Source organism: Saccostrea cucullata, unplaced genomic scaffold (assembly GCF_032062105.1).
Source record: "Saccostrea cucullata isolate Sc308-1 unplaced genomic scaffold, CSIRO_AGI_Scuc_v1 ctg411, whole genome shotgun sequence".
NCBI lineage: Eukaryota > Metazoa > Mollusca > Bivalvia > Ostreida > Ostreidae > Saccostrea > Saccostrea cuccullata.
Genome location: NW_026927468.1, coordinates 129,192 through 273,370, shown reverse-complemented (window position 1 = coordinate 273,370; position 144,179 = coordinate 129,192). Strand labels below are relative to the sequence as shown.

Sequence of the window (144,179 nt, the reverse complement as noted above, 5' to 3'; positions counted from 1 at the left end):
AGGTTTCTAACTGTTTATACGCAAATCAGTTTTTAGCATTCCCCAGGTGATTTTTTTTTGCTGTCAATAGAATCCAGTGGTTTTAAAATTTAGCACTAATGTTAAATTTATTTACTATATAGTTGTGGACACCGTTTAAGGTCAGACGCTCAATATCTGTTTTGTATATCTTCGTAATGTATGAAAAATATTCAAAATCTTTATAATATTCTGATTTCTAAACCAGTTTCTAAACTTTTTTACAAAACACTTAAACATTTGAAATTGGAAAATTATTTTTCTTCCCAAAAGAATTCTAGAAGGAACACTTACCCCTGGTATCTTGCAGAATTGCCTGGTAAGGTACCTCAATTTTTTGTGAGTAAACATGTTTAAGTAGCAATACTTCAATGACAAAATCCATGAAAAGATTGTCTATTATTAAGGAACGTCTCGTCTGACCTTAATTAGATATAAATAAAATTTTAAATTAAAATAAAAAGTTAAATCTACCCTCCTAGCTAGGTAACACAAATACGATAATTAATTGTTGCATTTACTTATATATATATATATATATATATATATATATATATATATATATATATATATATATATATATATATATATATATATAAAAAACTTGATATAAATAAAGCGCTAATGCTTTACTTTGTTGTCTTCGTGTTTTCTTTTTAATTATTTTTACTATATATGCTTACATATTTACTATATATATATATATATATATATATATATATATATATATATATATATATATATATATATATATATATATATATATATATATATATATATATATATATATATATATATATATATATATAATTACCGTCTATATATATATATATATATATATATATATATATATATATATATATATATATATATATATATATATATATATATATATATATATATATATATATTATATATATATATATATATATATATATATATATATATATATATATATATATATATATATATATATATATATATTTATATAGGAAGCGCAAAAGTGCGCACAAAAACATGTCATTAGATTTTCTTCCTCATAACAGTCGTCAAAATAAGTTTAAAATATTAAATAAAGTCTGTTCTCCATTCATTTGACCCTGTTATTTCAGGTAGAGTGAAGACATTCTCTTTCTTTTGGTCAATGCTTTTGTGTACAAAACAATGTAATGAACCCTTTTGTGTACATAACAATACCAATGTTGAAGTAGCCTATATGTCATTTCTGTAAACGATAACTTAAAAATCGGCACTTAGTTTGTCATTTTTAGCACGTGAGTTCCCTGTCTTTAAAACACAACATCGTACAATTCATTTATAAATAATAAAACTCTTAAAGATTTAATTAAATGCATACATAAATTCTAATCTTTTTTGATAATTTCATGTATCTATAAATCTATTAATGAAATGCTTTTTACTATATGTGCAACTTATAAAATTAGTTGAAAGGCCTACTATCGGCTGACTACCGTATATACTCGCCTATAAGTCGGTACGCCTATAAGTCGGTTGTATTTTTTGACGTTATTTTGGTGGGACTTGCTATTGACCCGCTTATAAGTCGGTACAACTTTTTCAAAATCTGGTGACAATTTCAAGTAAATCCAGTGATGTTTTAATCTGGTTTCAATTAATATTTTTCGAAATGATGAAATATATTCAATTTAATATTATTTTTGTATCTAGAAGGCCATGAGGAAGAATAGTGTGTCACTCTAATCAGGCCAACTTACCAACTTTCTAAATAAATTATTAATATTCTTATCATTATTATCAACATCATCACCATTATGAGAAGAGGCCAAGAACATACAAATTAAAGTTTTCCGAAAAATTGTAGGCAATCTGGATACATTTCTTTTGTCTGATATGGAAAAGAATCCTGCATTCATGACTGGTTTTCTTAATATTTTATTGAAAATATTGTTCATATTATGTTTTTCGTCTTGTTTCTCTACAAATTATGCCCCAAAACATCTGATATAATCAAGTTAAATTTATAAAGCATCACTTAAATAGTTTGTTTCTCAAATTTAAGAAATCTTTAGGTAACTTTTATTTACTAGATTTTGACCTTAACAGTATATTTGGAATCTTATGTATTTTACTTGATATTCAAAGTTCAACAATATTTAAGAACGTTACACAAAAGAGGGTGAAATTTTATAGACGAGTATTTGTCATTAATTAGATGTGAGAATTGGTTTTAATTAAAACAGCTAACAAATATGATAGAGGAAAATGACTCCGATTGTCCGGAAAATTTTTTGCTGTTTCCTATCGAAGAATACGTTTAATTTAATTATCTATTCAAGTACATGAAAAAAGTTTTTTAGCAGTTCAAGGAAATAGAAGCACCGTTTCCCGTTCTTTAATAAGAGTTGAATGCACACAGCACGTGCAATTTCATAGGAGAACCTTTATTATGCATTTGATTATGAAATATTATTTTATCCTGGCTTTGTTATCAAAAGCAATATATCAAAGTTTGAGTGCTGGAATTTGTTCAAAATTCGGGTAAGAAATTATGACGAAATATATTTTGTAACGCTAATATTTTGGCCTAAAAATTGGTTTTATTTGTTCGACTGCTAAATAAGGAAGTGTATGATAATAAACAGTATTCAAGCTCAAAAGTCTATTAACCAATAAAAAAAATTGGAGCAGAGTAAATACACACCTACAAAATATCAGAGGTACATGTAGGATCAGGTACCATAAAGGAGTGAGAATCTGCTTCAGACTGTTAACACCAGCCGTGTGCTTCTTGACATACTTGTAATTGGGAAAGAACGGAAAACTCCGTCGACAATTAAGTTTGTAATAATGACCTAAGAATGAGTATGAAAAATGTCATTCAGCATTTAACTCCATGATAAATTGTATCAATTTTGCTGACGAGGTCATTTTATCGACCATAGAACTTACAAAATGATCACATTATAATGATGACAAAATGAGGTCGATGTATCGACGAACTGATGACTTTAAACGAGACTGTTGATATTTTTTCATCAACTTGTTTGTCAATAATTTACCTAGTTTTATATATTGTTAATACGTGAAGCATGATCTTGCATATCAAGTCAACTGACAGATATAACCCCGTATACATGCAAGTGAGGTATATTGCTGCTTAAATAACGAGGTTTACGATTGAAAAGTCAATAGCATCAAGTTTATTATAAAGCTAGGATGTTAGATTAACATGAACGTCTTTTTTCAAGGAAACTATCCAAATATGAAATAGATGTGACATCTTTTTTCCAAGATCACCATAATTTATCCTATCGACATAAGACTAGGAGTTACCATTGTTAATTGACAATACGTCGTCAATATATCTAAATGTCGAGTTGAAGGCCACAGCGAGTGTTTTCTTCTTTTCAAAAACGAGATTTTGGACAAATTCTGATTGATTGTTTATTGTTTAACGTCCCTCTTGAGATTTTTTCACTCATATGGAGACGCCAACACTTGCCGCTAGAGAGCTGCAAATTTTGTCCTATACTCGGCACTCAGGGCCATTGAGAAGGGAGGGATCTTTTTCATGCCAGCACCTACTGCGACAAGGGACTTCGGTTTATACGGTCTCATCCGAAGGACCGGTCTCCACGTCCCATAGTGGTATGGACAAATTCTGCTTCATATGAATACAAAAAAAGTTCTGCTAATAACGGGGCCCAGTTGTTACTCATTCCAATAGATTGTTGGTCTTCACAGGCACATTGGTATTGTCAATCAGAATTATATAATACTGTTAAATTAAAATTACAGGTACACATGCACATATTACAACTCTTTTTGTTAAATATATTGATTAAATGATATAAAAACCTTGTCATTAAACAGGGAACCCTTGATATGCTGTGAAAACTACCACATAGTTGATGAATCCTGCGAAGGTATTATAATATATTTACAACAACTTGTTAATTGAAACCAACTTCTCTTCAGGACACGGGGGATTATTTCTGTACCTGTGGGGCTTTTACACTGATAAAAACTCACCACTCAGTATTATAAATTGCTAGCATTGAAGATAGAAACATTTTTCTTTAGATTTATTTCTTCTAACAGTCGATGAAATTATCTGCTCTCAGTGCTTACTGTTATATTTGATACTCAGTATTTCTCTATTATTTTCGAAACTGTTTTAGTTCCTGCTGAATTGTATCTTGTTTTTCTACGAAAAGGTAGTAAAATAACAAAGAAAAAATTTTAGAACAGAGTTAAATACACTAATTTTCAAACTTCACGCAAATTTATGATGATATCTGAGAGCATATTTGAGATATGTGCTTTTGATCTTATCTTACCTTGTTTCTATGAATAATTTGTTTTTAACATCAATCAAGGAAATAAAACTTTTTTTAGTATTTTATATATTATTAAGTAAAAATGCTTTTGAAAAGATATCATCTTTTGGTCTCAGTGAAAATGTTTTTGATAGCTTTATTAAGATTGAAAAAATAATCAGTGATATACAATCATTTTGCAACAAAAGTTGGGCTTAGAGAGACAACTGTGTCAAATTTACTTTAAAGATTTTTACGATACACTTATATAAAATATCTTCGAGATAATTTTAAAATCATTTCTCGATTAATATTAATGTACGTTTTATTTTATTTTGCTATCATGTATTTGTAATTTACTTTCAGAAATACAAAATAGATTTAATCTTTAAAAAATCATTGTTAATATATACATAACAACATTTTTAAAGAATGTTTGCCAGGAACGTATGGTTTTAACTGCACTCCATGTCCTTCGGATTTTTATGGAAAGTTTTGTAGAGAATCATGTAATAACTGTACATCGTGTCATCCGGTTACTGGGTGTGTTCCAACTAAGAGTAAGAAAAATTTGTTTCATTTTATAATCAAACACATCGATTGTTAGCAGTTTTCAAGAAAGACTTGAACTTTATATATGCATCATTTTTTGAAAACATAATATAATATAATACATGAATATATACAATCGGTACGATATAAATTATATGTAATGTCTCTTCTAAAAAAAATACCCTAAGAGCAAAGAATTTCGATCGCGTTTTGAGAAGGAATTGAAGTGGATATAGTAACGCGTTTGTGTTTTAGTTTTGTTTATTAGTTCGTCCTGCGAACGGTAGTGACTATATTACATCGAAACTATTGTCGCTCTTCAGTTATTCTCTTTCCGAGGGGATCTTCCACTTTGCGGTGCCGTTACTTGTATTTCGTTTTATCGTGTAGAGACCCTGAGACGTGCTACTACCCCAAAAAAGCGTGTGACTTTCGTGTGCTTTCTGTTTCGTGCAAACCGTGTAACGTTTCGTGTAAACTGTGCAGCGTTTCGTGCAAACCGTGTAGCGTTTCGTGTAAACTGTGCAGCGTTTCGTGTAAGCTCCAAAGCGTTTCGTGCAAACCGTGTAGCGAGCGTGCTAAAAGCGTGTGAGAAACGTGTGACTTTCGTGCAAGAATCGTGTAAGATTCATTCGGAAGTCATTTCATTTTAAATATGGCTATCGATGGGTCAGGATGTCAAATTGTATTAGTATTTTATTATTGAATTAGTTATGCTTGTGATATTTTAGGAGTAAAAAAAAGGAACAGCAAAATGAAATTACACGGTAATGTATAATTTATATTTGTTTGTTTTCTTTTCATTCTAAAGAAAATATGTTCAAATCAATCAACTATGTACAACTATTTTAAGGGCATTGAATTCAATGTACTATCAACGCGATCATGGCTTCTTAAATATTTTTCTCAAATTAAGAAATAAATACCGGTATTATTTTTTTTTTAATTTAAAGCAAAAATATATCAAGACTCCGCTCTTGTCTTTACGTTTAAAGTACGTTAAAGAAAGTTTTGAAACGATGTGTCATTTAATACTTTTTAATACATAAAACTTTTTGCTCATTATTGTCAAATAAATGAATTTTATAATTTTAATTCACATGCACTGACGACCACATGTTAAGAAACGAGGGGGGGGAGGGGGGTATATTAAATTACTAGTACAGTCTTTCATTTTTTAATGTAACTTTCAATCTAATGTTAGTTTAAATGAATGCTTAATTTTCTATTCCTTTTTTAATCCTTTGTTAAATATGTGCGCAGAAACGCCCCTTAAAAATGTATTGGAATCTTCTTTCCGCCTTTCAACTGTGATCAAGGTCATTTACAACAGCGATCACGGGCTCCGAGTGCATGGTAACTGAAAACCTGTTTTGCTTTATGTACATGTTGAGTTCACGGCTTAATGACACCTGAAAATTACGACTGGATTTTATTTTTTCTTTAAATAAAATGGTTCTATAAATATTTAATGGGTACAACTTATAAATCAGCGGATTTCATCATTTATTTGTAAATCCGAATTTCTAGCCATAAACAGTAAAAGTTCGTGGACAAGCTCAAATTTAAAGAAAGATGGTGTCATTGATATTTATTATTAACATATTTATAATCCTTTACTAAATCTCAATTGCAAAATGTAAAATTATATTCAATTTCAAATAAATAACTACAATAATGGCTTCATTATTCGACATGGGATGGTTACCCGGAGCACCGCAAAAATTTAATTAAAAAGTTATTTATCACTTTATAAATTTCCTTTGTATCATGTAAAATTCTGCGGAAATTCAAATTGCTTTTACATTATGAGGTTGAGAAAAGTTATAACTAAAAATCTGCAAAATTTGAACGTTAAGAGTTCAGAAATGGCTGAGAAATCGAGGTTAGAATCTACTAAGACAGGATCGGAATTGTTCGAAAAAGGGACGTTTTCGAAATAGGTGGAGCAGTGAGCAGTGTTAAAATTCTGCGTATACATCGGAAAAACACCAACAGAGACCCATAAATGCTGTAAACAGTAGGGAAAATATAGTATAAAAAGCCGTTCTTAAGTATTTAGTTGAAAATACAATTTTCAGACGGAAGGAACAGTCTACAGGATGACATGCGTGAAGAAAGACCATCATTCCCAGATTGCAGTGCTGTAAAGAGTTAATTTTGTAACGTGATTTTGCAGTATTTCCCTAAATAAAGTTGTTTTTACGCGGACAGAGGTAGGATGATTGCAGGTAATGAGACAAGCATTGTTGAATACATGTATTATTTTACGCATGAAACCAGAACATTTTGTGCACATTTTTATGACTGGTTAAAGCGAAATAAGAAATTTATTGAGTTAAACGGTGACTATGCTGAAAAAAGTTATATGTACTCGAGCTCGTATTATGCTGTTGACGTCAGGTAACGTCAGGAATTTTCGTTTTAGTGCTCCGGGTATGAGTGTGTGTCTTTTTTGCATCTGATAAAAATATAACTATTTGTGCTTTGTTTTGTTGAAAACTTGCATATTAATAAAATGAAACATGAATTTAGTGAAAAATAATAGTTTCATATATTTAATCAATGTTTGTCAGTAATTATCAATGTTGTCCACGAACTTTACGGACAACCCTCGTATATACGTTTAGTCGGGTTTTGAAAAGAAGGATTTTACAGTATGATGGGTATACTGATGTTATTTGATAAGCTTCTTGTAAAAAGAGAAAGAGAATAAAATAGATTAAAACATCACATTTAACCCCCCCCCCCCTTTACCGGTTTCCCTCCTATAGATAATGCTTACAGTGTACGTAAGATAAAAAAATTCTTTAAAAATGTATCAATAATCGTAAGTAGAGTATAAAGGCAAATTTTATTACTTAATCAAAATCAAGAAAAATAATCCGCTTACGGAAATCAAACACAATATAATCAATATTATTTAAAATCAATGAGTTCATATTCCTGCAATAAGAAATTGAATGTGTGTTTATGTTGTTAAATTATACTCGTACAAATATTACATTGAAATTAATGACTAATATATAAAAAATGTATTTAATTAAACAGTCATTCATGATATCGGCATTTCGTTTTGAAACAGTTGGATAAATAAATAAATACGAAATGACAATTATTTATTAATTGATTACAACTGTCAGAGGTTTATTGCTAGCGCTCTCGAGCGCTAGCAACTACGTTAGTCCAAATTCCTTGAATAAGCATGCTCGGCCGCCATGGTCGTGCATTCTGGGAAAACTGTGAAAAACTACTACAGATAGACCTTACGATAACAATTTCGTTGTATCGTGTTGTTCCATGAAATAACTGTTTATTAATTGTGTAACTTACACTTTAAAGATAACTTCATATTTATGATATTTCAAATTCTGGGGGGATTTTTGCTGACGGAAAAGCCCGAATCATTATCTGATTGTTCTAAACAATGACAAGGAAGGTTTTTTTTTTTTTTTTTTTTTTAACATCTAAGCACAATCAAAGATATATTCTAATTTCTGATTGGTCAATTCAGCCAATCTTACAAATTCCAGAAATAGAAGCAAGAATTTACACTAAAAATAACGAATAAATCCACTATTTGTGTTTAAAAAATTCTGATGTGTATGGCTTTTAACCTAACATATCTTGCCAAAGATGACCCAAAGGACCAATTAAGCTACTTCACATACGTTCCAAACTCTCTGGACTCTTTACACGACGTACACTTTGAGTTATTTTCTATATTCCTTTCAGCTCCTATGTATTTTCTTCGCTACATTGCCAAGAAATTCTCTTCTTTAAATCAGCTCATACATGCAATGTCTCAATCGGCATCTTCTTCATATTATATAGAGCCCCCCCCCCCCCCCGTCCAGTAAAGGTCATATATGTTCCGTTGCGCCAAAACTCCAATAGGTCACCCCCCCCCTTATTTCTTAACCTTTGTGTCTATAAAATACGCCTCACAGAACAATGATAACTTTATCACTCTCCAGCCTTGAAAAAAATTAAAGAATTTCATTAAAATAAATCACTTGATCACCGATCTTCCTTTCTGTGTTTAAAAAATGCTACGGCGCTAGCTCACCTATCTTTTTAAAAGATAAACTTGTATAATATTAGTGTACTGATATTTCATTTAAACAGCTGCTAAATGTGGCTTTGTGAAAGATTTCCATTTAATTAATGATAAAACCGTAATAATGCCCGAGATATTCCGAGTAGAAAATCCAAACCGAGGCCAAAACGTGCGAGAATCGTGTACAAAGCGTTTCGTGCAGCCTTTCGTGTAAACCATGCAGCCTTTCGTGCAAAGCGTTTCGTGTAAACCGTGTAGCGTTTCGTGCAAACCGTGCAGCGTTTCGTGTAAACCGTGCAGCGTTTCGTGCAAACCGTGTAGCGTTCGTGTACCGTTCGTGCAGCGAGCGTGTGGGGTAGTAGCACGTCTCAGGGTCTGTATATTCACTTTTATTATACAGTTTGACACTCCAATCTGCACTAAAAGAGTAATTTGTATAATTTTACATTTAGGCACAAGTTCTTTTTTATCTAGCTGTATTTAAGGGTTTTTTAAAAATATAATATTCAACAACAATATTAAATAGAAAAAAGATAACATGCATCACAAGCCTTCAAAATATCTTTTGAACCTCTACGCATTTTTCAGTCTTTGAATCCATTCCCGAATAGCCAATTTATAGTTCGACATAGGAACACCTTTTAGACAGTGGTAAAGCGTTTGCAACAGGTTGGTTGCTTTCGCAAAGTCTCCCTCTCAAGATACCTTGATTAGCTGTTTCACGAAAAAATCATAAAGCAGAGACCATGCAGGGCTGTATAAAGGATGGGGTTAAGAATTAAAGTTCATTTGGTAACGATGACTAGAGTAATGGAAACATTTATTTGTAAAAGTCTCTTTGACTTCAAGAAAAAAAGTGTACATGACTTTGTACTCTTTGCGACTTAACCAGTTACAATTTTGTCTTAACACCTAGAATAGCAGATTTCATTATCTAATATTAATAAATTTCAGATATTTTTCTCATATTTTTGACAGTTTCTCGTAAAATTGTTCACAAAGTAATTCAAGTTTCGTGTACATTTCACTTTTCTTAAAAGATTTCAAAATTCAAACCCTGAAAATCTCACATTCAGTGAACTGAAAGTGTACTGAAAGGGAATTTAAAATTCCATATATTATTTGTAACTTTCAAATATATTCAAATAAAACAGATCTGCAAAATCAGAATCATGGAGCAGGTCAATTTTTAGAAATTTGATTTTATTACCATATTTCGTATAGGTAAAACTAAAATAAAAACGTCTTGACGTTCGAATTAGGAACTACCACATCATGTCATATACCATATTATTACTTAATGGTTTGATTCGTTAGTAGCTAGATATCATTTTCTGCATGTAATTGGTACTGCTTGAAAAAGGCAAATTATATAGATGACGTCGTTTAACGTCGAGGAATAACATTATTACATTATTAACATTACTAGAAATAACATTATATAATGCGTCCTAGAAAACGTAAAGGAAAATCGATTAAAATGCTGAGACGCAGGGGGTATGTTTCTAAACATGATTCGAGAATTTTTATGTATATCACAGAGGAGAATTTTGATCGGTAAATTAGTCGATATCAAGTGATATACATGTACGGTCTGTTGTAAAATATAAAAATATTTCAAAAGAAATAGAAAGGTCATAGAAAAAAGGATGGGCACCTCACTGTTGTGGATCAGGTAAGAACATGTTTTTCTTTGTTATGACTTTATAGTCTACGAGTAATTATAACTACAATTAAATATAGTAAATCATAGATTTCTTTAATTTAATGTATTTGTTACTTTTATGGCACTTTCGTGCACCTTTAATGTATGGAAGATCCAAATCCAGGTGTATAAATAAATTGTAGAGAAACATAGGATTTCAGAATTTTCTTTTCTTACCTTTGTGTCGTTTATAAACAACTACATACATTCTTAGTTTTGTATTCCGACTGGAAAGAATGTCGTTTCGGGAAACAATGTTTTAAATTTTCATTCGTTGGATATGGAGGGAATAAAGTACATGTGCATGTAAATTTGTATTAACTGTGCTTTGCTGTTAAAATTCTTATTGCTAAATAAATGTACATTAAAGAAGTACATGTATGTTACATTAATCATTGTAACTTTATATTGTAAAATTGATAAATGATGCCAAAACTTCATGCGTATTTTTGTTGATAGATTTAGTCAATTTGTAGTTGATTAGATTCAAACATTGCATGGTACGTTAAAAAAACTTTAATCAATGCTTAAATTACGCCTTCATGTAACACGGATAAGCCCTTACGAATTATCAGATAATTTACTACGAAAATAAGACCGCAGTGGTTGGGCCGACCCACAGTGCAGGATAACAGCTGCAATGATCCAAACCAAAAGACACAAGGAAAAACTATGGCAGTTTCAGTAACATAAATTTTATTAATGAATGCGCCTATGAAGTGGGGTTATCATCGCACCTTATTAGAAACTTAACGTACAGATTGGTAAATATTTATGAACGATTGTGTGATGCTTATTTTTATCTCCACTTACATATTGTAAATATTATTGCTGGAATGAAATTTTTCATTGACTGGCAACCATCATATGTTTCATCTTTATCTTATTGCACATAACATGTATGAAACTGAATATTTATATTGAACTTTGGTATTGAACAAGCCTCGTATACTATTGTTGAATATTTACCTTGCGTTTGAAACTAATATTGGTATTTAATATTTTTGCAGAAATCAATGCACAACAAATCCTTTTATAGCTGGTGCCTTTGTGATTTCTCATATTGGATTTTGAAGAGAACGTTAATTTCCGTACTAACGAACAAAGAAAGACATTTAATTGTTTAAATTTACATCTGTACGAAAAAAAAACATTCAAGTTAAAATTAGATATGCTAAATATTGTAGCATAGATGTGTATGACATTGTATGCATAACAGATGGAACAGCCATCGTTTAAGAAATCTACGCACGTGACTTTTATGCACTGATTAATGGGAATGGTCTCCATGAGAAATAAAGGAAAAAAATTCAGTTGCTGTAAATAGTGGGTTTTTTTTCCTTTGTCCTTTTATTTGGGCAGTTTACTTGGATTAAATTTTCCGTACAGTTTCATTCAAAATTCGGCTTTATGAAAACTGCACGATAAATATAATAATTAATTTCCTTTTAATTTAATAAATATGTGTTTGGCTTAATTCCTTGGTTTAGATTGATTGACGGTTTTAACAACAGACAAATATAATAGAGGGAAATGATATCAAGTGTTTGAAAACAATTTATTTTGTGGATTTTTCCAATCTTCCATTGCATATTATATATATATATATATATATATATATATATATATATATATATATATATATATATATATATATATATATATATATATATATATAAAAGCACATTTTACAACAACTCTTAAACTAACATAACTGCCCTAAGTGAAGAAATATTAATATAGAAAGCACAAAGAACTTCACTTTTACATAGATACCCATTTCCGCCCCAGCCCGGGGTTGAACTCTCGACCTTCGGAATCTGTCTCCTAGTAGTGCAGGAACAGCGCGCTAGACCGTTCGGCTATCTAGGCAAGTCAAAAACTTGCTTTCGATACCGATGGAATTCTCGCGGCGCTGTCCTACACTACACGGTCATTGAGAATAGAAGTGAGATACAGTTATTTGGACATTAGTTTTAACAGAGGATTGTTACCAATACATGTTGTAATGAAATTAATTATTATTTATAAAGCACATTTTACAACAACTCTTAAACTAAAGTACTGTAAATTTTATATATATATATATATATATATATATATATATATATATATATATATATATATATATATATATATATATATATATATATATATATATATATATATATATATATATATATATATATATATATATATATATATATATATATATATATATATATATATATATATATATTGTGCATGAAATAGTTTTTAAAAGGAGTTCAAGGAAATTGAATGGACATTTCCTAAATTTCAACATTTTGGATTTTTTTCTTTGCAATTCAGGAACTCTAAGCTTGAATTGTTATTACAATATTATCAATAATTTATTTTGATTGGATTGCTGCATTATCATTGCTCTGTTATCAAATGGGATTGGGCTGTTTGCAAATACTCTAGGAGTTTGTTCAAAGAACGGGTAAGGAACTCGGAATGAATATATGTACATGTAGTAAAATTGAATATGTATGTCCTGAAAAACTGCAATTTGAACTGCTCATATAATGCTAACGTTGACAGAAGAAATTATACAGTTAAATGGTCAGGAGGGTAATATTCAGGTTATTGCTATTTTGCTTATTCATTGCTATTTATTAATTTTAAACTCAGTAATTGCTTTGCTTGGATCTAGAAAACACTTGATATGCTGTGAAAACTACCGCAAAGTTGGTGAAGCCTGCGAAGGTATTTATATTTATCTACAACATCTACTTGAAACTGAAATTAAAAATAACATTTTGGTTGAGGGTTACTTTTCAATTGGTATATTCGTGTGCTTTCTTAACAAGCAAAATCTCACTAATAAAATATGATACTTTATAATACTAAATACAAGACACATATAAGTAAATATACTGAAAGGAAAAAGAAACGCATATTAAACTTTTGAATTAAATTAAAACTATTATTTCGAATATGTTTTCCAGTATTGTTATCAAGCATTTTAAATCAGCCTTAATCAACAAGTTACCCAAGTCTTGTGTGACTTTGACTGATTATTCATAATTTATTTAAATTAATATGTCGATACCCCTAAAAATTGAAATAAAAATTCTCATTATCTCCCTTGTACATCAGTAACAACCTTGGTTTTCCAGTGCATTGAGTTCACCAGAGCATTTTTTCTTTCTCATAGGATCATCATTCAACCCTTCCGACGGTAATCTTTATGCTTGAGAGTAGCTATAACATTTCATAGCCAACAAATTCCCCCCCAATAAATTCCACGAATTTTCGATTTAGGATAGGATTTACAGAATCTAGCTTGTTTGATACTCTTGAATATTAACAAGAGAGTCTCGAAAAATACTTGCTACATTTTGTCAGTGTGAACACGCTAAAATCATTACGCATATGACGTGTACGTGCGCGTGTGAGAATAAAATCGACGTAAAGTTGACAAGCTCGTGGACAAAATTAGAGCAGAGAGTTTCTGTCAATTTAGGGTGGAAAATATGGGTATGATAGTCTGCTGTTTAAATTTCGGTTTCAGTGATAATTAATGCCTTGGCAATAACCGAGGCGGTATGATGAAAAGTCCTATCTTGATGAGACGTTGTTAGTGCCAACGTCACTGTCATGGTTTGTTGGAAACCTTTTGACGAGGCCCGATCTACTTGATCTGCGCATACGTTTTAACGCAGCGTCGACTCAGGCACGTCACAATACCCTTGACAGCTGCCGTTACAATTGAACACAATAACGTCACAGTTAAAATGACGTCAAATTGCGCTAAAATGTTTCGCTGATCTTGCTTACCTGGTAGCTCTATAGAATATGTATTCTAATGCAATTGTTTTGTAAAACACTTTTTGATTGGCTAATGCACTGATGTTTGAAGCAGTAAAACGAGCATTAACGAGCGTGAAAGCTTTTTCATTGTGACGTCATAATAGAGCGACGCAAAAACACAATGCTCCGTGATGCATTTCATGTAACAAAATTCACCAAAATAAGACGTAAACAACAAACAAAATGCATGGATTGCATTAGAATGGAAATAACTAATCTTCTAATTTGGTATTTGCGACCGTTAATGCTGATTTAACGGTCGCAAACATCCGTTTTACCGGCGACGCTTACGCGTCGCCGGTAAAACTCAGTTTGCGACCGTTAAATCAGCATTAACGGTTGCAAACACCAAATTAGAAGATAGTTATTCCCTAATTGAAAGCTGGCATTTCTATTAATTTTTTTTTTAATATTCAAATTAATAAACAACTTTGGAACCTTATTAATTTTGAGGGAATAATTTTTTGGTACAGATTCATTAATTTTATTCTGTTTTATTTCAATTTGTGAATTTAAAAAACAAACATTGCAACTAAAAGTGAACGATTTTAGTCTTTCTCTTTGAACATGTTTATACACACTCTTTTTATTGCGGACTTAAATATGCATGAATTATCTTCAGTTTTAAAAAGGTAAAATAAGTCTATAAATCATTTAAATTGAACCGCCGAAATATTTTATTTTTCTATATATTATATGATATTAGTAAAAATTGCAATTTTGTCGCCCTTACCCCCCCCCCCCCTCCTCCCTCTACCCCTTTTTTCCACGTAAAACAACGTCGCGTGTTAAGAGAAAAATAAAGCATGGCAAGAAAATTATTTCATAATGCAAGAATTATTTATTTTTTTTAGAAACTAATACATTACTGTAATCCTTTGTTGGCGTTATGTAAACCCATTGCGACCTATAAAATATGAAGTTGGATAGAATAAATCCAAATTTTGTGTTTTGACATGCCCCCTTTTCACTGCAATAAAGGCTACCTCCAATTTTCTTTTCATTTTTTATAAGAAGAATGAAAATTGCATGATATGTGTGAAAAACAAAGAATTTCATCATGTATTTTTTTTAATTTGTAAATTTCTTTGTTTATTGAATAGTTTGAGTATGTAATTGTGTATAAAAACACGAAAAATACACTACAATAAAGGCAAGGTAACAAAACAGTATGTAATTGTGTATAAAAACACGAAAAATACACTACAATAAAGGCAAGGTAACAAAATTTCATTCTAATTTTTCTAAGCATAAAACATACAAGTATATTTCCAAGAATTAAATTTTTTTATCATTCCGTTTTCGTAATTTTCAACTAGATCGGGCCTCGTTAAGTTACTCTCTGAAAACAGAAAATTGTGGTGTAAAAGTTAAAAACAAACGACTCAGCTACGTGTTGTTGCCTTTTTATTCACTTATGCAATTCAATTACTAGACCCAATGTAACTTCCGTCAGCCATACCATGATTGCAAGAAATTTATATACTGACTGCAAATATGCAAAAACGATGTCTATAACTCTAATGCATCGCTTGGCGCTACAAAATGTGATCACAAAATTGCCTTCAAAGTGCATGTGTTTTTGACTTTTTATTACTTTCCCTACGTGACGCCATAATTTCATGAGTTTGACCAGCGATTTTAATTTAGTGCACACATCTGACCAATATTTTTAATTTTTGGCCACAGAGTCAGAAAATTTTCGCATAGAATGTTCTCATGCGTTTCTTTTTCTTTTCAGTATACATTTTCTTATTTACTTAAACATGTTCAAGTGTTCATCGATGTAATAAAATTTATTTTGAAGAATGTTGGCCAGGAACGTTTGGTGTTAATTGCACTCCATGCCCTCCAAATTTTTATGGAAAGCTTTGTGGAGAACAATGTCATGACTGTACACCATGTGACCCCATTACTGGGTGTGTTCCAAACGAAGGTAAGAAAAAATTATTAAATATCAATATTTTTATAGGAATGCTACTTTTTTGTACATGTTTCATAAATAATGCTTCAAAAATTCTAAAATAATACACACAATCACACAATTGGTATACATTATCTTACATGTCTATAAATTATATATCATTATGTACACTGTGTACATACTGTACATGTATCTCTCTAAACCAATGACATCAAAATGAAGCCAAATTATGAATCTGATTGATGTGTACACATTGATTATAGGTACATAATATGTGTCCTAAATGATTACATTGTATGTAAAAACTATCTGATTTTTTTTTTATAAATCCGTGTGTGTAGATTACAAAACATATAAAGTTAAAAAAAAATCAGATTTTTAAAATCAGAATCCAATGTCTTTTTGTAATATAGGATTCTGAAAAATAGCTTTTAATAACTATATGGAAACGCTTTTAAAACGCAAATCTTAAGGACATTTATGCAAACCAGTTTTTAGCTTAATTCTCTTGTATTTCCTGTATAAATATGGTTTTAATGATTTAAGGACCTTTTAATGATTTTTATAACGCCAAATGCTCCTCTAATGATCGCTTCTAAATTAATTTGGAGATAATACCGGATAAAGCTATTTTATATAATTTGATAACAGTTCAAAAGCGCATTAATAAAAAGCTGATTTTTAAATAAGTGTTAAAGTATCTGAATGCATTTAGGTTGTAAATCAATAATATCGAGAAAAATTACAGGGAAAATGGTATTTTATAATGCATATGTACACATGGTACACATAAGTCTTGTGATGCCTTAAATTAAAAGACAACAGTAATAAATACTTTTACTAAAACATTCAGTAAAGATGTTCTAAAAATAGTTTTTACGCGTGAGGGAAATTAACACTAGTTACACAGTAAATTAATGACCACAGCCCTTAGTATGCTTAGTGTATGCACAGGGGCATCTTATCCACTCTGTGCTCTACTTCACATATAAAAATACACAAGGGAAGAATCGAAAGTAGCACACGATTTTTTAAAAAAGTCAAAAAACAACTTACTTGAGAAAAGTTACACAAGGCCTTCCGAGTGCCATTGGAAGACTTCAGGTACTACCCTATTATCATCCGGGTGAGTTATCTTTTCTTGGGCGAAGAGTTTCACACTGTGCAGAAAGCTGGGGATTTAGTTGGATAAAAGCTATTTTCGATGGATATATCTGGAATATTTTAGCCTGGATAAGTACTAGGACATTATTTGCGCTAGTTCCTTTCAGGATTTGTGTAACTTTTCTCAAGTAAGTTGTTTTTTGACTTTTTTAAAAAATCGTGTGCTACTCTCGATTCTTCCCTTGTGTATTTTTATATGTGAAGTAGAGAACGGAGTGGATAAGATGCCCCTGTGGTGTATGGCCACAGAAAATTCTTAAAGCATTGCAGATATTGAATGCACATGATGACTTCACAAAAGTGAACAACAATAGTAATAATTTCATGAATTAATAGAACCTTTTTTTTCATACCGCCATTCTATTTGAAATCGGTAATAGCTATCAATGCTTTTATCTACTTCATCATGTATTGTCTGATTAAAAGCCCGTAGACACAATTGTTCTTATGATTTTCACTGAATTCTATTTTATATGATTATCCTTCATGCTTTCTGCCTGATTACAGATCATAATGAGAACACTACATATAATTCTGCTGATACACCAACAAGAGTACATTTTTTCAACAAAGGCAATGTTTGGTTAGCTTTATCGGTGACTCTTGCCTGCAGTGTTATTTTTACAGTTTTTATGCTTTTATATTGTAAACTAAGGTAGGTTCAGCATTTACATTTAATCTTAGCGTTATCAAGTTAAAACATTTTCTTGCTTAGAATCATTTTCTTGCTTAGAATCTATATAAGCAGTTTTCTCTTTAGAAAATTTCATCAAATATTACATGTATGATAAATTGTCATAGCTGAGAATACACATGCAACATCAAAAGTTTTGACAACTCAATATTACTTGCAAACTTAATTATTTTTTGTGACATTAATTTCCTGCCAGTTTACAAATGCAGACTTTGACTGAAAAAAAATGACCAATGTTTTTACAGAAATTGACGGATGAGGAGAGTGAATAACTAAATTGTGTATAATTAAAGTAATTAAAGTATATCAGAAAAGATAATATATACATGTATGATAATTAATAGAAATACTCTTCAACAGTTTTGCTACTTTTTTTATTTTCTTGCTAACATTAACCAAAATAAAACAAATTCTTCTTGAAAATTTGCACATTTTTTTAAAAATGCATTTTATTTGAGTAAAATCTTTATTTTTAAACAGGAAGCGTACATCAAAACGATGCCAAGATAATCAAGGTAACATTGCTTACATTGTATCGCAATTTCTTGTTAGTTCAATGATTTTATGTATATAATTATATTAAATATTCAAAAAAATTTGAAGCACTTGCACATGCATAATTATGTTTTTTTTTTTTTTTCAGAAAAATCCTCTCCAGAGATACAGATGAGTAAACCAGCGAGCTGTTTAACACGAGAAAATAACCCAGGGTTGCGCTTACAAAACAATTATGACACAAATATCGAATACAGTCAATCTGAAGACTTTGGACCTTATGACACATTAAATTTGAAAATCAAAAAGGACTCAGGAAAAGCTTAGAATGTTTCTTGCATGTTGATGAGTGTCACAACATCAATTTCGTTAATCGCCCAAGTGTTTACTGTGATGAAAACAGAACAACTCTCGAAGAATATGTTATATTTAGATTGTAATATTAAAGAGATTTAATTAGCTATTTCAGTTCATTGCGGAACGAAATCATTGTGACTTCTTTTATATCGCACATGCATATATGAACAGTGGACAAGCTAACGAAAATGCACCTCCCCATAAATTGTTTTAATATTTCCTTCTTTGTATGATAATAATGTTCTTTAAATTGTTGAACTTCGGAAAAAGTACCCATCGGTAATTTGAATGTTGACTGACTTTTTTCATACAAATTGTTAAAGCTTATTTTCGCATTGAATTGCTTACTTTTTTTCTGGTTACCCTTTCCTCCGAAATTGAATAGCTGGTCTTTTTTCTGATCAATCTTATGTTAGAGACTATTAAAAATTTGATATCCAAAAAACAAATTTTTGTAATCCTTAATGGCAATTTAGTCTTTTTAAGGATACCAACAATCTTCTAAATGTTAACATTTAACTTTAACACTGAACTTGATTTTCTTTACGATGACTTTCTCAGAAAAAAAAACAACAACACATTGAGCAACTGAATGTTGACTGATATTTTTCATAGAAATAGCAAGGCTTTATTTTTACTCTGCACTGTTTATTAGTTTTTACGTTTACCCGATCGTGACAAGGAGCACAAGGCTGTTCTGACCAGAGGACTAGGGATGTTTAGGCCTACATGACATCCTGATCCCATTCCCATGTTTTCTTTACTCCTATTATATATAGTTTCAAAGGGTTTTTCACTTGTCGTTATTTTAATATTTCATAGCACTTAATGGAAATTATGCATGATGATATGATTTTGAAAGCAAAATTTTGATCTCTTCTAGAGGCATTGTATGCTAGTAAATAGTTAAAATATCGTGAAACCGGAAAGAGGACTGGGGAATTGACACCGGATACAATTTGTGATTTCACAAGTCAGTATCTGCTTAGTTCAAAATTTATATGTTTGATTGATCGTTTAAGCATGAAAATTGATATTTTTTAATATTTCTTATATAATTTGATTGATCGGCTGATTGATTGTATGTTGTTTTACGTCCCATTCGAGAATATTTCACTCAAGTACAGACGTCACCATACACCTGTGAAGGGCGTCAAATTTTTACCCATACTCGGCACTCAGGGCCATCGAGCAGTGAGGAATCTTTATCGGGCCAACGCCTGTCGTGCCTCGGTTTTTAAGGTCTCATACGAAGGACCTGCAACTTTCACTTCTAAGTGCCGAGCGCATGGCGAAGGAACAGTTGCTACTCATTTTTTATCGACTTAGGTCAGTCGCAGCCGTGATTCGAACTCCCGGCCTCCGGGAGCGAGCTATAGAATTTGAAAATAGATTTGAAAAGCTATGAGCGTGCTCCCTAATTATTTATGTAGTAATAAAATTGAATGGAATAGTATTGTTTTTGTAAAGAGAAAAATCAAACTTTTACTTTTTTCAATTAACAATAAAAACTATAATTCACATGTCGATTCGATAAATTCCAGTGATCGTGAAATAAAAGTTATCAAAAAATTTTTCACATCTGTTTTTTAACCCAGATACTTTACAAGAAAAAGACATACTTGTAAATATCAATCTAGTAATATGACTTTTGACGTGCGCAGAAATGCCTGTAACCAAAAGAAAAATGAAGGCCTACATAAAATGGCACCTGATCCCACTTCTGATGTTTCGGGGGTCCGTGTTCGATCTGCTCTTGTTTTGTATTGTTTTATGGACTTTGAGATTGAATACTGTTCGTTACCTCCATATCCTTCTTCCAAAACAACTGATTCAGAACCGGTGTCATTACGTACATGTATAATTTACTTCTTCAAAATAACCTAAAATATAACAAGCAGTTGATAGATTAACAAAATACAAAAGAAATACCAAGATAATCTATTTCGTGATAATTTGTTGGAATTAGACAAATTTGATATTCATAATTCATTTTATTAAAATTCAACAATTTCAAAATGAAATTAATAATGAAGTATTTTTTGTCCCCCGCTTGAAAAGTGGGGGATATTAATTTGGGTTTGTCCGTCCGTCCGTCTTTCTGTCTGTCTGTAACGCTTTCGTTTCCACACGATATTTCGAGAACCCTTTGAGCTTTTGCAATGAAATTAAGCATACCAACTTGCTATGGACTAAAAAAGACCCCTATTGATACTGATGTCAAAAGATCAAAGGTCAAGGTCATAAATAAGCAAATTCTGTCTGTTATAACACTTTCGTTTCCACACGATATCTCTAGAACCATTTGAGCTATTGCAATGAAATTTTACATAACAACTCCCTGTGGCCTAATAAAGACCCTTATAGATTTTGATGTCAAAAGGTCAAAGTTCAAGGTCGTAAATTTATACATTTTGTCTGTGTGTAACACTATCATTTCCGGGCGATATTTCAAGAAGATTTTGAGCTTATGCAATGTAATTTTATACCAAAACTCCCTAGGACCTCTCTCACCCCTCTCCAAGTGCCCGCCCCGTTTGTTTTATTAATATTCATAGTATTACATGTCGCTATTTTTAGCACAGGGGCATGAGGAGAGTTATTGCGTATAAAACAGGTTCTCGGCAGACTTTATGTTCTTATTACATCTATTAGAACTGTTAAATAAAGGCTAAATAAATCAAACTCCATGGATTGTGTAAAATTTTAGAATACCGAACATGAATATATACAATTTCATGTATGTGACTTTAGTTCTGCATATACTTCACTTCATATAAAGTGATTCCGTGGTCTAGTGGTATGTCTCTCGCTTCATATGTGAGTAGTCCCGGGATCGAATCTCGGACAATCCTTTTTTTTTAAATACTTTTCTTTTTTTTTTTAATAAATGATAGTATTCAGCATGTGAAATGAAAAATTTATGAGGTTATAAAATCATCATTACAGTGTGATAAATATTCCATATAAAAAGAATCTTCTATACACATAATAAAGAATAAGCAATCAAATCTTTACATGCATATTGACATACATGTATTTCATTTGCTTCAGTATACATGTATACATTTAATAATTCTACAAATTCAGTCAGGGGGATCCGACTTTTTCCCTAAGCGGGGGACACGAATTCTCTGAATTAGCTTGTTTTTATTCTTTTTAAATTAGATTTACTTTTAAGTACACCTGGGTTTTAAAAAATATTACAGAATATTATACAATGAAACACGAGAATTCAATTATATTTCTTGATTTGTTGAAATAACTGATCCTTCATAGTTTCAAACTTTGAAAATTATATATTTTAGGCTTTTATTTTCCATTTTATAAAGTTTTACGTCCTATGAATAATTCAAGATTTTAGCTTCGCAACTTAAGATTTTAAAAACCTTCAAGGTGTTGGATCGGAGTGACAGTTACTTGTATTTGTATATTTTTAAAGCATCTTAAGGAACTAAAATAATCAGCAAAGAAATTTGATAGTAAAAACTGAGTATATGTAATTTTCTCTTCCTTATTATATTACATTTCGTTAAATACTTGTAAAATGTATCGATTGTAAGCAATAAATGTACATCATAATATATTTATGTTTGCGTACGTCTACTTTCTCAATGTTACTAAAATGAGTGTACAAATTGCGGCTTGTTATGAGATGACCTATTTTTGTATTCATGTGAAGCAGATTTTTTTCAAAATACTATAAATAAATAAAACACTTACTGTGACCTTCAACTCGAAATTAAGATAACCGATGATGTATTTTCAATTACCAATGTTTATTTCAATTCTTTTGCCGATACGATATATGACTGTATATCCCGAAGAGCTTTAAATAAAAGATTTTACAGAGTCTGACACATTAGTACATCTAGATGTTTTATGTTTGGAATTTTTACTAGAACGTTTTACTTAATGGTAGTCTATCAACCAAGCTCAATATGAACTAGTGCTAATTGTAACGGGGACCGTTACAGATGTTCCCCAAACGCTCCCCAACTCCTTTTTGGTGCCATATTCCCTGGAAGCTTCATTAAATAAGACAAACTCGATGCATTTGAGACTTAAAAACGTTTACCCAGAAGTGTACAAAGTTCATCAATTTTAGCATTGCACGCGTGCGCATGTAAATGCATGTGCGTAATGACCATATCATCTTGTCTACACAATCTATATATTTTAATATACTTAATATTAAAGTATTTAATACAAAAGAATTAAAAAGATACTCTCATTCAATTGTTTTTTTGATTTTGCTCATTTCACGTGCACGCACGTGCATACATGAGCATGGTGACCATACCTTCTTGTAGATGTCCGTTACATCTATCTATGTTCTAAATCCCACCCCGTTTGGTTGAAAACCAAGGGAGTTATAGCTGTTTAAAGTTTCAGCCAATCAGATTGCAGTGCACGTACATGCACGTGTATGCATGTGCATGGTGACCATATTTTCTTGTAGTAGTCCAGTATATCTATCTATGTTCCAAATCCCATCCTGTTTGGTTGAAAATCAAGGGAGTTATAGCTATTTAAAGTTTAAGCCAATCAGATTGCAGCGCACGTGCATGCACGTGTTTTCATGATAATTGCTATATATCATGTTGTAGGATATCCTAATGCATGGCTATTTTCAAAATTTCAAAGGATTTCGTCAAAAAACAAGAAAGATATTGAGACTTTAGTTTCAGCCAATCAGAGCAAAGCGCACGTGCATGCGCGTGAGATCTTGCTATTTTGACCATGTCATATTGTCTATGCTACCAATATATCCTTATATTATAAGTTTCAAAGCATTTCATTAAAAAATTAAAAAGTTACGCCTATATCAATTAAATCGGTCATTACACATGTTGCACGTGCACGCTCTTGCAAGCACGTGCGCGCAAAATGACCTTCGTTCCGCAAATCTACATAACATGTCTACTGACCCTAAAAACATTTCACCTTATTCGGATGTATAGTTTACGAGATCATTCCCGGACAAAAAAGTACCCAGGAAGAAGAAGAAAAATAATAATAATAACTAGAAAAGAAACTCGTTGCGAGCAACGAGAGGTCTTCCGTCCGATTCTGAAAAAAAAACCCAAAATCGAGCTGAAAAAGTGATAAAACTTTTAATGGAAACAAAGGGGATTGAACCCGGGGTCGCCAGCATGAAAATCCAAAGCGCTTACTATTATGCTATTGGGACCACAGCTCTAAATCTACTTGTATATACTTCTGAAACGGTACATCTGTCTTAGAATAATGAAAGGTGGGTTACTATTCAAAATTTAGCGCCAAACGCCACAAGTGAATCTTTCTTTGGAATGTCCCATAAATGAAAAATAAAAAAGAACGTTCTTATAGCTAAAATTTCAAGGTAAAGAAATTGTTTGTAACACATTAACAAATTCTATGACGTAAATAGATAAGTAACACTAAATCAATGAAACTGCTATGATTTTTTACATTTTTTAAATTCCTGTTTATCCCAAACTGAATTATCTCGATTACTTAAACTTTCATGAAAAGGTTGAAATGTTTCGCCGAAAAACATGTGTCGCCCTAAGACGGTAAAGGAATCAGATACCATTTATGTTCAATAACTTAAATCATATCTTTGAGACAAGAATATTAATATAAACTCAATTCTTCAAAAAAAATCTTTTCTTATGTTTGTCTTTCCTGTTAGTTTAATATGACTCAATTGTACATGAGCAAAACAGTGGATATGTTTAATACTTACTATATATATACATCGATATTGTTTCTTAAAACTATTATTTGTAACTATGATTTAAGATCTGTTTTTCCGCAAAACAAATGATAGTAGGTATGTATTTCATTAGCACATTTAGTCTTTTCTTTTTCTACTTTGAGAACCAGCCGAAACCAATTATAGAAGACGTTTGAGAGAACCATGGATTTAAACTTAGTTTGACACAGAATTGCTACGTAACTACATCGTGACAATCCAAGTATTCCTTTACATTTCATTTGTCCCTATGTACCTTTTGTTCAAGCAAACGCTCGACTGCCTCCGCAAACCCCTATTGCGAAATGTCGGAGTTGACAGAGACAGCCGCCATTTTGGACCCGCTTCAGATTTTTAATTTTTAATATCTAGAGTATGGATTTATCAATATTCAAACAAATTATACAGTAAGCATTATAAGAAGGGTCTCTATTACCATTCCAAAAATAAATGAAAAATGTTGAAAAACAAAAAAGTTAGAAAATACAGACTTTTTAATTTCGCTTCCAGCAGCAACCGGAAGTTCCGACGACACACGAAAAGGTGATTCGTCACATCTTAAAGTCCTCATCTTTCATCTCTAACAAGTCTCCAGTTAATATCTTAAACCATTTTCGAAAAAAAGGGGGGACAAAATTGCATTTTAAAATCAGAAAATTGTCAATAACTTGGAACCAAAGGTGAGCATTCCAAATTTTACTTGTCATGCCACAACTTCATATAATGACGCATAGTTCCTGAAAGTTTCACTAAAAACCACTGAATAGTTTTCGAGAAATCGCGTGCACAAAATTTTGGGGAAAAAAATAAGAATAATAATAATAAGAAACAGTAGAATCACTAGAAGGTCTTCCGCTGAAGACGGAAGACCTTAATAATAAGAAACAAAGTAAAAACAATATGTTCCCCAACTTCGTTTGGGGAACATAAAAATGGATGACTTAAACTTTTCAATCTTCAACTTTTCTTACATATCAATATATTTTCATTACCTGATACGAGGTTTACATCTCTCTATTGATTCCATACGCAAGAGCTTGACGCAAGAATAATTTCTGAATCGAGGTAAATTATTGACAAACGAGTTGACTAAACAAGAATAAAAGCAGTTTCGTTCAAAGTTACCATTTTTTAAAAGTTCTATGGTTGATACAATGATCTCATCAGCAATTATAGTTCATCATTAAATCAAAAGCTGACAGAAGTTTTTCATACTAATTTTTAGGACATAATTTAGAGACTTGTGGATGAATTTTCTGTTATTTTCCAAATAAGACAAGGAGCATACCTCGAATGTGACCAGTCGGCAAACAATACTTACTCCTCCATTGCACCTGATCCCACCTCTGTTGTTTTAGAGGTCAGTGTTTGCTATGCTGCAAGATTTGTATTGTTGAATAGATTTTTGACCTTGAAAACTGTTCGTTAACTCGATATATTTCATTAAGCTTTATTGATGCATTTTGAAATTAGTGGTTTAAGGATTCCTGATTTAAATTTCGATATATTTTTACTGCAGAAACACAAATTTTTGTGGGGATCAAATTTCGTTATTTGTTAACTATAAAAAAAATTGAATAGTTGGCATCAAATTTCGTCGTTTTAAAATTAACCCTACTTGTATTTAGTTTATAGTAAAATGAAATGTTTGATGTAATTTCGATGATAATTTTTAGCAACGAAATTTACGAAATCTGATTCCCATCGAAATTTTCTGCTTTTAATGATGTGGGTTTTTTTTAAATAAGCTAACAAGTTAGTGTACAGTGTACCACTGACACAAGTGCAGAGCACAAAATTTTTTCTTATCTTCCATACAGCAGGAAGACATTGCTAAGTTTTCAAAACAAATCAAGTTATTGAATTCTAATCGTGTAAAAATATTTTTAAAAAGACTTCTTAAATTTTTTCAGGAAGAATTTATAGCAACAAAAAACATGATATATTTTTATAAACTTTCAAAAGTTATTTTGAACTGTAAATTGTTCACTAAATTATGCGATATGGGCAAACGTACACCTGTTAAAGTAAACAAATTCGACTTCTTTAGTCAAAAGGAACCTTATACAGTATGTATAATGTATAGATATTTGAAGTATACATGTGTACATGTACTGAAACTGAGATTTTCTCTAAATAATTTAATGATTTTTAATTATGTATAATTTCGTTCAAATTTTGTTCCTAACCGCAAATGTATTACCTCCATACATGTACCTGTTAATGCTAGCTTAGGTCTTTCAACTCTCTTCAATATGCTAACCACATATTATCTATCTCAGCTTTGTGACAAGATTCTAAAAGATCAATACCAGACAATTTTTAATTAAATCATCTTTTTATTGAAACTTTCACACAATTACAAGTAAAGGTACAAACATCTGTATAAATATTGTACTAAACAGAATCAGAAACAAAAATTATAAAAGTTTAAACTTTTTACAAAATCAGTGTAAAAGTTTATTTAGCGAGAGAGAGAAGGGAGAAAGAGACATGAGCTTTTGCTTTGCCTATTGTGTCCTAAAACATTTTATAATAATATTATTTTTCCGCTAGGCCAAATGAAATACTGTAAAATTAAATATTTTCGTGGGGTCAAATTTTCATAGTTTGGCGAAAAAATATTGGTTTAAGAAGATTTTATTTCGTTTTTGTTATGAAGTTCTGTATATGAAATTTTACAGTTCGTGGTGCCCATAAATTCGTGGGGCTCTTCGTACTTCGAAAAGAACGAAAATTAAACCCCTTGAAAATGGAGATAACGAACTGTAATCAAGCTCGAAAGTCCATAAAACAAAACAAATATCAGAGGTGGGATCAGGTGTCACTGAAGAGTGAGCATCCCTTGCCGACCGGTCACACCCACCGTGTGCTCCTAGTCATAAACGGGAAATAACGGAAAATTCGGCTCTCCAAATTGTTGAATTGGCTCTTTGATTTATTTTACATTATGTTAGATATATCAATCAACTTTAAAACCTGTAGTAAAAAAAGCATCATGAAAACATATTCTTTAAGAAATGATTATTTATGCATAGAGACTTTATCTTCTCTTTTATATGTACACTTTGTTTTTTCAATTTCCATCTTATTTTAAAGAATATCATAGGGTTTTTTCTGCGAATTAATTAATATACGGCATTATATTGCTTCAATAAAAGGACTTCATGGTGTTTCTATGCATCTTGAAATATTCAACCACGAGTTAAAGTATCTGCTTTTTTTTATTACTGATATAATCAATTTCATAATTATTATAGCAAGAAACACTTTTAGCAAATACTTGAACTCGGTTGAGAGCGATTTTTTTGTTAACATGGACTGTTTGTGAATGGTTTTAAAAACGTCAGTTAGTTGAACCATTTTTTTTTATTTTACATGAAAGCAGTCTTTTAGAGTTTGAAAGTTATAATATGTGAGAGATGTGAGGTTCCCGTAAAGTTCTAAAGAAAAGGAAAAGAAAAAAATATTTTCGATTCTTAATAATTGATATTTTCAAAGTAAGGCTTGCATTTTGATGAAAAATATGCTCATCTAATCATTTCAATTTTGGACGCTTACTTTTATATTGTGTATTTTGTTTTTCTATCTAAATAAACTCATTAAAACAAATGTTAATCATGGTTGGTTAAAACGAGCATTTTCTTGTCTTTAAACAATCTTCTTTTTGTACATATTATGATACAAGGTTCAAAATTCACTATTTTAAATCGGGTCTTAATTCTTGGTTTTAAAAAATTATTCAGTATCTACAATTACAGTGTACATGATATGAGGTCTAGCTCCAGGATTCGAAGTGATTGACAAAACTGCCTTGATACCTAGTCGTGAATTTGAAAACAACAGTAGTATCAATTTTGCTAGGTTTCTGACCTCTTAATTTGTTCCATAAATTAACCATAGTTTTATTTTGTGTTATATGTCTTAATGCAAAGGAAGTACGTTATCTTCATCATGAAAGACGTCTATGCCGTGAATTCCAAAAGTACACAAGCTGATTACAATGTAAATTTTTAATTCTATACTTATTTGAATTGGTGGAATCTAAAAAACAAATATTAAGAATCACGAATTTCTCCTCCTCCCTATTTTAAACTCTCCCTTATAACAACCTCAGCAAATATTAAAAAAAGAATCATATTTATTTGTTTTCTGGTTAAGGAACGAATTATTCTTTTTTCATGTCGTGTCATATGGCTTGTTGCAATTAGCTCTACATGTCACTGTGCATGAAGATAATTTAATTCAAAGCCACATTGTAAATTATAGCTAATTTATTACATATGTTCCTAACAAGTCAGTGACAACGAAAATTTTGATATGAATTTCAGTAATTATTATTTTAATAGGTATCATTAATCTTTATTATACATTTCATTTAAAATTCATAACATAAACCTCGCATGGAGGTTTAAACCATAAGAGTTCTTGTTTCTTAAAAAAATGGAAGTTGGCGGCATGAAATTTGATATCACCGTATTTTTATACAAATATTTCTTGTTAAAAAGGTAGTAATTAGCAACGGCCTTTTCTTGTAAAACATTAAAATAGGGAACATGTATCAGACTCTGTGCATGTGGTATCTTTGATTTCAAGTTAACTGGATAGTGTAAATGCATATTCTTCATTTGTAGGTTTATGTCTTAAACTTTATCGTATGATACAAATATGATATTTTAAGGATAAAATCTGAATGTTAAATTCATCACAAAAATTAACAAAATACAAAATAATAAATTGATTTTGGGTTATCTCGGTTGTTTTCTCTAAAAAAAAAAAAGATTTCGGAGAGCCCATGATAAAAGCAAGAAAAGGTTAAATTTATTATTCTTTGATGATTCATCCTAAGTAATAATCTTAAAGATTTACATGATACCTGATGAATGAAAAACAAAAAAGGAAAACGGAAAAAAACTATACGACACCCCAAGCACAATACGAAAAGAGAAACTTTATGTACAAACATGATGCAACATCACAAACATGATTTGATACATGTAGTATACCCTTGTACATATATAGGATGAACGCACGATAAAAGTGATATGCGTTTATAGGCCATAGAATTAATTAACATTTTCTGAATCTGAATGGGAAAAATATTAATAGAAAAAATTCACCTAATTTAGTCTTCTAATTAAGTAAAACATTTTTATATAAGACCCCTAATAAATCTTTTAAAAAATAAAACAAACATTTATCACCTTATATAAGGAGTTATGTTAAAGGTCAGTCAGTAAAAATCAAAAATATTTTAAAAAGTCGTCAATCAGTCAATCTGTCCAGTGAGAGGAAGAGGGAGACAAGTTAACAGGTTCTTTACTGCATTTCAAGTCAAATAAAAATTTGACACACTTTGTAAAAGTTCGCAGCAAACACAAGAATTCCGTACTGTATCACATTATATATAACTTGTACCAGAAATAAAACAAATAATTTAACATAGTGTATTCAAATTTGTATCACACACGGAGATAGGACGGTTGTATACTGCGTTATAAGTGTCATAAACATAAAAAATATGACACACATTGTGAAAGGTCGTATAAAACACTGACATGAACAATTCATCAATTTATGCCATTCAGCAAGACAATAAAACATTTTTTTCGTCCACCTTGTTTCATTCAAATTGAAATTAATTATTTAACATGTGTATAGGTTTATTTTATTTTCTTTATTAAGACGTGTTCTCGCCATGACAATTTATTATCGGTAAATCTGAGAAATAAGAGAAGAAATACTTATGTCAAAATAAAAGCAGGCTTGTACATTGGTTTCAAACAATTTCACGTGATAGGGCTTTAATCACGGGATATATTTGCAACACATCATGTAGTTATGATGTGACCAGTTTCACGTCAACAGGTTATGCGTAATTTCCCAGGGCACATGATCCAATCTCCTCTTTCTCCCTTGAGCGATTGGTGTCTTGTGCTCTAAATCAAACATCCATGGAAAACCGTTTTCCAATAAAATTGATTTATTGTGTTGGGCACTTAAAAAAACAAATAGATTAATAGCAATAAAAAAGATTTCATAAAGATATTTTCTTTAATAGAACATAATAGAAGATAATAAGAAGGTGGGATTTTTTCTTGTAGGCTTGAAGATTTTGCTTTCTTGCCAAAAGAAAGGGGATTGATAACATACGGAATGATACGTAGATCATTTAAACGAATTCCTGTATATATATAGTATAATAAGGGTAGAGAAGGCGCCTGCAATGGTCATATAATAATGTCTATAATATCAACCCAGTTTTTGTCGGTGTAATTCCAAATTAAATGACTCTATCAAAATCAAATTTAACAATGTTAATTTTATTCCTATAATTTTATAAGTTCAAAATATTACCAGTCATATTTTGAAATGAATAATATTTTTTGTCTCGTGAAATGTGTAAAATTAACATGGAAAAAGTCTCTAAAATTAAGAGAGTAAATCAAAACTAATTCATTTCATTATGGAGGTTTCTCTCTCTCTCTCTCTCTCTCTCTCTCTCTCTCTCTCTCTCTCTCTCTCTCTCTCTCTCTCTCTCTCTCTCTCTCTCTCTCTCTCTCTCTCTCTCATATATTTCTTTTCAGACTTTTTCTTACATTTATATGAACCTCTGTATAATCTGTTTTGTATTCTCCAAACTAAATAATTATATTTAAGCACGCCTGTTCATCATTTCTATAATGTAAGTTATACATTTTTATATGACACGTGGATGTAACCATTTTAGGTCGTGATTATCAAGTCCCAAGTTTGCATGTACTTAAATACTTTCATGCGTCATGGAAAAACAAAACGATCTCATTGCAGGGAGCAGTTATTTGAAATTTGATTTTATTTCAAATGAGGTTTATTGGCCTTGTTGGCAGAGTATCATGCACTTATATTTGATGCAATAAATGGGCATTTCAACAAACTATGTCTCTTCATTGATGTTTGTGCCGAAAGGATGAAAATCTGAAAAATAAAAAAAAATAACAGAGGTGGGAAAAGGGGTGCCAAAGATTGAAGCCAACTACATTGAAGTATCAGAGCTAAGGGAGATACAGACCTTTATTTGGAAATAAATTTCCAAATCTTACAACAGCAATTATATATATATCGGATACGTATTTTATTGTTAAGAAATGTTTACATGACATGCATAACTTTGATTTTACTTGTAACGCGTCATTTGATTGGATCAAAAATTAATAGAAATTGTATAACCTGGGTTGCCTACGTCACAATGACTAACGTCGAAAACGTATCAATGCAGTGGTCGTTACGTTTAAGATATGAACAATCTGAAGACGTAAGGGAGAACTGATCTTGGTCTCTTTAATTGATGATTGAAAAATAAATTATAAGGAATGAATTAAATTGCAACCCAAATTATACTGGTATATTGTTTGTAAACTGCTTCGCAGTTTATAAGGCGTAAAGTTCCCCAACCCATTGTTGGATAACTTGGATTACTATTTAATTCATTCCTTAAATACATCAAAGCTAACTATAAATTTGTAGTTCTACTAGTTGGTGCATGTGCCAATCATAGAAGTCACAAAAGTGCTACTGATGAATAAATGGACATTTGCAATTCGCAAATTCTTTGGTAGATATAATGACTTTGTTTGCAAATACTACTAGTTAAAGCAAATTCTTTTACCATATTTTTTTCATATTGAATGGGAAGACCACGTACTATCCATTCTACTATTACAGGATAAAGGGTTCTAGATAGATGCAAGCGGTCCACAGAATACATGTATGTTTACTTTCTAGGGTACTTTGAATACCTCTAATGTAAAATTGGGCCCGTGTTTGCCTTCGTTTCAATTGTTATTGTGTAATAGGGATGTTTAAGGTAGGTCACTCGTCAGCTTTTTGGAAAAGTTCACGCAGAATCTCTTACTTCAAAACTATTTATCAAAATTCAATTTTTATAACATATATTTAATTTCAACAATGTTAATGTTTTAACATTCAACAAAAAAAAACTGCTCACAAAGAAGCAAGATTTGTGAGGGACTATTTTTTTGTGGTGGAAGGACATTTAGCAGATAATTCTGCAAATCTGCACATTTATTAAATTTAATATCTTGGAATTTTAGCCTCGCATACTTTTACTCGGAGAATATTTTCCATTATGATATTGCTTGGAATATTTAATATAGGTCTTAATTTATAGTTTTAGAACAAGTTTTACACCTTCCTTGAACAAACTTTGCCAAAAAATGAAGATATGTCAAATAAGTCAATATAAAATTAACACCATTTTTTGCCTGAAAATCACATATTTTGACCAATATTTCAAAATTAACATCACTGACCCCAACTTTTTCTTTCATTATTTTAAAGTACTCGATACTTGTGACTGAACAGCACTTAAGTCGTAAAAAGCTTGATTTAAGAAAATGTTTTATTGCCTATTTAGTTTTTTAATACCCCAAAATATGTTACTTTTTAGTGCAAAAAGGTCACACAATAATTTACGCACATTAATTTACAAGATTTTTTCAATGATAAATATTATTCAAAATATTTTACGTAAAATAAGATAATATTTTTTGCCATTGTTACATCTGATAAAATATAATAATGGTTTAAGTAATTAACCAAAGAGTTAAAATTTAAGTGCAAAAAGGTCAACTTCATTGTACCTTAGATCAGTAAGATGAACACTGACCCCCTATTTTCTCTGCGATTTTGAGTCACTCTATATGAGTACTTATCCAAAATATACTTCTCAATAAATCCTTGATTTAACAAATTTCACGAGTGAATTATAAACTAGTCTAATATCTTTTCCTCTCTGCATGAAATATATGGAGAAAACTAACTGTATTCAAGCTCAAAAATCCATTAAACAATACAAAATTGGAGCGGAGCGAACACTGACCTCCTCAGTTCTGGGTCTTAGTTATTGCCCTTGTTCAAGCGCATCGTGATCCTTCCTGAATAGATCTGATCCGCTGACAACAGTCTGGGAGACATTACCATTGCCACATAAGTAAGTCACATGCTGTAGACAGCATGTTCCTTTCTTTATGGCTTTTTTGTGACCACCGTTTTGCTTTTTAAGTGTTTTTACCATTATACTATTGGCTGACCTGTTTTTGTGTCATGTGATTAGGAAGAATTATGTCATATGACTAGTCTGTATGTTTTAACTATTCAATTAGTTATAAACTATATATTTTGTTTTAAGCTCAGCCAATTAATTGTTATATAAGTTTTTTGTAATATGTACATGTAGTGTAGGTTTAGTTTAGTTATTTGTTAGTTCAATAAATGACATTTTCACTCATATGTATTTTTTAATAATCTATACAAGGGCTAAGCAAAATAAGCTGCGAATAGCCGGAATTGTCTTGTCTCATTACAGAAAAATGTGTGGATATAAATATGTACAGCTACCTGTCTGACAACATGTAGCTAGCCAAATCAGCGTAGCCTCTCAAACTGATAAACTGGTGCTTTCTCTCCAAAATTTTTCTTTAGAGTGGCTTTAACCTTCCAATTCAGAGGTGCATCCCTCGCAGATCGTGAGAGTGTTATTGACGTGTTTGTTGATGGATTTCTTTGGAAATACTTTATCGTTAAGGAACTACTAGTATATAATATGGTTTTAAATCCCTTTGTTTATTTGAACATTTTGATCACAAACTGCAGTATCAACTACTTTTTTAAAAGTATATATATATATTTGATCACATAAGGAATAACCCATTTATATATATTAATTCCAAGATGAAATATTTAACAAAGTATGAAGAAAATCTCTTCAATATAAATGCAATTTAAACCGCACCTGGATGTAAGAATGATTTCAGACGATTATAAATTAAAATGCGTTTCTGATGTTTAAAAATACATGTATATTAGATTTAAGTGGCTTACCTTGGAAAGTACAACCTTCTATGATAATGTACAAAACTTTTACATTTCCCAATTAAATATTCGAAACCTCGTGTTTTTATGAAATGCAAGCCCAGAGATGTGACAAAATAAATTTTAAACTATTAATTTTTATTGCCTGAATAGAGTGATGATTATATGTGTTTTTATAAAACATTTCAGAAACAAAAATGATAGAAAAATAAGAAATCAAAAAAGTGATAATAAGAACTGTAAAACTCATGCTGTGTGAGCAGCGGAAAGGGCAAAAATTACCATTATAAAAAAAGTTATTTTAATTTCAATGATCATAAAAACTTATCAAAGGATATACAATGTATAATCAACAGAACTTTTCGTAACACAAATATACATAAAATGAAAACCAACTGCAATGTACGTAACAAACAAACATGAATGCAAAACGAATGATCATCTTTGCAGAACAAACGTACATAAAAACAAGACAAACGAAAAAAACTTATTATTTGTTATGTTATACAAATGGATTAAATATTTTACCGAATCAGATGACGTATTACAACTTAATTGAAATTAGTCAATAATATATTGGAGTATTTTGCGTGAAGAATCGTTCGTTTATGTTTACTAGCAATCGTGTAAGATCGTGTAATATGAAGAATCGCGTGCGTGAAAGATCGTTCCGACAGTTTGGGTAACAGGTTTAATCGTGCGGAATCGTCTGTGTAAGTTGTCAACAATGAAGTTGCAGTAAAACAGCAAAAAACAGCTTTTTGTGCAACCAGGAAGGAAAAATAGGAATCCAAAATTAACAGTACTGTTATAGTTCAAAATGGAAAAACTGATCATTTTCGTCTAAAAAAAACCCTATCTTAATTGTATTTGAATGGAATTTAATCGCTGTTTTTTCATTGAATATAGTTAAATTTGCACTGTAGAATTCAGATTTAATGTTAGAACTTAAAAATGATGCAGAATTTTATAAATAAAGGACCTGACCAAAGAAAAAGGTACAGCTTGGGCTTTATTGTGCCCTAAAAATTTAATGTTCTTAAGAAGTTATGAAATTTGCTTTAACAATAGTTGAGTAGATGAATATAATAAATAATTAAAGAATATGGCATTCTGCAAATATGACGTCATTAATTTGGTACATTTCTAACTTTAATGCAGACAAGCCCCAAAATGACTTATTTCTGTGCCTATTTTCCTTTAGAATATAATGTCTGCCACCGTCGCCCGCATCAATTTTTGGATATATTATGTTAACTGCTTTGATAAATCATATATATCAAAACCTTTGTGGGCGACGGTGGCAGAGTATGTTCTCTAAAAGAAAATTCCACTGAAAATTCGTGTCTTCTGCAGCTTTTAAGAAAATACGGGAAAATGCACAAGTTAATGACGTCACAATTAGCATTTAGCAGGTAATTTGAGAAAAATAATTTGTGTGTTCTTACTGCGTGGAATTCCTATGATTCAGAAAGAATGAATTTTAATTTCTTATATCACTTTCATACTTTTGAAAAATACAGGGCTTAATTTGTATTGAAACTGTACCCTGCTCTTACGCTCAAAATCTCAGGATCGAACGTCCTTAAACGACCATGATTTCTTTCCTCATCACAATTGTACATGTATAACTCTAGATAGAAATGGTAAACCGCGTTTGCAAACTGCAGGGGATTATATTTTTGGCGGAATGGTGGCGTATGATTTTTTTTCTTCATTTCAAAATTATTATAGAACAACGAATTTAGTTTTAATTTTTACACGACCAAAGACTTTAAGAAATTTTCAAATTTAGGTTTAATTTAGGTTTAATTAATAAGGGACTTAATTTCCTAAATACAAAATATCAAATAAATATGATTTTTTAAACACACTAGAACTATTTAAGATTTCATAAGCTTCCAATCTGAGTTCAGATACATGTATGAGCCAAAAATCGGTAAAAAAAAAATATTTTTTCTCTCTCAGTAAACGATCAAAACTTTTTGTTTTTTGAATCATTTTGTATGTTGATATGCATGTGACAACTTCACCATGCAAAGGTTGTCCGTAAAGTTCGAGGACAACATTGATTATTACGAACAAACATTGATTAAATTTATGAAACAATTATTTTCATTAAGTCAATGTTTCATTTTATGCATGTGCAAAATTTAAACAAATACATAGCACAAGTAGTTATAATATTTTAATCAGATTTAAACAATTTAGAATCTACACTACCCCAGGATGCTTCCACATATTACGTTTCAGCTTTTCTAGATCTGGCCCAGTGGTTCTTGAGAAGAAGATTTTTAAATGACCCCATCCTATTTTTGTCTTTTCTTGATTATCTCCCCTTGTGAGGAAACTTGGCCCTTCATTTTAACAATTTAAATTTCCCTTAACCCTAGGGTGTTTTGTCATAAGTTTGGTCAAAATTGGCCCAGTGGTTCTTGAGAAGAAGTCAAAAATGTGAAAAGTTTACAGACGGACAGACAGACAGCTAGACGGACGGACGACGGACAAAATGTGATCAGAAAAGCTCACTTGAGCCTTCGGCTTAGGTGAGCTAAAATTTAAGAAAGGTAGAGAAAGTTCAGATAAGCCAAAATCCATTTTAGTTAAATTATTTATGTCAATTTGTTAATATCATCTTATAGGCCCTATATGATAGTATATTTTTGTGCAAAAAGAAAAACATATCTTTTGAAATACAAGTAGGGATCGCATAATTTGCAACAATATTTTTTTATTATTATTCTTAATGTCTGGGAGAAAGATAAAATGACTTTGACCTGACTTTGTCTTTAATAAAAAACGGTCAAATTTAATTTCAAAGATAACATCACTTATTGATATTGTCTTCTTGATTCTGTAAAAATTTCATTAAAATTTAAATAAAACAAATATGAGAAAAATCCTACCTTAATTTTCCTTATTTTCAATTGCACGGGAATCGTTCAACAATTTTTGATATATTTTTAGAATATTCTTCTTAATATTATGCATGGTTTATTTTTTTAAGAAAATTATAAAGAACACACCCTTGCGTCAAATGTTGTGAGATTGATGTGTTTAACTACCTTGAATAAAAAAAGACATCATAATATGACATCATAATGTACAATCGCTTTAACATGATGTTGGTACAAAGCATATGAACAAAAAGAACTTTATCGGTATGATATACATAGCTTTTATGAAATTTAAATATCTCATCTGTTCCGGAACTCATTTGCGAATGACAAGGAACACACAATGGATATGACTGGTTGGCAAGGGATGTTTACCACTCCCTGGCATCTCCTCTCTTCTCTGGTGTTTTTAGGTTTCAAATCTCTACTGTCTACTTAGAATTCAATATTTGGTTCAATATTACTTACTTGGTGTAATATTTGCCATTATTTTACAATTAGGCCACATATCATAGATTGAATGTTTGATTGCATGTTGTTTAACTTCCCTCTCGAGAATTTTTTCACGCATATGGAGACGCCACCAATTGCCGGTTGAGACCTATAAATTTTGTCCTATAATTGACACTTAGGGCCATTTAGGAATGAGGTATCTTTTTCGTGCCAGCAACTAATGCGACACGGGACCTCGGTTTATCCGGTCTAATCCTAATGACCGGTCTCCACGTCCCACAGTGGGATTCGAACAACGTAAGGAATGACTCCTTACTTCGCGACTCTTGAGCAGACGCTCTAACCGCTGCACCATACGGGACCAAATATCATAGAAGACATTTTTACAAAAGTGCATGTCTTATTTTAAAAAAAATATAAGATAGGACGATTCTCAAGTAAGCTTGGACTTTCAGTAAGGAGTGACATTCTCGAAGTTACATAATTAGCATCTGAAATTTACACAGCTTTCATTCACTGTTGAAATATACATGGTGTAGAAATTCAGGCAAATGCCAACGAGTGTACCGGATAACCAATAATATAGTCTCGCCCGCCAAAGAGATGGAGCTTAAGTCGTCTCTTAGTTGTCAACAACAATTTAAAGGTCTTGATGTTAATTAATTTCCTCATCAATGAGAATCTTTAAGCCATTTGACAGACGTTATAATTAAATAGCACCGAGAAAGCCACATATAAATCATAAGAATAAAAGAAATATTTTCTCTTGAACTGAACACTGGTAAGGATTTTAAGAAACAAAAGGAAATGTACATGCAGATAGAAGAATAAAATCATGACAACTTTTAAAAAATCACGTCTATATACTCATGTAAAATAATGTAAGTACATGTAACATAATTTCTATTTCAAAAAGCAAGAGATGTGAGATCATTTAGAACAAAAATTTATATTAGTTTACAAAATAGCAGGATAAACCACATAGGAATCAAATTATAAGAATCTATCATACAAAGTTAATTGCACGATACCCCCGCATCCTCACCATGCCCACAATTATGCGAACCAAACGGTGGTTTAGAACATTCCATCAGCGATGATTCTGTTCCACTACAATTGACGTCATCAAGCCAAATCTGACCACTTCCTTCGCCATAACTCGCTTCGTCAACTGCTGTTCCTCCACTAAAAAATACAATTTTTATGTATAATATACAACGGCGTATTCGTGCCATATTGACAATGTAAAAAAATCGTTTTTTAGTTTTTTAAATCGATTGAACGATTTAGAAAATAGTTTGAACGATTTTTTAAAAAATCGTTTGTTCGTTTGTGCTTTTAGAACTCGTTTGAACGATTTAGATTATCGTTTGCACGACCTAGGAAATCGTTTGTACGATTTTTTTTCTTTTGATTCGAAACAGAAATGTACTGGAAGGATATGTAGATAACGAGCAGTATTCGATATCAAAATCCATAAAACAATACAAAATAGGAGCAGAGCAAATATGGACCTTCGAAACATCAGAGGTGGGATCAGGTGCCATAAAGGAGTAAGCATCCCCTGCTGTCCGGTCATACCCGCCGTGTGCTCATTGTCATGATCGTGAAATTACGGAAAAATCCGTCGTCAATTCCGTATATTAATAATGGATTATCAATTAGTATGAAAAACGTCAGTCAGCATTTGACTCAATGGTAAATTGTATTTACTGACAAGGTCATTGTATCGACCATAGAACTTACGAAATGATGACTTTAAACAAAACTGCTGATATTTTTGCTTCATCAACTAGCTTGTCAATAATTTACCTCGTTTTAGAAATTGTCCATACGTAGAGCATGCTCTTGCGTATCGATTCAATTGACTAATCCACTAATTTTTTTGTTGTTGTTGAAAATTTATGTTTTAGCGTTTTCAGACCCATTTTCCTGATTTTTCTGTTAATTCTAAGTTGTAAATTTTGATTATCTCCCTTAACAAAATTCGTATATTTCTCATCTTTATATATTGTGTCGGCTAAAAATTATATGTCTTTGTGTGTAATACTTTTGAAAGCGTCACAAAGGTGGCAACCCATGACAAACTGTATTTTACAGACTTTTTTACTCATCGACGGAGGATAGGATGAGGTGCTCTAGTGTTGAGAGGATTATCGAAAGAAATATAAGCAAGGTGATGGATACAGTGTAACCGGGCGATCCAAATACTTATTGCATTAACAAATGTAATTTAAATATATATTTTAAAGATAAAAATGCTTACGTATAGAGGTGAGTGCAAGTTTCCTTACTTTTGTTCAAAATACATTTAATTTAAAATCACGATTACTACGCAAGGTGTCATTATTGCTTCGTAAATGGTTGGTCTGTGTAATTTTGTCAACAACAGGAACCATCTCCGTGGCCGCGGTATTTATCATTTGGGTGCCACGCAGCCATTGACTGAGTTATCAATATGTATTAATTTAGTGTTTAAGTAATCGATATTTATTATGGATTAAGATATCTGTTCAAGAACTCACTTACAATATACTAGTACATTGTAAGTAAATATCTGATGTCAAAAATTTTATTTTATTCCAAAGTTTGTGCGAATTTCTCATAACTAGGTATACGTATAACTGTACATGTACCTGCGACCCAGCATTCTACAAACAACTCGTGCATCATTATTGTCCCAGTCATCGTCACAAATTGTGCCCCATGATCCATCATAGAACACTTCAACTCGACCATAGGAAGATCCGCCATCAGTGATCCGTACCTCAACTGTATAGCAAGTTTTTAAAGAATAAATGACACAAACTTTTTTTTCAAAAGATCAGCTGTATTTCTCATAGATTTACAATCAATTGGTAACCTGAATAATGTTTACCGAGTTTATTGGGAGAATTTTATAAGATTTTGTCTTCAGGTTTAAAAATTCTGCAAAAGTTTGTATAGAATTATTTAGAAAGCAAAACAAAGTCTCATATCTAAGCTAAAGGAAAATCTACGATTTATTTATATTTCAGGGATTTTTTAATGTCATTTCAAATCAAAATCAGTCAAAATATATATATTAATCCATGCATCAAATTTTTGTTTGTGTTAGGTAACCCTAAGGTTTATTATCATACTATTTTTAGTGATAATTATCTTTGCATTGGTAGAAGTTTCAAATTGCGTGCATATTTATACTTAACATTCACGATAAGTTATGAAGTTTGGAATCACATTGCATTAATTATATTGAATCTTATAATTACTGTATTCTATATAAAATGTGTACATATTTATATCCCCCGCTTGAAAAGTGGGAGGGTATATAGTAAATTTGTACATTTTTCCATCCGTCTGTTATATATCTTTATCATAACATACTGTTAAATTTAATGAACTTTCAAAGAATCTTTATTACATATTGCCATTGTGCACCTCCTATTGTTTTTTTTTCCAAAATGTTTACATTTCCATGTTTTTACCTATGACGTCATTTAAATTCTTAACATTTGATAGGACGAGTTTTTCTCTTTAGTGAGCAACACATCTATGAAAATGAGCATTTCAAAAATATATTTCACACACATTTGTTGAACATTAAAAAAGCGCTCAGCTTGTTTTTCAAATACGTCATCTTGCTGTTTTCTCTTCAGTTCAGAAAAGCAAGAAATATCGTATGGAAAATCAGCTTGTTAAAATATCAATTTTCTCTGAAGAAAAGCAAGAAAGTATATCCTGTACTTACTAAATGATTTCAAGCCATTTGACAGTACTGTCAAAGATGTTCCCTGAGACCTTTGTTGTGTTTCAATGGCACTAAGTCTTGAAGTATGACCCGAAGCTGACTGTTTGATATTTCGGAGCGATGTTCTCAAAGCCGAAACGTCTCCCATTAAGGTATTAATACGGAAACTGTGTTGCGCCACTGTCTCCGATTCCAAAACACCTATTCTGTTTGTTATATTTTCAATTTTCTGCAGGGTTTTATTCAAATGGCCAGTAACTTCATTGCGTACTTCTTCCTTAAATTTTGACATCTCCTTATCAACCCGAGACATTTCCTTTTGTAAAAGTTCATTGAAAGATTTCATTGTTTGAAAGTTTTTCTCCATTTCCGATTCAATTGAAGATAACCTGTTTAATACCTCAGTTTTGAATTGAAAGAAAACTTTGAAATAACTGTCCACATGTTCATTTGTTTCTTCTGATCTGCCTTGGTATATCAATTGCTGGGAGCTGCTAGAAATTACTCCAAATATAACGAGACATACGTATAGCATCACATCCATTCTTATTATGGAAATATCAAAACCAACGATACGATTCCTTGATTTTCCCGTCAGGTATCAATTATATGGAGTCAAGCAATGTTGAAAATTTAAAAAAAAAATTAAGTTGAAAACAATGATTTACTCGAATAATGTACTTATCTTAGAAAAACCCAGCGTATGACACGATGTGTATTTAACAAGAAACAGTTTTGTTGATAGCGATATCTACTTCATTTTAATTACGCACTTACATTTTACTTCCCTTTGAAAGTTGTTTTTATCAACTTTATTAAGTTTACTGGGAAAAGTAGCATTATCATTGAAGATTACGTTTTATGTTTCTTTCCTTCCTCAAAGTTTCCACTAATTTTTTATGCAGTTCTTCTGAAAAAAGCACCATCACAATAAATCACATCCCGTTTGTCTAGCCAGCAGTCTATCTCTCAGCAAAGTCTGTCTCTAGCCCAAAAGTAAAGTTTTGCTATCGCAATACACCAGATACTGTTTGTCTTCCCTTCCTAGTAACATTTAGAAAAACTGGCACTCAAGACCACTTCCTGTGTGTTTGTTCTGCTCAGAATTGTTAGTTTTAAAAAGGCATTTGAACAGTAAAAAGTATATTTACAAATCTCTGTAAATTTGATAGAATACATAGAATCTTTTTAAATAGGATCATTTTGTTAAACTTTTTTATATCCAATGTATTTTTTTTAACTTTTGTTAAAAAAATATTTATATTCACGAATTTTGAACTTTGATTAGAAATTTCCCTCTAATTTTATTATTGATTTAAACTTTAGATATTTTTGTTAGGATAATTATTTTTTTTAAAAAATTCGGTTTTGAATTCAAGACATGATCATTGTTTCATACATATGCAACTTCTAACCAATTTCAGTTTATTGATGCGGATCGCTTAATTGCCATTTTTCGGGAGAAATTTCCATATATTTTGACGACATTTTACTATTTGACAATCATTATCTAAAGTATTTATCAGCTCAATATACATATATGTCAGTAAACCCCCAATGGAAGCCTCTACAGCTTAACGCACTTTTTAAGCTCACATGGTTTTTCGCACCAATTAAGGTCACATTGGTATAATGTAATATTGTGTATTGAGACAATAAAATACATTTTAAAAGAATTTGTTTACATCATTTGAGTTTTATTTCATTTGCTAAAACATAATTCATACAAATCAAGTGGTAGAACTCTTGGCTGAAAAATAGCTATTATTTCCATTTGTTTTTGTTTTTTTTTTTGTTTTTTTTTTGTTTTTTTTTTTGGTGGTTTCTTGCCAATTGCAGCTGTCTTATTATCTATTCTTTTGAAAGCAGTATCTCTTTGCAAAAACATAGACACAGGCACAGTACAGCTACTCTAACTTGTATTTTCTGTACATTCTGACTTTAGCGCAGGGTGATAATAGTATTTTTCATCTGTTTGACTGCTTTGTATGTTAATAAGGTGTCATTTTTCAGAGTCACGTTTCAAACCGTAAATGTAGAAGAATTTTCTTTTTCATAGAAAAAATTTACTATTTGAAAAAATAAACAAAACTTCATTATCCTACCCTGTAGTGTGGTTTCTTTCTGCAATGTTATCCCTTTTCGGTGCTACATTTCGACAAAACCAAGATGACTATGGTAAATGAGCAAAGAATTTAAAAAAAATACTTTTTTAAAAAGAAAATTTAAAATATTCAACTACATTGGATCAAAGAAAGCACGTGTTATATAATTTGTTAAAAAAAACCTATGGTAGAAGCTTATAGAAGAAACATCGTACCATTTATTGATAAATTCCCCTCTAAAACATCCACTTTGGAAACTTGAGATAATAACTTTAAAGGACATTTATACTTGACGTTATATATGTAATATAATGTAGGGCTATGTCATCGTTCTGAAGTTCGAAAATAGTAATTTTTATTACAAAAATTTGACCTTAATTTATGCGAAAAATCATGTGAGCTTAAAAAGTGCGTTGAGCTGTAGAGGTAGGCTGGTTTTTGCTTCATGATCGACTGGCTATGGGTTATTTCTCGTTCTCTGAGCCGCGTCAAAACATGTCGTAAAAACTAGGTAACGGCTGTTACTATGCCAAACTCTCAGAAAAAATGTGGGTCTTTCGAATGTCTTTTTGTTTGGACATTGTGGGTCTCAGTATTACATTTATAAGCACCACTGTGCTAGCACTTTGCTATTTAAAATTGTGATATTGTACAAATCCTACATTTCAGAACCTTGCAGGTTAGAAGTCAACAATTAGTCGATTTTCACACCTGTGCCCCTCAATCAAAAGAAAAGAAGATATATTTTGTGAATTTGAACATTGATGTTGAAATTTGAAAGGTCTTTGAGTATGCATCTGTTGTACGTTAGGTTTTTCCTTTTTTCATGCTTTTATTGTTCATCAACAACTACATCATAGCTACCTAATGCAGGAACAGCATCATAGCAAGGACAGAATATGCACTAAGTGTAAGCACATAATGTCGCCAGCAACAGCATGAACAAAATTACTTTTGCCTTCGACGTGATTGCGTACTGATGGACAATGATATATGCAATTAGGGTAGATATTCATAGCCGAAGATAAGAAGAGACACAATCGCGCTTATGAAAAGTTCCGACGGACACCTCACCTCTGTATCATTATCACAAAGGTATTAAATCAGTAAATAATGTTGGGTGACAATATTTGCATATGTAGATTTGATAAATTATTATTACGTCTTCATGTCGGTTCATGTGGCTTGTAACAATCATCTCCGCGTGTCGTTGTTTATGAAGAGAAATTTATTTAAAACCGCAATTATATGCCAATTTTTGCTGTATATTTACAATCTACACCCAGATTTATCGTTCCACTAATACATCTGTCAATGTCTAAAAAGAGGTACGGAAAGCGTGGAGACACGTGAAGTATTTGAAATCTTGTTTAAAATGGTCCACAGGAAAATTTACATTTTTATATTTCTATATATGTGCCAATGCTACAAGTTTTTTGTCTATTAAAAAGAACTATTTATTTTAAAAAACGGTTTTTGTAAGTCCTGTATGTGAAGAAATGAAATTAAGAAGTAGATCCATAAAAAGTTGAAGAAGAAATAATCGAAAGACTCTGTACGTAAACTTTAATGACAAACGTAAGAAAAAAACTTCAGATTTATATCGTTTTCTTCTTTTATTCTTTTTTTTGCAATTAGAAACATGTACATGTACATTATATACTTCGTTTTTGTGTTTTGGTGTTAAACCATTTCCTATAAAATGACAATTTCGACTTTGAAATATGCTTGCTATTATAATTTGAAAAGAAATGGATTCTGGTTTTGTATACATGTACACTGTAGTGTGTTTTAATCGAGGATTCACTTTTATTTTAATACCTGCTTTAAACGTAGCATATGAAAGGTTTCTCGTTTTATTTAAATTTAACTCTAATATCATTCTTAATTATACATGTATACTAAAGTCAAACTATCAAACATGGTTGTTTTAATTGAATTTAAAAATTCGAGTCAAACAATAAAACTTCCTCTCTAAAAATAAATATTAACACTATCATTGAACAGGTAAATTAATCACAAATAAAATTATAACAAGATGAAAAATATATTTCTTCTTAGAAATACAGATTATACAGTGTAGCGTGGATTCCAAATTCACACGATACAAGGAAAAACAGATAATCGTTAACGATCTAAAAGGTAAATATAATTTATACGAATAATGATATTTAAAAAGAAAAACATTTTGAGTGTGAACACAAATACTCTAAAGTTGATATAGAAGAGATGATCGAATTTCTGATTGACAATATCTAAGTGGTTTTGGAGACCATATATACGAATCATAATATTTTTTAAAAAACATTCTGAGTGTGAACTTTAATACTCTGAAATTGATATAGAAGAGATGATCGAATTTCTGATTGACAATATCTAAGGGGTTTTTGGAGACCATGTATACGAATCATGATCTTTTTAAAAAAAAACATTCTGAGTGTGAACACGAATACTCTGAACTTGATATAGAAGAGATGATCGAATTTCTGATTAACAATGTAAGTGGTTTTTGGAGACCAAAATATTAATTTCATGAGTGCCAATTTGCGCCCCCGTGTTATAACCTATTTTTGTATTCACATGAAGCTGAATTTTTTCAAAATCTTATACGTAAAGATACGAGACATTTGCGGTTGCTACCAATTCGACGTTTAGATTTATATTATTGACGATGTTTTGTTAATGATCAATGTTAAAATACATTTGTACTTCCACTTTAATGTTGATACTATACATCCCCGTGACCTTAAGATAAATGATACAATTAAGTCTGGCATGTCTGTTTCATATTGAATATTTTTCCAAAAATGGACATTATTGGTAATCTAACAACAAAGCTTTATGATAAACGTGATTACTTAAAATTCCAGCTTCCCTTACTTATGCAGCAACATACCTTTTATAACCCCCATATAAGGGTTTAATACTCTCAGTTTATTCGATAAGCAAGAGCATATGAACAATTTCTAAAATGAGGTAAGTTAATGGCAAATAAGTCGTTGAAACAAGAATACATGTATCAGCAGTCTCGTGAAATGTCATCATTTCGTAAGTGGTCGATTGAATGACCTTGTCAGCAAATACATATATCGTTGAATCAAATGCTGACTGACTTTTTCAAACATTGTTAGGCTATTATTTACAAATTGATTTGTGGACGGCTTCTTCTGTTATTTCCTGATCGTGACAAGGGGCAACTGTGGGTTTCATCGCTCGGCAGCGGATGCACACTCCTCCACGACACCTGATCCCACTTCTATCATGAAACAGATCTATGTTTTAATCACCTGTAAATTTTTTTTATTGAATTTGTTCTTAAAATTTGCATTTGTTTAGTTTTACATTTCAATTTTGATCGTACAGCATAAAGTTTTGACTTAAGCTTAAGATGTTTCATGATCCCGAGGCCTGATGTTTTATACGTAGTACGTGTTTGTTTGCTTTGTTCCAAAAATTGCATTTGTTTAGTAAGCTTTTGACATTGCAATACTGTTCATTATCTCCATATATTTCATGGAAAACAAGACAGGAAAGCACGATATAACATCACAAACCCGATACGATAGGATACACTATTTATGTACACAATACGAATGGGTGAACGAACGATAGGACATGATAAAATTGTTAAGCGTTTACAGGCCATAGAATTAATTAACATTTTCTTAATCTTAATGAGGAAAATGTTGATAGAAAAATTTCATCTAATTTAGTCTTCTAATTAAGTGAACCTTTCTTTTTTATATAAGACCCTTGATAAATCATTTCAAAATCAAAACAAACATATATCACTTTATATAAGGAATAATGTTAAAGGTCATTGACATTAAAACATATAAAGGTCATCCATCAGTCAATCTGTCTAAGAAAAAGGAAGGAGGAGAAAAGTTAACAAGTCCTTTACTGCATTTTAAGTCCCTGGAATAAGAATTTGACACACTTTGTAAAAGGTCGTAGCAAACAGAAACAATTCTATACTACATAAAAAGTAGCAAAAATAAAAAAAAATAAACACATTTTTTAAAAAGTCGTAGGAAAATGGAGATGAACAGTTCTATGCTGCATTATAAATGTCATAAATAAAAAATTGACACAGTTTGTAAAAGGTCGTAGAAAACACAGAGATGAACAATTCATCAAATTAAGACATTCAGCTAGACAATACAAGATTTTTTCGTCCACTTTTTATCAATTAAATTTGAAATAATTTTTAATATATCGACTAATCTTATGTGCCTTTTCTGGAAGTGTTATCGACACGGCATTTTTTATCGGTAAATCTGAAAAGAAAAAAATCTTTTATTTCTTCTGTTGGAAAGTCAATCGATACAAATTGAGTCCTTGTAGACCAACACCTTTGTGTAATATAAAAAAGAGGATTTATTACATTTTGAACAGTGACATACTGTAATGAAACATATGGAGATAACGAACAGTATTCACCTCAAAAATCCATAAAACAATTTTAAAAAAAGTAGGAGCAGAGCAAACACAGACCTTAAAAAAAATCAGGGGTGGGGTCAAGTGCCATGGAGGAGTGAGCATCACCTGCCAACCAGTCACACCCGCTGTGTGCTCCTTGTCATGACTGGATAATAACGGAATAATCCGTCGTCAATACAGCATATGAATAATAGACTAACAATTAGTATGAAAAACGTCAGAAGCATTTGACTCTATGATAAATTGTATTTGCTAACAAGGTCATTGTATCGACCATAGAACTTACGAAATGATTACTTTAAACGAAACTGCATGCTCTTGCGTATCGAATCAACTGAGATATATAAATTCTGCATACAGGTGATGAAGGTATATCAGTGCATAAGTAAGGGAGATTGACGATTGAAAAGTTATAAAGTCATCACGTTTATCATAAAGCTTGTTAATTATACTATTATTAATGTCTTTTTGAAGTTAAATATCCAAATATGAAACAGATCTGTCAGACTCTGTGGTATGTTTTATCTCAATTAATTATTCAATCATTCAATTATTTAACAATTCTTGATTATTTTTTCCATAATTTTGTATGCTCATAACATTACTAGTCAAATTGTGAAACATTATGAAATGATTAATATTTTGTGTCTCGTGAAATGTGTAAAATAAACTCGGAAAAACTCTAAAATTAGGACTGTGAACCAACAGAAAACTAATTTATTTTTTTTTTATGGAGGCCTCTCTCTCTCTCTCTCTCTCTCTCTCTCTCTCTCTCTCTCTCTCTCTCTCTCTCTCTCTCTCTCTCTCTCTCATAATTCTTTTCAGAATTTTTCTTACATTTAATATGAACCTCTGCAATACCTGTTTTGTATTCCCCAAAGAACTAAAAAAAATATTTAGGCACGCCTATTTATCATTTCTATAATGTAAGTTATGCATTTTTATATGACACGCGGATGTTACCACTGTGTGTCTTGATTATCAAGTCCAAAGTTTGCACGTACTTAAATACTTTCATGCGTTATCAAAAAACAAAACGAACTCATCGCAGGGAGTTTTTTTTTTTACTTAATTCTATTCAAACATGAGGTTTATTGATCTTAATGGAAGAGTATCACGAAGCTCATCTTTGATGCACTTAATTGGTATTTCAACAAATTTGCATCTTTTCATTGATGCTTGTGCCGGTGTAAAGACGAATATTGACCCAAACTGAATAATGACCTGGGGGTGTCATTTTTCAACGACAGAAAATGACCCCCATCCGTAGCAAAAAATCATTTTTTGTAGAAAAAGAGCCCCAGAGGTCATTATTTTATATGTTCGTCTTATAGAAAATTGACCCCCGTTGAAAAATGACCCCTTTTAGAGTGATCCAAAATTTAAAAAAAATTAAATTGACGCAAAGCATCAAATCGGCACTAAAATATTTAATTTTAGAGTTTTAAAGAATTTTCACAACAAATCCTTGGAATTATTTTTAATCATGTACTATGCATGATACATATCTTTATTTAATTTTCAGTATGATCAAACGGAGTTAATTAATTCGTGTATATAAAATAGGGCATCCTCGCAAGCTAGAGGTCCTAAGTCAACACGTTGCCGTTGGCCCAATATGCCTTAGAATTTTGACCAAAAAAAAAAAAAGGACGTGCAACATGCTGATATCGCGGATCTTTGTCATGGATCTTTGTCGTGTTATGTGATAATGCCGAAATAGGATAAAAAATAAATAAATAAATCGTTGTGTTATTGCAACTGTACTAATTAAAGTTTTCAAAACAATATTAACTAAAGCAATTTTTCTTAAAACATGTACAAGTTATTAGTTATTTTAGGCACTGTTATTCATATCCGGAATCTCAATACGTTTTGATCCCATGTCTTATGCACCTTCATCTTGGAGGGCAGTTCATCCAAGCAACTTTTTATCAGATAAAAAAATCAATGAAAATTTGAGGAGAATTAAAAAACAAAACAAATTAAATCCTAATAACAACCATTAAGACAAAGTATAAAGCGTAAATTTACTTATCTTGTCATTTGCAAAATTATTTTGTTAAAACACATTCTGATTGTACACACAGATACTCTGAAGTCGACATTAAAAAGATGAATGAGTTTCTAATTGATAATATCTAAGTTGTTTTTGGTGACTAGGCCTTCCAACAATCTATTCGAATTCCCATGGGTACCAATTGCGCCCCGTTATTAGCAGACCTATTTTGTATTCATATGAAGCAGAATTTGTGCAAAATCATCTGCGTGATAAAAAGAAAACACATGTTGTGGCCTTCAACTCAACATTTAGATGTATCGACGACGTATTGTCAATTAACAATTGTAATTTCCATTCTTATGTCGATAGATATATCCTGGTGTGTTTGAGAGAAAAGATACTACAGAGTCTAATATATCTGTTTCATATTTGGATATTTTACTTGAAAAAGACGTTAATGGTAATCTAACAACCAGGCTCTATGATAAACGTGATGACTTTAACTTTTCTATTGTCAACTTCCCTTACTTATGCAGCAATATACCTTCATCACCTGCATACGGAGTTTATGTATATCAGTTGATTCGATACGCAAGAGAATGCTCTACGTATGAACAATTTCTAAAACGAGGTAAATTGTTGACAAACAAGTTGATGAAACAAAAATATCAGGAGTCTCGTTTAAAGTAATCATTTCGTAAGTTATATGGTCGATACAATGACCTTGTCAGCAAATACAATTTAATTGAGTTGCTGACTGACGTTTTTCATACTAAGTCCATTACTGTATATACGAAATTGTACCTATCATTTGATTTCAAATATCATTTTGTGTGTGTTCAAAGCTTTTACCTATGATTTTTGAGGTCATTGGATTTGTACAAACTATTTTGATTGTAATTTAATTAAACTACAGTAGTGGTTTTGTCGGCAAATACAATTTATCATATGAGTCAAATGCTTTCGACTGACGAAATAAAATAAATTTTTCATACTAATTGTATATGTCCATTATTTATACTGAATTGACCACGGCTAAAATTTATTTTTTTTATCGTTTTACAGTATTTATATACTGAATTGACCACGGATTTTTCCGTTATTTTCCGATCATGACAAGGAGCACACGGCTGGTGTGACCGACATGCTCACTCTTCAATGGTACCTGATCCTACCTCTGATGTTTTGGAGGTCAGTGTTTGCTCTGCTCCTATTTTGTATTGTTTTATGGACTTTTGATCTTGAATACTGTTCGTTATCTCCATATGTTTTATTCATGACTTTTTATGTTTTTATCAATAAAGACTTATTTCATCAAGGTAATGAAAAAAATAACGCCTCAATTCCCCATGTGCACATTCTAACACAACCATCACTTCGTGATCTGCATGACACTTATTTCGGGTGTCATCGAGCAAAACATAAATTTTGCCATTATAATCATATGGAAGGTTGGGATAGTGGTTATAATTTAGTGAGCTCATAGCCCGCAGTGCCTCTAGTTTTGACTGTTTATGGGTTGTTTAGATACTTTACGGGTATATGTGCGAAGTATATACATGTATAATAAAAAGGAATGGTCCTCAATTAATTTTCATAATTTGCTTCAGTATGAAGAAACGTTACAAAAATGAAATTAAATGTTCTGATTGTCATTTTAAACACTCTACAAAAAAAAAATACACAGAAAAGAGTAAAAGGGTGGAATAAAACAAGATTTAAACTAGAGGTACTGTTAGCACTGAGCTCATTAAGTGACATTTTTATTCATTAATGATATGTGTCCGATCAAAAAGTAAAGTATAAGATGCACAATGAAACTATGTAACAAAGAGTATTATTAGATTTCATTCAGCGGTATAAGAGGAGTTGCGGATAAGAAAGGGGTAACTCAAAGCGTAACAGACAGACGGACATACTTGTTACTATATCACCTCCCGCTTTTTGAGCGGGGGTACAAAATTAGTAATATATAATATTGCTACATTTTTCTGTCAATACGATGATTCTCCATAATCGAAAAAATAATGTTCACCTAGCCCTTGGGCACGATAAATCTTTTACTCCTTTACCGTCTGAATCATCGCATTGACCTTAAAGAAGCAATAATTGTGTAATGAGATCAAATTACCAATTTATTCCCTATTTAGCCCAGGTGAGTATTTTGGCCAATAGGTCCCTTTATTGTTTTTTCTAATTTTTTTTATCCCCCCCTAAGAATTTAACTTTAATCCACAAGGGAGTCATTTTTCTACGGTGGTCATTTTTCTTCACGTGGGTTACATGTATGCAAATTTTTAGGATGATGACACTTTTTCTGCGGGCAAAAGGGTCATTTTTCGCCGTAGAATAATGACCGGGAGTCATTTTTCGACGTCGAAAAATTACCCCAGATCAATATTCTATGGGGTTCATTACTCGTCTTTACACCGGAACGATGGAAATCCGAAAAAATAAAAAAAATTAACAGAGGTGTAAAAGAGGTTTCCAAGGACTTGAGCCAAATACGTCGAAAGATCAGAGCTTTGCAATATACAAGCCTTAATCTGGAAATAAGTTTCCAAATTTTACAACAGCAATTAAATATATATCGGATCCGTAATTTAATTGTTAAGAAATGTTTACTTGACATGCATCAACTAATGGATCAAAGTTAACTATAAATATTTAGTATTCCTAGTTGACGCAGATGCCAATCATAGAAGTCAGAAGTACTACTGATAGATAACTAGTCAATGGCATTTCAATTCTTTGGTAGATCCAATGATTTTTTATTACAAATACAACAAGTTAAATAAAGGACATTTTTTGACAATTCTTTTTATATTAAATAGGAAGACCACGGACTATCCATTCTCCTATTACAGGACAAAAGTTCTAGACTGGAGTTAGCAGCCCATAGGGTACATGTATGTTTTACTTTTTAGGGTACTTTAAATACCTCTAATGTCAAAACTGGTGCCTTCGCTTTAATTGATATTGTGTAACTGGACGTTTAAGCTTGATAATTAGTCATTATGTTTACATTTCATTATATACCATGCTTAATATCTAATATCTTAGCCTATCTGCATGAAATGTTTGAAGAAAACCAATAGTATTCAAACTCAGAAGTCCAATAAACAATACAAAATTGGAGCGGAGCAAACATTGACTCCCAAAAAATCAGAGGTGGGATCAGGTACCATGGATGAGTGAACATTTCCCGTCGACCTGCATTTGATTCAGATCTTTTGAAATTTTCATTGTTGTTCCTTGAAAACAAATATTTATTTTCATAGGTAAAATTTGTATAGTAATATACAATATGGCCTTCATTGTTGTTTTATTCAAAATACAAGTACGCCGATCAAGGTACAACACAGTGTATTAAATATATTTTCTGTTTGAAACATCTTGTATATTACTTGCGATATAAAGAAGTCATTTGCGAAACAGTGCTAGCTATCTCTATGCACATTTGAAAATGTTAATTACGTGTTCAATCATGTCAAAAATGTCGATTTTGTACTGATACTGAACATTACCTTATCAAATACCCTTCATATGTTGTTAAAAGAAATTTATCATTAAAAATATTAAATAATATTGATGTTGTTTTTTAACTTGACACTCTGTAAAGAGGAATTACCTGATCAAATTTTTATCGCAAACATTATGTATGAGAATGTTCTACGTATGTACATAAATATATATCTCTCTCTCTTGTATCTCTCTCTCTCTCTCTCTCTCTCTCTTCTTCATAACATTTAGTATCTGTATCTCTCTCTGCATAGGCCTTGCTTGTTGGGCAATTCTTATTGAACTATTCAATAAAATATGTTTGAAGTAAAGATATAAAAAAGAGACAATTATATAAATAACTAGATTGCGTTGTTAAAAATGTGATTTTTTTAATCAGGTCTTCATTGATATCTGTGATTTGATAAAATAAAATTCTATACCCTGATGACCTCAATGTATATTTACAGTATTCTTATTGGCATCTCTAAAAATGTTTCAGTTGTTTTTGCATTCTCTCTAAGTCTCTCTCTAAAATTAATTTTTGGACCCCTAAATGTATGCATTTCAATGCTATTTTTGTATAAGAATTTATCATATTGATTATCATCAGGATGTTGTGTATTTTTATGTCATAACAATTTTAATTCATATCCTTTTCATTGGTAGCGAATCTTAGATGTAAGTTTATTTTGCTTCATACGTTATGTCACTTATGATTTTTTGAATTGAATGTTGAGAACATAATGAATTAATTATTATAATTACTTCAGCGAAAAACCTATATCCTGTTAATAAAAATATTTTAAAATAAATTTTAACATGAATTTGAAAGAAAAAACGACTATACAATTTTTTTTACACCTATTCATATAAGAAACCAATTCTTTTTTGTTTCGATGATATTGTAACATATGACATTTTAGTACAATGATATACTGTATGTAACCAAACATCCAAATCTTCATTCTTCAACAAAACTTCTGAAATTATATATAGATTTTTTTTGTCTTTCTTTTGTTAAGAAAGAAATATCCTGTAGATCAGATGTAAAGACAATTCTATATGTCAGTTATTTGCGTATATACACAGCATTTATATCAACTTTTGTTTCTCAAAAGAAGCTATGGCAATTGTTATTTAAGTTCCAGTTCTTAACGAACAACTGTTGTACACAGTACAAGATAATAATTAATCTTGCATTATAACTGGAGTATTAAATTTGGAACCATACAAGGAAATTTATTTTTTTGCAGATACTTAATTACTTTGGGGTTTTTGCTTTCAATCAAGAATATTAAAACAAAACATAAACATTGAAAAATAAATTCCAATACATTTTCTTGAGGAATATAAAAATTGTGTCTGAAAAATATTTAAATGATGATTTTATTCCTTTATTTATGCAAATACGTACTTTACTCGTTAAATATATTATCAAATATATCTTTGAAATTCTAAAAAGAACGTTATTTAAATAATGTAACTAAAAAGTGGTAAAATGCGTTGGATGTTGTGTAAATAGTCCCTTGAAAATCACTCTTTTACAGAATGGTAAACAGAATTAAATTCATGATTCATTCATTTGGTAATTGATTTTTTAAAACTTTTATTTAATAATTTGAATACTGTTCATTATCTCCATTAATTTCATTTATTCATTCTGAAATTCGATAATAACATGATAGCAATCATATAAGATATAATATAATATATGTACACTAGTACAGTCCTTATTTTTACTGTCCAATATATACAGGTTTTTAATGCCAAATTGACATGATTTTTAGGATAACCTTCATGTAAGTTCTCAAGGAAAGAAGTATAATTTTGCTGTAAGACAATGCGCAGGAAAGAGTTAACCAAGGCCAACTTGATTTTAAGAATGATTCTCGCTACTGTCTCAAATATTGAAATAATTCTTCATATGATATTTATTAATCAACAATTAAGGACAAACTGCCTATTTGTCACTTTTATGAACTAAATACATACTAAATACATAAATAAACTATTAATTGGCCAAACAACAAAAAGATTGATTTAACCCTATGGCTGCAGGAAGGACATATGTGTTTGCTGGCTCTGACAGGGACAATAGCGAATCATAAATGTTGAGTTAATTCTCTCTATTTTCATTTAGGTTTATTTTTTATAATTAAATTTAAAAATAATAAAAAGCATTTTCCTTTTCATGCAAGTGAAATATAAAAAAAAATTATTTAAAATTCAATTTGATTACATTACATCTATTTGTTATGCATAAAATTGATTTTAAAAAGTGTAAATTAAAATATTATTTCATATTATTATTCCTGTGAAGCTTAAATAACGGCAAGTACACTTTTTTGAAAGCGTTTTTTAAAAGAACTATTAAGTTACAATTTTGGTTTTACCAAATCAAATTAAAAAATCCATTCCATTAAAAGACAAAACAACCTTTATTAATTTTTTTTGTTATATAAATTCAGGATTTCTAATTAAAGCTTCCAAATTGATATTCATCAACTAAGATTAATCAAAGGAGGTGTTCACAGGATAATGAACTGTCAACTTTCTACCTAAATATGAACACAAAATCACGTGGCTTATAAAACCATAATTTTTCTTATAAAAGCATTGGCCTTCATTTTTCGTCTCACAAGATCACTATGGCAGTGTTAGGCCTGTTGGTTTGCCTCTGTTTGCTGTTTATAGAAACAGTAGTCGGGGTAGGCTATTTAGGTGTAAGGCCTCCCTCACAAAATAAATGTCATTACGAGAAGATCGAGGATGCACATTTTAGTTACAAAAGAGATGATTTCTGCGAAGGTAAGATTAAAAACACTTTTTAAAAAAATCATTTTAGATGATTTCCGTGGGAGCAAATTTAATGAGTGTTTTTTTTTTCAACAAAAAAAATATGGCATTATTTTTTTTTTCAACAGTAAAGCTGGTAAAATTTAAATTAAGATGAAAAAGTGATAAATACCTGAACTTTTGATGAAATTAAATTTATTAAATGTATGTTCATCAAACTGTCGATATCGAATTCTTGCGATATGAGTTTTGTATAATTATTTAAATTCAACATATTTTTCAACTGTCTTTAATCTTCTTTTTTTAATATTTATCTAAATGTGTTTATCCTTAATTTAAATGCTGTTGTATGGCGTTTGATGGTTTTGTTCAGTGAAAGTTGTGATATTAAAATTCAGGACAGAAAAAATCATATTCAAGTAATAAAACCGATGTCTTAGACCCTAAAAATGCAAAAATAAGCATGTCTCTTAAAGTAGCCTTCCCTCTCAAGATGACTATAAAGATATTTAGTGTAAAATGTTGATTTTTTTTTACTTTTATATAATAAATTAAAGCTTGAATATAGATCACCTTATACGTGATAAAAGTTACCTTGATCTGCGAAAAAAATTATTATTGTTACCTTTTTTAATTTTTGAATTTAAATTTCATATATATGAATTGAAATATTCAGGACCCTTTGAATGGTGTAACGTGCATGATTGTTGGGCAACTTGTGGCTCCAACGAAAGGCAATCTCCGATCAACATAGAAACAAGGAAAACCAAATCTTTAAAGCATTATCGAGGAGACGTCCATCTAAAGGGTTGTGATAGGAGAGTGGAAGCCGAAATCTACAATAACGGTGAGAAAATGTTGGAATTTTTCATCTGTACATGAAAATGTACTTAAGGATTCTCTTCAGTAGGCGAAAACATTTCAAGGTTAAGTACACATTAAGAGCAACTGATAGCCTTGGGCTAGTCCGATTTATCAAAGAATTTAGGTGCATGCATCGTTTTCCTTTGATTATTATTTTCAAGAACACCGAAAATCATATAATGGGGCAATTGGTCTTATTATGATTATGGCATGCATTATATGTCTAGATTTCCCAGTCAATTATCGCATCTTGTTATTTTTTTTATTCAGGTATTTTAAATGATTCCTCAAAACATCTCACACACAAATTACAAATTACACATACAGATCAAATTTATTTTAAAAATGACCAAGAAAAACGCATTAAGTTAAATATCAAGAAAAATTCTCAGCACCAACTAACATGTAAAGGTAAAAAATATATATACAAATAATAGGATTTTTTTGTCTTCAAAAGGCCATTCACCACATTTTGATGTGAAAGAAGATGATCAGGATAAAATAACCCTTACCCACGTTCCCTTCAGAAAACATAGAACATACAATTTTGCACAGCTGCATATTCATGTTGGCCGTCAAAGGAATAAAGGTTCAGAACATTCCATAAATGACAAATTTTATCCTATGGAGGTATGTTTTTAATTCTAAAAAAATAAACATTTTTTTTTTAAAAAAAAAGGTTGTTTAAAATCTTATTTTAAAAAGTAAAATTAATGTAATTGTTGACTATGGTATAAAGAATTTCACTATTATACAATTAAGCATTACTAATATGCAGTAGAAACATGGTCTATTTCTAACTTACTTTAACTTACTAGACACTTTATGAAGAAGTGGGAAATGTTAACGTTGTCTTTGTCGAAGTATATGTTTTGAAAAATACAGAAATGTACAAATAGACAAAGGAATCTTTTTCCCTTTAAATGAATTTCAAAAAGCAATGTTACTAATTTCAGGCCCATATGGTGTTTTACGACGCAGAGTATCAAAATGTAACATATGCAAAGTTTAGACCAGAAGGTTTGGTAGTTCTTGGCGTTATGATAAATGTAAGTACATTCCTTAGTATGGCAGATTCATTATAAATATAATTTACTGAATCCGATCATAGACGATAAATAGCCCTAACTAATAAGAGAGAAAAACTAAATGCAACTTATATAGTTTTGGGTGAAAGTTTTTGAAGTAATGATTTAAAGTAAATAAATAAATTCAGTTGAAAATTTGTAATTATTAATCATCGTCATTTAAAGGTACAACGAGATGACGATGATGACGAAGATTATGAGGAAGAATATGAAGATGAGAAGGAAGAGGAAAACGGCCACAGTAGAAACCACGAAGACGTATGTTAATCGTCTGTAAAGTTTGCATAGATATCATTGAAACAAATCCATTGGTGGAAAAAACGTATTTGGACATTTAATCTAGAGATGTGTTTTGGAAGATTTGAAATATTTTTAGAATTTTTTCTCCTTTTATGATACTACATGTAGATTGTGCTAATTATCACGTGCTTTTATAGGGGTATTATCTCATGAATGACAACTCGATTTTGCATGATACATAAAATTTGCCTCCTTTTTTGAAGATTTGCGACAACGACGATGATGAAGACTACGCACAGTATTATAATAGAAGATGCTACAAAGGGGTAAAGTATAAAACTATAATAAGAAGTAACATGTTTTCCACCGAACACTATTTGTTTTATAGGAGCTGGTCGAGTTATACATTTTTGGATAAAAAACAACTTGTCAGAAAATTGAATTTACGGAAAAAACGATCAAATTAAAAAAGGGAAGATTTCGAAATATCGGGACTAGACAAGTTATTACTTCCTTACGATTTTTAAGCACATAGGAACCTATCCATCATGAGTAAAACATCCCGATTCATTTTTGAAGTTTTTTGTTATTTTCGCCTGCTAACAGGCTCAAAATGGTTCGATATTTTTTTTTCATTAAAGTTTCTTTTCCATGTAGCACCATCGTTGTAAAGTGAGGTTTGCTAGAACACTGAGTGATATAATGGAGACCTACTACAGTCTGATAAAAAATTATAAGGGTGAAGAATTTGAAACGGGAGAACGGCGAACCAGTAAGTATTAATGTAGAAGTTACGAATGTACCTGACACAATAAAAAATAATTTGCTCCAGTATTCCAAAACTCTTCTTTTTTTCGGGAAAAACGTTGTGCATAAGAATTTTAATGCCTAGTCTTCTAGTGGTTTGTTATATTATGCATTTGAATTTAAAGGTTTTTATTACAAAGCATGAATAAGTGAGTCTCTTTGAGACATGTCAAAAGATAATGATTAGACTCTCGTAATATCATACACGTTTCTTAGCTATCTACATCGATAAAAGAAATGTAAAACGTATCATATCACGAAAGCTGTGATTGAATCAAATATTGAATACCATATCTTAAATTGTAGAACCTCCATGTCATCCAAAACAACTTTCCCAGGACTTCATTAAGAAGAACTGTATAAAGAAAGAGCATGATACAGAAAAAGTCCCAGTTTGTGGAATATCACCTCTAGACGTCCTCCCATACGACCGTAGATTTTATACCTATAGGGGATCTTTAACCACACCCCCATGTTATGAAACCGTACAGTGGATAGTTTACAAATGTCCAATTAAAGTCACTCGTAAGGTAGGTAAACGCAAATACCCAGAAATGACTACTTTATTAAAGAGCCTACTATTCACAGCAATAAGGAATTGGAATTAAGCTTTTAAATAGATACATGTAAAGCAGTATTTTATATTATATAAGGTCTTGAAATTCTTTTTTCAGGCGTTCAATGCATTGCGAGAAGTTGAGGATTCGCACAAAGATCCACTTTACGAGCTGGGAGTAAGAAGACCACTCCAGGTAATTTTTTGATATCATAGTTTTTATAAAGAGAGCAGCAGTACAGTTGCACATAAAATTATTATATACTATCATTTGTAAATCATTATAATGATTTTTTTTAGAAATATAAGTGGACAGAATTCATTTTTATTCTTTATAAGTATACATTTACATTGATAAATTATGGTAAAATCTGACGCTTTTGAAATTAATATCTCAGTAACAGAAAAAGTTCAAATTTAAGAACATTGTGTTCAAATTTTAAGAATGCTAGTAGCAATATTTAAACTTATTTTTTTTTCTTTTTTTAGGAAAACAAACAACATGTGTACAAAAATTACTAGAAAAATTAGGAGCAAGTAGAGGACAACAGTCCATGCTATATGATGAAAATAACTCTTTTAAGTTATATTGGAAAGAGCTTGCAAAAACGCATTTTCAAGTACACTTTGAAGAATTTTAAGAAATTATTGTATTGCCTTATGTGTATATTGTTTGTTTAAACAAATGTCTCATTTAATTAAATATGTTGTTTTCTTTGTTTTGGGGTTTTTTTTTTTTATTCTTTGTTCTTTTTTCTTAACTTAGTGTACTTTTTCAAGATCATTGAGATGTATAATTTTCAGTTTCAGACATTTACATTCAATATTTTCTTTAATTTCTACTTGAACATATATAACATAGTGAGATTGCCAGAATGAATTTGTTCTCCTCCTTCACATGTTTTATTTATTGCTTCATCCGAGTTTACTTTGAATTTCTCTGTAAATTGTGTTTTGTAGCCTCTCATTTTTCTATTGCCATTTAGTTCAATGATAATGCTACAATGATATTAATATTGCAATACAAAATAAGAATTTCGAGTGAATAAATTTAACAGAGTTTGTCTTGATTTCAAGGAATAAGGTACAGTTTCAATATAAATTAAGCCCTGTATTTTGCTCAAATATGACAGTGAAATAAGAAATTAAAAGTTATCCTTTCTGATTCATAGGAATTCTTTACAGTAAGAATTCTCAAATCGTTTTCCTCATATGAACTCCTAAATGCTTATTGTGACGTCATTAACTTGAGCATTTTCCCGTATTTTTTTAAATAGTTGCAGAAGACATCAATTTTCAGTGAAATTGTCTTTTAGAAAATATACAGCGTCACCCAGACCTAGGACGCCCTCGATTTATTCTGGTGTGTTCAAAGATTGAGGAAGAATATAGGCATAGGATATAAAAATATGAATAAAATGCTTATAAGGCAAGGGTCTGAGGTACGATTCTTTTCCCTGTCACGTACAACGATACCAACTGCGCTCATTTGCTTCGTATAAGATCGAACGACGAGCGATTTCGTAATCCGACAGTGAAATAAACATATTATCGTCTTTCGGTCCTGTTTCACAGTTTGTCGACAGTTTGTCGACAGTTTTATTTCATTTAATTTTAAGTTTTTTGTTATCAAAATTTAGCTTAAACACACAAGAAGTGTCCTTTTACAATATCCTAGAAGCTTCGTCAAGAAAGTAGTTCTGATTGAAAAAATTATCGATGTGTAAATTTTTTCTTGAAGTTGTTCTAGTCTAATCAAAACACAGGGAATCAATAAATAAAGTTAAGATTGAAATTATAAGTTTTTAAGAACATTAAATTTTAGGGAACAATAAAGCCCAAACTGTAACCGTACCTTCTTCTTTACTTAACAACTTCGCTTTTGAAAAATATAAAATATGTGTTATACTCATATGTGTGTAATGAAATTAAACATCAATAATTGTCATATAGAGAGAGTATAATTTAAGGAAGATGCTGAAACAATAATAGTAGAGCAAATGATCTTTTTTCTTTGCTACTTATCATGAATACATATACAGGTAAAACTACGAGAATATACGAGTATGTATACACTTGTAAATGCTGTATATTCATAGTTGCACTTGAAACTAATCTAATCTTATGGTTTTTAAGTCTAGTCCAATCAAGAAAAAAGTGGAGAGATTGACTACATTTCTCTTTTACCATACAGCACACGGAAATTAATTTTTTCATCTCAATTCCAAGTCATATCTTGTAAGGATTATATGTCTTGCAAAACTATGTGAGTTTGACACATGTACGTATCATGATAAGTGTCACGACAAATAGATTGACACTAACGTTCAAAAATATATATTATTAACATATTAAAATTTAATATTATGAAACCATTAATTTTTAATCTTTATTTTTTTTATTTAAAAATCAATTGCTAATACAAAAGAATATGTATGAGGGATGTCCCTTAATTATGTATATCGCGCTGATTTGTAGTAACCATACATTATAAATTAAGGAAACAGGATATAAATAATCACAATGAACCGATAAATCTATCATAAATTATTGTGAAATTACAAAGATTAATTATGGTTAAGAGGAGCAAAGAGGTAATTTGTAAGCCAATGAAGAAAACTTGTCTTTGTTTTCAAAGTTTATTATATGAATCAAGTTTACAATTTCTCCGTGATCGTATAGGTTTTTAATTAATAACGTAATTGTAATCAGCATAGACCAATACACTTTGTGTACGAATGTTTGTAAGATCCCAAATATATAAGAAGAGCTTAGAACTAAAAGTCCGAAAATCAAGAGTCCAAAATATTTCAAAAGAGTGTTTCAAAAGAAAATCAAAGAATTTAGAATTTGGTCTCGAATTTAGAACTTAGTCTCGAATTTAGAATTTAGTCTCGAATTTAGAAGGCCGTTTTCCGGCCAAACAGGGTATTTTGTACTCAGAGGGTATTCATGGTCCCGGATGTACAAAAGTACTTTCCCTTGGCTGTCTTACCATTGCCCTGCCACCTACACTTTTTCCGTAGGTCTGTCCGTTGACCTATGAACCCCAACATGGCACCATCCTCAAATACAGGTAATCATACGTTAGTAATATTTATGGACTCAGTTCCCATCTCCGCACCACAGGAGTTCTAGCCCTAAGCTCTTTTACTTATCTACTTCAAAGTTCCTAGTTTTATTACTTTTGATCAGGAATCTTAATAGTAACTTTGCATTTCCGTTCAAATTTTATTACTTAGTATCGATGGACTGGATTGGTCTATTCTGATCAATTTCCTTACAAAATGATTTATAAAATTATAATAGTTCATTGTACCAACAACAACATCCAATTTGTTCTAACAAGATAATTATAGTTCATGGAACTAAAGTCTCTTTTCCAATTATAAAGTCACTGTATGTGGTACACTAATAATGTACATCCTTGTTTAATAAACTTTCATTTTATTTTACTATCACTAATAAGTTCACTATTAATAACTAAAATGATTATGATATGAAGTGATTATAGTTCAAGTTTAAAATGTTCAGATAAAATGTCCGTTCTAAACCCTATAGGTTTACAAATTGAGTCAAAATATTTCCTTTTTAAATCAATAGATACAATATAATACATATTTAACAAAAAACAAGATGAACTGCTGAAATGGAAAATTGAAATTTTTTAGCAGAAAGGTTTATTATTTGTATTATTTTAAAAAAAATCATTTCTTCCATCACTTGAGACTGTTAAATTTAAAATCAATTTAAAACTACATTTCGGAAACATTTACTTTTTCGCAAAAATCATATTAATTGTTCCTTGGAGATATAAAAATATGTAGATTTTTTATATAAAATATTTTTGCAATTATGGAAACTTGTTTCTTTTTAATCAATATTATTTTTTAATACTCGTTGTCATTTTTCAATAAAATTAATAACAATTCATACAAATCTTGTGTTGTGATATTCTATCCAAGATGAAAGCTGAAGGTATATTTCATTGGATCTTGATAATATTTTGACAATCATGTATTATACAAATTATATTACAAAAATACGTATTCCTTGTACACTTTAAATCCTAAGGTGAATATCATGGGTCCATTTTGCTTTTTACAAATAAAAAAATACAAAGTTAACAAAAATGATATTGTCAAATGGTCTGTCGGTTGGTGTTATTTAGGCTTCAAATGTGATTTTTTTTTCTTAATATAAAAATCATTTAAAATATACCAGACGTATTTATTGCCCCCTTCCTTTTTTAAAAAAAACGGCACTAAAATTCAGCTTTTTCTAATCAATCGTTGTCAAAATTAAGTTTGTCCTTTTGTCTGCAATTTAATTTAAACTCCTTACATTCATTTTGCTTATCTTATATAATTATTTAGAGACAATTTCGAATATGACAGAATTTCAATCGGAAAATTAAACTTTAAAAGTTGTAAAAGCCAAGATTTAAGTTGGAATTACCCGTTTTAAAATTGTTAAATTTGGGAAATTCCATTTTAAAGTTAGAATTATCGCCTTTTACACGTTTGTTGGAAAAGACAAGGTGAAAGTTTGGATCACCAACTTTAAAAAAATTAACGAAGAACTAATACCCTTCCGTAGCAAGGCAATGTAAATCAAATTGTTTTTGAAACATTTTCAATGGTTGGTGTGTCACATGACTAACATAAAGTTGTATCAAATTGCAGTCCTTGAGGATTTTCTCATTACTGTACATTGTAGCAGCACTGAAAGGTCGTTTACCACATTTTAGAAAACCAGTTTGGTTCATGTACACTTTAACAAGAAAGCAATATGTTGTGAAAGATACAATTTTGCTTATATTTTTACTACAGAGTCAACAAAAAAATGTCCAAACTTTCGGATCTCTGACTTTATTTTCCGGTTTTCTTCTGAACATTTGAAGACAAAACACTCTTATCTACTTTCTTAAAATTATGATCAAACTATTAAATTCTATTTTGTTAACACATCTCTCAACAGGGTGGAATGACGTCTTTTTGTGTGTAAAAACAACAACAGAGAAAATCTAAATTGATTTCAGTGAACATGCATAATTTCACACAACAATATTAAGAAACTTATTATAGCTAAGGGATTTTTTTTTTTTTTTTTTTAAAGGTTAATACAGAAAAAATATTTTCTTGAGTTAAGTTTTTTTACCGGTTTTTATTAATTGACTTATTAAAATTCTTCAGCATTTCAAATATTTTGGATATTTTTTTAACACATCGTGCTTAAATAATAATATAATGCATTTTGTGCATCTGTAATATCCACGATGATAGCATATATTTGCATAATTATTTTACAAATAGATTTTAAAAACGAATATTTCAATGATTGTTATCCAACGCATACTAGTTACCATAAATCACATTAAAATCCGGACTTAAGATCTGCATAAGAAAAATAATTCAAATCAAAATAAATTAACTATTAAATTTCTCTCTCTCTCTCTCTCTCTCTCTCTCTCTCTCTCTCTCTCTCTCTCTCTCTCTCTCTCTCTCTCTCTCTCTCATGTTGTCCTTGCCTACTCTTTTTTTGGGGGGTTTGTCATTTTATCCCCCATGAATTCAAGTTTTTAATCTAAAAAAATTAATTCTGAAATTTAATATTTTTACGTTTGTAATGACGAGTTGTCTTTTATACACTGTACATGTAAACAGAGGATTGGTGTATAGGCAATTATTTAGTCGAAAGGTATAATTTCTGTGAAATTATTAATTTTTGTAGGGGTTACATGTAATTTTCGGTGTGTTTCAGGTATGAAAAGACCAAGGAATTAATATCAACCACGAAATGTAAAATTCCATCAGCAGTACTACTGAACATATTCCTCAACCATGAAATCAATTCCAACAAAACCAGTATTTTTTACACAAACGTCAAAAGCTTTACCCCATAAAAATATGTGATTCTAAAGTGTTTTTTCCTTTTTTTCCCTTAAAGAAGATACATTTCTCTATTCTATTAATGCGATAACTCATTCGCTACGAAATGAAAGTCTCAAGGAAACTTTGTGTGCCCCAAGGATCTGATTTTAATCGAGAAAGCGTCCCTCTCGAGAATTTTTCACACATATGGAAACAACACCACTTGCCGGTAGAGAGCTACAAATTGTGTCCTTGCTTGGCACTAAGGGTCATTGAGCGGTGAGGGATCTTTTTCGAGAAAGCGCCTATTGCGACACGTTCTCGTCCGAAGGACCGGTCTCCACGCCCCACAATGACAAATCAAACTCCCGACATAAGGATTGATTCATTACTTTGCAACTCTAGAGCAGACTCTCTAACCATTGCTCCACGCGGGTGCTCAAAAAATTTGAAGAAAATATATTGCATTTCCAAAAGAAATTTCTACCTCTTGATATCTATCAGCTATATAGTTTAATGTACTTAGTATATAAATTTAATTCTGCATAAACATTGAAAAAATGTCTCATAAAATTTGAAAAAAGGCGATTGTGTGAAACAATTTTTAATTGGGTTAAAGTATAATGGGGAAATTTTTTTTTATTTTCAGTTCTTAAACGAATAGTCAGGTTTCTTCTTTCCAAATTCTATTTTTAAAGAAATAATCATGTGGTACATATCTAATTGGTTTCCTTAACGTGCTTTTGTCTTTCGCTATATAGATTCTTAGTGGCGGTTTGTTCCAAATAGCAAAGACTTATGTGTTATCAAAGGGAAATTTTAAAAATTACAGTTAATGCTTCTATCAATTTTATACTTAATTTCGACCTTTTACTTTTTTTGTTCGGATACTAGAGAAAGCAGAACACACTCTCCAGTATTGTCAGTCCGGGCTCAGTAATTTGTGCACAGTTTAACAAATTGAATACACCCGGTGAAACGTGAATGTATGTGTTTGTAGACAGGACACGAGCTCTATATTGTAAATGTTTACGTTTCACGAGGTGTGTTCAACTGGATAAGCTCTATACACATCTCTGGATACGAACTGTGAGTTGAAACCTTTATATATGTCATTAGTACACATGTCGGTAAAGTATTTAGAATAAAGTGTAACAACTGTGTGAATGTGTCTGTGTTTCATCAAAAGCGTATTTTCATCACCTTCTATTATAAGATTTTTTTCATTATAAATTTTCTTTAAATATATGTTCATTAGAATGCAAACAAAAATATAAACTATAAATTTTTCTAAGTTATTTTTTTATCTCTTTTTCAATATTTAAGATCCATCACTACTTTGTTTTAGGCTTTAATAAAATGATCCAGATAAACAAAATATATCATAAAACATTTACATATCTATCAAAATGTAAAATGTGAATCTATACGGGAATTCCAGGTTATTTTCAAAATAGAAAATTCTGCTTTAACTTATGGGCTAAAAATTAAAACTGTCTTTAAAATACTTTTCACTTTGTAGCTCACATGTATCTTTACAGAAAATACTAATTTTAAAAGGCTCAGAAAATCAGGCTAGTCACAAATATCAATGTACATATTTTGCCCACTATTGATCTGCTGTACAGATTCTGTGCCGCGGTCTTCTTGTCTGGTAACGACTTCTTCATACTTTGCATTTTTCTGTAGTGCATCGTAGTTAAAAGGTAAGTAAACCAAACATCACCCACTAAATATAGTTTTGCAGATCGAAAAACAAATTTTATCAACAGGGTCATCTGTATTCCCTTTAATGACATCATGTGAAATTCAGCGTTATATATTTACATTTTTGAATTCATTGTCCCATATAGAATTACAATAGTAAAAATACTTTATATCTGCAAATCTACTGGTTCATCGATATAGGCGTTGTTCAAAATTCACGTGTGGAGCGGGATAAATAGAGACACAAGCGGGTCTTGTAGCACGTGACTTTGTGTAATCGAGAGTATGTAAATACAAGGAATAACTGTCTAATATTTTGGTGTTATGACAATGATCAATCAATTGGCTTGCGTGATAATTTTATACATAAATGCCTTGGTGTTTTTTCTTCTTTTTTTCTTTTTTTAATTTATCACGCAAGCCAATCGATTGATCACATCATGAAACCAAAAAAATTAGGCAGTTATTCCTTGAATAAAGCATCAAATTTTCTCAAGTATTTGTTAATATTTTTGCCATGATTTATTTTTGTTTTGAAACTAGAATTTATGCAGCTTTCACGTACCTTAACAATACCATAAAATAATAAAATTGAAGGTACAGCAAGTGTCAGCAAGGGTTGATCACAAAACACCCTAATTGAATACCAACTTACCCAATTGATGTATTTGAACAAATCCTTATAGTATCCACTTAAAATTTATTCATTTCTTTTGATAACATCATGAAGATAAAAGAATATTTCATTATGTGCAGAAATTAAAAAAGTTTTTCCGCTGAACTAGTGAAAATACCAAAAACAAATCCATCGTTAAAAAGTTCGGGAAGCAGTACTATTATCTATTGGCGTACTGTATCATTGATTTGTTTCAAAGTTAAACATAAATGGAGAAATCCCTAAATTTCAAAACGCTTTCCTTTCGTAAAGTTTGAAAACAGTGACAATCTTAATTACTTTTTTGGGGAAAAAGTGAAATATGAATTGATTTTGCATCATTCTGTTTTCTGTCCTCAAGTGGTAGAGGATGTTTCCAGTCTATTTAACACGCATTGCTGACTTCAGTACTGCATGCATATCTTATTTTCTTAAGCATAATTGTTCATAATAATTCACTTTTCCCTCAGATAGTGAGTTCATTATTCTTCACATTTCATAGTGATATGTGTAACATCAGTATTATGACTATTTAAAGGAAGGCCGATACGGTCTGTAGTAATTCTGGATAATTATCATAATTATGTTACTACGTTCCAGTTGCAATAGTTCTTATAGTAATATACTGAACATAAAATTCAATTTTTTTTTTCAGCGAAACCGAAACAGATCTAAATATTATGTCAAAATTTCACGTAAATAGCATCAGAGACAAAAGATTGGTATCTTAATTTTCCAAGTGTTGTTGGGATAAAGTTTGCTGCAAGTGATGTCTTTAAACTCATTCATTTAGCGGAGCATAGAAATGTGATCAAAATGGTTAAAATGTGAAAAAGATATAGCTTTATTATACTGGTTCTTTTTTAAAAAAGATAATGGGGTTAAGTGTAAGATCGACGTATATGTACGTCAAATTTGCTAACGTTCATCAGTCTACATTTATATGTTTTCTTTATTTTAATATTATTTTTTTAATTATATGTGTTACTTTAACGAAATATGAAATTCTTGCTCACAAAAAATATTGCAATTTTCTATAGCGAGAAATGAAATTTAATTTAGCAAAGAAAAAATATTTTTATGCCCCCGTAATGGGAGATTTTAGGGAATATAATTTTTGCAATGTCTGTTCGTCTGTCTGTTTATCTGTCTAGCTGTCCACAAAAGATTAACTTTCGAGAGGGAAGCTAGGGGTTTCCGAGTGTATTTAATGTGATATTTGACCCTTTGATCTTGGATTTTGACCAAATTTCACTACAAAATTACCAAACTTTAACCTTGGCCATAACTTTGATTTGCTTGCATTTCATAATTCCAGGTGTATTCATTGTGACAATACCTTTTAATTGGGAACATGTATAAATATTTTTGACCTTTTGACCTTGACCTTAAACTTTGACATACATTTAAGGAAGCTCTAAATACTGCAAAGTAAAGAGATCTATTCATAGTATAGTTTTATGCAGTTAGAGCAATACCGTAAATCTGGAAATTTTTACGTCGATTTTATTTTGCGAATTCGGGTCAAAATGCTGTTGATTTATTTTTACGTTTCAAATTTTGCGAATGACCACTGCTTTGTTACATTTTCTTATTGGTAATTTATTTTTAAGAAAAATATTTTTGCGAATGCAATGAACGCGCAAATTTGCTAAAAATTTATCTACAGAAAAAATTTCCAGATTTACGGTATGTCCTTAGAAGTAGGTTATTTACAGTTTATTGCACAATTTGCAATAGATGAAAATATTATTGGCATTAAATTAGACAATGAATAAGTAAATGAATTCATTTTTTCTTTTTATTTTTTCCCAATGTGAGTAAACAACAGAGATTTCTGTTCACGAATAGTCTTTTTGTTTTTGAACAGTTTTCATACGGAAATAAGGCAGCTAACCTATGTTGAAATTTAACAAATAGTCCCAGTATGTACACCTTAGACTTCCTCAAGTCTCTATGCTTTAGTGCTCTCTTTCATACTTTTTGATAATGTCAAACATAGATTGATAACATTTGATTATGACAGAGACAGAGGACAGCAATACAAATAAGAACAAAGAATTTGTGAAAATATTGATAAAAAAATAAACAATAAAAACATAGAGACTTCAGCAAGTCTATGTACACATCTATAAGTTATCTTTTTTTAAAGTCAAAAAAGGACCAGTGTTTAGAGATTCTTTAGAAACTTATTTAAACATTTTGCAAATTTGCACAGATGAAGCAATTTTTTTTTTCAAAATATAAGCGTTTTGTCTTATTGTGTTTTTGGCCATCATCTTAATTTCAATTTATCACAATGCATACTACTGGTATACATGTACCTATAAATACCTTTAAAAGTTACATTTTAACAATAGAACAGTATGTTTACCCTAACCCTGAACAGTATGATATTATTGAATGTCGGGCTTTGATCCCATAGCACTCTAATAAAAAGCCATTTTTTAAAAATTCCCATTGGATGTAAAAATACCTATCTTATTCCCTGAAAATCGATTTATTGCTTTTAAGAAAACAATAAAGATAAAATATTATAATTAACAGATATAAAAGAAAACTAATATATGTAATGATCATGAATATTAAAGTATTTTTATCTGGAATACTAAAAAAAACTAACCAATCGCAGAAGTACAGGAAAGTGTGTTATCTACTTGTCCAACTTGTATGAGTTCTTTAAAGTTATGTTTACTGTAATTAACGAAAGCCAAAACAAAATCTTTTTCCCATCATAACGTTTGGAAGCAGTGATTATTCGTTGAAGGTTATGTTTACTGTAATTAACGAAAGCAAAAAAAAAAACCTTTTTCCCATCATAACGTTTGAAAGCAGTGACTATTCGGAGGAAATCATCTATTTTCAGGGTGGGAAAGTAATATATAAATATATATCATTAAAACAGTAACATGATCCGTAAAGTTGGATCACGTCTTGTTGATCATCAATTAAACTCGACACTTCGCGTGGTTAGCCCTTCGCGTCTAGTTTGATATAATTATCTGCGCCAGTGAACTTCGCGTGATCTGGCCTCTTCTGATCAAGTTACTCTTATAATCATTAATTTATTATAAACTCCCTACAACTAGCAAAATATATTTTGAAAATCTTTCTTAATCCAATATCAACAATAAAATTAAATACACAGTTCAGTATTTGTAATATCAAGTTAATCGATTTTTTTTCATTTTGTGTTTATAAAATTAAAGTCTTATAATAGAATCCTGAGATATTAAAATAAACATTTGTGACATACTAGGTACATTTTCTACATGTATTTATCTTTTAAGAACAATCGTTTATATTTCAGATATTATAAACGATGTGAATTTTTTATTACGAAAAATGAAAATAGTTAATGAAAACGATAAAAAAAGTAAAGAGCCAGCAATTTTACTTTGATCGCATTTAACTCCTTTAAAAAACTATTTGACATGCATACTTGTCTTTTTACTGTCAGGAAAAAGTTTGAAGCACTACAGAATTAATAAAAATACATAGTATAAGTTGTTAACGACAATTTAAAACATTTTCCCACGATTACGCATACATGTAGAATTCGGGACATATCAGGATATACAAATTTAATAAAGCATTGCTCTTATACAAATAACTTTCAAAAACATCTAAAAATCTGTCTCTCATCGAGCTAATCTTGTGATCGGGAAGCCGCGATTTCGAATCTCGGCCTTGACTGACTTATGTCGATAACTCTAGCAACTGTTCCTTCACCATGCACTCGGCACTTCAGGTGAAAGTAGTTGATCCTTCAGAAAAACCGATACCCCGCTTTACGACAGGCATTGGTACTATGCTCACTGCTCGATGACCCTGTGTAAAATAAAGGTCAAAATTTGAGCCCTGAACCGGTATACCCAGAACTACCGATCAAATCTCCCAAACAAGGGGCTGTACATTTTATATAATTGTATTGATTGATTGTATGTTATTTAACGTCTGTCTCGAGAATTTTCCACTCATATGGAGATGCCACCACTTGCCAGTGGAGAGCTACAAATCTACGTATGTCCTATACTCGGCACTCAGGGCCATTGAGCAGTGAGGCATCTTTTTTGTTCGAGCACCTCCTGCGACACGGGACCTCGATTTATACGGTTTCATCCGACGGACCGGTCTTCAGGTCCCATAGTTGGATTCGAAAACAAAATAATAATGTTTTACGGCAATTAAAATCGTGTTATTAAAATATCGATTTAAAACATACGTATGTGCAGGAAAAAATGTTTTTATGATTTTTTTTTATTATTATTTTTTTAGCACCTGAAATAAGAATTATACAATGATAGAATAATCTCAATGCAAGGAAAAGATCGGAGGTATTCCGAGTAAATCGTTCATCTTGCGTTCACCGTTTATTCACCGTTCACTTTGCGCTCGCGCTCTTCGCGTTCTGCGTTCACTCACCGTTCATCGTTCACACATTGTTCACAAAGTTGCGTTCAGCATTCGCACATCGTTCACTCATCGTTCGTTCAGCGTTCGCTCACCGTTCAGGTGGGAAAGTAAAACGTTTCAGGGACTGTAATACGTTTCCGTAGCAAGGCAATGTAAATCAAATTGTTTATGAAGCATTTTCAATGGTGGGTGTGTCATATTGATAAACATAAAGTTGTATCAAAATGTAGTCCTTGAGGATTTTTTCATTACTGTAGCAGCACTGAAAGGTCGTTTACCACATTTTAGAAAACCAGTTTGGTACACATTACAGGAAAACATTATGTTGTGGAATATAAAAATTTGCTTATAATTTTTACTACAGAGTTCAAAAATTTTTATCTACTTTTTTAAAATTATGATCAAACTATTAAATTGTTTTCTGTTAACACATTTTTCAACGGAAAGGAACGTCTTTTTTGTATGTAAAACCAACAACAGAGAAAATCTAAATTGATTTCAGTGAACATGCACAATTTCACACAAAAATATTAAGATACTTAATATATAGCTAGGGGAATATATATATATATATATATATATATATATAAAAAAGGTTAATGCAGAAAAATAACAAAAAATAACAAAATATTTTCTTGAGTTAAGTTTTTTTTACCGGTATTTATTAATTGACTTTTTAAAATTTTTCAGCATTTCAAGTTTTTTGGATATTATTTTAACGCATCGTGCTTACATAATAATATAATGCATTTTGTGCATCTGTAATATCCTTGATGATAGCATATATTTGCATAATTATTTTACAAATAGATTTAAAAACAAAAAATTCAATGATTATTATGCAGCGCTTTCATAACCATAAATCACATTAAATTTCGAACTAAGATCTGTATAGGAAAAATAATTCAAATCAAATTTAACTAACAAAAGTAATTTGTCGGTTGTACTCTCTCAGAGGATTGGTGTATAGACAATAATTTAGTCACGATTAAGTTGTTTTTTAAAACGAAAGGTATTATTTCTCTAAAATTATTAATATTTGTTGGGGTTACATATAATTTTCGTTGTTTTTCAGGTATGAAAAGACCCAGGAATTACTGTCAACCACGAAATGTAAAATTCCATCAGCTGCACTAATGAACATATTCCTGAACCATGTAATTCCAACAAAACCAGTATTTTTTACACAAACGTCAAAAACATTACCCCTCCAAAATATGTGATTTTAAAATGTCTTTTCGTTGTTTTTTCTCTCTCTCTCTCTCTCTCTCTCTCTCTCTCTCTCTCTCTCTCTCTCTCTCTCTCTCGTGTGACCCAAAGATCATATTTTAATCGTTTAAGCGATAGACCGCTATGACAATAGATTTGATTTTTCGATTGTATGTTATTTAACATCCGTCTCGAGAATTTTTGGAGACGACATAACTTGCGAGTGGAGAGCTACAAATTGTCCTTGCTCGGCATTAAGGGCCATTGAGCAGTGAAGGATCTTTTTCGAGAAAACGCCTATTCCGACAAGGTCTCGTCCGAAGGACCGGTCTCCACGCCCCACAGTGACGAATCGAACCCGCTACGTAAGGATTGATTCCTTACTTTGCAACCCTAGAGCAGGCTCTCTAACCAGTGCTCCACGCGGGAGCTCAATAGATTTTAAGAAAATATATTGCATTTCCAAAAGAAATGTCTACCTCTTGATATCTATCAGCTATATAGTTTAATGTACTTAGTATATAAATTCAAATCTGCATAAACATTGAAAAAAAATGACTCTCAAAACAATTTAAAAAAGGCGATTGTGAGAAACAATTTTGATAAAGTATATAGGGGAGTATTGTTTATGTTCAGAAAAAGTTCTTATACGAATAGTCACATTTGTTCTTTCCAAATTAGATTTTTAAAGAAATAATCATGTGGTACATATTTAATTAGTCTCCTTAACGTGCTTTTGTCCTTCGCTTTATAGATTCTGTGGCGGTTTGTTCCAAATAGCAAAGACTAATTTGTTATCAAAGGGAAATTTAAAAAGAATACAGATAATGCTTCTATCAGTTTTACACTTAATGTCGACTTTGTACTTTTTTTCGTTTTGACATTAGAGAAAGCAGAACACACTCGCCAGTATTGTCAGTCCGGGCTCAGTAATTTGTGTACAGTTTAACAAATTGAATACACCAGGTGAAACAGAATTTATGTGTTTGTAGACAGGACACGAGCTCTTATATTGTAAATGTTTACGTTTCACCTGGTGTGTTCAACTGGATAAACTCAGTACACATCTCTGGGCGCAAACTGAATACTGTGAGTTGTTTTTGCCTTCTCCGATTTTTCTTTTTCTTTTCTTTTTTTTTTTCTTTTTTTTTTTTTTTTGTTATTTTCTTCTTGTGAAATGCTACAGCATCATGTAAGTCATGTCCCATTAAACAGAATATATGAGAAAATATTAACTATAAATTTGTGTCTAAGATTTTTATCTCTTTCAATATTTAAAATCCATCAATACTTTGTTTTAGACTTTAATAAAATGATCCAGATAAACAAAATAATACTAGTATATCATCAAACATTTACATATCTATCAACGTGTACAATGTGAATCTATACGGGCATTCCAGTTTGTTTCAAAATGAAAAATTCTGCTTTAACTAATGGGCTAAAAATTAAAATTGTCTTCAAAATACTTTTCACTTTGTAGCTCACACATATCATTATAGAAGTTACCAATTTAACATGCTCAGAAAATTAGGCTAGTCACAAATATCAATGTACATATTTTGACCAATATTGATCTGCCGTACAGATTCTGTGCCGGGGTCTTCTTGTCCGTTAACGACTTCTTCGTAATCATCATTTTTCTGTAGTGCATCGTAGTTATATTGTTCTTCAAAGGCTAAAGTACATATATCTAAAGTTTTAATTACATGTTCAATCACCTCTTCTAATCATTTTCATACTTTTCCCTAAATAATCTTTTTTAATTTAAAAAAAAAACGTATTCTTCTAAAACATATCATGGGAAGTTGATATCAAGCAGAATATTGTCTTTTACGTTAATACATTTTTTGTACTTTGGCATGCACCCTCTAGATTTTGTACAGCTCTGATACTAAAATACTAACTACTAAAATACTCTTTATTCCATTGAAAAAAATAATATGAAAGCTTAGCGAAAAAATAAGATTCTTACTGATTAAATATGGCATACCATTTTTCCATACAATCAATCCAACTAAAAGAGCAACAATCCCGCCGAAACCCCCTAATAGTGCATGGATGATTTCTCCTGAATTGATTGATGTTTCGCCTGCAATGAAAGAAACGTCTGTCCTTAAAATGATTTTTTTTTTTTTTTTGATAAAATATCTATACTTTGTATGCCTATTTTTAATAATTGTAAATGCAGATAACAGGTCTAGTTTATGTATTTTGTAATATATTAGTTGATGTATATCATTGAGGCTGTTGACAAGATTCCATTCAATATCCCCTCATCTGCTCTGCGGGAATCAGAATCCCGCTGACTCCCACAATGATATAAATATAATTAAACTGCATACCACTTAAGATTGAAATACTAAAAATGTAATTCATCTTCTAGACTTTTACATTGATACGCACTGCATGAGTAAAAATAAAAATGTTTACTTTCTGTAAAGTCTGTACATCCTATTACTGGGTCACATGAGGTGCAGAGATTATGACAAGACAATTTGCAGAATACTCCATAAAAACCCCTAGGACATGGTGTACAGTCAATACCGTATGTTCCTGGCCAACATTCTTTAAAAATAAAATACAGATTGTTAAAATTGAAAATTACACACTATTTATTACACCCTTGGAAAAAAATCCTGGATCTGCACCTGTCAATTATTAATTGAAAAAAAAATGTTCATTTTTTTTGCAGTTGACACAATTTCGTAAACATTCGAATTTTTAATTGGACATGTAGATGCACTAAAGCTGTGAGCTGAATTAATTAACGGCTATATAAATATTGGGAAATATTATATTTGTCCAATTTTAAAATTTATAGAAAAACAAAAATATTCAGGGAAATATTAGAAAAAAAATCGTTTTACAAGTTGCAAAATAATATAGATCAAATGCCATACCTTCACAAGTTTTACCAACTTGACGATAGTTTGCACAGCATTTCAGAGGTTCTCTGTTGTACAAAGAGACAGTGGGCTATATTATTATTAAGTTCTTTAAATCGAAATATTTATCAAAAAGTACCTTGCATTAAGATTTGAAAAAAAAAAATTATCACAATTTTCAGAATAGCAATTAGATGAATTTAGTAACACTACGAAGCAAGTAAACCAAACACCGCCCACAACATACAGTTTTGCACATCAAAAGACATAAATTTTATTCAGCGTTATATATTTACATCTTGAAATTCATTAAAAATTGTCCTAGATAAAATTACAATAGTAAAAATACTTTGTATCTACATTTATCTACTGGTTCATCGATATAGGCGTTGTTCAAAAATCACGCTCGGAGCGAGAAAAATAAGACAGAAGCGGGTGACTTCGTGTAATCGAGAGTATGTAAATATAAGGAATAACTGTCTAATATTTTGGTGTTATGACGATGATCAATCGATTGGCTTGCGTGATAATTTTATGCATAAATACCTTCTTGTTTTTTTTTAAATTTACCACGCAAGCCAATCGATTGATCACACCATGAAACCAAAAATTTAGGCAGTTATTCCTTGAATAAGGCATCAAATTTTCTCAAGTATTTATTAATATTTTTGCCATGATTTATTTTTGTTTTAAAACTAGCATTTATGCAGATATTACATACCTTAACAATACCATAAAATAATATAATTGAAGGTATAGCAAGTGTTAGCAGGAGTTGATCACAAAACACCCTAACTGAAAACATTTTTTTTAAATAAAACTTACCCCATTGATGTATTTGAACAAATTCTTATAGTATCCACTAAAAATTGATTCATTTCTTTTGATAACATTATAAATATAAAACAAAATTTCATTATGTGCAGAAATTGAAAAAAAAGGTATTCCGCTAACTAGTGAAAATACCAAAAACAAATCCATCGTTAAAAAGTTCGGGAAGCAGTACTATTATCTATTGGCGTACTTGATTCATTGACTTGTTTCATAGGTGTGCATAAATGGAGAAATCACTAAAATTCAAAACGCTTTCCTTTGTAACGTTTGAAAACAGTTACAATTTTAATTACTTTTTTGGGGAAAAAGTGAAATATGAATTGATTTTGCATTTTGTATCATTCTCTTTACTGTCATCAAGTGTTAGAGGATGTTTCCAGGCTGTTTAACCAGCATTGCTGATTTCAGTCCTGCATGCATATGTTATTTCCTTAAGCATAATTGTTCAGATGCATGGTTTTACGAGGGAACGTTGTCCCAAAACTTGGTAGACAATGTTTACAACCTTGTAGGCGTCCATTCAATAGTAACCAAATTTTGCATGGCCAAAACGTATTCATTTTTCCCTCAAATAGTGAGTTTATTATTTAATACATTTCATAGTGATATGTGTAACATCTGTATTATGACTATTTATAGGAAGGCCGATACGGTCTGTAGGCGCACGAACATAATTCGGATTTACATATGTTACTACGTTCCAGTTGCAATAGTTCTTATAGTAATATATTGAACATAAAATTTGAATTTATATCAGTGAAACTAGAAACAAAATTTAAATATTATGTCAAATTTTCACGTAAATAGCATCAGAGACAAAGGGTTGGTATTATCTTAATTTTCCAAGTGTTGTTGGGATAAAGTTTGCTGCAAGTGATGTTGTAAACGCGTTAGCGGGGCACAGAAATGTAATAAAAATGGTTGAAATGTGAAAGAGATACAGCTTTAATATACGGGGTTTTTTGTAAAGATAATGGGATTAAGTGTAAGATAGACGTGTATGTACGTCAAATTTGCTACGTGCATCAGTCTACACTTATTGTATGTGTTATTTTCGCGAAATATGATATTCTTGCTCACAAAAAATATTGCAATTTCCTATAGCGAGAAATGAAATTTAATTTAGCTAAGAAAAATATTTTTATGTCCCCGTAATGGGAGATTTAAAGGTACATGTATATAATATCTGCACAGTCTGTTCGTCTGTCTATCTGTCTGTTTGTCCACAAAAGCTTTGACCTTGCCTTTAACTTTTGAGAGGGTAGGCTAGGGATTTCCAAGTGTATTCCATGTGATATTTGACCCTTTGACCTTGGATTTTGACCAACTTTTACAAAAAATTACCAAACTTTAACCTTGGCCATAACTTTGATTTGCTTGGATTTCATACTTCCATGTGTATTCATTGTGACAATACCTTTTAACTGGGAACATGTATAATTATTTTTGACTTTTTGACATTGACCTTAAAGTTTGACATACTTTAAGAAAGCTCTAAATACTGCAAGGTAAAAAAGATATATTTAAAGTGTAGTTTTATGCACTTAGAGCGATCTCCCCTTAGAAGTAGGTTATTTACAGTTTATTGCACTTTTTGTAATAGATTGAAATATTATTGGCATTATATTAGACCAAGAATAAGTAAATGAATTCATTTTTTCTATTTATTTTCCCTATGTGACTAAACAACATTGACTTCTGTTCACGAATAGTCTTTTGTCTTTGAACAGTTTTCATAATGAAATAAGGCAGGTACCCTTTGTTGAAATTTAACAAATAGTCCCAGTATTCACACCCATATAAGTTATCTTTTTTTAAAGACAAAAAAGCACCAGTGTTTAGAGAGCTTCCTTAGAAACTTGTTTAAACATTTTGCACAGATGAAGCAAAATTAATTTTTTTCAAAAATATAAGCGTTTTGTCTTATTGTGTCTTTTGACCATCATGTTAATTTCAATTTATCACAATGCATACTACTGGTATACATGTAGCAATAAATACCTTTTTAAGTTACATTTTAACCCTAACTCTGAACAGTATGATATCATTGAATAGGAAGCTTTGATCCCATAACACTCTAATGAAAAGCCATTAATTTCTAAACTTACGCAGTGGATGTGTTCGAACAAATACCTATCTTATTCCCTAAGAACGGATTTATTGCTTTTAAGAAAACAATAAAGATAAAATAATTTTTCATAACAAACATAGATAAAACAAAACTGATACGTTTAATGATCATGAATATCAAAGTATTTTTATCTGGAATGCTAAAAAAACCAACCCATCGTAGAAGTACAGGAATGTGTTTTATTGACTTGTCCTACTTGTACTAGAGATATTTTTAAGTTATGTATAATTAGCGAAAGCAAAAAAGCAAGAAAACTTTCTCCCATGATCATAACATTTGGAAGCAGTGACTATTCGGATGAAATTGCCTATTTTCAGGGAGAAAAGTGTAATATATTAATATACATTATTATAACAGAAACACGATCCGAATGGTCGAACTACTTTTTGTTGACAGTCGCAGATCATAAGGTAAACTCGAGTTTGATATAATTATCTGCGCCTGTCAACTTGACGTGATCCGGCTCTTCGCATCAAGTTACTGTTATAAATAAATTTATTATAAACCCCCTTCAACTAGCAAAATATACTAAAAGAAAAGTTTTAGATCCATTATATTTATATAACTTTTATCCATTAAACAAAGCAATTTAATATCAAGGGCGATAAAACAAAAACGCCAAGAATTCCGCGTACAAGTCGTCATAAAGTTCACCGAGGGATGATGGTTATTGGTATCACAATGGGATCACAGTGTAAATGGAATGAATTAAAGTGGTAAAGGAGAATTGTGAGATATTGAAATAAGATTTTTTGATATAGGTACTTCATGTACATGCATGTACATGTATTTACCTTTCAGGAACAATCGTTTATATTTCAAATATTATATAAATGTGAATTTTTCGTAAAGAAAATGAAAGCAGTTAAGCAATAAGGTAAAAAAAATAAACAACCAGAAATTTAACTTAGATCGCATTTAAATCCTTTAAAGAACTATTTGACATGCAAACTTGTACTTTTAATGTGGGGAAAAGGTTTGAAGCACTACGGAATTGATTAAAGCAAGAAATAAGTTGTTTTTGGCAATTTGAAACATTTTCCCACGATTACGTATATATGTAGAATTCGGGACATTTCAGGAAATATACAAATTTATATAATAAAGCATTGCTCTTATACAAATAACTTTCAAAAATATCTAATAAATCGTATCACAACGAGCTTACTTTGTGATCGGTAGGTCGTGAGTTCGAATCTCGGCCGTGACTGACCTAAGTCGATAAAAAATGGGTAGCAACTGTTCCTTTGCCATGCACTCAGCACTTGAAGTGAAAGTAGCTGATCCTTCAGATGAGACCTTAACAACTGAGGCCCCGGGTTGTGACAGGCCCTAATTGGTATGATAAAGATCCCTCACTGCTCGATGGCCCTAAGTGCAGAGTAAAGGTCAAAATGTGAAGCCCTTCACCCGTATATGGTGACGTCTCTACATGAGTAAAATATTATCGAATGGGACGTGAAACATTGTACAGTCGATCAATAAAAACCAGAACCACCAATTAAATCCCCCAAACAAAGGTCTGTATATTTTATATAATTCTATTGATTGATTGTATGTTATTTTACGTCTTCCTCGAGAATTTTCCACTCATATGTACATTGTGGATGCCATTACTTGACAGTGGAGAGTTACAAATTTACGAATGCCCTATATTCGGCACTCAGGGCCATTGAAAAATGAGGCATCTTTTTTGTGCCAGCACCTACTGCAACAAGGGACTTCGGTTTATACGGTTTCATCCGTAGGACCGGTCTCCTCGTCCCACAGTTGAATTTGAACCCCGCGACGTAAGGATCAACTCCTTACTTCGCGACTCTAGGTTATAAAGACACTATAACCACTGCTCCACGCGGGCGACTCAATAGATGAAGCTTACCTTCAATGAAACAAACTGTATATAGGTATGGATTTTGAAAAATAAAAACCTTCATCGGACATTTTCCACGAGAATACGATATGCAAGGCATTGAACTGAAGAGCTTTGAAAGAAAAAAATCTAGCAGAATGAATGGAATGTTTGAGGCAAATTTTAAGATAAAATACCAGTCCCATGGAACACTACCGAAAGAAATACAATCACATTTTAGAAATATTGATTTAATGTAGGGCCAGGAAATATTGATATATTGGCTACTTGCTTCTTAGATGCAATAATTTTTTACCATGAACATGTATGTTGCACAAGTACATTTAGAGGAAAAAGATGTGGATCCCACCTGAAATGCCCCTCAGTGTGCCGAAGTTACTAAAATTTAGTACGGTTATACATGATTAAGCATGTTTTTTGATTCGTTATAACCAATTCAAGAAGAATTTGGTTATAACGAATTCAACAAATCTGTAATAACAGATTAAATTCGTTATAACGAATTCAATAAATCTGTAGTAACAAATTAAATTCGTTATAACGAATTCAATGAATCTGTTATAACAAATTAAATTCGTTAAAACGAATAATTCAATGAATCTGTTATAACAAAATAAATTCGTTATAACGAATTCAATAAATCTGTTATAACAAATTAAATTCGTTATAACGAATTCTAAAAATCGTTATAACGAATTCAAAAATATGTTTTGATAGGTCCTAAAGGGGCTTCCGTAGACACATCTGTTTTATATTTGAATATTGTATTAGAGAAGACGTCAGTAGTAACCTTATGATGTTTTATGATAAACGATGATGACTATTTTCAATCAGTAATGTAGCGATATACACATAATTATGTACCATTATCAATTGCTGATGGAATTTATATCCTTCAGTTGATTCGATAAGCAACAGCATGCTCTACGTACATATGTATAAACACTTTCTAAAACGAGATACGCTATTCGCAAACAAGTTGATGAAGAAGGATATCAACAGTCTTGCTTGAAGTCATCATTTCGCAAGTTTTAGGGTCGATACAATGATCTTGTCAGCAGATACAACTTATCATTAAGTCAAACGCTGACTGATATAATCATCCTAATTGTTACGCCATTATTAGCACTGCATTGACTACGGATTTTTACGTTTTTCCCGACTAAGTTAATAAGCACGCGGGGATGTGACGCTTCGGCAGGAGATGCTCACTCCTCCTAGGCACCCGATCCCAACCTCTAATGTTTTGGGGTCTTCGTGTTTGCTCTGTTCCCTGTCTGCATTGTTTAATTGGACTTTGATCTTTAATACTCTTCGTTATCACCGTATTTTATCATTATAATCTTTATTGCCACATGCATTGTAAACATTCAATAAATTAAGCATTCTACGTGTTCAAGAGATCCTTTCTGATTTTTAAGGTTAAAGTATCATAAGGTTCCAAATCCACAGAATATTCATTTTCGTTATTCAAACCATGTCGTTTCTGATGGTTCACCACTGGTTCATTTCCTCTTCCATGATAATTAGTTAAATTTTGCAGCTGTGTATCTGCGGCTGATTTTGCTGTTTCTATAGAAGACAAACAATCATTGGGAATTCTGTAAATATGAAATGAAAATGTACATTACAAATAATACAAATATTTAACTCTCCCAGCTTGAATAAATTAAGGAATGTTACCTTCATCTTGATCTCGTTTTGATGAACGTTTCCTGTTAAAAATCAATTGTAAACTTATAAAATTTAATACTAGTAAATGTAATAGAGTTTGTCAAATAAACATTTCAACAGGATAATGCATGATTGTTTTTTTAGCGTAAGGGCAATTACTGAACCTATTTGTTTGCATTTAATTATATTTTAAGATATGTCAGTACTTATATTCGTTGTATAAAGATAAAACAACTTTTTGAAAATCTTATTTCCGCTTTTCTTTCAAAAGGGAACAAAATCAATTTGAAAAAAACTTCCGTGATCGTTTTATTGCTTGAAGTGGAATATGTATAGTTACATGTATTTAAGGAATGTTTTGTGTGAGATATTGGTGTGTGAATCACACAGACTTGTCACGTAGGCATATTTCATGAAGCGCGCTAGCGCGCTTCATGAAAAATATGCCTACGTGCAAGTCTGTGAGATTCACACACCAATAATTCACACTAAACTTAAAAACATTCCTTATATTTACATTTTACATGTTTGGAAGCACCAAAAATATAAGTACAATATTTGAATTTCTCGCTGCCCTATATCGTTATACTTTTACTAACGTCGCTGTAGCATTATTGTGACGTCACGTTAAAGCACGTTTCTCCGTGTATATTTCTACGCCTGAGTATACACAAAAATGGTATTCAAATCAATTTCACAGTTGGCTTAGTAGAAAAACACAGCGAATGTAAATATTTGGCATTGATTCAAAGTTAAGTTAATAGAACTAGTATTAACCAACCTATGTAGACAGAAAATAATCATTAAAACTGTAAATCCAACGCCGCAGCTACCACACACCGATATTGTTATAGTCAACCAATTAATAACATTTCCATTTCCGTGGCTATCAGGCAAATCTATTCATAAGTACAAAAATACGAAAGAGAATTAAAGAATTACATAAAAGGACACAGTGAGTCAAAATCATGTCTTTCTTTTAAGATATCTGTAGCATACATAGAAAGACTTATGAAAATAATGAGTATATAGCTAAAATATGACAATTAAACTGAAAGAAAAAACTGCACGATATAAGTCATAATAAGTGCCTGAAAAACAAAGGTTGTATCTACCGTTTCGTTGTTTTCGTGTTTGTCAAGGTCACGCCACTTTTATTTTTAGCTCAAACATGTAAACAACATTCAACTTGGAGCATGGAAAGGTGAGAAATATGTTCTAACAAAGTTTTAAAAAGATTGCCTCTAAATTTTTGGTCTACTTACATTCTTTCCTGGGCACTTGAGACCATGGTAACTATGGAAACTTATTCAACTTTTCTGCGCACGCGTACAATGAGGTGGAAGAAGTATTGAGTAATATTTTCTGTCTGGGTTATACTAAAATTATTTTGACTTTTATTTTTCTCCTTAAAAATAGAATTTTTAGGTTTTGAAACCTGTAATTTTCTGAAACCTAATACTTTTAGGAATTGAACAAAATTAACAAGGGTCAAGCAAAAATTCTACACTTGTCAATTTTTCCCCTTTGTGCGTCACAATGCCGCTTTAAAGTTAGATAAAACACAGCTCGAAAAATAGCGGGCTTCTTCGGATTCGGAATCGAGAAAGAAACAGAATTTTTAAATGTAAACTTAATTGATAAAAATATATACATGTATAAAGTCAATCAATAATAATATTTATTAATTAATTTAATTTTTGGAAATTCATTAGGACATGAACTACGAAGCTTCGTGCTTAGTTAGCGCTTCGAGATAAATAATTATAGGGGTAAATCGTTCTTGTTTATGTATCTAATTAATTATCAAAAATAAAATTCATTTCTTATACTTTCATCGTTTTACTTGTGCTTTGTCACACATTTTTGTCACTCAACGAATTTTTGTAAAAGAACTTGCACTTTTTTTTTGCTCTAGTTACATCACAATGGAATTATTCTTAATCATCATACGGTAGTTAATGAGAACATGATCTTTTATATAGTAATCAAAGAAACGTGCGTACGGGGAAATAATTGGGAATGTTAACATTACATGTTTAATTCCGTCTTATTTTCACTGGCTTGTGACCATATAATAACATGGATATATTTCTTTTGATAGAATTGATTTTAATGTTGCAAATAGTAAACGTTTAGCTTTACAAATTAAAAAAATAAACATTATAAACATGAAACAAATTAAAATGTATCAGAGATGCAATCGGATATAACGTGATGTAGAAGTAAGCATTAAATGATTACATGTACATCAAGAACGAGCCTTTGTATTGTATATCGAGTACAATATTTATAAAAAATAATTGTGCCTAATCCATAATGATTATACTAACTCTACTGATGTTTTGAGTGTTAGTGAATGGTACAAGATAAAATATTTTTGTTTCTTCAAGATTTGTGAAATGGCAGATAACTTGCAACTGAAAAGTTAAAATATCATACTAGTACTTGTTGTTACAGTACATCCTCTTACTGGGTTACATGAGGTGCAGAGATCAGGACAGGGCATCAGGCACAACCTTCCATAAAAACCGCGAGGGCATGGTTCACAGTTATTTCCATATGTTCCTGGCCAACATTCTTTAAACAAGTAAAGGTTTTAAAATTGAATATTTGTACAGCTCAACGCACTTTTTAAACTCGCACAAATTAAGGTCACATTGTTATAATGCAAAATTGTGTAACGTGAAAACAAAATATATTTTATAAATGATTTATAACTTAATTTTGATCATATTCCATTACTTTAAACAAAATTCACACATAATAATTGGTAAGAATTTTATATGCTCTTGGATGATATATTGTGAGTGTTTCCAAATGGTTTTTTTCAAGGTTTCTCGTCAAATACAATCGTCTTTGTATCCGTTCATTTTAAAGCATACTTCTGCCTTGCCTTAATACAGAAACAGTGCGGTTCATGTAAATTTTGTGTTTTCTGTACACTAATATGATACTAAGGCGCAATATGTGATAGAAGTATTTCTCATCCGTTCCACTGCTTTCCATGTTAAAAAGATGGCATTTTTTCAGGTTTACTTTCTGAAATCTGGCATCACGAAAGATACCTTCCAACGCAAAATTTCAAAGTTTCAGACCATAAATCTAAAAGAATTTTCTTTTCAACACTTACAATTTACTATGTTAAACATAAACAATACTTTATTATCCTGTCCTTTCACATGATATCTTTATGCAGTTTTGTCATTTTCGGCGCAGCATTTCGACAAAACCAAGACAAGTATGGAAAATATGCAAAGTACCTAGAAAAATGCTCATTTGTAAGAAGTCAATTTGAAAATTTCAACCAAATAGTATCAAAGATAGTTCGATTAATTAAGTTGTAACTACCTACGATAGAATCATACAATTTATAGAAAAAAAAATCCCTTTTAGAACGTTGACTTTTAAAACTTACGATAATGATTTTAGCGAATATGCACTTTAAGCATGAAATGTTGAATAATGTAAGAGTTATGTATCGTACTGAAACTCGATAATTTTAAGTTTTATTGCCAAAAAAATGACCTTAATTTATGCAAAAAACCATGTGAGTTTAAAAAGTGCGTTGAGCTGTATACTTTAATTAAATAGCTTATTTTGAAACTGTCAATAACACATTATAAAATAAATGAATGATGAAATAACTTTGAAAATGCAAGAATTGCCACGATATCAGCAAAACGTTGTGGTTTTAAATCAAAAGTTATTATATACATCAAACATCATACCTACACAACTTTCACCAACTTTGCGAAAGTTTGCACAGCATCTCAATAGTTCTCTGTAGCAAAAAGGAACAATGCGTACAATATTTGTACATGAAATAAATAGTACTTAAAGTCAAAGCACATTTTATCAAAATCATTACAAAATAAATTACTTTTTGGCAAGTTACGTTTATAATTACATGTACCAAGAAAAAAGCAAACAAACAAACAAAAACTATATTAATATCTGGATCATTCTAATTACATATGCCAACGTCATATGCATGTGAAATTAATTGTTGTTTGTAATATCAAACCTCGTCAAGCCATTTTTTATTTGCAGCTATATTTTTCATTACTTGGCATTTCATTTTTCACTTCATGTTTGTCGCACCAGATACATTTCGCCCACTTTATTCGCCCATTTTAGATTTTAGAATATATATAAAATCTATTTTACCTAAATACAATGTCACTTCTTTTTTTGCATTTAATTGTCTCTTTGGGCATTGTGCTAACATCAATGGGGACTAATCACAATATATAAACTATACATGTAAAATCCATGTGAATCTACATGATGAATCCAAAACAACCTTTTAAAACACATTTTTAAAATTTTTAAATACTTACCCAATGGATGAATTCGAACAAACATTTGTTGTATTTCCTAAAAGAAGATTTAAAGTTTTTGATAGAACAATCAGAATAAAAAAGCATTTCATAATTAGCAGAAATGCGTAACAAATTTCCACTGTACTCATAAAAATAAAAGTCTTTTTAATGTGCAATTTAGAAAAATCGTAGATGTTTGTACAGGATCTACTTGCCATAACTTATATATAATTGACTTGTTTTAAAGGTATAATTAATTGCGGAAATCACAAACTTTAGAATAAATTTCCCTTCCTAAAGTTTGGACGTACTTATTATCTGAGTACTTAAGAACAATTATATATTTTCAGGAAAAGCTTAGTAATAAATGTTAATTAAACCAATTTGACACTATACGAGTCCTACAGGTGATCAAAACGTCCGCGCATTCTCTGTGTCTAAGAATTACAAAACGATAATTAAAAGTACGTTGCCGAAAAGCAACAGAGCTATGATCAGTTAAAGAATGTATAAAGTGTTCAATGTCTAATCTTAAAAATGATATATTTAATTACCTGTATTTGGCCTCTGTCCCTATCCCGATGCTGGCGAAACAAAATGAAAGTCAACTTCAAATGAGATTGAAGACAGTGCAAAGAGCGTCTGACCAATTTTTTAAGCAATCACCCAATGCAAAAACAAGAATTATAGCTATGCATTCTCATTTGCCATCTGTATTTATTATATTTAAATGGAAAAATTATAATGGTGAGTAGTGCACTCAAAGATATCTATACATTCAATGAATAATACCTTAATAAACAACACAATCTGTATAAAAAAAATTATAAATTAAATCTGGATCACGTAATTATGTTCCCCAAACGAAGTTGGGGAACATATTGTTTTTACTCTGTTTCTTATTATTATTATTATTATTATTATTATTCTTTTTTCTTCTTATTTCTTCTCCGGTACTTTTTTGTCCGGAAGTGTTCTCAGAAACTGTTCACCAAATTAAGTTAAAACCTTTTTAGGGTTAGTAAGCATGTTGTGTAGATGTGCCGAACGAAGGTCATTTTGCGCGCATTCGCATGCACGTGCGGGCGCGTGCAATGAGTAAAATGACTGATATATTTAATATGGTTGTAACTTTTATATTTTTTGATAAAATGTTTTGAAACTCATTATATAAAGATATATAAGTAGTGTAGATAAGATGACATGGTCAAATTTGCATGAACTAACGCGCATGCACGTGCGCTTTGCTCTGATTGGCTGAAACAGAAATCTTAATATCTTTTTTGTTTTATGATGAAATGCTTTGAAATTTATAACATAGACATGCATTAGGATGTACTACAAAATGATATATAAAATTTTTCATGAAATCACGCGCATGCACGTGCGCTGCAATCTGATTGGCTGAAACTTTAAATGAGTATAACTCCCTTGATTTTCAACTAAACAGCACGGGATTTAGAACATAGATAGACATAATGGACTCCTACAGGATGGTATGGTCACCATTCACATGCATGCACGTGCGTGCACGTGCGCTTTGCTCTGATTGGCTGAAACAAAAATCTCAATATCTTTTCTGATTTTTTACAAAATGGTTTGAAATTTAAAACGTAGGCATACTTTAAGATGTCCTACAATATGATATATAATAATTGTCATGAAAATACGCGCATGCACGTGCGCTGCGATCTGATTGGCTTAATCTTTAAATGGCTATAACTCCCTTGTTTTTCAACCAAACAGGATGGGATTAAGAACAAAGACAGACATAATGGACATCTACAAGAATGTATGGTCATCATGCACCTGCGTGCACTTGCAAATGAGTAAAATAGTGTAGACAAGATGATATCGGCATTACGCTCATGCAATCACATGCGCACGCCTACATTGCTTGGTATACTTGTGGGAAAACGTTGTTTACGTCTTAAATGCATAGATTTTGCCTTTTTTAATGAAACTTACAGGGAATATGGCATGAGAAGGGAGTTGGGGAGCGTTTGGGGAACATCTGTAACGGTTCCCGTTACAATTAGCACTAGTTTTATATGAATGACAAAATTATACAAAAAAAATTATTTTTATTACTTCACAATCTTTTCCCAAATAAACATCTTACATAGACTTAACATCCGTACTTAAAAAAAATCAACGTAAACAAATTAATAATTTGTAACTCCAAAACCTTATCTTGGTTTGTATATAAGAAAATATTTGTTTAGACCTTATAAACAAACCAGACGAAAAATTTTCCAAAAAAAAAAATCCATCCTTTGTAATACCTATTACAATTTTCACTGGGAACCTAGTTGTCTTAATATTGAAAAAAAAACATTGTATACGAATACGATTTGGCTGTCTAGATGCAATGCCTTTCTATTCTCACAGTGAATCTAGCCAGCTGTCCGACATGTCCTAATAGATACATCAGATACACGGTACACTTACACAATGACTGATAAGGTGCAAAGACTACAGACACCCACAGAGCACGTCTCCTAATATACAGGGTACATTATATACAGATACATCTGTTGACCAAAGTGCAATGAGGGTAAACACTCATAGGACACACGTCCTAACACATAAGGCTCACAGTGTACATATCACATTTTATTTTTGGAATTCAAAATTCTTTCATTCTAATAAGAAAATATTTTGTACGTTTTCAAATGATTCATCATTTAATAATTCTGTTGTCTCCAATACTTCATTTGAGCTTTTATCTGGACGGGAATTCTTGCTCATATGCTGGTCATGGATACAGGACTAACATGTAACTTATGGGTCATCTTGTTTGGAATGTAACACATAACTATCTGCATGAGAAGAAACACTTGGTAATGTGTCCATGTTCTGCTGTTTTTTACGCACCAAAAGTGAAATTGTCTCAAGTGAATCATAGACATTTTCATTATAATTTTCATCATCTTCATTATCTTCCACTGTCTGGACATTCAGAGGGGGTGACATGTGTAAACCAAGAATCTACCTCTTTCTCTCTGGTATTATTAATATACACGTATATAACTAAATATTAATGTATAAATTTTATTGAAAGTATGGGCATTCCAGGTTATGTCAAATGGAGAAATTCTCATTTAAATTATGGGCTTCAAAATTAAAATCTTTTAAAAAGTCTTTTCGCTCAGTACCTCATCAATACTTACACATACTGATACAGAAAATACCAATACAATAATTTAATAGGCTCATAAATCAGGCTAGTCACAAATATCAATAAACACATTTTGAACACTATTGGTCTGTTGAAGAGATTCAGCGCTACGGTTTCCTTGTCCAGTAACGGCTTCTTCATATTCTGCATTTGTCTGTAGTGCATCATAACTGTTTTGTTCATCAGCGGTCTCATTACTGAAACCAGTAGATTGATCATATATTTGTATGGATGGAGGGCGAGTATGGAAGCTAAAGATAAAGAAATATTGAAATAATGTTCGTGTTAAGTAAAACCAATATTCTTTATCGTGTTTATGTTTTTATTAACCCTTTTTAACCGAATAAACGTATTAATTCTTCTTAAAACTATTTCAGAGAAGGTTGATTTCAAGCAGAATCATTAATTACTTTAATTTGGTTTCTTTCTCGGGACCCAAACTCTAATGTTTGAAGGGTTCAAAGCATTCAAACACAGTTTAAGGCTTTGAACAGCTCCGATATTTTAAGATTAGAAAAGTTACTCTTATGTCCTTACAAAAAAGTTTATGAGAGTTCATCTCGGACAAAAATATAGCATACCATTTTTTTCGTTTCAAATATCCAATTATCCCAACGATAGCAAAAATTACGGTAAATAGTCCTAACGATGCAAGGATGATATTTCCGCTATGGATAGTTACATGTACATGTGCGTCATCTGCTATTGATAAAACCTAGCAATCGTTTATCTTATAACTAATTGCTTGTACAGATTTTATATTCAAATTGAAAGGTCAAAGGTTAAGCTGAAAGACACGGAATCATTAGTCGGAAAGCTAAATCTTCTTTTCCAAGGCTATCGGGGGTTAGAAGGGCATTCAACAGAAGATTTGAAGATTTTATGATTCTATGATTGGCATCTTATCTTGTTCCAATAGACACATTACAATATCTATGGCACTGAAAGAAGATATGTTGTGTAGGTTCATTTTTAGACAATTTCAATGTTGTGGCTTTCTTTCCATGTTCGGAATGGGTCAATTCAAGAGCAATCCAGCTATTCACAGATAGGGAAACACTTGGTTGTGTATGCTACTTTTAAGGAAGGTGGATTATGATGATTGGACTTTAGAATGGGAAAATCAGGATATCATCAGGGTTACAACACTTCTGACATTTGTCCCCCATAGTATTGTTAATTATGGTCTGGGGGAGGAACTGATTTGAAATAAGGTTCCATATACCAATAGCATAGAGAAGGTTCTATACCGATAGTAAGCATTCTGAACACTCAGTCATCAAGGTCTCGAAATAAATTTTAAAGTAGCTAGTTTTGAAGCTTACGCAATATGATATATTTAAAGCCAGAAATATTTCTGGGCTTGCTTATGGTATGGCCGATCCTCCTTTCCGTTAACAGAGGGGAAAATTCCGACAACGTGCTCCAACAGTAAGCCAGGTCCCAGATCCCATTTCATCCGTATTTCAAAGCCTAATGTTCGGGGGGGGGGGGGGGGGGGGGGTCGAGACTATTATTGGTACCTTATTATTCCTACAATGTATTTTCAACTTTTTTTATGTCTGGAGAATTTAAAGGCAGGCCAAGGAGGGCCCGGGCCCCTTTTGTGTCCAAAATATACACAAAATTTGATGAATCAATGTTTTTTGGTGTGGTTGTGGACCCCTACCCTGGCTATATACGAGGACTTCAGCTCTCGGACCATTTTGAGATTTGGTGATGTAAGCATGCAAAATAGTCAACTGACATTAATTTTGTATACGTTGCTTTAAAGGGATAGATTGGGAAAGGGGGTAAAACTCTTGATTAAATAATTATGGTTCAATTGTTTGTATATGGCAGGCAATGAGTAAGGCCAAACTTTTCCTGAGCCCTTGTTGGTCAGTTTGGATGAAAACCACTTACATGTACACTTATACTGTAGTTATATAGCTGTATATACTGTTCATGATTTTCATACTTTATATTGGAATGATAAAAATTATTAAATTCTAACTTATTGAAAGAACAAATTATTGAAACAAATATTAAGATGTTTTATTTTCTCATTACGCATTGTAATTATAGAAAATGCCTACTTTTTTTAAAGTCTGTACATCCTGTAACTGGGTCACATGGACTGCAGTTATGACAAGACATCGTGCAGAATCTTCCATAAAATCCAATAGGACATATGGCTCACAGTTAATACCATATGTTCCTGGCCAACATTCTTTAAACAAGTATATATAAACACTGTTTTAAAATTGAATACTTTAAAATTTCATTAAATAGATAATATTATAACTAAATAAACGTCAATCACACCTTACGAAAAAAAAATTAAGAAATTTTGTAAATTTGTAAATACATGAATTGTCATGAAATTGGAAAATAAATTTTTTATTGTTTTAAATCAAAAGTTCAAATATAGATCAGACATCATACCTACACAACTTTCACCAACTATACGGAAGTTTGCTCAACATTTCAATGGTTGTCTGTAGCAAAAAGGGACAATGAATACAATTTTTGTCCATCAAATGATTACTTTTAAAGTCGAAGCATATATCAAAATTATTACTAATAACGTTTAAGCAAATTCTGCTCCACTACAGGGCAATTAGTAAAAATACATTGCGTGTTTAAGTTCCATCAATACAAAAAAGATAATTATTTTTACATCCGGTTTATTTTTTATTACCTACATGTATGTCAACATCCGGTGAAATTATTTGTATGTATTATAAAACCTCGCACATGTACAAATGCGTAACCAGTTTTTTTTTTTTTTATTATGTACCGTTAACTTTTGTTTGGTTTTGACACCTCCATTTATAAATGTTTGAAATCTAGTAGTATCAAGAATTCAACAAGTTTGCGAAAAAACATTCAAAAATTTCTTTGTCACCTAAATACTATCTTGCTCTCATTTGCATAATTGTGTCTCTTTAAGCAGTATATTAACATCAGTCGGAGATACTCACAATGTGTGAACTATACATAATTATTAAATCCATTGAAATTCATATAATGAATCCAAATCAACCTTAATAAACATATTTCTTTAATTTTCAAAAAAAAAAACAAACAAACAAAACTTACCCAATGGATGTATTCGAGCAAATTATTGCACTCCCTAAAAGTGTATTTAAGGTTTTTGACAGCACAAGAAGGATAAAAAAAAATATTTCATAATTAGCAGAAATATGTAATGAATTTCCACTGTACTCATGAAAATCAATGTCTTTTTTAATTTGCAATTTAGAAAATTCCATCGTAGACGTATATACAGGAAACTTTGCTATGATGTGTTTGCCCTACATACATGTATACAAGTGATTTTTTTTAAAGGTATACATAATTGCGGAAAGCACAAAATTTTAAATAACTTTCCTTTCGTAACGTTTGGACATTGTTACTCTCTGAGTACTTAAGGACATTTATTTATTTTTCAGGAAAAGCTTCAATTTTAATAAATCTTGCATTTCTTTTTTTGTACATAAACATTTTTTTTCTATATTGTGATTTAATTTTAATTCATCCCAAAATAAAAAAAAAAACTAATAGATGTCATACATGTACTTTGAATTCAACAGAGAAGAGAATTCACATGCAGTCTTATTCAATGTTACATTATATAACATATTATTTAAAAAATCAGCCGTAGTATTTTTTTTTCATATTTAATTAAGAAATAAATAAGGTACAGATACATATACTTCAATTTGCGTAACAAAAGAAAAATGATTTCTATGGGGAATTTAATGTATACACCTACATGTATAACTTCTATAAAACATTTTGCATGTTAACGTTGTGCATGATATATAACCTTTAAGGATTCGAGGAGAGACAAATTGTTTCAAGGCAAAATATCTGTTTGTCATAACATTTTCGTGATTAAATATTGTTTGATCATTATAGGTCTTATACAGCACTTGAGACATTTACTACTTTTACATCAATCCTCTATTCCAAACCTTTTTCCTTAATAATTATGTTGACCCTATATCTAATCCTGGGTCCATTATTTGAACAAATTACAAGATAAACTATATCTAGAAGCTTTCACGTGTTTCTTTTTTCTAGCCAAGTACTAGTTGTTTTTTATATAAGATATTTAAAAGGTTCTCCTACATTGCAGCCCCACTTTTTCCTTAAGGTCCATGATTTCAACGTTTAGAATCCACAATACATCTGAAAGCTTTCACAATATATTTTCAAATTAATAGTCCAGTGATTCTCAATTTTCAAATTAATAGTCCAGTGATTCTGATTCTCAATTTTCAAATTAATAGTCCAGTGATTCTTGTGAGAAAATTTTCAAAGAAATACGTATTTATTTTTATGTGAAATTTCATTCCTTATTATGGTCCCACCTTTTGTGACAGTCATGGTTTAAATAATTTAGAATCTGCATAATTTCTTCATAAAGTTTCAGTGCAAGTGTATCTTTCCTCATCAAGATTAAAAAGAAATTTTAATGTTTTTTTTATTATTATTTCAATGTAGTTTTAATTTAAAACGTCAACCCTCTATTCTGACTAGCCCCGTTGGGTGATTCTTGAAAAGATTTTTCAAGATTTTTCTTATACATCTCTATTTAAACTATGATCCTCTATTAAGACCCCAACTTACTTTGGAAATCATGATTTGAACAGTTTAGAATTTACTCTTCTTTAGGAAACTCGCAAAAAAAAAGTTTCATCTGTGGCCGTTTTTCATGAGAAGACGATTTTCAAAAACAAGACCCCAATTTTACCATTTGATTACATGTATCTCTCCTTGAAATGGGACTTGGCTTTCTCTTTGAATAATGTTGCATTTCCTGCACCCAAGTATGCTTTATGCCATTTTGGTTAAAAATGGCCATGTGGGATTTAGAGAAGTCAAAAATGTGAAATGTTTACAGACATTCAGACAGCTAGGCGGGTGCCGAACAATGAATGATCAGAAAAACTCATTTTAGCTTTCAGCTCAATTGAATTTAAGGTACTCCGATCCTCAGGTTCTGAAAATCAAGCATTGACTAATTGAAAATGCTCACAAAAATGTCTCTGAATTTTCAATGTAACGTGTTTTTACCCATAAAGATTCTTCTTGAAAACTTCATCTTTCAACTTAAATCATATTATATAGAGGAAATTAGTAAATCACAAATATATTTTCAGGAATTGCGAATAAAAACACCTGCTATGCATTTTCCAATTCAAATTTGATCAATTAACACATTTTAAAAATAAAAATCATAGGTATCCAGGCTTTTTAAGAAATTCTACAATTTTCAAACATATAATATACGCTTATCCACTGTCTGTGAGTGGGATAGCTCTTTTATCAAACCCGCGACAGGGAACTATTCCCCGAGGGCTTGCCTGAGGGGAATAGTCCCTGTCAAGGGTTTGATAAAAGAGCTATCCCTCTCACAAACAGTGGATAAGCGTTTTAATATACTGATGTATAATATAATTTCTGAGGTTTGAATTTTTTTGGAGTAAGATAATACTGCAAGAATATTCTGAAATCCTGATGACGTCACAATGTTACTGAAGTCATTATGACATCACCAGTTTAAAGATTTATCGCTGGAAATCAAAATTGGAGGCAAAAATTGCATGAAAATTTTCCGAGGGTGGATAGGAAAAACTATACCTCGGGGTATAGCTTTGCTATGCATGAACTATAAAGGTAGCTATTTTACCTTCTGAACTTTATATAAGAAACATTTTAACAGAAGTATAATAATGTTCTTAAATTTCTTTTATTTACTTTGATCAGTTTACAATGCAAAGTGTATAAAGATTCTCCTGTCATTGCAAAGCTCCATAAATCACTTCTAATTTCATATCATGTTTAAAAACATTGGTATCTATGGTTAGACTAAAATGAACATCAATTTCTTGATATATGTAATTTTCAAATGCTTTAATGGGGTAAAAATTTCGACTTTTACTTAGACCTCTCTGAGAACTTCAAAGAACCTTGAAGTACATTGAGAGGTATATAACGAAAATTGTTGCATGAAAATATTTTATTTTCAAGCTTCATTTTGAGACTTTTTGAATTAGATTATAAATTAAAGAGTTGTCCTTCCTGGCTGAGGATCGGAGTCCCTTAATATACTAAACAGATTTATTGAAGATACTGAACAACTACTTTAGAAAGTTGTTATGCATGTACTTGTACCATTTGAAGATTTTTGAAGGACTATTGAATGGGTAAAAGCTCAAAGTTGTTATTAGGCACTTATACACTTTCCCTTAATGGCACATTATGTAAAATATTCAGGAAATTAAAAAAACAACTCTATACTGCCTTGCTCTTATGCAAATATTTCATTTAATTTTAAATAACTCTTGTCAGGTCAATGCGTTAACTGCTAATGGGCAAAATATATATATCACTGTATAGACCATGTATCACATCTTGATGTGTAAATGACGTCATTATATATATATTATGTGACAAAAAATGTCGTACTTGAGCAAGAAACTGCTTAGCTGCAATAATGTAGCCCTCTCCGATTTTTTTTTTTTTTTTGGGAGAGGCTCCAGAAAATATCAGATAAAAAATATCGGAGAGGGCTACATTATTGCAGCTAGAAACTGCTGTGATGTTGTTGTTTTTTTTTTTTTTTACATATAAATCAAGGAAAAATCCTTTGAAGTAATGTAATGATTTGTACGATGTTTGTGGCGTTAAAGGAAGTGTCAGAAAGCATTTGTATTTTCTTTTTTTTTCTTTTTTGTAATAAGAAAGAAGATGATTATTAAACGATATTCGTTGGGATTGCACCTGCTCCGAAGACTTTATCCAAGTTACTTTACCCAGGGTATTGAGATTTTTGTTTTCATTTTTGGGGGGTGCTTTTATGTGAATTTTATTAACTCGTAAATTATAAAGTCAAAATCAAATGAAATTTTGGATTTTGGTGATTAAAAATCGTAACATAAAAATGCTGGAAAAAAAACTTCGATCAAATAACAACAAATCACTTTAAAAGGTTTCCCTGCGTGTTTTTTCCCTTCGGTATATTATCATATTTTTGTCTAGTTGGTGTACATCTCAAAATCAATATCAATACAGTTTTGGTTTAAATTGGACGTATAGTTTTTGTGGGAATAAACCTGCTCAGTAGACTTTGACCTATTTGCTTATCAAGAAACTTATTGTCGGACGGATTGAACATCCAAAGGCAGTTGGAGTGTGCCCATCCTTACATGTATCTTGCAAATGCATGATTTATCAAAAATAATAACGGACAAAAATCATTGACCTACTCCAATACATGTAACATTACCCTAGTCATTCATCTTGAAAATGTATAGGTCAAATTCGAAATCAAAAGTAAGTTTGAAAGTGACGTCGACTCTTTCTTGATACATCATCCACGCTAATTTAGTAAAAGTATGGATAAAATTTCACGGTAAATAAAGGTCAGACCAAGCATCTAAAGCAGGTTAGGTAGTGTACATCCCTATATGCTTCATCCACGCAAGTCTGGTCCAAGTAGGACTTACAGTAACTTGAGAAAGGACCTGCTCCTAAAACATTAACCTGGTCACTTTTCTAGAAAATCTAAGATACATCCAGTATCCGAATCAAGTGGTAGTATCCATCTTTAGATGCATCATCCATGCAAGTTTGGTCCTGGTAGGGTTACTTGGGAATGGACTTGCTCCAAAAACGTGAACACCGACGTCGGGATAGTATAACCTCCTTTCAACTTTCCTGAGTTCAAGCAAGAAATGTCTTGTTATTGGCGAAGTCCAGAGGATCAATGATGAGGACCCAAGATAAACAGGACATGAGGCTTAAAAGCTTATATACATGTACATTCCTAAATAATATATAATTTTTTTTCAAAGATTTTGTCATCGAAGTAATGTTATTTTCATAAGTTAACTCACAAAAAATTGAGGTACCTTACCGGGCATTTGTGCAAGACACCATGATGTTGCCTATATAATCCTTTTGAAAATAACTTTAAATTGTCAAAATCAAATTTTAGCATTGTAAATTTTTATAAACAATTAAAAATCAGTTTAAAAAACACAAGGTAATTATAACTTTAAATATATGTTATATATTACAAAGATATACAACACAGATATCTGAGGAACGTATTGTCTGATCATGACCTTAATTTATTGCAAATGCACAAATTACATGTATGATCATGAGTATTGACAATCAAAAATATTCCCAGAGATGACTATCATGGCATTAAACATGTTCAAAGAATGAGAATACCTAGTAATAACAATACAATCCGTATAACTGAAAATATTTTATTCTAAAGCTGGATCACTCTTACATTTTCTGGATGACAATTATTACACAGAATTATATTACCTCAATTTTCAAATAAAAATTTTACACAGACTTAACAATCCGTACAGTTAAAACATTCAACATTAACAAATTAAGTACATGTACCTCTAAAAAAACCTTATCTTGGTTTGTAAATTAATGAAAAAAAATACATTAACAAAAGATACATGTTTAAACCCTATAGACAAATGAGACAGAAAGTTATCCCTGTTTATAATGATATTTCATTCCCTTTCCACAATAGAAACCTTCCATTGTTTAGCATGATTGGTTTACATTACCGGGTAATATGCAATAAACTTATTGATATAAATCCTTTAAAAATATATATCTTGCAGAGGATTAGCCTGCACTTTAATAACTTTTTATAGTATTTCACATTTGAATACATAAATCCTTTTCTTGATTCCTAAAAATCTGCATTTCATTTAAGCTAAAGGAAATAATAATAACTTTGTTTAAAATTTAAATTTTTCTTTAATTTGCAAAACTGATTTCCTTAAAACTGTGTTAGGAAAAAATTAATACAGATTTTTTTTTATTACATGCACCTGTTGGAATGTACAATGTATAAAAATTTGGGGGGAAAAGGCACTCTATGAATTTTTAGGGTGGCATATCTGTGGCAAGGTTGAGTAAAAATGATTTGTAAAACATTTGGTAAAACATTTAAAAATCAAAATATTAAAATGCAAACATTATAGAAAAATGGCTCATTTTTTCTCATCATAATTGGCTTCCACAAGTGATGAGATGAGTACATGTGTATGAGACAATTTATTTCTACATTTGCAAACCCGGTACTTAAAATGCCAAATATTAGAAGTGCATGTGTATATAATTATGTTTCGGTGAAAACTGAAGCTAAAATAAATTATTGTTTATACTACCTAGCTGTTCCTATAAAACAACATGCATGCAACTTAACTGACTTCTACCCTCCTGCAGCCTTTATTATTTGGAATGCTTAACAGAGGCCAAACAAAACTTAGACATTAACATTATACCACAATATGTTAAACACTCTAATATACATACAAATGTCCAAGCAATATCTAGATTTACATACTGTATTCCTGTACAGCCAACTGCTAAAGTAAATCTAGATTCTTAGATATCTTAACTCTGTTAACACACCCGTAAACACCTTATACATGTATATCTTACAATCCCTGTTTTATATAATCACTTATCAAATTGGTTTCACAACTGACAAGTTAGAAGGTCTATAACCTCTCAAAGGACACCTGTCTAAATACACATGTACAGAGTATACTGTACACTGATACACTGGCAAACAAGGTGTAAGGTCTATAGACACTCAGATGGAACCTGTCCAAATACACTGAGTACACCGTACTGTACACTGGCTGAAAAGGTGCAATGACTATAAATTCTCCTAATATCCAGAGTAAACTGTACACAAATACATCAGCTGACAAGGTGCAATGACTTTAATTCTCACAGGGCACCTAGCTGTCCTAATATATAGTGTATTCTGTACACAAATACATCAGCTGACAAGGTGCAATGACTATAAATTCTCACAAGGCACCTACAAGTAGCTGTCCTAATATACAGAATACATTGTACACAAAAACATCAGCTGACAAGGTGCAATGACTATAAATTCTCACAGGGCACCTAGCTGTCCTAATATATAGTGTATTCTGTACACAAATACATCAGCTGAAAAGGTGCAATGACTATAAATTCTCACAGGGCACCATAGCTATCTTCATCTACTGAGTACACTGTACACTTAAACAATGACCGATGAGGTGCAGAAAGCACCTGTCCTAGTACACAGAGTACACTGTAAAAATCACATTGACTGACAAGGTGCAATGACTGTGAATACTCGCAGGGCTAATGTCCTGAAATACAGAGTTCACAATTATATTATTGGAATTCTAAAATTCTTTCACTCTAATAATGATAAGAAAATATCTTGTCCTATATTTTCAAATTATTCATCATTTTTCTCATCATTTAGGAGTTCTGTTGTCTCTGATACTTCATTTGAGTCTTCACTTGGACGGGAATTCTCAGTCACATGCTGGTTATGGATAGAGGAATTCACTAATGGGCCATTTTCTTTGGAATGTGACACAGAATTATCATCAGCATGAGAAGAAAGACTTGGTAATGGGTCCATGTTCTGCTGCTTCTTCGCAGCCAGAAGCGAACTGGTCTCTGATTCATTGACGTCTTCATTATCATCTTCATTTACATCTTCATCATCTTCCACATCTTCCTTATCTTCCACAGATCTGACTGGACCTTCGGAGGGGGACGGAACATTTTCATCAGAAGAATCAACCTCTTCCTCTCTTGACCGATTCTGAAGGACGTGATTAGCACTTATAGAATTCACGTCACTATTCTCTTCGCACAAGTAAATATCGTCTGCAGTGACAGTTTTAGTTTCCTCAGTGAGAGATGGCCGGTCTTCTGCTGGTATACTATCATAAGTAGATTTGGCAATCTCCAGGAGTTTCTGTGACTCTCCTTTTCCAGTCTGTTGCACCATTTTATATAAATATCCATCTGTGTTTTGTAACAGAACATGGGGGTGATTATACTCCATTATCTGTCCTTCATCAAGCACCTGAGAAGTATAACAAAATTGGATGTCAATTAGAACAAGTAGTTTTCAATATATTTGGATGAAAAAATGGCATTGCTGCATACTAAGTCCTATTGGGCTATCATTAGTGTTATCTAGCTTAAAGGTACTTCTAGTAAAAATAAACCAACATTTAATTTCACCTCTTGCTCTTACATGTAATAAATAATAGCCACACATAATGCATTGTCAAATGAACTTTATATCATTTTCCTATATTTTACAATTTAGTAGGTTCAACTGAATAAAATGAAACTAAAACTTTTTAAGTGGGCTATGGTGTGAAAAAAAGGCTGTGACTGTGATTCAGGCACACAAAACATCCAAAAAATTTAATGTCCAATTTGAATGTGATGTTGCAAACATTTTAATACTTGACAACTCACCATTACTTTATCTGAGTCCATGATGGTATTGAGGCGATGTGCTATGGTAATGACTGTGCAGTGTTTAAACTTCTCACGAATGGTTTTCTGGATCAGACTGTCTGTCCTACAAATACAAGTATTGTATGGTAAAATTAAATGAGATTCTAAATATTCAGACAGTACTTTGAGCGTAAAATTATCCTTTTGTCAATGCCTGGTATGTCATGTGATACTGTAAATCACTTCTTATTTGCAAGCACTTAATTTTCACGTAATTACACAGAAACATATACTGGCAAAACTATCATTCTATCATAAAAAGAAGAAAGGGTCAAAGTCTTGAAAAACGGATATAATTTGAAGACCTCAGTCTATAATAATTAAGCCAGGTAATTGACGGTGTTTGTATAATATGTGCATTAATTAAGATTTACTTGTTTGATCCTAATCGATAATCAATTAAAAAGTTCCCCAAAATACCAACGAGTACTGTATAGCCTCCAGGTGCTTAGCTAAATAGCAGTGATAACATTGAAATACTCTCATAATACGATGCTGAAAATTTAGGCGAGGCATTTTTTACTTCTGTGAAATTTTATGGATTTATAAAACGCATCAAAATTAGTAAAAATTAGCAGCACATAAAAAATACCCGTTATACGGTATTCATATTCCTAAAGATTATACTGTCCAGTTACCTCAATTCATGAAAATTTTGTCCTGCGAATAAAAATTGTCTCTCTCACAAAAATAAGGTGACCTGAAAATTAAGATATCTACAGTAGTTAACTGAGACTGTACAAACCTTGGGTCTACACTGGCCGTGGACTAGTTAACTGAGACTGTACAAAGTTAACTGAGACTGTACAAACCTTGGGTCTACATTGGCCGTGGACTAGTTAACCGAGACTGTACAAACCTTGGGTCTACATTGGCCGTGGCCTAGTTAACTGAGACTGTACAAACCTTGGGTCTACATTGGCCGTGGCCTAGTTAACTGAGAGTGTACAAACCTTGGTTCTACATTGGCCGTGGACTAGTTAACTGAGACTGTACAAACCTTGGGTCTACACTGGCCGTGGACTAGTTAACTGAGACTGTACAAACCTTGGGTCTACATTGGCCGTGGACTAGTTAACTGAGACTGTACAAACCTTGGGTCTACATTGGCCGTGGCCTAGTTAACTGAGACTGTACAAACCTTGGGTCTACATTGGCCGTGGACTAGTTAACCGAGACTGTACAAACCTTGGGTCTACATTGGCCGTGGCCTAGTTAACCGAGACTGTACAAACCTTGGGTCTACATTGGCCGTGGACTAGTTAACTGAGACTGTACAAACCTTGGGTCTACACTGGCCGTGGCCTAGTTAACTGAGACTGTACAAACCTTGGGTCTACATTGGCCGTGGACTAGTTAACCGAGACTGTACAAACCTTGGGTCTACATTGGCCGTGGCCTAGTTAACCGAGACTGTACAAACCTTGGGTCTAAATTGGCTGTGGACTAGTTAACTGAGACTGTACAAACCTTGGGTCTACACTGGCCGTGGCCTAGTTAACTGAGACTGTACAAACCTTGGGTCTACACTGGCCGTGGCCTAGTTAACCGAGACTGTACAAACCTTGGGTCTACATTGGCCGTGGCCTAGTTAACTGAGACTGTACAAACCTTGGGTCTACATTGGCCGTGGACTAGTTAACTGAGACTGTACAAACCTTGGGTCTACACTGGCCGTGGACTAGTTAACCGAGACTGTACAAACCTTGGGTCTACATTATTTTGTTTTAGCCTAGTTAACTGAGAGTGTACAAACATTGGCCATGGCCTAGTTAACTGAAACTGTACAAATCTTGGGTCTACATTGGCCGTGGCCTAGTTAACTGAGAGTGTACAAACCTTGGGTCTACATTGGCCGTGGCCTCATCTATCATCAGGATGTGGTTCTGTCTGAGGATGGCCCTGGCCAGACAGATCAGTTGTCGCTGCCCCACACTGAAGTTTGTCCCTCCCTCAGATACCTCAGAGTCCAGTTTTCCTGGAAGATCCTCCACAGCGGGCTTTAGTTGAACCTATAGATGCATGATGATTAAAAACTTGAGCCATACATTAAGTAACTGTAATTCTCTGTGAAATCACTGCTAAAGAGTAACTGTAAATCACTTTTTATCTGTGAGAACTTTATTTTAACATAATTACACAAATGTTTCCTTGTGAAAATTTCCTTCTCCCAAATATTTTTATTAATAATAATAAAGGATATACATGTAGACAATAGTAAGAATTTGTGAATTTAAATACTATATACCCATTTTGCCAAAAAAGTTGTTGTGAATATCTTGTGATGTACAGTACTTTTTAATGAAAGTACATGTACATGTAAAATCCAATCATTTCAACTGATACACTTGTAAATGTTAAGATTCTCATAAACAGTACTGATAGAGTAATCATCTTTCACCTCTTCCAGTGCCTTCCAAAGCTGTTCATCTGTAGACTCCTCAAAGGGATCTAAGTTTTTACGTAAGGTACCAGTAAACAGAACAGGATCCTGAAAAATAGAAACACGTACATGCTGAATCAAGAAATTTCTCTATTTGTTTAAAACAGAACACAGGAAAAAACAGGTTCCCTTATTATCAAATATATCCTGTTTGACGTTCATGTATTCCTTGATAGTTTTCAAACAAAGAACTTTTTAAAATTTAAATACTGAGTAAACAAGACTCAACTATTAATTAGATGTAAGCATCCAAACAAAATACACTTACTGCAATAAAATGTAACTATCTTTTAGTTTGTTATTTGCAGAATTAACATTCACAAACATCTGTTTTACCAGCTTCACTAAGGTGTCGCTGGTAATTAAAGCTCAGTTTGCAACCGTTAAATCAGTATTAATGGTTGCAAATACCAATTTCAAATTAGAAGATAGTTATTCCCTAAACATTACAATTAATGTGCATGTATATAATTTTTATTGAATGGGTTTAAAGTATTTAAAGTTTCTTTCCATTGCATTCTTAAACCAGGTATATGACAACTGGCCTCTACCATTTACCTGAGGTATAATGGAGATTTTATTTCGCAGCTCATGGAGCCCTATTTTCTGTGTGTCCACATCATCTATGATGACTGAACCATCTATTTCTGCCATCCTGAACATCAAGCTAATCAACGAACTCTTGCCAGCCCCTGTTCGACCAACCAACCCAATCTGAATATCAGAATACATCTATATTGAGTTTTTTTTACTTTATGTATTTCAACATCAATTTGAATGTACTGTCACATTAATGTGTGCAGTTTTTCTGAAATTTAAAATTATAGTATAATATAAACTTAAAAGTTTATTTTTTCACAACCAACATAGACAACAATGGGCCATATAATAATCCTAAAACAGGTTTCATGTATGTTTCATCACAAAAATGATTTAATAAAAAAATAATTTTCTACGTACAGCAAAACTCTGTTATAACGAAGTCGCTGGGACCTATAAAATTACTTCGTTATATCAGTAATTCGTTATAACCGTATAAGAAATTCATGATATTTATACTGCTTGGGATCCAAGATGAATTCGCTATATCCGTAAATTCGCAATATCAGTGTTCGTACTAAACGAGCTTTACTGTAACAAGACACTCAGGTGTGAGTTTCAGTACACTATGCAAGTACATAAATTATTATACGTTTTTCCTATCTAATCTCAACCTAAATTAATTTTATATTTCCAAAGATAAAGTTACAAATAGTTAATGTACTTTATTTCTCCGGCCATCAATGTACTGGGTCATCGATAGGCGTGGTTAAAAAAAATCATGTGCAGGGCAGGACTATGCAAAAAGCGGGGCTTAAAATTTTGTCAAGAGCATAAATTAAGGAATACATTTTCCATTTCATGATGATGATCAATTGATTGGCTTCCGTGATAATTTTATGCATAAACGAATTCAGCATTTATGCAAATTATCATGTAACACTTAATCAATAGTTTCATAATTAATATCCATACAAATATAAATTGAGTTTCTCAATACTATCGATCCATAACTCACCTTTTCTTTCCCTTTTATAACAAAGTTTAACCCATGAAACACCCACGGGGAGTCAGGTCCGTATCTCAGTTTAGCATTTTTGGCTACAATTTTTCCGTTCTGTGGCCAGGAGGGGGGTGGGGGTTTATCAGATTCCAGCTCTGCCTCCGTGTCCAGTTTGGAATACTCTAGGACTCTCTCCACAGATATCATCTGTAACACGTCGTACAAGACGGAAATATAACAAAGTACGTACACCGTAGCAACACTAGTAAATCACACTGTATACATAAAGGATTCACTAAAAGTAATCAAAATTAGCTTTTTCTGAAATTGAGTCATCCCTCCTTTTCAATTTTCAAACAAAATTCAAGAACAAAATTCCTTGCTACTTAATATTTTATAAGTCATCCCGACTGCATGAGTCAAGTGAAATGACCTTTTACAAAACTCTATTATCCTTACATGCACACCTATACCTGTAATAATATTATTATGACCGAGTAAATTATTCCTACTGCATCATTATAAACTCTAAGAAACACACAAATTAGACAGAACTTACCTGACTCTCCACTTCAGCACTCTGTCTCACAGCCCACTGGAACAAACCCATCAAGGTCATGGCATAGGTCATCAACAGACCTACCAATCCAGCATCCAGCTCTGAAGACATTATTATTTGTCAGTCATAATATATATGATATGATAATGATTTTGACCACAAATTACATTGTACATAGACATGACTATTTTATTTTACTACCATGAATACAAATGTTGACACTTCTTTGATCATTTCATGTTTAAATTATTATTTTCTCACATTATTAATATGATTAAAATCAGATATCTCTTTAGATCTTGATCCGAATGACCAATAGCATTTTGGAGTTAAATGTAGAACTGATTTAAATCTGATTGTCAGTGTATCATGGATTAGCTTTTACGGCAAAAAAAAATTATAAATACTAAAATAAAAGTGTTCAAAGCACAATCTATCACTCTAATGCCTTTTTGAACCAACCTTGTGCTAGAAAGACGCAGGCAAAAGAGACAGCAGTGACAAAGATGGCACACATCCAGTCAAGTCGGACGGCAAGCCATCGACTGGAGGACAGGAAGAGGAACCAGGACTCCGTGTGGAGGTTCTGATGATTGTCAAACTCCTCACAGAATTTCTCCTGGACGCGAAGGGCTCGAATTGTGTGCAGGCCCTGAAGGGAGGCACTCAGGTGGGAAAATACTGGACTACGTGCTGGGAGAAAAAGATTTACAACCTTGGTAATACACACAATGACTCTAAAAAAAAGTTAATAAAATGAACATGTTGTAAGTCACAGCCATATTGCTAAGTTATAATTGTGCTTTATCAGCCAATTACAACTCACAAATGCATCATAGTATTAATCAGCCATAACAGCTGCCTTAAAACTTTATAGCTATACAAAGCTAATGCTTGAAATTACTTCTAATATATGAATCTGTTTAACTAGACTTGGTGTTATATGTACCAAGTGTTGTGGTACCAATTATTATTATATAGACAGTATAAATTACTAATGTCAGTAAGTGAAAAAATTTCCTTTACTTATGCCTTACTGACAGTATATTATTAACTTGAACTTACTTGTGCCTTCAAGTCTTTTGATGTGCCTGGAGGTTGTGATATGATATCTACGCGTCACATATAGTAAAACTGCAATGGGTACCAGTATAATGAAGACGTACGGAATAATGGCTACCACCACAATAACAATGCCCAGGAGAAGCAGGACACACTGTGTAATAAATACACATTCAGAGTAAACAGTTAACCAGAGTCAGACTAAACGCATAGATTATTAATTGTATAATGCTCATTCAGAATTACTTAGTTACCATGTTAAGCACAGACTTCATTAAGTTAACTTTGAACTTTGACTTTTTACACTGACCTGTATGTAATCGAAGAATGTGATAGGTAGATTATCATCCATGTGACCTGTGTCTTTTGAAAAACGATTTAAAACCCTTCCTAAAATAAGAACACAAAAAAATTCAGATATATCTGAAACTTGTAAATATGAAACCCTATACATGTGTGTAAATCATAATAGTTACTGTGAAATCACTAATTTTTGTGGGGGTTTAATTTTCTATGTTTTCGAGACAAGGAGATTTCCACGAATTTATGACCACCACGAAATGTAAAATTTGATATACATTTCTACTAAAACATTCTCCATCCACAAAATTAAGTCCCCACAAACCAAAATTTCTTCCTAAAACCTCGAAAATTTGACCCCACGAAAATATAGCCAGGAATAAATCTAATTTTTGCAAATAAAAATTAAAACTTTCTAGCACTCTTAATAAGAAAACAATATGTCACAATCAAAGTCTTTCTGGAGCTCCTTACCTACAGGATTTATGTCGAAGAATCTGATTGGTGCTCTGAGGAGCCTTTTAAACATCCTGTTATGTAAAATCATTGCTGCATCCACGGCAACCTTGAAATACATCAAAGCCCTGAGTAATCCAAAGAGGAACACGGAAAATATAATTCCAGAGAAGATGTAGACATTAAAATCTGTGTCGCTGTCTGGGATGGTGATATTCGTGTTGTTAATTCCCTGGGATCTTAAGACAGAATCCTTTTGAATAAGGTCCTCTCTCCTCTCCTCATTGTTTGACCTTAAATTTATGTTTTACATTAATTTAATATATATTCCTGCATAATCATGAAAATAACTACAATTATAATATTTGTCACTTGAACAGAAAGAGGTATTTAATTTTTCAATTTCTTTTCGTGGACATTAGAATTTTTTCAAAGTGAACTATAAGCTTGACATGCAGGACTTACTGCTAGAGAAAAACTGTTTAACTCTGTATTAAAGATTTAATCTTAGAAGCCCTAAGAAATTACATGCCTTTTCTTAAATTATTATTTATCGATTTCAAGTATAAGAATGTAAATTAAAAACACTGAGAATACCAATGAAACATCTGAATAAAATAACCTTTCCAAGATCTTTTGAATTTATTAAAATTAAATATATGTACATGCAATTATTATTTTCCTTTAAAATTATAAAAATTACTATTGACTGTACATGAATGATTGTATTAACAAGATATGCTGAATACTAACCATCTTGCTAGCCACCAGTCGCTCATGATATAGGCAGCCTGGGCCACCAAATTAACAAGCACCAGTAAAGGAAACTTAATCGGACCTGACCCAGCCTGGAAATATCGGAAATACACCCACCAACCCACTCTCCCTTCTCTACGCTCTTCTTCTTCTGGCTGCTTAACTGGATCAGGCTTTTAATAAAAAAAAAAGCTAAAATGCTTTAAAAGTACAAATTTTTTTTGCATGCTTAAAGTAATTTTACAATAGCTAATGTTCAGGTGTCCAGTTCTTGGTGTTTTTTTTTTTTTTGGAGTAATGAGAAAATTTTATTTCTAGTTCAAACTATCAGCCTGGGGGTAATTGAAAGAAAAAATCCAAAAAGTCTAAACAGGAGGGGTTAAGACAAATGCTTTAAGAAATATTTATTTAATATTTATTTTGTTGATTCTTTTTACATGTAGTTGTGAATGCAAATCATATGTTTTGCAAAGTGAAATTTACTTCAAACTCTGTCCCAATGGAAGTCAGTGACATCGTGGACCCAATGTTCTGTAAGCTAGAGTGTGTGCGATCCACACTAGTGGCTCTCTCATATTTAACAACAGGAGGTTTCTCTTTTTCTTCCTCCTCATTTGATTTCAACAGTGAGGAAAAGTCTATTCCTGAGGTAGAAATGTCATCAAAGGTTCCCTTTCCAAGACACTGGCCCTGTTAGGAATAAGAAAAGGTAGAGCATATTACTCATTCAAATTCGCAAGTTAAATGTAACTGTTTGAATTACACTCCTCTTATGATCATAAAAGATGGTATTACATGGATATTGATATGCTTGCAATGAAATTCTACCTCTTTTAAAATGATGATTTCATCTGCTTCTTTCAGAAAGTGAAGTTGATGAGTGACAAGAATTCGTGGTTTGTATTTCAACATTCCTTTAATCACCCTGCAAAAATTTTATTCACCACATCAACAAATATATCTTCCATATGTTCCACAACTGCATACAAATCTTGTCATTATCTTGTTATCTCGAACTTCATGGGACTGAGAAAAAGCTTCAAACAACACGTATCTAAGAATTCATTGACCACTTATCATGGGTAAAAAAGATAAAAAGATGGGACTTCAAAATCAATATCCATGGTGTTCTAGATATCGAAATTCAACAGTACTTGTATATAAAGAACAAGATGCTTTATTACAGTAATTGTCCCAAGCAGTAGGTTTTAACATTATTTTAGAGATAATTCACAATTAGCCAAATGACCTACTTTTGAAAGAGGTGACGACTGACCACTGCATCTACTGCACTCAATGGGTCGTCTAGTAAGTAAACATCTGCATCCATATACAGGGCTCTAGCTAAACTGACCCTTGCCCTTTGACCTCCACTTAGGCTGACCCCTCTATCTCCAATTAGAGTGCTATCTCCATTTGGCATCACTTCAATGTCCTAAAAATATATCACACAAAATTACATGTGTTTTAAAATGCCTAAAGTATTCAATTTCAAATCATATAACAAATCTGCAACAACTATTTATCACAGTGACTATGCTTTGTTTGTGCATACAAGAAAAAAGTTTGAAAGAGAACAAAATATAGTCAAACATTTTACAAACTGATATTATTTAGAAAAAAAATTGTACTTTACTGTTTACTTATTACATGTACATGTAGTTTAAAGTGTCCATAACCGGTATGTTACTGTACCCTGTACCATTTTAATACATGAACAGTACTATAGAATCGTAAATATGTGACTTGTAAAGAATTTATTATTGGGACTTTCGAGGAATTTATTATTGCGTAAATTTGCGAGAAGCACCAATGAACATTGATTAATTATGTTACACCAATTACCTTATCTAATGCACAAGCCTTTATGATTTTAATGTAGCGGGCATTGTCAAACTTGTTTCCAAACACAATATTTTGTCGGAGACTGGCAGAAAAGACCCAGGGCTGCTGGGATACGTAGGATATCTTGCCGCGGACTTGAACGCTTCCTTCCGACACTGGTAACTCCCGGAGAATGCTCATCAATAGGGAAGACTAAAAAAGATTTCTTAAATTTTCAACAGCATAAGAAAGAGGATAACAAAGTTGACATCACATTCATCCTTATCTACAATTAACAATTTGAAATTAAAGTCTTTATTTGTTCATATTCAGGTATTTGAATACTGTACTACACAAGTTTCAGCATTAAGTAACAATTTATAAAAGCTTTAACCTAAATTTCCTTCATTATCATTTAAAATAATATTTTATCACTCTTATGTGAATTCAATGTTTCTCTGTTATAACATTTCAGTTCAAAATTGTCATTTCACAGAAGCTGCCAAATTAAGTGATACTACAATCATTTCGTCAGAGTTACATTTTTTTGCATTAATTAACTCTGTCCTTGTAAAACTCAGACAGCTATAAGGCTTTAGTCAAATGTATGCACTAGAAAGATCCAGTACATTCAGTTCTTGTATGCTGTCTTACTTTTCCAGCACCAACAGGTCCAATAACAGCTAACAGTTTCCTTGGCCCCACTTTGGCAGAGATGTTACTCAATGTGGGCTGCTCAGAGTCCTGTGATAAGAAATTAAAATTTTACACACAAACTTTTTTTTCTGCATTTATAAAATATACCTTAGGGTGTTTACATTTCTTTTGTCATAATAGAAGAGAAAATGCATACTGACCGTGTCCCATCTGGCAGTGATTTTGTCCACCTCTATGAAACAGTTCTCAGGTTTTGGTCGTAATCCAGACGCTTCCTCAATAGAGCCCTGATCAAGTTCATCCAGCTGAAGGAATTTCTATAATAAAGCAAAGACTAAATATTTAAAACATGTTCTAGAAAGTCATTAATTAAAAGCTTGATGCCATTTGACATAGAAATTTTTTTTTGACAAAAGTTTATTTTCCATGTAGTCACAAGATTGTCTGCTGACTAAAATTTTATTTTAGTGCATTAATAATATAATTATTAAAGGTTATACACATCCAAAATTTGTAAAAATTTTGTCTCTCTTGTAAATACCAAATATCTATCTCAGGAAAATAAAGTGTCGCAAAAATTTTTGGGTCTAAGGAATATTGACATTTATATGTATAGGAATTCATATATCTGATTAGGGTTAAGACATAGAATCCTTATACAGACTTGTTTACCTATATTGTTGTCTCTCAATATTTTTTATTAGATTTCTCTGTGAGATTTTGCATTTGCCAGTAAGATTTAACTTTCCATCGATATTAAAAGAGAACAACTCGCTGTTTTAATGATTGCAAAAACTTGGTATATTAAACATACCGGTCTTTGTCATTTTATAATGCCACAGCGTTTTGGCAACCCCACATCACTTAAGTGTTTGAAATTTTTTTTTTAGCTATTCAAACGTGTGAAACGAAGACAGATCATATCAAAAACTAACTGCTAAATTCCAAACAAATGTATTTCTGATTTCCGTATTTTCATAATAGCAAAACTTGAGACGTATTTTAAACTTAAAATCCATACAAAATATGGTGAAATTGTAAGAGTAAACAGGTCTGCTTATATTTAATTAATTTTCTTTATATCTCCTTTCACTAATCATTTTAAGTTATTAAAATAATGGAAGGTCAAATTATATATAATCATTATTTTGTTATTGTCAGTATAATTTTCTTTTTGTTTCAGAATGAGTGATTCCAAAGAAGGCAAGGAAGCACCACAAGGTCTATTTCTTTTACTAATTATAAGTAATAATTAATGAACCCAGACTTCAATTAATTAAGTTAAAGAAGAAAGGTACAATCCAAATGCTAATTTAATGGGAATAATGAAGTCCTCAGAAAAAGAATAAATGATACCATTAAATTATGTGTGGCATGCTATATAAATAATGGTCAATTTGATATTACAGCAACTGCTTAAATTATATATAATTCACAATGGTCACTGAATGCAAGCATCAACAATTCTAAAGGTATACCAGTATGAAATTTTTAATTTTTGCTAACAAACAGCTAACACAATTTAGACAGACAGACCCTAAAACTATATGCACCAAATCAACAATTAAGGGGGCATTGGGAAAAGATAAATGTCTACCCAAATGCAGAAAATTAAACCACATCTATGATTTTTAAGTCAGAACACTAATTTATAAAATCAGATTTTTCTGAAAACTTATTGTCACTGAGGGAGGAATGTGACAGTCAGATGAGTTCCATTGCCGCTGGTCAGATAGCTCAGTTTGTAAAGCACCTGACTGGGGGTCTGGTCTCAAATAAAGGCTTGAATCCCATCTTGTGTGCTGCATTTTTCTCCTCTCCTGTTACAGAGTTCTTATATCTTTTAATGTTACAACTATTCAGCTATTTTTGTAACTCTATGCATTATATTCTATTTTCACTCACATGTATTTTAGTAAATTAAATTTTTAACATTCCAGCTAGTTCACTGATGCAATAAACATGATAGCATCCGTACTCACAGTATATCTCATCAATGAATATTTCAGATCATTGCACTTAAACTTCTGGTACCCTTAATTTAAACAGCAGCAATGTTAGGCAATTTAAAAATTATAATACTACAAGCTTTAGTTCTAATTATGAGGCAACAATACACAACTCTGCACCAGTGTATTGTAAAAACTACAGAACTGCTAGAAATGCAGTTTCTTAAAACTTCTATACATTATGTAATTTTTCGAAAATGAAACCAACAAATTTTTTGTACCATGTAGTTCTTACCTTTAACCGATTTAACGTAGTCACAGTTTCACTTGCTCTTGAGATAGCTAAGAATAGACATCCTAAAATAGTGTGTGTCAAAGCAAACAACAAGGCCAGAGAGACGTAGAGGCGTTCTGGCCGTAGAGTGACCCCGGACAGAACTGATGGGATGACCACAGCCATATACATGAGACGAGGACCTACTGTCCACACAGAGGCATGAAATCCTGAGATGTACTTGGACTGGCGTATGTAGGTTAATTCACATCTACAAATCAGGGCACAAATTGAGTGCCAACTCCCAAATATTATACTTTACCAATGCTCAGCTTGCATGCTTCTAAAGAGTAAAGAGAAAAATAGAGTCTAGCTCTACATTTGATTAAATCATTTTTGCAAGAGTCCCTAAGCTAGCTCGTATGATTTCAGGAATATTAGTTTCATATACTTGCATTATTTTCAACTGACCTTGTCTTCATGACCTTTTAAGTGACCTTGGTCACATGACCTTCTAACTGTCCTTGTCCACATGACCTTTTGTAAGGTTTCAACCTGATCAACATGATTAATAAATAAACTTAAATAACATTCAGAACAAATCTATAAACTTCAATTCTATTATCTTTCTTAGTTATGAAGTCATGGAATAGACAACATTAGATGTCGTGCTTCATATTTCAGCGACCTTGACTGGACATAATTTTACCTGGACTAAAAACAAGAGGCCCAGGGGCCACATCGCTCACCTGAGCAATTGGCTAGGAAACAAGAGGCCCATGGGCCACATCGCTCACCTGAGCACCAAGGGTAGGACTAGTATAAAATGGCTTTTTATTGTAAAGTTTAAATCCAAAAGTAGTTGACCAATCATGGATTTGCTATTTTTTAGAAAATGATTGAGAAGAAGATTTTTAAAGAATTTTCCTATATATTTCTATGTAAAACTTTTGTCGGCCATTTTGGCCCCGCCCTTGATTTGAACAAACTTGAATCTACACTACCTGAGCATGCTTCCATATAAATATGATGAATTATGGCTTTGTCATTCTTTTTTTAAAGAATTTTCCTATATATTTCTATGTAAAACTTTGGTCGGCCATTTTGACCCCGCCCTACCCCCGGGGGTCATGATTTGAACAAACTTGAATCAACACTACATGAGCATGCTTCCATATATATATGATGAATTATGGCTTTGTCATTCTTGAGAAGAAGATTTTTAAAGAATTTTCCTATATATTTCTATGTAAAACTTTGGTCGGCCATTTTGGCCCCGCTCTACCCCCGGGGGTCATGATTGAATTGAATATACACTACCTGAACATGCTTCCATATAAATATGATGAATAATGGCTTTGTCATTCTTGAGAAGAAGATTTTTAAAGAATTTTCCTATATATTTCTATGTAAAACATTGCATTTTGGCCCCGCCCTAAGGGTCATGATTTGAACAAACTTGAATCTACACTACCTGAGCATGCTTCCATATAAATATGATGAATTATGGCTTTGTCATTCTTGAGAAGAAGATTTTTAAAGAATTTTCCTATAATTTTCTATGTAAAACTTTGTCCCCGCCCTACCCCCAGGGGTCATGATTTGAACAAACTTGTCTACACTACCTGAGCAATATAAATAATTTTTTGTCATTCTTGAGATTTTTTTTTCCTATATATTTCTATGTAAAACATTGGTCGGCCATTTTGGTTAATCATATTTGAACAAAATTGAATCTACACTACATGAGCATGCTCCCATATAAATATGATGAATTATGGCTTTGTCATTCTTGAGAAGAAGATTTTTAAAGAATTTTCCTATATATTTCTATGTAAAACTTTGCGGCCATTTTGGCCCCGCCCTACCCCCGGGGGTCATGATTTGAACAAACTTGAATCTACACTACCTGAGGATGATTCCCCATAAGTTTCATCTTTCCTGGCACAGTGGTTCTTGAGAAGAAGATTTTTAAAATATACCACTAAATTTTCATTAATTACCAATTATCTCCCCTTGAATAAGGGCGTGGCTCTTCATTTGAACAAACTTAATCCCCTTCACCCAAGGATACTTTGTGGCAAGTTTGGTTGAAATTTTTTTGATCGAAAATGTGAAAAGTTTACAGACAGATAGACGGACAGACATACGGACAGATAGACGGACAGACAAACGGACGCCGGACAAAATGTGATCAGAAAAGCTCACTTGAGCTCAGCTCAGGTGAGCTAAAAACACAGATCTGAAATTTAATTTGCAAACTTGAATCTACATACCTGAGGATGATTCCCTATAAATATAACAAAGCCTGGCTTTGAAGTACTTGAAAAGAAGATTTTAAAAGGTTTCCCTATATGTTCCTATGTAAAACTTTGATCCGCCATTTTGGCCCCACCCTACCCCCGGGGATCATGATTTGAACAAACTTGAATCTACACTACCTGAAGATGATTCCACATGAGTTTAATCTTTCCTGGCCCAGTGGTTCTTGAGAAGAAGATTTTTAAAGATTTTTCCTATATATGCCTATGTAAAAATTTGTCGGCCATTTTGGCCCCACCCTACCCCCGGGGGTCATGATTTGAACAAACTTGATTTAGAAAGCCACATGATTTTATTTCCTGGCCCAGTGGTTCTTGAGAAGAAGATTTTTAAAGATTTTTCCTATATATTCCTTTGTAAAACTGTTTAAATGATAACAAACTTGAATCTACACTACCTGAGGATGATTCCATATATACTTTCCTGGCCCAGTGGTTCTTGAGTTTTTAAAGATTTTTCCTATATATGCCTATGTAAAACTTTGGATTTTGCACACCCTTGGGGGTCATGATTTGAACAAACTTGAATCTACACTACCTGAGGATGATCCCACATGAGTTTCATCTTTCCTGGCCCAGTGGTTCTTGAGAAGAAGATTTTTAAAGATTTTTTTCTATATATTCCTATGTAAAACTTTAAAGCCATTTTGGCCCCACTCAAATTTGAACAAATTTAAATCTACACTAAATATTCAACATGAGTTTCATCTTTCCTGGCCCAGTGGTTTTGAAAGAAGATATATAATTTTTTTCTAATTCATAATTATAAAAGGGCCTGGCCCTTCATTTGAACAAACTTGAATCCCATTAACCAATGGATAATTTGTACCAAGTTTGGTTGAAATTGGCCCAGTGGTTCTTGAGAAGAAGATGAAAATGGGAAAAGTTTACGACAACGACAACAACAACGACAACGACGACAGACAACGGACAAATTTTGATCAGAAAAGCTCACTTGAGCCTTCGGCTCAGGTAAGTTAAAAAAGCTGAGAATTTGATACATGTCTGTGTTCCTACTAAGAGAATTTACTGTAAAGCCTTTCTGTTGCAAGTTCATTCAAGTCAAAACAATGAATCAGTGTTCTTTTCCATTCTCTCATTGACTGACTGCTTTTAATGACAGAAGATTAAGATACTGTATTACATTACAAAACTCAATATTTGAACCTATTCCAATTATTGTGATCTTGTTACAAGGGTATGTCGCTTTACAAGCATGGTTAATACTGACAAAGAATTGGCAAACTGAAATATCACATCAAGACCATAGAACACAATTTTCAACAGGTTTGTCTAATGCAAGTATAACAAAATAATTTTTTAGCAATTTTTTTATATAGCCTGGTTAATATAGGAACAATGCATACATGTAAGCAGGAATAAGCTAGGCAGCTGGAGCATAATATTCATGATTTACATGTATAAAACAAATTAACTTCACTAGCTGCTCTGTTTATAATGTTTTAGAGTGACATTTTTTTAATGCAAAATTTGAGACTGCAACTGAGAGATCATCTGAAATTTAATTGGCATGTGATCTAATAGTTTGTTAGTTATACATTTTAATGTACTTCAATGAAGTCATACCACTCAAGCAGGCCAGTACAAGAAAACAGAAGGAAATCTTGATGCAGCTAGAGTCTGCTTTAGGTCAGTAGAATGATTTAGAAAGCGGATTTTATTTCTATGCCGATCTGATCTTATCTAAATGTTTAAATTAATTCTCCAGGGATTATATTTACATGTAGTTGTTTGGTAGGATTGCACACTAGAACACAGTATTAGACTGTATAAATTAGTTGCTTCAAAATAACTGGTAAAACGTTTAAAGCCAGTACTCAAATTGGCATTTGTCTCCAAATATTTGAAAATTTTTGAAAATATATAATAATTATAATTTAAAGTTCAGTTTAAGAGTATCAATTAAATGTTATTTGAAATACCAATTAAAGTTGCATATTATGGTTCTTTCAATATATTGATTAAACATAGCAATACATGCAGCCCTAAAATCTTACTACTTTTAAGCTTAATTATGTATCATGAATGGTAATTGAAAAATTAATGATTTTATTTGTTCTCTGATTGATCATATATTGTAAGAGAAGATACATGTACCCTCTCTGTAATAACCTAACTTGTAAAAATTACAACTTTTCAGTTTGGATTAAAAGTCACCACTGTATGCAATTATACCAGGGAGACAATCAATTAAGGAATATGTTTTTCAGTTTTGTGTGAGTCATATGTGCGTGAATCACACAGACTTGTCACGTAGGCATATTTCATGAAGCGCACTAGCGCTTCATGAAAAATATGCCTACGTGCAAGTCTGTGAGATTCACACACCAATAATTCACACTAAACTGAAAAACATTCCTTATATTCACATTTTTACATGTTTGGAAGCAACTAAAATATACTCCATATTTGAATTTCTCGCTGCCCTATATCGCTGCATTTTTACTAACATCGCTGCAGCCTCATTGTGACATCACATTAACGCACGTTTCTCCATGTATATTTCTATGCGTGAGTATATACAGTTACACAAAAATGACTTTCAAATCAATTTCACAGTTGGCTTGGTAGAAAAACACAGCAAATGTAAATAATATCATATGAAGACATTAAGTTACACAGTTAACAGCATTGATCTGAAATACCTTGTTGATGAAAAGCATTGCTGAGGTTTAAAACCTGTATTATCTTGAGCTTCTGAAGAGATCAAATTCAGCTCTGTGGGATGGTCTCAATTAAATGAATCACAAAAAAAGATTTCCTATTTGTGTCTGCAGATGAGTTAAGCTCTCCATGGTGAATTAGTTGATGACAAATATTAAGGGAGAAATACCAGTTTCTTATAGACCAGATTGAATAATGGTACTATATTTTTCCTATCTGTTAATATTTGATTTCAAAATAGAATCCATGCCTTAATTAAATAATAAAATATTACTCCCTAAATGACAATTTTATGTAAAGCACATTTATTTAGTAATGTTTTCATCCAACCAATTTCTGTCATGATATCAACAGAATGCAATATTCCAAAAAAAGTATTCACAAGAAAATTTCAACAAATGTTCAATGTTTCTCTACAGATATGTCCAGGACATGACCTAACAACTTGAGAGACTAACAGCTAAGTTAGTGAATCAACATTCAAATATTTGCCCTAAAAGCCATTTTGATAGGAGGCAAATTCAGGGTATGAGGAACATGATATACAAGTAACTACTTCCGAAGGCATGGCCCATGTGGTGCAGTGGTATGAGTGTCTGCTCTAGAGTCAGGGAGTAAGGAGTTGATCCTTATGTAACTGGTTCAAATCCCTTTGTGGGACATGGAGACCACTCCTTTGGGTGAGACTGTATAAACCGAGGTCCCCTGTCACAATGGTTGCTCGAACAAAAAAGATTCTTCACTGCTCAATGGCCCTGAGTGCCGAGTATAGGATAAAATTTGTAGCTCTCCACCGGAAAGTGGTGGTGTCTCCATATGAGTGAAAAATTCTCAAGAGGGACATAAAACAATATACAAATGATCAATCAATTTTCTTGTCAATGAATAGGTAAAATATTTTCAGCTCTCCACCGGCAAGTGGTGGTGTCTAGATATGAGTGAAATATTATCAAAAGGGATGTTAAATAACAATCAACATACTTCTCCAGTCTATAACACTTTTCATACTTGATCATGTGATCTAGTTTGAGCCAATCAGATAGGTGGCAACAATAAAGAAAAATAATAATTTGGAATATACAACATCCAGATTAGACAAGTTTTACTGTAAATTTTTAAGTTTACATACTGTACAACTCTTAGTTCTTTACAGTGTACAAAACTTTTGACCTCTTTTTGAAGTACTTTGTATTTTCTGTGTGAGGCCTGATGACCAAAACAAGAAAAAAACAAAATTGTCCCAGACAACATCAAAAAAAGTTATTTTTACAGTAGACATTCACTAACCTGGAGTCTTTCAACTGTAACCCTGCTCTCAGACAAAAACTGGAAGGCAAATGGGATAAAGAGGGTGGTGGATAAGCGAACGGCCTGGTAAAGGGCGATAGTAATGAAAACCTTCTCGGCCGTCATGGCCCCTCCCGTGTAGACATAAATCACAAAGGTCAGGAAGATTACAAACTTAATGGAGACTAAGAAGGGTCCTAAAATTAGGGCTCGTATGTTACTGCTCATTCTAATGCGATCAGTTTCAAGCCTGGAAGAATAAAAAGTACGAAAAATGTGATCAGTGATGGAACTAATTTTACACATTTAAAAGAAATGATGAAAGAAAACAATGTTTTTAAAATTGGAGCCCAAAACTCTATAAAGTTTTTAAAATGTTATTTTTGGCATATGGTTAAATAAATTTTTCAACATGGAATGATGCAGCTTTATCAAATCTTCCAAAATGAGATCATATTGACCTACTCTTGGGTTGCAATGTTCAGTAAAATGAGATCATAGTGTCCTATTTATGGGTTGCAACACGACTTTTCCAAATGTAAGAAATGACATGGTTTGATGTTTCTAGGCTTTAAAGTGTAAATGATATGATCCAAACACCAAAAATCTGGATGAATGGGATGCCCTGGACCATAATTTAGATCATCCAAAAAAAAAGAAAAAGAAAGAAATACAAATGTGCATCTTAGATGTAATATCATAAACTGTGTCATTATTGGACAAATTAAACATTAAAATGTGTCTATTAAACTCCACTGTTATGATCAAAAGATAACAAATAATTTTACCCAGAGGAAGGTATTGTCATAAGGAAAACACCTGCGAAATATGATGAATATGGAGGCCCTAGCACCATGCAATCATTCCAAAGTTACAGCTAAGGTTAAAGTTTTTAAAAGAAGGTAAAACTCCAAGGACAAAATTAGTGGTCCTCAAGGGGAGGTCTTCACATAAAGAATATATATATATATTTGAAAAATGAGAGCCTTATCTAGCACCAATTGTTCGAAATCCAGTCAAAGCACCCCCTAATAAAATCATCCCGGTCAAAGCGTCCCCTGATTTTGGTCAAAATGCCCCCCGATTTTGGTCAAAGCGCCCCTTATAGAATTTTACAGTAAAATGATGCTACAAAACTGCCCCCAAATATTGGTCGAAGCATCCCCTGATTATAGTCAATGTGCCCCCTGATTTTGGTCAAAGCGCCCCCTTACATTTTTTTCTTGGAAAAAATCGTCTGGGAATCCCCAACCAATGGTCAAAACGTCCCCGATTTTGATCAAAGCATCTCCTGATTTTTGGTCAAGGCGCCCCCTAATATATTTTTACAATCATATTACGGAATAAAACTGTTTTGCATTTATAATATTATCATTGTTTTGCAGTTACCTGAAAAAAGTTTTAAAAAATATATTAGGGGGCGCTTTGACCAAAACCAGGGGATGCTTTGACAATTTCTTGGGGACAGTAAAGATTTGTTTACATGAAGATATTTTTTTCTATAAAAATATGTTAGGGGGCACTTTGACCAAAATCGGGGGCGCTTTGACTAAAATCAGGGGATGCTTTGCCCAATATTTGGGGGCGTATTTTTTCTATAAAAATATGTAAGGGGGCGCTTTGACCAAAATCATGGGGTGCTTTGACTAAAATCAGGGGATGCTTTGACTGAAATTAGGGGACGCTTTGACCGGGACGTTTTTATTACGGGGCGCTTTGACTGGCAGATTAACAAAAGTATAGCCAAGATTAAAGTTTTTTGAAGTAGGTCTACGTCAAACTCCACGTGCAATTTCAAAGGGTGAAAATTCATGAACCCAAGGGAAGGTGTTGTCAAATGAAAAATACCCATGAAACATAAAAGTCCTATCTGTGACAAGTCAAAAGATATGGCCACTATTTAAGTATTTCAAAGGAGGCCAAACTCCAAGGTCAACGTCAATTTAAAGGGTGAAAATTAAGGGATGGCCTAGTCAAAGGGATCAAATGACCAGAGAAAATATTAAAAAACCCTAGCACTAACAATTCAAAAGTATTGGCCAAAGTTAAAAGATTTTTAAAGGTTAAACTCCTAGGTCAAGGTCAAAAGGTCAAAAAGACTTGTACCAAAGAGATGACCTAATCACACAAAATATACATTTGAAGTATCAATGATCTAGCTGCTAAGCATAAAAAAATACCAATATTATTTGTGAATGAAAATGTGCTGGTATCTACATATTGGAAATTAAACCATATCAGTGTAATAAAAAAAAACATAGGTAATCAGAGATTACAGAGCTCACCTCAACGTGTGTTGTCTTTAAGTAAGGCAAATTAAGTCACACAATTAACCAACAAAAAGTATACATCCAAAAATGCAAAATTTATGCAATTTTGATACTTTGGAATACACCTATATAAAAACTAAAAACTAGTTCTTCATCATGAAAATGTAATTAAAATCCAGCATCTGAAGCAAGATTGAAAGTTTTCATCCCTTGATGCATCATTTAAGCAACTGGTTTATATAAGCTTTATAGTTTCTTGGTGATAGACTTGCACCAATAACTTTTACGAGGTCTATTATCTGGAAAATGTATGTCGAATTTAGCATCTGAAGCAAGTCCATTAGTGTGCATCCTAAGATGTATCATCCATGCAAGTTTGGTCAACATAGGGCTTAAAGTTACTTGCAAATGAAACCTGTATAAAATAATTAACCTTTCCACTAATCCAGAAAATGTAGGTCAGATTCAGCATCCGATAGTAGAATGCATCCTTTGATGTACCATCCATGCAAGTTTGGTCATTATAGGGCTCAAAGTTACTTGGAAATGAATCCTGCACCAAAAAACTTTAACCTGTTCACTCGTCCAGAAAATGTAGGTCAGATTCAGCATCCGAAGCAAGTTTGGTAGTATGCATCCTAAGATGTACCATCCAGGCAAGTTTAGTCATTATAGGGTTCATAGTACACTGTACCTTGAAAATGAAACCTTCAGCAAAAACTTTAACCTGTTCACTCAACCGGAAAATGTAGGTCAGATTCAGCATCCGAAGCAAGGCTGGTAGTATGCATCCTAAGATGTATCATCCATGTAAGTTTGGTCATGATATGTCTCATAGTAACTTGGAAATGAAACCTGCATCAAAAACTTTAACCTGTTCACTCAACCAGAAAATGTAGGTCAGATTCAGCATCCGAAGCAAGTCTAGTAGAATACATCCTAAGATGTACCATCCATGCAAGTTTGGTCATTATAGGCCTCAAAGTATCTTCGAAATGAAATCTTCACCAAAAACTTTAGCCTGTTCACTCAACCAGAAAATGTAGGTCAGATTCAGCATCCGAAGCAAAGCTGGTAGTATGCATCCTAAGATGTATCATCCATGTAAGTTTGGTCATGATATGTCTCATAGTAACTTGGAAATGAAACCTGCACCAAAAACTTTAACCTGTTCACTCAACCGGAAAATGTAGGTCAGATTCAGCATCCGAAGCAAGGCTGGTAGTATGCATCCTAAGATGTATCATCCATGTAAGTTTGGTCAACATAGGGCTTTAGTTACTCGGAAATGAACCTACACCAAAAACTGCACCAAAAATGTTAACCTGCACCAAAAACATTAACCTGGTCATTCCTTTGCTGAAATTGCAGCATCTGAAACTTTGACTGGTACAATGAAACACACTAGCAACATCTTCCATGCATGTCTAATCAATATAGGACATAGAAGTACTTAAAAAGAAAACTGCTCCAAAAAACTTAACCTTAACCCGGGACGCCGACGCCGACGCCGATATCACATGAACCCAGGTGAGCTAATAATCAGAGATTACAGAGCTCACCTCAACGTGTGTTGTCTTTAAGTAAGGCAAATTAAGTCACACAATTAACCAACAAAAAGTATACATCCAAAAATGCAAAATTTATGCAATTTTGATACTTTGGAATACACCTATATAAAAACTAAAAACTAGTTCTTCATCATGAAAATGTAATTAAAATCCAGCATCTGAAGCAAGATTGTTTTCAAATCATTTAAGCAACTGGTTTATATAAGCTTTATAGTTTCTTGGTGATAGACTTGCACCAATAACTTTTACGAGGTCTATTATCTGGAAAATGTATGTCGAATTTAGCATCTGAAGCAAGTCCATTAGTGTGCATCCTAAGATGTATCATCCATGCAAGTTTGGTCAACATAGGGCTTAAAGTTACTTGCAAATGAAACCTGTATAAAATAATTAACCTTTCCACTAATCCAGAAAATGTAGGTCAGATTCAGCATGGAATGCACCCTTAGTGTACCATCCATGCAAGTTTGGTCATTATAGGGCTCAAAGTTACTTGGAAATGAATCCTGCACCAAAAACTTTAACCTGTTCACTCAACCGGAAAATGTAGGTCAGATTCAGCATCCGAAGCAAGTTTGGTAGTATGCATCCTAAGATGTACCATCCATGCAATTTAGTCATTATAGGGTTCATAGTACACTGTACCTTGAAAATGAAACCTTCAGCAAAAACTTTAACCTGTTCACTCAACCGGAAAATGTAGGTCAGATTCAGCATCCGAAGCAAGGCTGGTAGATTTAAGATGTATCATCCATGTAAGTTTGGTCATGATATGTCTCATAGTAACTTGGAAATGAAACCTGCATCAAAAACTAACCTGTTCACTCAACCAGAAAATGTAGGTCAGATTCAGCATCCGAAGCAAGTCTAGTAGAATACATCCTAAGATGTACCATCCATGCAAGTTTGGTCATTATAGGCCTCAAAGTATCACTTCACAAAAACTTTAGCCTGTTCACTCAACCAGAAAATGTAGGTCAGATTCAGCATCCGAAGCAAAGCTGGTAGTATGCATCCTAAGATGTATCATCCATGTAAGTTTGGTCATGATATGTCTCATAGTAACTTGGAAATGAAACCTGCACCAAAAACTTTAACCTGTTCACTCAACCGGAAAATGTAGGTCAGATTCAGCATCCGAAGCAAGGCTGGTAGTATGCATCCTAAGATGTATCATCCATGTAAGTTTGGTCAACATAGGGCTTATAGTTACTCGGAAATGAGACCTACACCAAAAACTGCACCAAAAATGTTAACCTGCACCAAAAACATTAACCTGGTCATTCCTTTGCTGAAATTGCAGCATCTGAAACTTTGACTGGTACAATGAAACACACTAGCAACATCTTCCATGCATGTCTAATCAATATAGGACATAGAAGTACTTAAAAAGAAAACTGCTCCAAAAAACTTAACCTTAACCCGATTATAGGTGAGCTAAAAACATTCCATTTTAGATTATAGACTTAGTCATATGCATATTCTTAAATTCTTTAGAACTCATGTTAACTAGAAACTTCATGAATGAAAAAAAGATATTTTTAAAGTAGGTGTGGGTCCCTTGAATTACAGTTTTAGTAGCAAACTTGCTACAAAGATTTTTATATAGTTCAAAACCAGTAAATAAACACATGTATGCTAGGCTAAGCATTAGCATCTTTCATTTAAGCTTTAGTAGCCTAGATAAAGAAACATGCAAATACATGAAGGTTAATAAATATCACCTGTATATTAAATAATGAACATGCAAGTTAGAATGCTAGATATATGTTTATATAATATAAATACAATATACAAATTAAAGCTATGAAAAACTTGTGATCTATTACAGAATTTATCTACTGTATTTTTAACATGTTCAATTTTTTGAAAATTTGAACATTCTCAAAAAGACAGTTCTGTTACCCCCACCCCCCTCTCCCCTTCTAAATGCAGCACTGGTTAATGCATATTAATTTATTAAATATGTGACCTTAGTCCTTTGATTATATCCATTCTGTATTTGACTATAGTATTTAAATAGTTAATACAATATTTTCAGGAAAAAATAAATAAAATTCTTGTCTTGCTATTATATGATTACAGTGTATAACAATATAGGTATATGTACTCTTATAATTTATTAATCAGAAAATAGAAAAGTGAAATCTCATATCCCAAATTTAGAGTACTTGTCAATAAACAAACAAAAAATTTATATACAGTGGAACCTCATTTATCCGGACGCTTTGGTCCTTGTCAATTTGTCTGGAATATGTGAAGCGTCCGGATATCTGAATTACCAGTTAAACAAGAACAAATATCATTAAAAAATTCTGTTCCGAGGAAAAGTCGTCCGGATACTGAAGCATCCGGATATCTGGCGTCCGGATATCTGAGGGTCCACTGTATATTTAAAATTTTAAAAATATACAGTTGAACTTCGATCGGTATCTTGAACATCAATATCTTGAATACCGTGAGCTGCAAGTTCCCAATGACTCTTTCTTTGAGTATTTTTTAAAAAATCTCAATACATATCAAATTCTCAGATGTTTCTTTTTATAGGTTTTTCCTCTGTCCACAGTGTTTTCCCTTTATTTCAAAGTAAAGGGCTAGAGATAATTTGTAACAGGATTTGGGTTGGGGTTTATGACATATCTCTGCGGATTTTACATGAATTGTACAACAATAAAATTTGATTTTTTTTTATTTCAAAGCAGCATTTTTGTCAAGTGAAGTGGTCAATTTCGCTGGTATAGCCAGTTCTTACGGAAAACGCAGTGTCCAATCCAGTTAAAGATAATGACGTTCAACTGTATGTGCTAACACAGAATTCTCATTTTCTTAATCTCAAGGTCATTTTCCCTTATTCAATTTCAGAGAGTTTTGGTAAAAAGTGTCAAATTAATCATGTTAATATATTACTTTGTAAAGAAACTCAATATAACAATTACTTTCTGATCTTGGCGACTAACTCTCCGAAGGGTTTTTCCCAGCAATACATTTTGATAACCCTCATCCCTGAGATAATCTCGTTCATCACTTTCACTCTCTCATCTGTGTGGACCGCAGTCTTGTGCCTATAAAGTAAAAACTGGGTATTCAACAATTAAACATTATTTTAGCAAAATTTCACAATTAATATCCGGATTAGACAAATTCACTGTATAATAATTCATATATTTTGATGAGTATATAAAATCATGTTGAAATTACAAACAGAACTATCCAAGATAAAACTTGTAGCAAAATTGCCAGTATTTTTCTCCACTTGAAAAATTATACATATATACTGAAACGCAAAAGAAACGCAACAAGCAGTAATCTACAAATGTTTGATTTTTTTATCTAATGATTTTCAAATATGAATACTGTAAGGCTAAACTCACTTTTCAGAACATCAGAGATTTGATAAAAATGTTAAATGTTTATCTTTTTACTTTACTAAGTACATGTAACATATGACTGTTAAAACACCCCCCTCCCAGCCATTCAAGTAAAACGTGCAAGACTGTCCTAATCAACAATTGCAGCTTAATTTCTACAATACAATAGGTTCATCAATATCGAGATATGATCGAGCGAAAGAATTATTCTTAACCATTTTTAAATGCCCGTTTTTCAGATGATTAGCATGATTAGTACGAATTTTCCCTAGATAAGAGCAGTGTAGCCACCCTTGGACTTCAGGTACAAGGACTGTCCTTAATGCGTATGATAGGTAAGACCCTGTTGAGGCGTAATGTAGTGAATTTTTGCATCAGCAACTCTCCATCACCTTTACATTGAAATGTTCCAGCTAGAGCAATGGAAATGCGTACCTAAGCCATTTTCAAGAAGCCTTGGCATCGTTACGGGAAACGAAAAGAGAGTTTATTTTTTGAAATATTGCTGCATTACTTATGATGAACAGTAAAAACCCTTAAAACTCCACATTATTGCCAAATGTTTTGGTAAACATGCAATTTTTGATTTCTGTTAAACAAACTTAAATTTGACTTCCGGTTATGGTAAGAAAATCGTTCAACCGTTAAATTACAGATGTTTACCAAATTGAAGATATTCGTAATTTTAAGATACAAAATTCTTTACTTTACATAATTATTTCCTCAAAGCAGAGTGTTGCGTTTCTTTTGCGAGTCAGAATATAATATACCATGTGGATATAATGCATATTCAATTCTTGACATTTATGATTCTTTATACTATGTCATATATATGAAAAATTCAAAAGAAAACTTTGAAAACACACTAACTTAATCAATTCAAACTCTTTATATAGTAACTGTTATACATGTACACTATGAATGCTAAATTCTGGACAAGATTCAATTCTTCTTCTAATGACTCACCTGAGCTTTGCAAATAGTTTTCCCATCAGGCTCTGAACTGGTACAAGACAAAGAAGGACAGCAAATCCAGCAATGGCCGAGGGGCCCAGCTCCATCCATAGAATAACCAGAACAAATAAGGCCTGCAGGGGACCAATCCAGATATAGTGAATAAACATCACCGCCTGTATAAAGGAAAAAATGGGTTATGAAAAGTAAGAATTTACAAGAGAAGAAATTGTTGGTGACATTCGTTAAAATTCTCAAAAATCATACTCTAAAAGCCTTTGGCATGAAGTATATTATATATATATATTTTCAAACATTTCATCATTTAGTTTTTTAATATGCCTTCTCGAATCCATTTCATCTGTATTTATGTATAATTAAATGCTGCTAATTCTATTATAAACATTTGGGTCTGACATCTAAATACATATTAATAAAATCTTTTCAATTTATGATACATGTACAATTGTACATATAAAAGGGAAATCTTTACTTGTCATGTTGTCATGATGAGTTTTTTTTCTATCAAGCTTTAATTATAGATGATTGATACATATGTTAATTAGGTTTTGCAGAATACATATTATGTAAACAAGAGAAGCAAAGAATGTTGCTGCAGCAGTTATTTATATTACTGTAGATAAAATCAGTAAAAATACTACATGTACCATTGTACCTCTTATAAATCTGAATTAACATTAGTTATTTAGATTTAGATACGAGATTTAACAAATAGATTAATTTGCTTGTATGAAAGGAACTGTCTTAAACCATGATGTGTCAATTAAATGTTCTAATTGAAAGGTTTCTATCATATTTATGAAGATTACCTTATAATTGCATATCTTGTTTCATTATACATGTATACCACATATTTAAAGATTATTCATTTTCAATAGATGTAAATCCATGTACATACCATATATCATGTATTGAAAATTCATCAACCGAGTATCACCATATAAATCTATGTGTTAGTTCTGCATTTGGTTGCATGAAATCAATATATCTCTACTGTGAAAATGTATTGAAATGTGAGGGTGGAAAACAAAGGAAATGGCTCATTTCTTAAGCTTTTTTTTTTAAAATTGAACTTTTAAAACTTTTTGTGTAACATTTGCAGCTAATAGGTCAAAGTTTCAGGACTGGTGAAATGAATACACAAGGTAAATTAATTGTGTAGGTCAAGGTTTAGTGATTGAACACATACCAGTACATGTATTACTTCAAAACATTACTGTAAAAGAAATCTGCACATGTTAAAAAATAACAGAGAAGAACTAGTATTTGATTATTCTCTTGAAATACAGTAAAACTCAGATTTATAGTGAAGTCCACAGGAATTGGTGGCTCTAGTTCTCTAAAAAATTTACTCAGAATTGATTCATTGTAAGAATTTTGCTGCATTCCCTAAAAACCCTCCTATATCCATGTTTATATAAAAGCAAGTTTTACTGTTAAAGCCAAAATCTGAACTTCAGTTTGGACAAGAAAGCAATAACTTAAGGATGCATCATGTGAGCAAAACAGTACAAGAAACATGCATAGAATTCTATCTGAAACACAGTCAAAAGAAGTCACGCCATGATAATTGTAAGAAAAAATTACCGTATCAAATCGGTTGACGTCGTTGGACATCAGGTTGACTATCTGGCCTGTCGTTGTCTGCCCCATTGCCCTGTTACTCAGTCGTAAAGCCTGAAAATATCAGCTAGATTACAATGTGTTTAGTGTATAATTAAGAAACCTCAGTCATTGTCAAACTTTTGCACACAAGGATTATAAAATTCATTTGTTAATAAAAATATATTGTATTCAATTCAAAACAATAAATCTTAACATCAGCAAATTATGTTAATACGGGTATATATTATGTATTTGTAAATTTTAGGTTGACAAAATGTAGGTACTGATACATGTACCATTGTACAATGATTACCTTCCTGTACAAAAGGGAACAGCAAGCAACTCTTATTTGCATTCCGATTCGCTGAACTGTGAAGAAGTATGGATGGTGAGATACTGCAAGAACAATGGCAGCTAAACTCATTCCCATGGCATAAAGGTACGCATCCATTTGTGATATGGTGGAATTAGGTGTGAAGTACCGGATCAGTTGTCCTAATAGCAGAGGTTGCACAACCTTAGTGGCCTCCTTAAAAATAAAAAAAAAAAATCAAATGTTCTTCATTAATAACCTAAAAAACTGGATTAATTTCAATCAATATGTATGAATTATTTTTCTCTAACCTGTCATTGTTTTAAGATAAATTCTTAGTAGATGCTGCTATTAAAGCCCACACTGATTTTTTTTTCTGTTTGGGATGCACACTTGTATTTAAACAAAACTATACAAAATAATTTTAATTCAAATTTCTCTATTTCCCATAAATCCTGTGCTTTTATCTGTTTTAATTCTTCTACAACTAATGACAAAGTAGAAAAATATATAATAATTCACTCAAATTTTTTCCAAATTTTGCCTACAAAAAAAATGTACTATTTTTTTTAATTTTGCTTGCCCGCTCCTACTCATTTTACAGATGACGGACAAACAAGAAATTATGTTGGTGTGGCCTAATACTGAAAAGTCATTACCCTATGAGATTCTTTTTAATACAAAAGAATGATAACATATAAAATTAGGATCGATAATGGAATAATATGCAGTTCAAACAAAAGAAAAAATGTGTATTCTTACTTCTATGAACACTATGATTCCTAACAAGGCATATTGAACACCAAAAATCCTGACTATGCATTTGGAAAGGCTGGGGGATTTATCCAATTTCTTTGACTTGGCCAGTTCAATATTCCACTCCCTGAAAATTAAAAGAAAATCATGATCGTAATTAACTTGTTTAATCAAAACAGTAATTCTCATGTCCAGTTTGAATTAGTGAGCTCAAAATCAGCAGGTCTTGTCAAATTGAATACAGTCACATATGTGATAAAAGAATATCATGAAAACCCTGACACCAAATGTTTAGAAGTTAAAAGCAAGTAAGTTTTTCAAAAGGTTTAACTTAAATTAAGGTCAAGGTAAGTTGAATAAAAGTCTCAGAATAAATATCAACTGTTCAAAGGTTATGGTCAAGGTTAAAGTCTTTCAAAATTAGGTCAAACTCCAAGGTAAAGGTACATGTACGTTTGCATTTCGATTGACTCAAAATATGTATTAACATGATTAATGTTAACTCAAAATTTTACATAGAATTCAGCAGCATAGAAATAAAGGCGAGTAATTTTATTTCGCGTGTGATGCTTCTCGCAAAATTACACGATAATTAATTCCACACATTTAATTAGGAATCTACAGTACATAAAAAAAACAACTTAAGTTATCATGACTCTGAATTATTTACATCTTCCTCTTCTTCAGATGAACCAAGAGATTTTTTTTTATATCAAGCTTGGTCACTTCACAATTTGGTTAACTAATAATTTCATAAGAATTCACACGTAATCAAATATTGACAAACAATCTCTGAGATAAGTCAGCATTCCAAAGATAAGTTGAAAGGATGGAACTTAAATATCTTTAATATGTAAAATTATGTAAACTATAAACTAATAAACTGGACAGCATTATCTAAGATAAATACCATCCTATTACAAGCAATGGTTTTTCCCTTGACTTTTAAAGTGACACTGTTTAAATATTGGCAAAATCACAGTAACATAACAAAATTTCATTTTAATAAGTTCAATCCATGTGGATTAGTTAACTTTTGTTTATTTAACAAGTGCAAGTATTTTTCTCAAAGATAGCACAGCTCTCATTTATCATGAAAAATCCCCATAACCATTGTCTATAACTATTGTAAGTCTGCTTTGATTAAAAACAATTGCAATGCTCCATGTAATTTGATGTAAAACAATAACCATAATTTTAAAAATAAAAAGGAATTTAATTGACTCAAATTCTTTTTATATAATCATGTGGATCAATTGATTATGGCACTAAGAGTGCGTAAATTAAAACTGATCATCTGAACACTGACTAAATTCATCACCTTTCGAGTTTTTTTCCGAGATCCTCAGATGAGTCCTCGTTCGTAACATTGAACATATCATCTACCTCCAGTCGTCTTGTGTAGCCTTTTCGAAATATTGGGTTCATCCACCTTAAAAGGTATAAGTTGAAATTAAAATACATGTAGTTCAGATAGCTCTACCAATACTGCTCTGTGATAATATGATAGAGGAGGAGAAAAACTGAAACTTAATCATGTGAATCTGACATACAACTTTTTTTTTAATTTTAATGAAGTATCTGGATGTCTCTTAAACTTAACTGTTTGACTAAAATAAGATTAATTAAAACCTATTCATCATTAATACTATTCAGTTGAAATTCAGAGAAAAATTCTGAATCAGAAAATTGATTAAAAAAAATGGGAACATGTTACTTTAATCTTATTCTAAACATGCTAAATGCATGAACATACACTATATAACATTTCAACATGACCAATGTAAATATATATTAATTAGTACTTTTTAAGTTTTAGAAACATGTAAAAATATAGTTGCATTTCTATGGATATGTTCCTGAATATCAATAATTTGTTGCTCTTTCACCTGTTCAGTCTTTTCAATCTTGCTAAAACATACAATCTCATTTGATTCAAAATAATTATGTTATCTTCAAATCATTTTCAAACTTGTACATGTATGAGTTTGGAAATAAAATACCATATAAATATTCTAACTTTCCTTGAGATGTAGTATCGTCTAAATAAAGGAAATTAATTCAAATGAAAATGCCAGCATGTATTTGTCCTATTTTGACATTTAAAACATGCATTTATACACAAACAAGTTTACATTTATATATCAGTAACTATTCATATCATGTTTAGACTCAAGTCTGTCAAACAAAACAGTTATAATTGCAAGTCCTCTGAATTCCATTCATAATATGGATGCTAGGCCAAAATAAAATTATAGTTTGTTTGGAATTGCCTCCCACCTCATTGAAATGCCCCCTCCTGAAAAAATTTTATTGACCAAGAGTACGAAGAATTTTTTTTTATTTAATCAATTTTTTGCCTGTTATTCATGTATCATATGCACCATACAAAACACCGACAGATAGTGTCAGATCTATGTAAAATTAGGATTTTTTGTTGATGGAAGATGCTTTATTTAAAAGTCAGAAAATGTATTTACTTTTTACTAAGATTTTTATCAAAAATTTTTAATTTATCTTCAGTTTAAAAAAATAAAATAATTTCCCTCCCTCCCTCCTGTGTCTGAAACCCTTCAGGCGGCAATTCCAAACAAACATTTTTTTAAGGATGGCCCTATATATTCCAGTTTTAGCATATCATATATCATGAACCACCAAGATGTAACAAAGCAGTGTGTGGAATCTGTTAATTTTCACCACAGGCACTTCCAATCTTATATTTCATAATTATCAACAGAAAAAATATACACCTAAGTAATTTTTTAAATGAACAATTAAGATGGAAGTGTCGATGATTTTCACCAAATTTGACAGCATGCAAATAAAAGCTATAACTAATGTATATGGTTCTGAAAAAATTTAACATTTTTTTTAAATATTAGAATTGAGTGAACTTGTTACATTGTATATGTTATAGTATCAATCCACGCATGAAATTCAATCTAATTAAAATAAAATGTCCCAAATCCCCTGGTGAGAACAGCTGAAGTTTAGGATAGGGGTCGCGGTTCCCATATTCCCAACCACTACACAACTGCCATACAAATAACTTTATGTCCTATATATTACTGGCCCTTGCAAAATAATAAAAAAAAAGTATGTCCTACTTACTAATGACCCTTGCTTCATGAAATGAAAAAGTACCGTACACTTACCAGAACAATAATTTTGACAAGGGGTTCGCCGTCAGAATCGGATTCGGGTTGTGATGTTTTAAACTTTCATCCATGATGATCAGATAATTTCTATAAATCTAGTTGGTTCAGCATTAATTCTCATATTATTTATCCATAAGACCAAATTACAGGGATTACACAATCCACGTTCCAGCCGCTTTCAGTTTACATCATTGCAACTTCCGGAGAGTAAAAAATCATTAATTCATTCCTTGTATTATTCTTTAGAAAAGTTGATTTTTCGAAACAGTACCCTAAAAAGAGAGAGAAAGAGGTGAATTTAATGGGTCTGCCATTCAAATTCATAGACAATAATGAATTGTTCTACACTAGTTAGAATAATCTAACTGTGTCTCGGAACCGGGTCCGTAGGACAATATCATTTTAACGATAGTACATTCTATCTAGTTCTACACCTGTCATTTAGTACTGTATACCAACCTGGAGTGAACCGAGGGCGACCGCAGCCCAGAAATTGACCATTACACAGCTGTTAGGCCTAGATAAGACATTTTGTGTGATACAAGTAGACAGACATATAACTAATTGAGCTACTTACTGAGTAAGTAAGAAGATATTTTTTTCTTTTTAGATATATGCACAAAATCATGTTCAAATTCTATAGAATTTAAATTTAAAAAGGGGGGGGGGGGGTGACGGGTCTGTCGTGTTGTCTTTCGAATAAAATCAATTACAATATGGAATAAGCAAATTTAAGATACAGTCTTTAAATTCAGAGAAATTCCTTCTCATTGGCATGCAGCAGTTTTTGTCTATCGTATCAGTTTCTTTCCACTAGAATATGCTCAGTACGTAATCAGGTAATATATGTAAAGTATGGTACATGCATGTATAAATTTAGTAAATATTTCAAATGGCTCTGTTCTCTGGTTAAGTTTTACAACGAACATTCTGCGTATAATTAATCAAGTTTCTTCCTATAACGAATTCAATTTGTTCCAACCTCTCTTATTATGCAATAAATCAAAACATTAAAAAAAATTTAATAAATTTTAATGTTTTTCCAGTGGCGGATCCAGAAGTTCATGTGGGGGGGGGGGGGTTGAGGCCCAAAGGGCCGAAGGGGGAGGGCATGGGAGGGGGTGTCCCCCTAAGAAAATTTTGTTTTAAATGGTTCCAATTGGTGCATTTTCCAGCATTTTGGGGTACTTTTTGTAGCTTTTTTAAAGACCGATCATCACAAATTTTTAATAAAATGTTTCAATTTAATTTAACTTTACCACAAGACTTTAAACTTCGCTTTAAAAAATTGTTAAATCTGACAATTTTCGGAATACAGTTCAGTTGACTTCAAGTTCTCTTTACTTTAAATGCACCAACAATTATAATTTAGTCGTATGTCAAACTGACTTCCAAGACACAACTAATGTGCAAAATTTTTAAACACTAAAAAAATGAAAAATTGAATTCTTTTCAGAATCCCTAACTAGTGCTTTTCAACTTACTTGAGTATATACTGTCAATATGATTTGGAATATAAACACACATGTACAATTAATGAAATTTCAAACTGAAGAAAAAATTACATAAACTGGAGAATCTGTCAAAACTAGAGGGGTTTGCTTAGCCAACCTGGTTTTGTAAAACAAATTATATTAATTTGATTTTTAAAACGATAAAAAAAAACTGCAGAATAGTTTATTGATTTCATAGTTTAAAAAACATGCATTTTATCAGCAAAAGAATATTACTGAGCACACGGCGGAGAATCTACGTCATCGGACGGGATTAGGACACACAAAAATGGAGGACAAATGCTCCGCTTCGATGTAAGAAGTTGATATTTTTGCACTTATAAAGAATGAATATTAAATCAATATCCTGCCTAAAGTATGCCAAAGAACGTCAACTACAATAGACAATGTACGTTTGCTCGTGATAGAATCTTATTGTTCTTCTCAAGTGAGAAAAAACCGGGATATGGGGTACACATTTTTAAAATTCGACCAATTATTCGCATGTCCAGATGTACTCAACATTTTATTCTTCCGCGTTTACACTAGAACTAATATTTTTAAAAAATCCTGATTTTTTCAATAGTTTATTATGCTTTAATTATCCAAGAATAAAATATAAATCATTTTGTTTTCAGAAATGATGTAGGGCACACCAACACTAAAACGGATATGGGACACACAATAAGTTACTTTCAAACTGAAACATCGAGCATTCATATCTTAAAGTTTCCATTTAAATGACTGCCGTTTGATAGTATATGAACAATAACCTGTACAACTCATCTTTGTAATACTCATCCAAATACTTGATTCCCTTGGTTTGCTTGTATCCATACAAAAATTATAAGTTGAAAACGCTGGTCTGATCCTCAACAAAAGCTTCCAACATGAATTTTAAATTTTGACTTTTATTAAATTTCATGTAGAAATTTACCGGTGTTCACTTCTGCAGATCCATAGAAAGAGGGGGGGGGGTCGAAGTCCGGAGATTCTGTTTATTTTATGATATTTTTATTTAAAGTTACACGACATCCGCCCCCCCCCCCTAAAAAAAAAAAACACCCCTCCCCCCCCAAAAAAACACACACCTGTACAAACTCACGAAATATATATATTTTTTTAGCTTTGTTGCTTACTTTTCTGCTTGTCAAAATAGTTTGGAGGCAGAAAATTCTTTAATTGGAATTCCCTTGGTTTGCTTGTATCCCTACAAAAATTCAAATTTTATAAGTTGAAATGGCCGGTCTGATCCTCAACAAAAGCTCATTAGCTGCCAAAATGAATTTTAAATTTTGACTTTTATTAAATATCATACTGAAAGATACTAGTATTTACATATTCGAATCTAAAAGGAGGGTTGAAGTCCGGAGTCTATGTATATGATTTTACGTACTCTACGATATTTTTGTGTTAAGTAACACGACCCAGATCCAATCAAACACACATGAAATAGCTTTTTGAGGTTGATTGTTTTAATTTCTTTGCTTGTAAAAATGTTTTGGAGTCAGAACTTCTTTTTCTGAGTTTGTGTGGACACCCCCCCCCCCCCCCGCCTTCGAAAATTTTCTGTATTTGCATATTCAGTGTTTGTTTTTATTAGATCTTTGTCGGTAAGACTCTAGTATGTCAGCTGATAGGAATTAGGGAATTTTTCTTATGCTCAAATATTTGCAACAGCTGACAAACTTCTTTCAAAATTCTAATAGTTAATTATTACCGACTCCATATATTTGAGAAAAAAAGACAAAATTGAATATTGTACTTCGAAGTTAAAATCATCGTATTAATTGAAAAAAAAATTGTTTTATTATACATGTTTTTTTCCTGATATACTTTATTTTATCAAATAAAATATACAACATGACTATATTAAGATAGTCATGTTGTATATTTTATTTGATAAAATAAAGTATATCAGGAAAGACACATGTATGAATCAGTGATTAAATATCACGTAGTACTAATAAAGCAGTTCATGTCATCTTATTTACATTCGCTGGAATATTAGCCAAAAGCAATGATAGGAGCAGGCTTAAATAAACATTACCAGCAGTATATTTTTTGTTGTTGTTGTAAAAAGTACTTTAGTAGCTATACATAAGAAGAAATAATGTCAAGCTCTTTTATATGATAAGTTTTGAAGGGGGGGGGGGTCATTATCAGAGAAAAATGACAGCTAAAAACCTTTGATTGGCACCCACGAAAAGACAATTTTTGTTTTGGCCCTGCCCATCACTGGCAACCACTTTCATACATTCGATTACTAATATTATGTTCACCTGAGGCAAGCTAGGAGCAAATAAAATAGCTTTCCAAAACTATTTGTTGCAATTTGGAATTTCCCGATCTATTTTTAGACCACTGTGTAGGGAAAACAAATTCTTATTATCACCTGGAAGGTCAGTTGTTGCAAATATTTGAGCATAAGAAAAGTTCTTGATCTCTTTCCCATATTAAAAGACATGCAAGTGTCAAAGATCTTATTAATACCAATTTGCAGATTTGAGAACTTTTTCGGGATGGAGGGGGGAGGGGGGGGGGCCACACAAAGTCCAAAGAATTTTCTGACTCCAAACTAATTTGACAAGCAATAAAGTAAGCAACAAAGCTAAACAAAATTATTTCGTGAGTTTGTATGTGTGTGTGTGTTTTTCGTGTTTTTTTTCGAGGGGGGGGGGGGGGGGGGCGGATGTCGTGTAACTTGAAATAGATATATCATAAAATAAACACAATCTCTGGACTTCGACCCCCCCCCTCCCTATTTCTATGGATCTGCAGAAGTGAACACCGGTAAATTTCTACATGAAATTTAATAAAAGTCAAAATTTAAAATTCATGTTGGAAGCTTTTGTTGAGGATCAGGCCAACTTATAATTTTTGTATGGATACAAGCAAACTAAGGGAACCATGTAGTTGGATGAGTATTACAAAGATGAGTTGTACAGGTTATTGTTCATATACTATCAAACGGCAGTCATTTAAATGGAAACTTTAAGATATGAATGCTCGATGTTTCAATTTGAAAGAAACTTATTGTGTGTCCCATATCCGTTTTAGTGCTGGTGTGTTCTACATCATTTCTGAAAACAAAATGATTTATATTTTTTTCTTGGATAATTAAAGCATAATAAACTATTGAAAAAATCAGGATTTTTTAAAAATATTAGTTCTAGTGTAAACGCGGAAGAATAAAATGTCTAGTACATCTGGACATGCGAATAATTGGTCGAATTTTAAAAATGTGTACCCCACATCCCGGTTTTTTCTCACTTGTTTTCAAACTGTGTCGAAGTGTTTGGAACAATAAGATTCTATCACGAGCAAACGTACATTGTCTATTGTAGTTGACGTTCTTTGGCATACTTTAGGCAGGATACTGACTTAATATTCATTCTTTATAAGTGCAAAAATATCAACTTCTTACATCGAAGCGGAGCATTTGTCCTCCATTTTTGTGTGTCCTAATCCCGTCCGATGACGCAGATTCTCCGCCGTGGAGCAGCACCGTAACTATGCAGTTTTCTGTTGTTGGTTCTGTACCTGACTACATTGTACTGTGATCTTGGGATTTCACTGGATGCATGGACTACCCGATCTCTGAGGCACTCTCTGTTGATTACCTGTGTATTGTGTGCGTTCAAGCGGAAAGTGATTTCCTATTACGTAGTTGATGTATATTTCACAGTTGTACAAATAAAGGGTTCATGTTAATTAGAGTCTTATAAATGAAAAAAAAAAAAATGATAAAATGACACTTGTAAAAAAAAAAATCAATGAGCGGGGGAGGGGGGGGGGGGGGTTCCCGAACCCCCCGGAATCCGCCACTGGTTGCATATATAGTATATAAAAGGCCTAAAAAGGGTCCATTTTCATCATAGGTTTTATTTCTTAACTATGAAAATATAGGTTTTTAAATTCCTCTGATTGCTTGAAACATGCCAAAACTTTTTTTTAATATAATTAAGTCTAATGAAAATAAAGGAGGGATAGATATCATGATAATGTTACGCCCTTCATCTACTACCGTTGTCAAACTTTACTAAAATGTTTTTGTTTTTGAAAGCAACATTCAAGTAAATACCAGCTACATGTAGTGACGTACGAAATGAAATTTGAAATTTATTTGATAATCAGTACACCTCTCTCTCTCTCTTTCTCTCTCTCTCTCTCTCCCACATACCTTAATGGTCTCCACTGCCTCCGTGGACCCAGTTTAGATGGTCCACGGAGCTTCCGATGTTTAAGGGATCTATTATGACTCTCCCATGGAGTCGCGGACGATTGTCTATTAAACAAATACAGAAAAGGCATGAATACTTTTACAAATTCTCACTGAATAAAAAAAAAAATCGCTTACTTTTTAAATTTCTTACCGAGGTATTTATCATGAATCCATTTTGATAAATCTCGGGAGAGATTAAATAAAATGATTGTTGTAGCAATCATCTTGCCTGAGCACAATATACATGTAATAATAGAGTGACGTCACAATGGAATAATAGCAGCAAATCGTGACGTCATAGTAAAAAAATCGATATTTCAAAAAAATCATTTAAAAAAAAATTGTGTGTGTGTCTAAGACTTCCGTGTTCATACGAAAAACAACAAATAACTAATGATGTTTTTGTTGTTGCACATTTTGAATATTATATATGGTTCTGCTAATTACCATATGTGAATTCAGGAAATTACAAATTAGCCCAGAATCCCTTTTGTATTATTTACACAAGGAGTTAATATTTTTTATTGTGAGTCAGATGAGTTTAAATTATAACAAGGTTCAAATAAAGCTTTATAGGTGGGGGAAAATGGGCCAAAACTGTAACAAGAATATTATAATTAGAAGTAAATGATCTCTCAATGAAATTCTACAAAGTGAAAATAGACGGGAACGTCAAAAAAAATTTAAAAATAACATAGAAAAACTACAGTTTATAATTTTTTATCAATATTTTGAAAATGTATTTTTGGAATCACGTAGCATCGTTTTTGAAAGTGGAGGGGGGGGGGGGAGCAGCCAGAGAAAAAAAATTTGACTTACCTGAAAAAGTTGACAAGCAAAAAAAAAAGGGGGGGGGAATTGCCCAAACTCGAAAATCCTATTAGGTGTGGAAGGGGGGGGGGCATGTAGAGGCCAATTTTTTCAATGCCAACTTTCTTCAGTACCAATTCTTTTTCTTTGGCATTCAATACTACATTTCCCTGAAACAATTTCCAGTCGTATAAAGTGGGGGGGGGGAGGCAACCAGCTTTTCAGTGAACATTTCCAATAGTTAAGTAATGTTGGGGAAAAAGTGAGGGGGGAAGCAGGACCCTGTTGCTACGTGCCTGTTTACAACCATTAAAATGATGTCCGATAAAACATGTAATATACATGTATAACGATCCACTTTAACATGAAAAACGTAACAATATCAGGCCCTCCACTTTTTTTTCAGAGTAAATTATTTTGTTGTAGATTTGATACAACGCGTTTTTAATTGTTTATCTTGGACTTTGCTCCCCCACTCCCTCCCTAAATTCTTTTTGCTGTACGATTGAACTCGAACACAGGGGCGTAGCAACAGGGGGGGAGGGGGGGCAAGGGGGGCCTGCCCCCCCCCACTTTTTTTCCCAACCTTATCTATACTATAGGAAATGTGAATTGAAAGAGCCTGGTTGCCCCCCCCCCCAGTTTTAGACTTTGAGTGATGTACCGAAAATGTATTATAAGAAGTGGTACTGAAAGTAGTTGACACTGAGAAAAAGTTTACCTCTATTATTCACTTTCAAATAAAATGTATCTGCTGATTTATTTGAAAAAAAAAACTTTACATATCAATGATAAGATAATCGTATAAGTGCAAGTTTTTGCGTATGCATAAAAAATGTCTAGTAGATTTAAATTACACCAGAGCTACAGTGTAATTTGTTTCTAGTCATCCAATGATTTTTGGACAATTACTTTCCATTCATGATTGCTTTATCTACGTCAAACCTTCTCTTCAAATTTAACAGATCAAACGATCGAAATGGAATTGAATTTAAAGAATATCCTTCTTGTTAACATTTACCTTCAACTTATTTTCGTCATAATATTAAATGATCATGAAGGGGTTATTTTATCATTAATTTTTATGGATCAGTTCTTTTAAGAAATGAAATAAAAGTTTTAAGAGAAGACGAAATTAATAAAACTTATTGAGAACTCAATTGGATTAATAAAATTAGAACATATACAATCGTACAAGATTATCATAAAATATCCTTTCTCCTGGAGATTGTTGGACAAAATGATAAATTATAAGCGAGTATTTGAAGAACTTTAATTTGTTTGTTTATAATTTAAATTATGTATAGTACTTCCATATAATATTTACGAGGGGTGATCGAAAAGTAATGTCAAAACTATTACTAGTATATAAAATCTACAAAAATCAAAAGATTTGACGTACACATATAGTATTAATGCCGCTATCTATTACAGTATCCACTTTGCTTTTTTCCCTTAAAATTTCTTTTGATTACATGAAATGTTTTTTTTTTTTTTTTTTTTTTTTTTTATTGAGATTTTAAAAAGCAAGGTTCAATTTTGTCTATCGCCACACGACGTCGTTATGATGTTACTTTTCGGCACTCAGTGCTTTTTCAGTACATTTGCATAATTATTATATATTTTTTAAACTTTCACTTGCTTCTTTTTCAATCCGTACTGCTATTTTTTTCCTATGAACGGTCATTTTGAAGCTGTATTGTAAAAATAATTTGAACTTTTTCCAAAATTATGTTTCTATATTCATTTCATAATCCCCCCCATGCTAAATTTAAAGTAACAACAGATTTAAATGGAATGTCGCGCTACAGCGCAATACCCAATGTTATGTTACTTTAAATATTTTTACAAAGTACATGTATACATGTTCATGTATAGCATCTATCTGAATGAAATTTAAAAAAAAAGTCAAAATAGATGGACTTTTTTATGTGGAGTTCTGATGATAAATTTCGATTTTAATTATTTTTTCGAAGTTGTGTCATTACTTTTGGATCAGCTTCGTAGTTTTAAGGGAAACAACAAATAAATCGGACTCTAGTCTTCGATTTTAAATGAAAACAAATCACTACAGGGCGGTATTTAAATGCCGAAGAAAATATCATTTGATCTATCTAAGAACGAAATAAAAAAAATATCCGGGATGCTGTTTGAATTTGAAAGAGGAAAATATTGACATAAATATATAATTCTAGTGCAATTATATACACTGTATTTTTAATGGGCATCTTTAGCAAGCAGTTATGGGATTTTACTCTGAAAAAAAAACTTTGGGACAACATACCTATTTAAGTTTTATCTCGGTGATGTCATACTTGAACTCATATTTATTATCGATTCAAATCCTATATATATTGCTGGAGTAATTACTAAATATTGCTACTTTTATAGCAAATTCTTAACATAATTATCAAAACAACCGAATTCATTTCCTTATTAAACACAGGAAAATGAAATGGGTCATAACTTTGTTTATATAACCCACAGGCACCTGACGTTACTTATTTTTCTTTTAATAAAAAAAATATACACATACCTAATTATTATTCGGTATGTGTATATTTTTTTTATTAAAAGAAAAATAAGTAACGTCAGGTGCCTGTGATATAACCATGATATGGAAAAACAAAATTTTCCTTCTGCAGTAGTTATGATGATAATCTGATTATATTTAAACAGTGTGTGAACTCAAGTAGAACAGCAATCATACCAGAATAGAAGAAATTTTACGCTTTTAAATACTATACTGTAAAAAGCATTTGGAAGGGAAAAATCCAATCCAAAATGTTTCACCTTTTCGTACAAAAATATTGTATATATTCGGTCCATCATGTTTCAATTTTGAAAAAAAAATCTCATTATAGTACGAGGGTCGATCCAAAAGTAATGTCACAACTTTGATAAAATTGCTATAAGTCGACATAAAACAACAAAATTATACGTGATGAAAGCTTTATTTATTTCAAATCAGACCTGAAAAATTTAAAGGAATATGATGTATTCTTTCCGAAATATCGGATTTTAAACAATGTGCATTTATGGTAGTCGCCGCACCTAAATATAACGTCATATGACGGATACGCGCCGTCATACTTTTAAGAGTTTCCCAATCGGCAATCCTCGGCTGACTCCGCTCCGCTCCATTCAAACCTCGGATGTGATTGGTGGAGGAATACGC

At 31.8% G+C, this 144,179-nt stretch overlaps 5 protein-coding genes across 6 annotated transcripts; 2 read left to right on the top strand and 3 right to left on the bottom strand.

The window, feature by feature from the left end:
• Positions 1 to 17,785: 17,785 nt before the first annotated feature.
• On the top strand, positions 17,786 to 19,336 carry LOC134274579 (uncharacterized). Its single transcript, XM_062756857.1, has 4 exons — positions 17,786 to 17,798; positions 18,069 to 18,216; positions 18,736 to 18,770; positions 18,899 to 19,336. Exons 1-4 carry the CDS (start codon positions 17,786 to 17,788, stop codon positions 19,075 to 19,077), a joined length of 375 nt encoding a protein of 124 aa, XP_062612841.1. The 3' UTR covers positions 19,078 to 19,336.
• A 19,574-nt stretch (positions 19,337 to 38,910) lies between these two features.
• On the bottom strand, positions 38,911 to 42,714 carry LOC134274578 (scavenger receptor cysteine-rich type 1 protein M130-like). The gene is made up of 3 exons (XM_062756856.1): positions 41,801 to 42,714; positions 40,707 to 40,842; positions 38,911 to 39,255 (listed from the first exon to the last, which is right to left on the bottom strand). Exons 1-3 carry the CDS (start codon positions 42,342 to 42,344, stop codon positions 39,087 to 39,089), a joined length of 849 nt encoding a protein of 282 aa, XP_062612840.1. The 5' UTR covers positions 42,345 to 42,714; the 3' UTR covers positions 38,911 to 39,086.
• Positions 42,715 to 56,472: 13,758 nt separating this feature from the next.
• Positions 56,473 to 60,924, top strand: LOC134274577 (nacrein-like protein). Its single transcript, XM_062756855.1, has 10 exons — positions 56,473 to 56,662; positions 57,327 to 57,497; positions 57,972 to 58,144; positions 58,471 to 58,563; positions 58,768 to 58,860; positions 59,106 to 59,168; positions 59,500 to 59,614; positions 59,956 to 60,179; positions 60,324 to 60,401; positions 60,695 to 60,924. Exons 1-10 carry the CDS (start codon positions 56,503 to 56,505, stop codon positions 60,725 to 60,727), a joined length of 1,203 nt encoding a protein of 400 aa, XP_062612839.1. The 5' UTR covers positions 56,473 to 56,502; the 3' UTR covers positions 60,728 to 60,924.
• Positions 60,925 to 83,050: 22,126 nt separating this feature from the next.
• On the bottom strand, positions 83,051 to 87,260 carry LOC134274567 (uncharacterized). Its single transcript, XM_062756843.1, has 5 exons — positions 87,194 to 87,260; positions 85,911 to 86,042; positions 84,244 to 84,361; positions 83,472 to 83,503; positions 83,051 to 83,360 (listed from the first exon to the last, which is right to left on the bottom strand). Exons 2-5 carry the CDS (start codon positions 85,969 to 85,971, stop codon positions 83,176 to 83,178), a joined length of 396 nt encoding a protein of 131 aa, XP_062612827.1. The 5' UTR covers positions 85,972 to 86,042; positions 87,194 to 87,260; the 3' UTR covers positions 83,051 to 83,175.
• Positions 87,261 to 99,225: 11,965 nt separating this feature from the next.
• Positions 99,226 to 140,239, bottom strand: LOC134274575 (ATP-binding cassette sub-family C member 4-like). 2 transcript variants are annotated; one of them, XM_062756851.1, is made up of 27 exons: positions 140,150 to 140,239; positions 134,471 to 134,745; positions 132,637 to 132,747; positions 131,322 to 131,442; positions 130,560 to 130,775; positions 130,229 to 130,318; positions 128,633 to 128,796; positions 127,235 to 127,360; positions 120,458 to 120,707; positions 112,142 to 112,258; positions 111,939 to 112,028; positions 111,306 to 111,497; positions 110,714 to 110,895; positions 110,289 to 110,385; positions 109,944 to 110,150; positions 109,458 to 109,633; positions 108,723 to 108,997; positions 108,259 to 108,338; positions 107,952 to 108,102; positions 107,349 to 107,579; positions 106,887 to 106,987; positions 106,343 to 106,534; positions 105,343 to 105,498; positions 104,743 to 104,832; positions 104,181 to 104,353; positions 102,300 to 102,405; positions 99,226 to 101,895 (listed from the first exon to the last, which is right to left on the bottom strand). In XM_062756851.1, the coding sequence occupies exons 2-27, from the start codon at positions 134,542 to 134,544 to the stop codon at positions 101,254 to 101,256; spliced, it is 4,410 nt and encodes a 1,469-aa protein (XP_062612835.1). In that variant the 5' UTR covers positions 134,545 to 134,745; positions 140,150 to 140,239; the 3' UTR covers positions 99,226 to 101,253. The 2 variants fall into 2 exon arrangements, with proteins under 2 accessions (XP_062612835.1, XP_062612836.1); XM_062756852.1 differs by lacking the exon at positions 120,458 to 120,707 and adding an exon at positions 114,186 to 114,435.
• Positions 140,240 to 144,179: the final 3,940 nt, after the last annotated feature.

Excerpts from the sequence above, each read along its gene's own strand:
- LOC134274579 (XM_062756857.1), top strand. Across the intron at positions 18,217-18,735 it reads CTTTTATATTGTAAACTAAG|GAAGCGTACATCAAAACGAT; the intron begins GTAGGTTCAGCA and ends ATTTTTAAACAG. Across the intron at positions 18,771-18,898 it reads ACGATGCCAAGATAATCAAG|AAAAATCCTCTCCAGAGATA; the intron begins GTAACATTGCTT and ends TTTTTTTTTCAG.
- LOC134274578 (XM_062756856.1), bottom strand. The coding sequence starts at position 42,344 with ATGGATGTGATGCTATACGTATGTCTCGTTATATTTGGAGTAATTTCT. Across the intron at positions 40,843-41,800 it reads AAATGGCTTGAAATCATTTA|TTGAGGTACGGATCACTGAT; the intron begins GTAAGTACAGGA and ends CTTGCTATACAG. Across the intron at positions 39,256-40,706 it reads TGTAGAATGCTGGGTCGCAG|TGGAGGAACAGCAGTTGACG; the intron begins GTACATGTACAG and ends TGTATTTTTTAG.
- LOC134274577 (XM_062756855.1), top strand. The coding sequence starts at position 56,503 with ATGGCAGTGTTAGGCCTGTTGGTTTGCCTCTGTTTGCTGTTTATAGAA. Across the intron at positions 56,663-57,326 it reads AAGAGATGATTTCTGCGAAG|GACCCTTTGAATGGTGTAAC; the intron begins GTAAGATTAAAA and ends TGAAATATTCAG. Across the intron at positions 58,861-59,105 it reads ACAGTAGAAACCACGAAGAC|ATTTGCGACAACGACGATGA; the intron begins GTATGTTAATCG and ends CCTTTTTTGAAG.
- LOC134274567 (XM_062756843.1), bottom strand. The coding sequence starts at position 85,971 with ATGCCCTGTCCTGATCTCTGCACCTCATGTAACCCAGTAAGAGGATGT. Across the intron at positions 83,504-84,243 it reads ATTATTTTCTGTCTACATAG|GAAACGTTCATCAAAACGAG; the intron begins GTTGGTTAATAC and ends GATTTTTAACAG. Across the intron at positions 83,361-83,471 it reads AAAACGAGATCAAGATGAAG|AAACAGCAAAATCAGCCGCA; the intron begins GTAACATTCCTT and ends TGTCTTCTATAG.
- LOC134274575 (XM_062756851.1), bottom strand. The coding sequence starts at position 134,544 with ATGGATGAAAGTTTAAAACATCACAACCCGAATCCGATTCTGACGGCG. Across the intron at positions 131,443-132,636 it reads CTCGGAAAAAAACTCGAAAG|GGAGTGGAATATTGAACTGG; the intron begins GTGATGAATTTA and ends TTTAATTTTCAG. Across the intron at positions 120,708-127,234 it reads TTAGTCGCCAAGATCAGAAA|GCTTGAAACTGATCGCATTA; the intron begins GTAATTGTTATA and ends TTATTCTTCCAG.